This window comes from Xiphias gladius, chromosome 8 (assembly GCF_016859285.1).
Source record: "Xiphias gladius isolate SHS-SW01 ecotype Sanya breed wild chromosome 8, ASM1685928v1, whole genome shotgun sequence".
Classification (NCBI taxonomy): domain Eukaryota; kingdom Metazoa; phylum Chordata; class Actinopteri; order Istiophoriformes; family Xiphiidae; genus Xiphias; species Xiphias gladius.
Genome location: NC_053407.1, coordinates 7,014,357 through 7,133,910, shown reverse-complemented (window position 1 = coordinate 7,133,910; position 119,554 = coordinate 7,014,357). Strand labels below are relative to the sequence as shown.

The window sequence follows — 119,554 nt, the reverse complement described above, 5'->3', positions numbered from 1 at the left end:
AATTCTGTACTTAAAATTCTGGGGTGCCAGTAATTTCAACCAGGACTGTACGACCAACACAAGAAAAGACCTGCATTTTATTATGCAAGAAAACTGAACACAGTTAAATAATAATGATAGTGTATTTAAAGACTCTATTTAATAATGACTGGCCTCTGGACACGGGGGTAGTTGATAAAAATAGCAATTTGATTTTTATTTCTTTCATAAAAGCATTGTCATGTAGCATTATACATTTCCAAAAAATAAATAAATTCAATATCTTGCGTATAAAAAACATCTGTTTCTAAAATCTATCTTAAGACCACAGACAACAACCATCAATGTGTTTGCAGTTATCATCTTTCTTTCTTGCCAGTCAGCTGTGGGACATCTCACTTTATTTTCACAATAAGGGATCTTTGAATACACCTTAAAATGCTTTTATGGTTATAAAAAAGAAATACACAGAAATACACCAATACGTATCATTCATCTATTACAACATTATAGAGCTTCTTTTGCAGGGAGCAAGTTTAGCCCCTTAAGACTTATGAAAGCTGCTCTACCCATTGCTGTATACAAAATAATAATTGAGCATCCTCTTTCTCCCTCCTAAAGAGTGACATAATAAGGCTTGCAAGACTTATAATGTATATCATATATTGCATTAGGAGAGGCATGAACTAAAACTGTAACTTTGATACAGATAGAGAGCTTGCGCAAGAAGATACTTTGTGCAGTCTTGGGTGTAACTCAAATTTATGTGACAACTACCTGAAGCTTAGTGAAACATCACATTATTGAATTGGTATGTAATGCATGTATTACAAACTTTGAAAATTATATTTCTATTACTTTATCATACAGTAATAATGTGTGTGTGTGTGTGTGTGTATATATATATATATATATATATATATATATATTCTTATTGTATATTATATTTTAACCACAAATAAAGGCAATAAACCAGGTGCATCAAGATAAAAGACACCACTGCAACTCACATGCAAACACATCGGTCTTGTAAAAACAGTTAATGCATGAAGTAGTGAGCAAATAGTCTTGAGCCCTGACTGTTCCCAATTCTGTAAATGACTGACCCCACCTACCCCACTGTGACTGAATGGTTTTAGCAAATAGAGACCTAAAAATAAATACATTTCACCCTATTTCACCAAGCTCTGTTTACATTTTTTTTCAGCCAGAGGCTGGGTTACAGACATGATCTGCACATCCCTGGTTATCAAGTGATTCTTGTTGCACAGTTCACTCGGATTTGGCCCGTGTGCATTCTGACAAGCAGAAAGTCTCAATCTTTTAGCACCTGGTCCATTTTGAGATTAGGCTTAAAAAAAAAAAAAAAATCAAAGATGGTACATTTATTGCCAAACTAAAACGTGTTGCACTCTTTTGCGTGGGTGTGTATATGCACATAAAGTTTGTACATTTAACAAATACATTATAAATTCCCATGTATTAATCCTAATTTCTAAGGTAATGCCTTTTTCACCCTAAAGTCTGAGTAGGTCAAAGTGTAAGCTTTGTATCCTTTAGTGGAGGACTTCCTCTGTTAAAATGGTGATTTTGCACTCCAATAAGAGACTGAATCTCATTTATTAACCTCTTAAAAGGAAGTGCTTTTTTATTTATTGGGCCTTAGGAAGTGTAAGTTGCCTAAATAAACCACGTACCTCACAAGTTATTCATGCCTCCTAGAAGGCCTACAGTGTCCTCTGTACGCTGTTACTAAATCCCTCCTATGCATTGCCCACACATCTACATGTGCTGATCATGAACCATCAACACGGACACATCTTAATCAGCTTATTAACACCTAACCCTAACTTAGTCATCATTGATAATCAAGTGAGGCATGTAAAATATAAACACAAGATAAACAGAGTGCAGACATATGAAATGGACAGTTTAAGTCAATTACCAAGACAAGATCAAGGGTGCACTCCAACCCTGAAAATTATAGATAACCTTCAGGTGATCTATTGTACTACTCAGCAGCCAAAGTGGAGATCCTCAGCGCTTGAAATTAATGTCTGAGCATTGCTGACTGAATTGCTAACTTTACAATTCAGTGATCTCAACAGTACACAGTAAACATTCTCACTCTTGCCTGAATACTCGTGGAAATGGAGGTTTTTATTAAGTGGCTAGTGGCTGGAATTAGATGGGTGCTGTAGGTCAAACAAAATCATTTTACCTGCTCTGCTAAATTAGCTTTCTAGCTAGTTAGCTTTGTTTAGGTTACCTGAGAAAAACTTTCACACAACAGGTTACTCATTTACTTGTTTCATGTGCCTACTAACCCTTTTCACAAACATTGCCACCATGCACAGCAGTCAGAATGTAATAGTTCAGCAATATGTTCATCACTGGTTTGGTTCTGCTCCAGTACACTAAATGTGACTGAAACAAATACTATGAGATTAAAGAGCTAATTTTCAGCCAAAAGCTTTTAGTGAAGGTGTTCACATCCTGGTCTCAGAAAGCTAATAGAGAGCTAGGCCCAAGAATTAGCGTTAGCCTGTTAGCAGTTCTTTTTATTGTGGATTAGGTCAAACATATAAATATACAGACTGCAAGGTATTATAGCACACTGAAGAAGGCTCGAAACCACGACATCTGTACTGTTTCATTTCACCTTTGCTAGTCCAAAAGTGTCTAAAGAATATGGAGCCTCTGCATCAGTTCTGTTAGCGTGGACTCTTTCTTCCACTAATGTGAAAGTATGTTTGCTATGTTTGTGAAAAGGGTAAATTTTTCAATGGACCTTTAACATGACATTGACTATGGCTCCGAGCAAAATTGTCTTCTGTTGTGGTAACTAGGGAACAAGTTGCCAGTCCTGTTTATATATGTACAGTATGTCTACTAATAAAATAAAGTGACACAAATGGAAACACCTGACAGCTGACGCAAGCATGCGATCACTTAAATTTTTTGTTTGGTTTCTCCCATGTACACAGGTTTTGGGTTTAAACACATTTGCATTATCCTTTATACATTGAGCCTTACAATCACAGTGCCTATTAAACAAATGTAGGATCTCTATCATGTAAATTTAATATATTCCGTAGATAACCTTGAGTTGACTTGTAAAAGTGGAAAACAATAAAACAGAACTGGAACAGCCTAATCGGCAATCTCAGACAAAAAATGGCAGGAATTATTGATTTGATTAGAAGTAAAATCTTAGTCAGAATTTGTTGGAATTAAACTAAAATTGCAAAGTGTAAAAGATTTGAATCTTGAGAATAACCACTCAATACCTGTCATGTTTGCAATGGTATGGAGTTGAGTTTTAAATTCAACTTTTACCCACTTTCATGCAGAGATTTCTAGCATGTTCATAGTTAAAATTCTGAAAAAAACAACTAAAAGTACCCCAAACATGACTGGGTGCCACTTTAGTATATACAAACAAAACAAAATGTAATTTATAATCTCACACTTTTCCAGCAAATGTTTTTCTATGGCCAGATATAATGGCAACCATGTAATTATTGTTATATTATTTATCTATTACACTTGGAAATGTTTGAAGGCCTGATAATAAAGTTAACAAATTCTGATTGTGATGTTGCTTCATATTTGAATACTAATTGTCACTCTTTAAGATTTGCACAGATAATGAGTCATAACAATATTCAATAGTTGCCTGGCGAAGAAAAAAATCCATAAAAGATCCACAGTAAATATAAAAATGCATAGTTTGGATGAAGGGAGATGATTGTATGTTGGAGTTTATCTGGGTTCAGGTCTCACTCTTTGTGCATGACAAACATATAGAAAGAAATACTTGGAATGAGGCAAAAATGAACAACAGCCTTTGACGGCTTTTGAATATGCAGTTTAGGCCTATACCACACTTGTAGAATAACACTTTAAATGTAGGTGGTAGGATCAAGAAATGCTTAATCAACAACTGAAGATGGAAGAAAAAACAATAGTTATCAGCTTGCCTTTAGGTTTGAAGTTCAGTTCATGCACACTGCTCTCACTCTAGTTCACTGATGTTTGAAAGAGGCATTCATGGAAGAGAAGTCTGTTTATGGTACATACTCAGTTTATGCTTTTCAATATAATAAGAACCCATTGTGTAGTCTCTCGTACTACTTCATGATGGTTTCTGAGGTGAACCATGCCGGTTTGGGCATAGAGTTGGCAATGCTACAGTGACGTCCTCACGCCAGGTGAAGTTAACCCTTCGTTGACAAGGATTAAGCAGCATGCGCTGCACTCCCCCTCTTAGAGAATCCACCTTAGAAAAGGAATTATCTAATATATTGATCATACATCAGTTTAGTTGATATATGTGAACATGAAAAATCTCTTCCAAAACTAGTAACCCCAATTCCCTAGTATCAGTCTGACATGCCATGAAGAGAAATACTTTGGGCTTCCTACCTGACAGAGATTTGGAAATACTGAGGAGTTGGAGCTTTTACTCCAAAATTACCTTTATGTAATTTTAATAGGAAGTCCATACGCTCATAAAATCATCATGAATACTGTTACTGTGCCTACAATTTTAGTCTGCATTTAGTGATGGAGTCCTTCCAGGGTTTGTGTCTTAATCATATTATCATATTATCTTCTTTGGAAGATTTGAGAAAGACTTATTGATGTTCACAAATCAGAACTGAGCTGTCTAGTTACAGTGTGGAGTGTCCTTTTACCCCTCTCCCTACAGCTCAAGAGAGATAATGATACTTATCCCTAATCAGTATCAACTGGGACAACTTCACCCCACTGGCCTCTTCTCAGCTTTCGGGCTGAAAGTCTTTCTTCCTGCCTTTCCTCCAATGGGAAACACCACAGTCTGTAAAGCAGACAAGAAGAGAACCTCCATTAAACATTTACACTGACTGTCTGATTGATTAACTCCTATTCTGTAAATATTATTACCATTGACATTTTTTTACTGTCATATCATGAAAATGGATCACTTCCCTGACTCTCACCATATGGATACAGTATGAGCCATGGGACCAGAGCTACTTAACTTTAAGCACAACTTTAGTCTCAGATTTCACCTTTTTGAGGAGTCACATACAAAGTAGTTGCAGCTTTAGTTCTTAAACTGCACAATAATGGCAGTATACTGTACATATATACGATTGTGACTAAATCACAGAGACTTCGGAACACTTAACTAATAATATTTGGCTAATTTCCAAACCACACACATACTTCCTGAATCAGAGAGCCATCTGATTTATCAGATGAGCAACTTTTTATCTGTAAGAAATGTATATTTTTGGCCACTCCAAATATATGCACAATTAAGTGTAGAATAAAGGTTATTTTGAAATACACCAAATCAGCAAAGTGTTTAAAGGAGCAGTTCAACACACTCGGGAAATACACTTAATCGCTATCCTACAGAGAAATACATGAGAAGACTGATTCGACCTTCATGTATAAAATATGAAGCTGGTGCTAGCAACCTCAAGCTTAGCTTAGTACAAAGAAGACAGGGGAAAACAGCTAGCATGGTTCTGACCAAATGTGACAAAATCCACCTACCAGCACCTCTAAATCTCAGTAATTAACAGTCTAGTTTAAGCTTCCAAAAAAAAAAACGAGTTGTAAAAATGACAATTGTTTCTGTTTTAAAGAGGGTTATGTGCTGGACTAGTTCTTGGCTTGGACCAGTTGCCATGTAGTTAAAGTATGACCCTTTGCCACCATTTTGAGAAGGTCGGCGAGTGTGGCACATTTGGTTCTGCAAATCTCTCCAAATGGCTAAAATGAATAGTATTTCATTGTTGTGATTCATTTTTATTGCATCAACATTGGTAGAGTTGCAGTTTAGAATTTGTACAACAGGGTCAATAAATACTGACTTTTTGTTATAAGGGTGTTATTTTCTCTCTAATTTAGAATTTTCATTAGGTGGAAGTAAAAATTTAAATTTTTGCTGGAGATTTTGAAATGTCACTCTGGGGTGGTGGTGGGGACAGGGAGACTTATTATATTTCAAAATTTTCCAAAGTGTCCCTTATCCATAGAGCCCAAGATTGTTCATTCTGGCCATATAGTTGTGGAGGTGTTGCTGATTGAATTTGGGTATATTTTTTCTGATGAAGACACTGGCCCTTATAGATGGACAAGGAAGAGGTGGACTATACTACAGGATTGTTTTGATACTTTTGTATTTGTATTTCTACTATGAACAATTTCTACACTGAACAATGTCACTGTTCCAAAGGAGAAAATCCAAGCTGACCACAGTGAAGAAAAGAAAAGAGAAAGGTTTTCGCAACTATCTTTTAAAGACAGTTTCAGTCAATACTCAAGAGATCACAAGGTTTTCGTTAGATGGTCACTTTAATACTCAAATGGAATAGATAACAGTTTGGCAGTGTTAGCTGGTGGAATGCAATGACATTGTGCATTCCGGTATCCCAGATGTGAGAGCCTCATACAGCACACATACTGTATACTGTTACTTCCAGACAATGACGGATTATCCTGTGTATGAACGTGTGGAGGGTGCAGTGTAATTACAGCACATACCAAAACAGTTCTGGTTTAAATTCAACAAATATATTACATTCCCCATCTTTGCAACAGTAATCTTTATCAATATGCTGTCACTGACACTTAGCTCAAGAGTTTTCCATATACTGTAGGTGTTTTTATTTTATTTTTTGGCATATTTCTGGCAGGAGTTAGTGGTACTTCAATCAAAGACCTATGGGGTGTTGGGTCTGTGGTTCTTCCCAGAGCTGTAATATACTTGTTTTTAACTATCCTCTTGCATAGGTAATGATGATGATGGCTAGCCTCCCTCACATATTCTGTGAAACTTCCAAGTGTTGGTTAGGCATGTCCTCACGAAAGCGAAATTACATGACTGGTAGGGGCAGTATATCAGGATGTGAAGTAAAGGCACTAGCAGAATCAACTAACAGAGCTTTTACTGCAAAGATCTCAGCATCTGAGTTACATAACAAATTGTCATTTTTACGCTTCAATTAACTTTATTTGGTTCTTAATTGATGTAATGTAGCTTTATTTAATTCTGTAGTGTACAACAGGCAGATCTTCTGAGAAAGTGCTTCCTTTCACTGGGTTTGCACTGTAGTGTGTTGAGAGCAGCAACAACAAATAAATCAGCTATTCTCCACTTACTCAGCTGAGAAGAACAGTGATATCTCACTGCTTATCACTTTGCCATCTGCCACTGAAATGTGTCAAGTGTTAGCTCTTGTACCGATGAGCCACAGTTTGTGCCACTGCAGCATGCTCCTAACAGCTTCTGTGATTTTGATGCACATTGATATTTATGATCACGATTATGATTATGATTATTATGATTATTATGACAAATAATATTTGGAGATGAAACATGGTGAGGTGTAAGGTTAAATATGCAGAGCTAAATTTATATGTCTTCATAGAGGCCCTAGGTCGGGGGGACTCAGAGGATGCCTCGCAGTCTGAAAAGGGAGGTAACACTTTATGATTAAAAACATATGTTAGTGACGTGTCTTAGGAAAACAACTGCATTATTTAAGAGTCGGTGGTCAAGGCTGATTTTTGTTCAGTGGCTTCATACACTCTCAAAAGCAGATCTGCAAATGTTTGATGTGACGCTGTACTTCTTTGTAATAATGGTTTTAGACATATAAGGTCACATTCTGACATTGAGGGAATATCATTCTTTGAATGACTGGGGTAGCATTAGCGTAACAGATGCCTACACTACCTAATCATTCTGTCTTCCCAATAAGAAACATACTGCATTTTGTAAGGTTTAGTCGTGTCTTGTCAATTTAACTACAGCAACGTCAAATGCTGTTAGACCTGCTTGCCTCAGCATTCAGCAAGATGATGGATACATTTTTAAATTAGGGGCTTGTTATAATGTATGTAGCAATTTTTAGGTGAATAATGCATCACAAAATGTCTGTCATACTGGACTGAAAACAAGGCTTATCACAGTTAAATTGTCTTTTAAATCTTTTACCCAGTCATCCTTCAGTGCACAATTCTACAATTTATAGAGCCAGTTTCACAGACGAAGCTTAGATTAAGCCATGAGTAGGCCTTAATGTCTACTAGTTAAAATATAAAATTTAAGTAGCTTTCATGAAAATGACTTAAATTTAACTTAGTTAGTCACAGAGCCTAAACGAAAACACCTGGGTTAAGCCCCGTTAGGTTAACTATGAGCATGTTCTGTTGGTGTAATGGTGCTCATAAAAACCCAGAATGGAACAGAAAACACCATTACTGGTGTGAATCTTGAGACAAAAATAATGGCAGAGGCAAAAAGACTTACTTAGTAGGGCACATTTTAAACTTTAGTGAGTAAGAAAAAAAAGCTACTAAAACAAATTTTGTCGAGTTATTGAAAGTAAAAACCATACAACTGCTACTGAGCATAAGAAAAAGAGTGATTGGGCAGCAATTTGCAGTGAATTCAATGCAAATGAAAATGTAACCACAAGGACAGTATAATAACTTCAGGTGAGATATTTTCATTGAGTTTCATATTTTTTATTTTCATTTTTATGTGACACCACTAATATTGAGTGATATCTAGCTTTACAGACTCTGTGGAAGAACCTTATACTGGCTTTAAAAAGAGAGAGAATGCAGACATCAGAAGAGATCAATTTACAATTGGTAGTGGAACATCAAATAAAAACAAGACTGATGAGCAACTTGCTGTCTGGAATAATAGGACAACAGCAAACTCTGGATTGTATACCAGACAATGACCATTTAGACAATTCAGATGAAGACCTGAGTACAAATGGCAAATACACCAAGGAAACTAAATTGGTTACTTCCTTTTGGTAAATATATTCCACTGTCTGTGTCAATCTTTATTTTTATTTTATTCTAAGGGTCAGATTAGTTTATTTGTGCTTATAACAGTGTTCTTCTTTCAGAGGAAAGGAATCTGAACAGGTTTCAAGTGTCAGCACACAGTGAGTGTGTGCGTGCCACATCTGCTATGCCATCCAAGAGTAAAAATGCTGTCACCACCTTTCAGCAGAGAACAAAAAAGATAACTCTGCATGAAAAGTTAGCCGGAGAATTTCTTGAGCTGTTAATGAAATATCTGAAGGTAGAACATAAAATGAAAATGAGAATTCTACAAGTTCAGTTGGATATGAAGTTGGAGGAGAAAGCTATGATCAAACAAGACTAAGTCAAAACCTAGAGTGTGGCTGTACCACCCTTTATCTGTTTGCTTCTCTCCTATGGTCTGTGCTCACATATACAGTAATTGAATACCGCCCTATTCCCAATAAAGCTGTTCTCATGTACCTGTCTTTCTGTTTCGGTTGTCAGTTAACAGAACAAGTATGAAATAGTGACTGAGACATGGCACATTAAGACTACATGTTAACCAGCAGTAACATCTAAGCCGTTTCCAAGCTGCTGCCCTGCACTGCTAAAATCCTGATTTTAGAATCTGTGGGGTCAATTGAATGAGATGCATAGAGGGGGGTGCCTGCGGAGGGAAGCCTGACCTTGCACTTAGGGGAAATACTGGCGCCTCTCTTCTACAGAAAGAAGCTAAGGTTTATCAAGAAAGTTGTCTCTAGGTGCTTTTTTGAAGAAAAGTCGCTAACAGGATGTGAAAAGTCGGTAAATCAAGCGACTAAAGCACTAAGTTGAAAACACTGCTTGTAAACTCCCCTCTGATGACTCACTAGATACTGTTTGCGCCAGTTCATTACAGAGACATTATCAAAGCAACAAAAGACATAATGAATACATTCCATATCTAAATGCATCTCATCTAACTCAAGTGCTGCAATGTGAAAGCAACTATGTGTGCAAGTCCTTATTGGTCATTGCCTGCCTCAGCCCTGGGCACATCTGCTTGAACCTAACCTGCCACTGGAAGATCCAAAAAAAGGGATGCACAGCTGTAACACCTTGCAGCATCACCTTTGTTTGAAAAGAAGTGTAATATGCGAACACTGGATTTGATTTTTCCACACTCCAAACATACGCTCGTCCATCCCTTTATCCCTCTGCGGATATGAGCTCTTGGGTATCTTTGCTGCTAACCTGTTGTGGGATTTAGGTATGGAGTGAATAAATAGTTACTCTGACCATACCCACTGTTACCAAGTAGTATTCCACTATATTGTCCACTCTGAAACTGCACACAGTGATGAGTTGAGAAAAATCCTTTAATTGTGAGTTGCACCTTTCAACTGGGCAACAATGTTTGAAAACTGTAATTTAGGAGCGCATACACCCTGAACATTGATGGGAAACCAGTTCTTACAGTTCCTGTACCCCTCAGCCTCAGGAGTTGATGGAGACTTGGGAACATTACATACATCTTTACAGCCAATCATTCCTGGGAAGTGCCCATTTTCATAGAATTGCACTTTATAGTTGGCTTAGCCAGCAGCATCAGGAAACCTGATGAAAACACTCTTCAGTTCACAAATGGCCATGCTGACTTTGTGAATTATTCTGCACACAGTTGCTTCACCGACACTACACAGATCAACAGATTCACAATAAATGATTCCAGATGCCAAAAACCTCAAAGTGATCAGAACTTGGAGAGAGGTGGGTGAAGGCCTTTCTCTGAAACAGAGAGGAAAGTCTGGGCTCCATCAAAGGTATTTTCTCCAGTGCATTTCCTTTGTACATACGAAAGCAGCTATGCTAGGCCTAAGCTTTGTCTTTGAAACTGGCCTCCTAGACTCCCGACTCTCTTTTCAAACTACTGCAGGAATCAAAAAGTGTGTAACATTTTGCTAACTGCATTTTAGTAATTGACTGAGGTATTTTCTGTCTAGCACTATGATGAAAAAAAAGGGTGTATGTAAGTTTACTTGTTGGCTATACATTGTGAAGACCAATTTGAGTTTTAGACCATTGGTGTGCGTACTGTCCTGACTGAAAAATGCACGTCCACCTCTACCTGTCCTAGTTTCACAACTGTTTTACCCCATGTGAGGCAGATCACAGCTTCAGAGTCTTGGCTTCTGGCTAATCTAAAATGTAAATGAAAAACAAATGCTGATGGAGCCTTTGTAATAAATCCGTTAGACATCTTTATATGGAATGGCTCTTCGTGAATAGTTTTTACTTTGCTTTAAATTGTTTTTACACCGCTTGTGCTATGTGTGTGCTAGTCTCTGTTATTATATCCCTGTCACATTAGGAAAAAAATTATTCTTATTCCAAGTTTTTAGTTGTAGCCCACAGCGACACTGGAGGTTTTACTGTTTCCTCTGTTATACTCACAGTCCTGCTGCGCTTCTGTGCTGGCAAAGCACTCGCTGAAGAGGCAGTACATGGTGTGGCAGAAGTTGTCTAGGAGGGATTTCGGAGAAACAAATCGCCAGTTGGAGTCTGGCTCTCTGTCAGGCTCTTCTGTTAAACGATCCCAAATGTCCTGGATAGTCTCTGGAAGGTCCTGCTGGAACACCTGGACACACATGAAAACACACGAAAACACACACACGAGTGAGAGATAGCCAGATGGGCTATCTGCGAGTGAGTAAATGTGTATGGATCCATAAGGTGATTTGCATCTATAAAGGTCAACATAGGAAATAAAGTAAATCAACTATAGTGTGACATTAAATAAATCCATTCACCGTGAGGATTTCAAAATGTGATATTTATGGATTTTGTGAAAGTTCAATACACACAAGTTACATACACTACCAGTCAAAGGTTTTATAACACATCAGTTTTTCCAGCTGTTATTTAAATTTACATAATTCGAGTTCTCAGTGTTTCTTAAGTTAAAGCATAGCACAAATGAACAATTGGAGATTTTAAAAATAAGGAATTGTGGAATGTTCTTGTTGAATTAAATTTAATGTAACCCTGCAGCCAAACACACTTGTGGCAATCTTTTCTACAATGGAAATGAAACATTGTTTACAAGGTTCGTCCCAACACTGTTGCAGAAGTTCCCAGAAGTGTGTTGCACTTGTAGTTTGCTTTGCTTTCACCTTCTGTCCAGTTCATCCCAAACCAGCTCTATGGGGTTTAAGTCTGGAGACTGTGCTGGTCTTCCATCATGTGAAGCCACTATCTAATTCTTTTCTTCCAATCTTTTGGGTCGTTATCTTGCTCTAGGATGACCCCCTTACCAGGTAGTCTGTCCTCCTTTGTTACTTGCCTTTTTCTCACCATTCTGATAACAATATACAGCACTACTTCCTGTTGTACAGTGTTGTCCTAATAATGCATCAGAGGGTGTAGTAACACATATTGTTCCAATACTGCCTTATACAAACAGAGGGTTTGTAAGTAATCAACAAAGTTTGGGGCATCTTTAGGATTTTTTTGCTTCAACTTTCAAGGTCTCATTTACTTCCATTGTTGCAAGAAAGCTGTAAGTTAACCAATTTCTTAGTCCTTGAAAAGCTCCTGGTTTCTCTGAAATTTACATGATGTTTTAATTTTTGGTGACCAAACTTTTTTTTTTTTCCACCTTGAGCAGTTTACCACTTACCATTTAAGGCTATTCACTGGACTTGAACTGCTTAAATTGCAATAAAAACTTGAAAACTGGGTTTTCTTTTTCTAAAACTTTTGAGCAGTAGTGTACACGAAAAAAAAAAAAAAAAAAAAAAAAAAAGACCGATCACCCATCAGTCACTTTTTACTACATTTCCTTCCTCCATTTCCATTTGGAGTAAACCGACATATGTTTTTAATTCATAAGTGTCCAGGCTGAATTTGTCACTCCTGTAGCTTCAGTCTGCAGACTTTGGGTCCTCACATCTTCCCAACACCCACGCCCAGGACCTCAATGAAATGACATGTGAAGTAAGAAAATGTTGCATATGTAGTTGTTGAGACTTTGGTTTGGTTTGCTTTCCCTTTTTGGTCACACTGCCACTTTTATTGTCAATATGGTGACAATTATGTGTGTCCAACTACTACACACAGTATACAATACATTCATCAACCATTCCCTGCGCACCAATCACTGTGGACACAGTAAGTAAAGGCATCCATTAAGTGTGACATCAAACATAGAAGCTCGACTCGACTGTTTCTCTGATCTTTAACTGATCCCAACGCCTCAATTGGTTGCTTTCAGAAGTTTTAAATAATTGGACTTGAAAGGAAACTCAAATAGGAACGTTTAGGGCCATTTAGTGTCATTAATGTTATCAACCATAGTGATAGGATAAAATACTTTTGTAAACGTGGCTCCGGGATTCTGAGATGAGTCAGGAAGACAGACCATGGCTGCTAGTGAGCTGGGGTAACCAAAAATGGTAACCAGCAAGGACCCAGTGATTGTCATTGTAATGCAAGAGACACAAGGACTTCAAGTGGCAGACATCCCTGAGGTGTACCCCAGGCCCCAGGGCACTCTGTGATGATGCCTGATAGGACATTTGTCTGTGAATGCATGTAAATTGTCCAATTGTCCATGTCTGCCATTTAGAAACTGTTCATGAAAGTGTTCTCATCACTCCTACCTCTGGCCCAACATGGCTTAACCCAGAGGTCAGAGAGGACTCATATTTAAACTGAATAACTTGAGTGAAACATTTGATTTTTGATCAAATACCAGTGAAGATGAGTCACAATCAGAAAAAAACTATCATCCCAGTACTCATTACCATGCAAAATATCCCTCATACAAATTTCACTGAATTATCAATGGGTGTACTAAATTCATCTTCACAGAATTTTTTTTGACCATAAATAGAAGCTGTGCTTAATAAGGGTGTTCATTCCCAATATTGATAAATAGAATCAATGTGACATCCGTCTTCTGCCAAATATCCTCTGACCCTTACAGTCTGAGGGAAATTCACTTACTTACTGAATTGCTTCATTTGAAGAGGAACTGAAAACAGCTGTGGTACAGTTGCATGACCTCTGCCTTACCTCAGCAGGATGCGACTGTACAAAGACTCCCTCAGCATCCCTGAAGCGTCTTTCCAACTCAGCGGTGTATGGACGCGAAGGATGTCTTTCTGGCATAACCCGGATGATCTGAAATTTAAATTCCTCTTTAAGTTTCGTTACAACAAAATTTAAGATGTGATGACAAACTCGAGGACAGCAGAAAAAATATCTTCTCCATTCAGACTGCTGACTCTTTGTAAATGCCTAAAAATTGACAAAACTAAATAAATGTCTCATTGAAAAACTTGGAAATTCACAACTTGCACTATAAGGAAATCTAGCTAATAAAGTATTTCCTTGAAAGAATCTTAATATAAGCACAAATTGCATTATACAAAATAGGTTTTTTTTTTTTAAATGTTTTTGCACACTGTAACAGTTTAGTTATGAGAAACTTGAATCTTTTATTAAATGCTACTATTAATTGATGAACTGGAAATTCAATTAAAGTCAGAAGAGGCCTCCTAGCTCAAGCCACTGACCATTTTATTAATCTGGTGGTCAGCAAACCAGCCTCAGCAGTTCACTGCCAACAGATTGACTGGAGTGTTGCAGCAGACTGCAATGAACTGATTCACTTAGCTCTGAAATCCGGTCAGTATTAGATTAAGTGGGCATCAGTTGTGGTTTAAGGGTGTTTACATTTTTCATAAAAAATCTGCAATCAGTGCCTAATGCACAGGATTACAGGGGCCCAGGCCCTGAGGTTTTAGAGGGTTCAAGAGAAAGTAGAGAGAGCCGCAGTGGGGCACGCCTCACTGGTCTTGTCAGCAGCTCAGGTGAGCGGCACATGCTACTTTAGTTTTTACCTGAGGGCAAAGAGCGGGTCCAGGTGTGAGTGGTGTTGCAAGCTCATGTCACTGGTCAACATACAGTGTGTGTCTTTCCCTTAATCAGCCAATGACTGACATTTGATATTAAAATTATCATTATTGATTGATCGACAGAGCTGTAGTCTTATGATTCACCTCAGAGCTGCATAGAAAAGAGTAGGGCACATTTTATACATAATCAAACCATAAAACAAAAGGGTTTGAATGAGTGACATAATTCAAATGGCTGAGCTACTGACTGTGCTATAATGAATATATTTTATGAAAGAAACAGGGTCATCAAAGCTTCAAAAGTCAGAACTATGATGTCCTAGTAGAGTTACTGTAGACCGTGTTAATTTCCCATATCTAACTGTAGGCTCTCATGAAATGGTGTTATGCATTTATTTACAACTACTTAACTAAATCTAAGCCAAGGGCCAAGGGCCCCCGGAACTCTCAAGTAAGCTTTGCTTACAACATATAACAACAGGTCAACGCCCACACAAGCAGATTCTCACTAGTTTGTAAAAGCACCAATTTTTCGACATCAGCTGTGAAAACAATTTCATTTACATGATTAGTTAAACATTTTCACTCCTATAGTGGCATTAAAAAGTTTGGGCACCCCTGGTCAAAATTTCTGTTACTGTTAATAGCTAAGTGACCCACACCAGCAGATAAAAGAAAATGTTAAGACAGACTCAATAAAACAAGAATGCAACATTTTCATAAAAGAGGTGTCAACATTAAAACTTCTCAGCTTACGATAAGTGTACATACAATGGTTGGCCTTTCCACAGACAACATCAGTGTTAGGGTCAAATGCTAATTTGTTGTCCATTATTGTCCCAGATACTTGTACTGCTGGACAACTTCAACAGCCTGGCCATGAATAAAAGCAGGACCAACAGTTGGAGGTTTCTTTCTGGAGTCAATTATCATTTCTTGTGTTTAAGACACATTAATGTCTAGGAAGGTGCGATCACAGAAATCACTAAAATCATCCACCACTGGACCATGGTCAATATCATCGTCATTTAGCAGGGACATGTCATACGCAAACTTAATGATGTGTCTGTCCTCATAATGACACCGACACCTAGTGTGTAAAACAAATAACAAGGGTGGGAGGACACAGCCCTGGAGGGAGCCAGAAGAAGATTATCCAATTTTGCCTGAAATATTGAACATATTTTATAAATAACCAGAGAGGTAAGTGCCACAGGCTGAAAGTCATTTTCATTTGGTGCTTTAGTCTTAGGCACAGGTAAAATTATAGAATCCTTGGGGTGACTTGGGGTGACTTCATGAAGATGATGGAAAACATGTCAGGTAAAGGCTCTGCACAGTTCTTAAGAAGTCGATTGCCAATCTTGTCTTGGCCAGGACTTTTCCTCTCTTTCACTCGCCTGAAGAGTTTAAAAACCATGTCCCCATCAATATAATTAGGTCCATAAGTATTTGGACGGCAACACAATTTTCATACTTTTGCCTCTGTACAATACCATATTGGATCTGAAACAAGGCTATTAAGATGTGATTTAACTGTAGACATTCAGCTTTGATTCAAAGGGGTTTAACAAAACATTGCACTAACCGTTTAGGATATAAATACATAGTCCCTCTTTTTTCAGAAGCTCAAAATTAATTGGACAAACCAACACAATTATAAATATAAGGATTATTTTTAATACATGGATGAAAATCCTTTGCAGTCAAAGACTGCCTGAAGTCTGGAACCCATGGACATAACCAAATGCAGAGTTTTCTCCCTTGCGATGCTTTGCTAGGTCTTTACTTCAGCCGCCTTCAGTTGCTGCTTGTTTCTGGGTCTTTCTGCCTTCAGTTTTGTCTTCAGTCAGTGAAAAGCATGCTCAGGTCAGTTGACTGAGGTCAGTTGACTGACTTGGGCCATTGAAGAATATTCCATATCTTTGCCTTTAGAAGCTCTTGGGTTGCTTTCACGGTATGTTTTGGGTCATTATCCATCTATATTGCAATTTCCTATCAGTTTTGCATTTGGCTGAATCTGAGCAGATAGTATAGCCCTATACACTTCAGAATTCATCCTGCTTCTTCTATCAGCAGTCACATCGTTGGTAAACAACAGTGACCCAGATCCATTGGCAGCCATACATACCCATGCCATAACAATGCCTCCACCATGTTTGACAGATGATGTGGTACTCTTCATGAGCCGTTGCTTTCCTTTTCCATACTCTTCTCTTCCCATCATTCTGTTTCAAGTTAATCCTGGTTTCATCTGTCCTAAGAATCTTGTTCCAGAACTGGGTAAGCTTTTTTAGATGTTTTGTGGCAAAGTATAATCTGGCCTCTCTGTTCTTTCACTGTTTCCAATGGTTTGCACCTCATGACAAACCCTCTGTATTTATATTCATGAAAGGTTCTCTTGATTGTAGACTTTGAAAATGATACACCTACCTCCTCAAGAGTGTTCTCGATCTGGCTAGATGCAGTGAAGGGGTTTTTCTTCGCAGAGGAAAGAATTCTGCGATCATCCACTTTAGTTGTCTTCCATCCAGGCCTTTTGGTGTTGCTGAGCTCACCCGGGCATTCGTTCTTTTTAAGAATGTACCAAATTATTGATTTGGCCACTTCTAAAGTTTTTGCTATCTGTCTGATAGGTTAGTTTTGTTTTTTTAGCCTAATGATGGCCTCTTTCATTTGCATCAGCACCTCTTTGGACTGCATATTGAGAGTTCACATGAACAGCAACCAAATGCAAATTCAGCACTTGTATTTTTAGTAGTGACGGTAAAAACGGTAAAAACTGGTTAAAAACCAACAGGGTACGCATAATACACATTTGCTGCTTCTCATTGTCATTAGTTCAGCGCCAATTAATTATGTAGACAGGACAAAGAGGCAGTTCCTTAGTAGTTGGTATTTTAAAGTGGTCCCTATTTCAAAAAAATATATTTTGTTTTTACCTTTTTTAACACGCCTTGGTTGACCTGGAACCATAGCCTCTGGAGAACCAGTTCATCCAATCCCACCACCTGTAATTTCTGATGGATTGGGGAGAGGAGAGGAGATGAAAGAAGAAAAATTTAAAGAAGCAAAGGATGATGATTATGTTTTAATATTTTATCAGCCTGCACACACATCACCATGTAGCACTATGCTGTAACACAGTGTCTAAACTGCAAATATTGAAGGTTCAGGTGGAGTTGGAGATGTATTGGCCTGATGTAGCCATACCTTTGACTGGTGGAATAAAGTCTGGCCTAGTGAGACTAGTAGTGCATATGAAATTTACGGTCTGAGGAAACCCCTCCACCATGTCCTCTGATAGGAAAAGGAAGAGTCAATAAATCAAGCTTTACTCAAAGAGAGGTAAGAGAGTGTCATGATTTTTACCATTCTGCTTATGTTTGTGAGTTTAAAGACTTCCTTCTGATGAACCCTGATGGTGTAGTTTATGGGGAAGTTGTGCTTCTGTAACACAAAGAAAAAGAGGGGAGAGACAAATAAGCATATGCAGGTCATACATCAAGTGCTTCCTTTGAACCCCTAGAAAGCCATGATTACTTTTTATGTTTTTGAGAAAATGGTTGTGACATTTGCTATAAAGCCTGGCACACGGAAACAATTTCTTTCAAAATCAAACAGACAAATCCAACCTGTTCAGCAAAACACAAAGCAGCCATAAATATGTCAGGTTCTACTGATGATTAAGTCCCCATGTGGGCCATTCAGTGCACAAATAAATAATTTCAACTTGTTTTGTCAAAACGGGCTTTGTAGTAGTGTTTCTTTATGTGTGGTCATGCATATAGAAGTTCCTGGCCCACATGGACTAATAAGACACCAAAAATATCGATGCGGTGGTGAAATAACATTTGTCTGTTACCAACATAACTTGTTGCAAATAACATTATGTTACAGACAAAGAAGTTTATCTTCTTTCCTTTGCTCTACAGCTAAGATCTGTCATGAATTAGTAAGGGCAAATAATTTTTAAATGCCATTTCATTAGATTACATTACTTTACAATCTAATCAACATTACCCAAGATATTGTGAATGATAAATACAGGGAGGGCACTGATCCATATTGTGTTTGCCCTGATTTTATTGTCTGGGATAGTTATTGCCAACAAATGACCATTTAAAGGGGCACTCAACTGATTATGCAATCCCTTTTTATTTGTTTTTTCAATAATAAATAAACAAATGTATTTTTTTTAATTTGTATTTGGTGTATTTGTTTCTAATTTATGTTTATTTTATTTATATACACCATGTTTTATTATCATTACTTAAAATAACTAAATAAAATATTATTCATAAAAAAAGATGTTACACATCAAAGTGAGTTTTTTTGTCATTGGGAGTATTAGTCTTTGTCAAGTCTGATAAAATAACCAAAATGATGTCATTGTGATGTCATCGGGGTTATCTTAATTTGGGCTTGGAGACTGTAAATTTTGAAAAGAGAACCTGGACTCATTGAGTTTTAAAAATGTTTACCAGGCAGAGAGTTTAATGAAATGTTAATGTTTTTGGAGCTCATCCCAAATTAGGAACAAGTCTGAATATGTCAGTCTTTGCTGCTTTGATTTTGACCATTTTTGAATGTAAAGGGAGTCCCCCATTAAATTCAATTGGTACAAAAAGCAATGTTTTCCTTGCCTCTTGTTGTTATTACTATTCTTATTATCGTTGTTTTCTATTACTGTCTAGTTGGCTAGGGTCAGTCGAAAATCATGCTGGGAATAGCTAGAAATCAGTAACTGTAGAAGCTCCCTGCTCCTACCAGTCCAGCTGTAGGGAAGGAAGATCCAAGCGCAGACATGCAAGCAGGCAAGATCGTGCACTGAAGAAACTTTAATAGATTAAGTGATGAGGACCATAATTGCAGACATACAGATGCAAATGCTGGTACAGACAACAGGTAACTACATAGATGTAGCAGAAATAGTACACAGTACAAGCAGCACAAAGGGAAACACACACAGAGACATTTAGTAAACAATCTGGAAACTGACTGGGAAAAAAGGGCTGTCAAAAATACCGGGGAGCAGATGTGTGAAATTAGTTGCAGCTGTGGAGGTAGGCTGGGAAGTTTCACTGATTGGAAATGGAAAACAGGTGAGCAGGTAGCTCTGGAAACAGGTAGATAGTCCGGGGACATCTGGTGGGCAGGTGGAGTATGACTGGAGGTCATTAACAGGGCTGAGACAGAAATCAAGACAACTGGTCCAGAAATTACAACCACTGACTTTCTACCTGTGGGGCAACTGTATAGTTGCCTCCACATTCACCAAGACATGCTTACATACATGCCATCATTCTCTTACCATGTACCGCCGCCTGTGGCTGAGGCTGTCATTGAGGGTCTTCAAGGGTGTGCACATGCTGGCTGGCGTCTGGGCCATTAGAACAGGTGCTAGCAGAAACAGGCCTACGGAAAAAGGAGTAATAGAGCAGAGATCAACTGCACAGTCATTTTCTTGACAGAGCATCAATTATTGTGCATGTGCCAGAACTTTACTAAAATTGTGTTTAAAGTATGTGCATAGAGTCTACATATAGGTCTGTCTTTTTTTACAATCTACTATGACTACTATTCATAGAGAGAGAGAGGACTTACTTGACTTGTTAGGCCAAACTACATGGCCAAACTACATGCATGTGTGAGCAACATGTGTTATGTGTATGTTTCTGTGTACATGCTGTTAGTGTTTGCAGTGGATCTATTTGATCCCTATGATCACTATGAGTTGAAGTACAACAGCATACAAAAATCTTTCCATGGTAAATCTTAGTCACAATTTAGTTTGACCTGACAAAGATCCCCTATGAATCAAAAAGTTGTCAATATACAGACGTTTTGCAAAAGGATGATTGCAGTCATCACATCAAATTATGAAAAACAAGACCTAGCCTATAGAAAAAATATGGTGTTTTCATTAAGGGTATGTAAAATCCTCTGTAGGCCAATCTGGGGACAAATGAACAGATTATTTACGTATTGAAAATTTTGATAACACAATGGTAACATGGATACCCACTCTTTCCTTTACATCTATAAGCAAGACTAAGAGTCTACAGCCATGCTAGTGGATCTCTGAGGCTGTATTCAGGCACATTGGTGCTTGAAGCTAAATGCTAGCAGTAGCCTGTCAACATGCTCACAATGACAAAGCTAACATGCTTATATTTAGCCAGTATAATACCTACCATGTTCATCATCTTTGTTGACCTTGTTAGCGTGCTAACATTTGCTAATTAGCCCTAGCCAAATGTCTATACCTAATCTCATGACAATCCATCCATCCAGTGGTCAAGACATTTAATTCAAAACAACAAATGTCAACTTAATGGTGGCACTAAAGGAAAAGTAAGGGATCACAAACGTCATGTGGAATTGGGGACCATGTATATCTTTAAAAACTTTCATGGAATAGTTGTCGAGATATTTCAGTCTGAGCCGAAGCGATGGACCAACAGACTGATATTGCCATCAGTAGAGCCATACCGCTAGCATGGCTAAAAATCTCTTACATTGGTGTTTATTTATTGTTGTGTTTCGTAGATGTCAGTTTTAGAGAAACATTGGACTCATGCATGAGCCTAATGGCAACTGCCTGTTAGCTGAAATTTAGCTGTTAACTTGGTCTGGACAATAACAGCAGCTTTAATTGTGGGCAAAACCAAATCTCCGGTTTTTTAGCAGTGGCAACATCAGTTAAAGCAACCAGAGTCATTATACAGACGATGAAGTTTTACTGACTGCTCGGGGCTTTAGAGGTTTGCTTATTTGCACTGCCGACTGAACATGAAAGTCAAATACATCCAACATGTATGTGAGATTTTATGTCTTTGACAGTGGACGGACTTCAAATACATCCATGCCTACTGGCAAATATACAATTATTTCTATCAATCCCACAAAAACACAATTTAATTGGTATGGATTTTATTCAGATTCACACTAATAACTATTTTTTAAATTTTCTTACTTTGTGCCTCCAGTTTTCCTTTCTCTCAATTGATGAAATGGATTACCAGAACATACAGAAATTAATGAAAAATCCAGCATCACTACCAAATGGCATTTGAATTTATTTAATTGCAGGCAAAAAGTGGTCAGGAAAGTTCTCAGAGCCCACTGAGGAATCACTGAAGATCATTTGTCTAATGGTTACCTTGACCCCACTGCTAAGTATGAGACTTTTATACTTTGTGACTGGGTGGCCAAGAAAATTTCAGCAGACCTTATTTTTTAGGGATTCAGTACGCACAAATGGCGCACTCCAAAATCCCACAAACTATCCCATGGGCCGCTGGCAGTAAAAGAAACTTTGACAAGTTGCTAGAACTACTATATGAAAAGTTACATGAATATGAGCATGTAAAATACTGTATCAGTATATTAAATTCTTGGCTTTTCAAAGTACTGTCTTCTTGTAAAAGTACAATGTACAGCAAAGTATATAGTATAACTGAAACTTTAACAATACTAAAGGGCCGTACAAACCAAGAACCATAACTACAACGATAACAATGTGAGCATCCACACTAATGAACAATAACATTCTGTAAACGATGGCACAAAGCACGTGCTCCAGCTGTGTCAGAGCCCTAAAGTGGATATTGATGACTTGTTACTTCTGTACATTACACAGAGAACAAAAAAGAAAACCAAAAGGGTGTGGGTTCACGAAATTCTTCAAAGACAAGAGGATTTAGGAGAATCATTTTATCCATACTTTCGTATGAGTCAACATCAGTTGAATAGTATCATCAAAAAGGACATCAGTAAGGACCAAACAAACTTCCCCAAAGACTGTTTGGCGGTATGTCTCAGGTAAAATGACGGTTTTTTATGTGTAATTTGTATCCTAATAGTATGTTATATGAATGTTTATACCACAATAGCCAAGACTGAGAGATTAGGGTAGACCACCTAAAAGTGTTTACTATATCATCAATTAGCTTACTTAAAAGAGGTAGTCAGAAACAGCAGATACAACATTGATAAAGCACTTGATCTAGCTTTTATTTATCATTATTCTTTTTAATAAAAATATGAATAATAAGAATAAGAAAACAGTTGAAAAGTAGCCGCTGCTGTGCCGCACAGCCGTTGTGCTCTGCATCTTTCAGCACATGTAAATATATTTTATCTTCTGTCAAAATGTTCCAGTAAAAGACACACAGGTGTCAGATGTCCAGTAAACCAGCAATTCAATCAAGCAAGCCTTTATTTTGACAGTTGCCTGACGTGCTGTATTAATCAGATCATTTTTGTGTCAATCTATCAAAGACAAAAGTCCCATATTCAATCAAGTATACTACTTCTACATTCCCTCCTCTTATTTATGCAAACCCTATTGTGTCAACTCAATCACCCTGCATTCTCTTAACCATCATCTTGTTGTCTTGTCATCTTGTTGCCGTCAGTATTTAGACTGCTCTTTTCAGCTATCATTTCAGTGCTTCATAGACACCGCCAGCGCCACAGCTCCACCACAAGTTCCAGCTCCAGCTCCAGTACCGTGGGCCACTTTAGAAACCCAAAGCATGTCGCCATCCAGACATCCAGCTCTTCAGGTGGGAATCCAGTTTCAACAAGGGAAATCCCTATGTGGACCCTATGTGGGTCTGACTCCCAAAGCCTCTTTCTATACTTCTTCAGCAATTACTGCCGTGCATTCTTTAACAAATAAAGACATATGTATATGTCTAATTATCCCTCACACTGAACAAGTTAAATTTACACAAACGGAAATAAATTTGTTTACAAAAACCTCAACCAAGACCAGATGGTGTCCAGATGGTGAGCAGTGTTTTAAAGACTAATCTTTGTTTCAATCTCATCCAATGACTGGGTCAAACCCTTCACTCATTCAGTGTCATTCAATGCACCCACACCCTCCTAGGGCTTGTCCATGAACACTTTGAGGATAGTGTCAGAGGGCTCTTAACTTGAACTACAGTTGAAAATTCCCAGAAAGGAGTCCGAGATCAATAGTGTTTTAAGTAAGCCACACAACATAGTCTATAGTCAGGTTTATTTGATACTTTACATAAAATGGCAGTTCCTCTGGATATGATAATATAATAGATTTACTACATTTCAATCATTTAGATTTTAGGACGTATGCTCAGGAACTCATTATTATGATTTCTCACGCATAATGAAAAAACTACAGAAATTTTTTTGGGGTTGTCTTATATTCTAGGATGAGACATGTTCACAACATCAGATATTCTTTTTGCATGGAGAGAGCTTGGAGTTGAGTTGGCTGTCCACAGAAGCACAAAAAGCTTTATATAACTTGTTTTAGTTGTGCAGTAGAACTCCCCCAAAAAAGTATTCAGTAGTCTGTTTTCCTAATCTAGAAAGATCATGCAAGTAAACTAGCCATCAACTTTAACGCCACTGTAAATATGTTTAAATGCTCATAATAGAAATTTCATAATTTCCAAATGGCAAATTGCAAAAATGCTCTGTCATTTTTCATGTGGTGGGAGAAAGGGATTAAAATGAGGTGGTTTCTGTTTTGTATATTTGTGACTCTTTAGACTCTTAGACTATGAACACTGAAATCATAATCCTAACATTAAAAAATATGAAATAGTTATATGTAATTTTCTAGCTGTGATAATATTGTGAGGAAACAGTGATTGGGTTGTGCATTTGCCTGTTACCTCTTAAACTCACTTTATTAATTCTGAAGCTTTACTTTTTTAATAATTTTCTATCAATTTAAAACTGTTGCATTTTAGTTTTGTATTTACAATAAAACTGAAATGTCTTAAATGTAAGCAGCATGTTGTTGGCTTTTTGACAACAACATGCTGGTCAAAAACATGCTGGTCAAAAAAATGCTGTTAGAGGGAGCAACATGGTCATCCCCTTAAAGAAAAGTTTGTAGTGCTGTGGGAATACTTTGGATTTAGCAAAATGGATGAAGTTATTGTTGAAAAAGACCCCAACCAGAAGAATATGGATATGCCTTCCAATTTAGTGAATATGCTTTTGTTACCATTCAACAAATATTCAGGTACAAATGCATCTTTTTCTATCCTTAAATCCATGCAGATACTAAATAAAATTTGAAAAATAATTTTACATACTCAAGTTCAAGCTCTCCCAAATTATTTTTCACCTTCTTAATGCTGACTTTTGAAAAGTACCATTAGACCTGCACCTTGTTGTCCTCATACAAATCAATTTTTACATGCTAATTACACTTTTGGGGATCTGAATTGTTTTGCAATGTTGTTTCACCACAACATGAATTACTTAGTGGAAAGTGGAGAAACTTCACCAGAGCTAAAGCTGTAGCTACCACACTATCCAACCTATTGCAACATGAATGTATTAAATCTGCTAGACTAGAAGGTCAGATTTATTAATATTATTATTATTTATTATGTATTATTATGAATTATTTTTCCATTCCACCAAAAAACTGCAGGATTGTCACATTCAACAACACAAGAGCAGTGAGAAAAGCTCATTCAAGCAGAAGCTTTTGCCAGCTACATATTTCACAAACTGGTGGTTAATTCCATGAAAAAATAAATAAAAGGTAACCTCCTTTACTCTTTCAATGCGGTATGAATTGCACAGGAAAGTACCACTGACTACTCCATGTTCTATAAAAAGAACCACGTCTTCCTTGTGACTGTTTAAGAGAGTGAAAGTTCACCATCTGAAAGTCTTTCCGTGTGAAGAGGGCACAAAAAGACTTTCATTTCATTACTGTAAGAGGAAGCATGCAAAAAGTCACACATATAAGAAAGGCCATTACTTTGGTCTGAATACACACAGCTGATTTTTTAAAATTGTATTTATCTAAAACATTATTATTCACATTACATTACATGTAAACAACTGCCCTTTGATTTAGTGCTGGAACAAAATTTATTTGTTACATTCTCTCAGTAGTTTGTTTAGTTAACTGAACTGTTATATGTCATATATGAGCTCAACTGGCTGTCGAAGAAGCCTGCACTGTATAGGTGAAAGATTCCATGAGGGTGTAAATGCTTAATAAAAGGTGTTTCTGTATCTGAACCTGCATGTCAGCACATGTTTGTACACCTACAAATGCCTGTAACTGTGTTTTGTATGTGTATGTGTGTTTGTGTGTGAGTGTGTTTGTGTGAGAGAGAGAGACTTAATGGATTAATTTGTTCTATATAACCCAAGATAATTTTCATTTTAAGTAACAGTCATATTGTGTTCCAATCCATTGGATCAGATTGTGCCAAAAACACAGAGCTGGGAGAGCTTCATTGATTAAACAGAAACAGAAACAGAAACAGAAACCCAACACTGAATATACATGACCTTTTAACCACAGTGGTAGCCTGCGGTTTAGGGCCCCTATTGTAATCTAATCCCCAAGCAGACTAATATGACTGATGTGCAGTAACTTCTGCAATGTTTTGTACCAAACTTTGGGACAATCCATCCAGTATTTGTTGAAACATTTTGGCACCATGAATGGCTGTATAAAATTTAATTGCAATGCATCCTGTTGTTACTGAGATATGTCAGTCATGACCAAAGTGATGGACCAACCACTGATAGATATTCCTAGTGCCATGCCAGTTATAAAAATACAAATTCTCTGTGGTCCTACTGCATCAGTTTGGAAGCTACTGCAAACTGTCCACAATGATTCTGAGTGATGACCAAAAACTGTGGCGTAACTCTAAAACCTGTATAGTATCTATTTACATGACTTCCAACATTTAAAGAGTCGCAATGACTCCCTACAATAATCAAACAATAAAACAAGAAAGAAATACAAACCAACTGACATTGGGATTACCATGTCAGTTGATTTGCATCTCATTCAGTTGGTAAAGTAAGTGTCTCTGCAGTATATAGCTTGTTTGACCCTTTAGAGGTTTTAGCCTCTGTCAGTGCACAAGTGTGGACATTCCTTTGGAAGCTTCCTTCTGAAGACACCAAGTGGACCTCACCTATGCCTGCAACCATGTGTGAAGAATGGATGACAAGAGTCATGATTAAAAAAAAAGCTGTCCATTCTCATGGCACGTATACAAAGAGCCAACGCACAGAGGCCAAAAACAAACCTCAGTAGTTGCCTACTGTACATAAGTAAGGGTTCTCCTTGAAATAGCTAAACTAGACCACCAGCTTGACATCACCATTCCTAGATTGGAGTTGTATGCATCTCTAATGGCTGTGGCAAATTGCTAAGGTCATCAGTAGACAAGTTTTATTTTGTGCTACATACACATGTTAGCTTTTGCACAGTGACCACAACCAGGCAGAATGCAGTTCAAAGTCTGTTTCAACAGCCCAACTTTCCAGCACTTCATCGCTCACTGGACAGTAAACTCCTAAATCCTTACCAGATTTAGGTAAAATAATTTATATACTGTATACAATGAGACAATAGAGATACTATTTTCATATACTGTTTCTTCCAAGGAATCTAACCCATACATCACTCTATTGCTACATATACTGCAGTACATTATTTATCCATATCAACCACACCTTATCCAGATTATTCCCCTGATAGTAGTTCCAAGCTAACAAACATCGCAGTAAGACTATTTGAACATTCCTCCACAGGCTGGGAGTGACAGAAACAGTTAAAGCTGAGCATTTTGTCATCTAGCTTAAACAAGAAGAATCATATTAAGCAGAGTTTCAGTGTTTTGATGCCAAACATATCATCCCAAAGAAAGCCAGACAATAAATTCAGTTCATTTATTGATAGTAAAGGCTTGCTGGATAGGAATTAGAATAATCCTCTCTTAATTAGAAATTGCCACCATGTAGCAGAGGTGGAAAGTAAACAAGTACATTTACTCAAGTTATGTGCTTGAGTATAATTTTGAAGTACTTGTACTTTCCACCGTTTCATTTCTTATACTTACTCCACTACATTTCAGAGGGAAATTTTGTACTTTTTACTCCACTGAATTTACAGACTGCTGCTACTACCCACTTTATTTATAAAAAGCATATAATAAGCCTATAAAATGTAAATTAAACCACTGGTTTCCAACCTTTTTGTTTGCAAGCCCTTAGTCTATTAGTCTATTTCAAATGTCTATTAGTTATTAGAAGATCCACCAAAGAAACATTTCCCATTTAAATAGCTGTTCAATATAACTGTTCAATATAAAACAACTTTTTTACCTAAAGAGGTGAAACTCTCCAATATTTAACAAAATAGGAAACCAAAAAAGTCTAAACTAGAATTACAACCTTGCAGTTGTATGCCTTCAGCAATCAGTCAAGTTACAGGACGAATGGTCACAATCTCTCATTCTGTTCCTGAGCTATGTTGTTGAATAATGGCGAGAAAAGTTTTCTTACAAAACATTATGATGACACAGTGAAGCTGACCTTTGACCCCCTGGATATAAAATGCCACAAATTCATCATTTTATCCTATTACACATTTGTGTAAGGGCTAGATGCCTAGATTGGGAAATACTGGACTAAACTGTATTTAAAATAGTTAAAAGTAGCACCTTCTCGACCAGCTACAACAGTAAAATGCTATGATATAATATCAAGGGGCCATAATGAGTACTTTTACTTTTGATACCTCAAGTATATTTTGCTGATAATACTTTTGCAATTTAACTTAAGTTGGTAGTATTTTTATATTGCTGTACTGGTACTTTTACATAAGAAAAGGATCTGAGTACTGAGTACCACCACAGCCATGTAGCAGTATTACTAGTGATTTACAAACATCAGGGTGTGAGACATTCAATCAGACACTTAACAGAGTATGCTGTATGTGTCAGTCAGCTATTTGAAGGTCAACAACTCATCAACAGAACCATAAACTAATGTGTCGTCTGTAGAAAAGTGTTATATTGAAAATTATGTATGTCTAACATGCTAAAAGACCCCCCATTCTCTTATGTCTTTGGCCCCTGGGAGTTGCTCATGGAGTGAGTGACCATCAGCAAGAGACTGACTTACTGAAGTAGTGGAACTGATGAGTTTAACTATGTAGCTCTGTAACAGACCCCCACCAAAGAGCTGAGATCCAACTATGGGATCAACTTCATTTAAATGACTCACTTTAAATGAGTCACTCACATGATGACCGGGAGGGTCAACGACTCATGTGACCTCAATGACTCACAAGTGTTGCTGATCTCACCAGTGGATAAATACCTGAAGAAGCCTTTCGGATGAGAAGCGAAATGTCTTCAAGAAATTCAAGCAAGTCCAGTTGCCTTCACGTAGCACTTACAGAATACCATGACCTGGATGACTGAGAATCTTCACAGACAACTTCTAATAAAGTTGTCAGGAGTTGAAAAAAAGTTCCCCTCATATGCAGAGAGAAAATGATGTCCTTGAACAGTCTTGGATCTTCAATCCGCAATAATTTTTGGGAAATTGTAACAGAACCCGTGTTCACCAAAAATATCCTGTGGGTTACGGTATTATTCACCTGTCTCACGATGGTCTAGACCCAGCTCATGCTACCTTTTAGTGGGTGAAAAATGCAATGCTTGGAGAATTCTGCTTCACAATGATAGGAAGATCCGAAATCGAAGGATCAAAAAGCGACGTCACTATGAACGCTTGGCCGCCACAAGCCAGTTATCTGAAACCTCCTGCTTAAAACCCAAAAAGTCAGAAGGATCGTGAGGCCCCACTTCCACGGTCTGTATTCATACTGAAAATCAAGATCAAGTGAGATTTAGCACTGCTGCCCCACAGGAGGTTTTGGTCCTCCCTGAGCTCGCCTAAGGACACCTGCGTTACCGTTTGACAGGTGTACACACAGACACTCACACTTAAAAGCCGTACAAAGAAATCCCAGCTAATTTACACACACCAGCAGGAGATTTAATGAGTAGATTAGAGACTAATAGCTGAATTGAAACTGCTCCATAATCTTCAAATATAGAGAAACCCACAGAAACCAGGTTGGTTAAGATAAGAACCCAAATTTTAGTAGCTGCCAGTGTTTGATGTGTGATGCTACAACATACAGTCAATGCAGTTATGTAAAATCTCCTTGTGCTTCCACAAGTCTCCTGTTGCTTGTGGCAAACACTGGGGGGAAGCCATGGAGTTGAACTTGAAAGAGTCCAAATCTATGGCCGACACAATGTGTCCTCAAACAACGATCATGAACCCCGTCATTAACACCTCCCGACAACAATGACATTTATCACTCTGTCCAATTCTACTCCCACTTATCCTGTTCAGGGTAGTTGCACAGCTGGGTTCCATCATGGCAAGCATTAAGGAAGAGGCAGGGAAATGTGCTAGACAGGTTGCCAGGATATCACAGTGATGGCACATGAACACAGATGAACAGTTTCACATAATGGTCAGATTAGTTTCCTAGCTTGCATATCTTTGGGCTGTGGGAGGAAACCTTTGTTAACACACACCAGCCAAAGCAACTTCAACTTGAACTGCAAGAAAGACCAAATAATGGTTTTGTTTTCCCTGTTTTTTTGTTTAATAGTTAATAGTTATAATAATCTAATTTCCAGTCAAGTTTACAATTCTTGCATTAGTATCTTGCATTAGTTAAAATCCTTTAATAATGAAATTAAGAAAGCCAAAACGTTTATGTTATGTAAATCCAATATTTGCTGAACTTAATGTATACACTTAGGATTACTTTAGAATGTTAATAGATGTAAGGGCATTGCATTTATTAAAGTGGCAAAATAAAACAAAACAACCAAATGTTGTGCTTTCTTTCATATTTACTTTACAATCCCATGTATTGAGTGCATAAAGGGCACAGTCTAAATTAAAAAACACACTGAATCCATGAGTAGATATTTTTCCATGGGAAAAAAGAAAAGCCACAAATTCTTTTTACTGCCTGGCTAAAATGACCACTCCACACATTTAATGACATTTGTGCCTGTATCATGAAGAGTTACACTGAACACATCTGTTACACTGAAGAGCATGTCTTGTTCTTTTTTTGAACTTTAAATGAGCCTATATGGCATGCTCCTGCCTGGGGTATTTCAGGAAACAGGAAATATTGTAATACTGTCTCTGTACAGTACTTTGTTTTAATGCAGGGACATCTGAAGCAAATATATAACAGATGTCTGACTGTAGTAAACTGACCGTTGTCATGAAATTTGAGGAGATTGAATTACAGTGTGACTCCATTTTTTTTTGAGTGGCTGTAATTCTTGGATACTAAGATTCTGGAGAATTTAGAAATACATATTACAGGTAAATGTTCAATACATTTTAAGAAAATTGATTATGGTGTCTAAGTATATGCACAATGCCAGCATGCTTAAATTTTGACACATATTTGGCATGGAGTAAAGAATCCTCAGTAACGCTTTAGATTACAGCCCGCAACGTACAGTGTAATTACTGAGTTAGGGTGTAATCTTTTGTACTAAGGGTGCGCCAGTAGAGTATGTTTCAATACTTACAAAGAACAGGTACAGCAGGTATTTTTTAACTACTGATTACTACCTATTTTATTAGTACAGTACTACCCTAACATAAATTACCACACATTCGAATCAATTTGGTGATGCTTCAGATTACAGCCCCCATACTCACATTTAGTTACCCTGTAAATAAATGTACAAGGGGGGGATTATCAATGATAGTTGGACTGGCCATCAGGTATACTAGGACAAATTCCATTGGGCCACAACATCAGTGGGCCAGTGGACCGTTAAAAGATCCATAAAGTTTCACCAACCCGTATGTGATTGCATATCAATCACGATTTTCAGGAGAGATGCGACTGTGACTACGCTTGTTATTTTCATGGGACAAAGGAGCAGACACATGATAAAATAGAAGTTTACTTTTTAGTTTATTTTCTTTCTTTCAGTTTTTATGGGAGTAACAGAAAAGGAATGCAATGAGTCTAGTAATAATAATCACTTCCTCTGAGGGAAAAGCCGAGTGTGATTCTTACTTTTGAAGTTATTAACAAATTCACTTGCAGTAAAGTTCTTCAGAAGACCCATTTACACCCTGGTATCCTGGGAAAAATGGTCCCGCAAATTAGCCTTTGTCAGGGGAGGTTACTGTGAGGTCATCGGCTGCCTTCATTAATCTCCTCAGCTGTCTCAGCAGTATTTGTTCTCAGCCAAACGATTACAAATGGAATTTTAGAGTACTTACAGCTCTTATTAACTTGCTAGAGTACAGGAAACCCACCCATTGTCAAACTAGAGTGCTAGCTTGAGGCTTCATCATGTCACTAAAGAGACTGATAAAAGCGAACACTGCATTCCTGTAGCTTTTCTGTGTGCATAACAAAGGCTTCCAAGCAATGTTACGAGACACAAGGTTTACATTTGTTTATATGAAACCAAAATGAGATCACTGATGTACAAAATATTATTTCCATGTGAAAGACAGTTAATGTGACCATTGGTATTTTCATCGCCAACGATGCATGGCCCACCCATGGTGCAGTTGGGAATGGGTTGTGATAAGGAGGAATGCAGTGAGTGTGATTGGAGCTAGCATTAATCATGGACAGACCGACCTCTACCACAGTGACAAAAGGATTGAGACTCTGCTGAACATTTCTTGTTGTAGAAAGAATAAAGGGAAAAAAATCTGAAGAAAATACATAAAACGCAGACAAAATCAAAATCAAGCATGTTGAACTTTTTCTACCTATGACAAGTTTTCACGGAAATAAAAAAAACAGGAAAAAACACCCACACACTGCACAATCCATTCCATTTGACCACTCATGGCCTTCATCAGGTACACCCTGTATCAGTAGAAAATCAGTGATGAAACATAATTATAATAAATCTGTTACATGTAGTACTTAACTAGGCTATCCAGAGGAGATGGTTGCTCCAGAATTTTGGGAAATTAGTACCATTAGTACATTGGGAGGATCTAATAAAAGAATCAAGTCTTAAATGTGTAACACCTATAAATAAACAAGACAGTAAACATTTGGTGGGTGAAATAAATAGTACTAATTCCCAGAACCCATTATTTATTCAGCGGACACCCTCAAGGATACCACCAAATGCCTCACAATGGGACCAATTCACATCATAATGCTGCGCGCAAATGGGGACCTTGCAACACATGGACTGATGACAACAGTTCCAGCTCCTACACTCCTGAAACCCTATGTAAATACAAATTTATAGAAAAGATATGAAGTTTGAGAGTTAGAATACTGTTGTTTTTGTTTAAAGAAGGTTGCCTGATTAATTTGCAACAGCCTGCTGCTGATTGTGAAAAACTTAATCAAGCTACCATATTAGATGCAACATGCACAGTGCATTGTGCTTTGACAGTGTGTGACACTCTTAGATTAAAGACTGCAATATGCACACACACACACACACACAGACACACACACACACACACACACACACAAACACACACACACATACACACACACATTGCTCCTGCTGCCTACACCTGGCTACAGGGATTAATTCTGCCAAGGAGAAGCCTCCTAACATCCTACTAATAGCTGTGAAAAACACAGATGTGTAATTCTTCCTAATCATACAGGCATTGTAAGGATATGTTCAAATTTTTCAAGTTTATCTTAAAAAAATACTGGCGACAAAGATATCCCTACTCTTACAATTTCAATGTAAGTGATGGTAGACATGATAGTCCCACCGTGACTTACATTGTTAAGTAAGTAAAGCAAAATCTAATATGAGGCTTGAGCAGTTTCAGGTAGACAAATCAAGTGAGTAGTGCCTTGCAAAGTTGTAACGTTTTAAGTATTCTCTCTTTGAGTAACTGACTCTCTGCCATGGCTCAGCAAGAAACACAGTCTGATGAAGCACCAAGAGGTATTTTCATCCTGTAAATACTGTAACTCTGGAAGGAGCCCACTTGGTTTGTCTAACACAGACTGTTTAAGCTGCTTATTAACCTCAGCTGAACATTAAAGGCGGTATGTGTACATATTTGGCCAACTGTCGAAGTCATACTCCAAACAAAAAGAAGGCAGCATATTACCAGAAAGTTTGGGTGTCCACCCCTATCGTAAGAATCAAGGAAATGCAATCTTTGGTCTGTCCTCCTCCCTCCCCTTCCCCTTGTCGGACTGCTCATCGGGCATACCAGGACAAATTCCAGCAGACCTTCAAAAATCCAAAAAGTTTTTGTCATTCATGTGCATGAACGGCTGCCTGCATTTTCTAGGACTGGGCTACTCACAACAAAGTTTCAACCCTCACCCTCACACTGAGTTAATGTTAGCTTAAATAAATCTCCTCATCATAGGGCAGTTGTTGACTTATTGTCTTTTAAATACAATTTTAATGTGTTCTTAATGTCTTATTTTTAATGCATTTCTATGCCTCTGTATAGCACTTTGAAAAGCCTAGTGTCTGAATGGAGCTATATAAATAAACTTGCCTTGCCAAAGCTGCATGGACTGGGGAACAATGTTTTTTTTTACACAGGTTTACCTTGCAATCTTATTATGTAACTGGTAGCCTGTTTTCTTTGGTTATTGTTAGATTGACAGCTAAGATCTCACGCCCAGTCTGCCCACTCAGAGAGACAGGGAAGATGCAGTGGTCAAAGAACGTGAGGGAGAGGGAGAGCAGCTAGAGCAGCAGCATCAATAGCTGAGCTTGAGGAAAGAATGGAGGAATGTCGCCAAGAGAGGACAGCTGCAATACAGGTTTATAGCCTACTCGCAGTTACTACTTCTTCATCTTCTCTGTTGGACCAAGGGCTGACTGGACACTACAGTAACTCACTATCACCTCTTCAGGTACAAAGTGGTATTACAAGATGGGGAGGGTCGGGGCTAGCTTGTTAGCATGCTAACTTCAGTAGATCCTGTATCTCTGCAACACAAAATACTGTACTGTCTTTTACCAAATGTCAAAACTGTTATTTCTTCACATTGTGTTGATAATCTTAGTTAATTTTTGAATGTTTTCATCTAAAATACTTACATATAGCACCTTTAAAATGCATAATCACTTACTATACACTGAAATTGCTTTAGGAAAGGAACTCTTTGGACAGGTATGGACAGGAGGAACAAATGCAGCAACCAATAACCATTTCAATGTACATGTATGGGCATGTGAGTAATGTATTTAGATAAACTTGAAAAAATGTGAACCTCTCTACAGTTGAGTGCAGCTCAGCTGCATTATGTGCGATATATTAGTGGCCCAGTTAAAAACATGTACATACCAGATGCCAAAATTGCAATTCTCCACTGGATTAGCAATGACCTTTCTCCACATTGCAACACAATTAGCCACCAAAATAAGAGGGCATGATGGAAAAACATCACCAAACATCAAGTATGAAAATAAGGCCAAGTGAGGCGGTGTGAGAGAGCAAAAGAAAACACAGACATGGGACAGAATAAGAGTAAAATAACAATTGTTGGACCATGTCCTCCTGACTCTTTCTCATAACATTATCAAATATCTTGCACATCTTTTAGATGCGCACTGCCCTTGGACCTGTCTACAGATCATGTACACACACACACACAATTCCATTCCAGCTCAGCACCAATTATAGCAGGAAGGGCCAGCGCACGCAAACACACTCACTCACACACACACACACACACACATACACACACACAAACACATACATTTGTGTCTTACCTAAAAGGCCTCCAAGCGGGCAGACTGAGGTGGACAGTTGGTCTATACTTTGCTATACTCTCCTCCACAGTGCTTTAAACTCAGCAGAATGTGTACACAAAAACAGGGTCAACCACACACACACACACACACACACACACACACACACACACACACACACACACACACACACACATATGTCTCTTACCTAAAAGGCATCCCAGTAGGCAGACTGAGGTGGACAGTTGGACCATACTTTTTGGCTTAAGTCCTCAGCTCCACAGTGCTAAACTCAGCAGAATGAGTATGCACAAATACACAGACAGGGCTGGCCACACAGACACACACATACACAAGCACTGCTATGACACTGGTGTCTGCAACTCTTTGGTGTGTGTGTTCAGCAGGGCATGGATTGTCAGGTTTCAGGTCTTCATTGCACTGTTGAGCATCTCTAAAACATGAGAGCAGAGATAGGTCCTTGCTTTAATGGCTCTTGTACTTCTGTACTTGCTGCTGTTGACAGTCTGAAAAAAAGAGACAAAAAACAGTCAGGAAGCCAGAAAGGAAAATAGGAAAACAATCAGACAGATGGTGGAATAAAACTGGCAGTTAGCCGCACTAATGAAATGATAGACAGAGTAGAAGTCTAATAAGTCTCAAAACCTTTTGGCTCGTTTGTATTTTGTTGTACTCATAAACCCAGACCTGTTAAAAAATGTCTGAAATTTTAATTTCTGCTTCAACAGAACGTGTGGGTTCACACATAATGTTTTATTACCTACATGTTACCTCAAAGGATGAAACCAGCAGAAAGCGCAAAAGTAATTTAATTTTCATATAAAAATATTTGATTAAAACTCTGCTAAGACTGAATGGGTGGCAAAATTTTACTACAATAAATGTTGTATATATGTTACAGTATATATGTGTGTCTTATATCAAACAAATAAAGGCTTCTCATAAAGTTTATGTAGTTTATGTGGAATCATTTTCACAATGTTTTTTTTTGACAAATTACAGCTGAGGCTGATGGGAATGTCATTACTTTTGCACGTATTTGGTCATTAACCAAAATATTGGACAATAATGGACACACGTTTGCCTAGAGGCGAAAGTGTGTAAACAGTAACAGCATCAAATATTGATGTTTGGAAAAAAGACATAAACTTCATCCCACACTGACACCCTCAGAACCCCTGCTTTGTGATCCCAGAGCAACCAATGACAGGTCCTGGTCCTTAATTAAAGCTAATGGTCTTGTTTTCAACAACCTCGGCAATCTGTTAGCAATAATATCAAACCAGCTCATTGTACTGTGGCTCACACTGCAGCAGATGTGGACACCTGCACTGATGTGTTCATTTTGATGGGAAAAATGTTGCTTTAATTTCCCATTCCTGTTTGAATGTTTACCTCTATAGAGACATTCTTTTCAGGTCAAAGGACACTTTCAGGCTTATTCATCATAGGTGACAGATTTGATGAAATATGTGGTTACCATGCAACTCAAGCCCATTTTGATTAAAAAAAAGAAACAACACTGAAAAGTCCCCTCTGCATTTACTGGCTTTGGATGTGTGATACACTTCACACCAGAGTTCAAGATTATATAGAAATATAAAAATACAGCTGTTCAGAAGAATAGTTTATCACTTAAATGAGCTTATAACAAAGTGCATTACTTAAAATTCAGAGGGTACACTAGGACAAGTTAGAGAATTAAATGCAAACTGATAAATATAATCTCCAACTTGTTCGACATTAAATAAATAACTAAATAATTATTTTAAATCACAATTAAATTGTTGAAATAATTGTTGAAAATTATTAAAACTCAATTCCTTATTATGACTTGTTGTTTCATCCCATTACGGCTTTATAGGCCCTGATTTGTTTTACAATGTGATCAACCTGCTAGTGACCAAATGGCAAAATTCAGTGTAAATAAGATGGTCAAAACAGAGAGAGAAATCCGAGCTAGAGTATTACAAATTGCAATAAATTACAACAGTGTCACAGCATAGATCCAGTCATCTACCAACTACCGGGAGTTCTGACACTTTCTCTGCACTTCCTGTATAACTACTGAGGAAGAGACTCCACCTCAGAGTTTATTGCTAAAAGAAAATGAATGCTAGTCTTTATCACTCCTTCTTTATCAGATGTAGAAAAGAATAGCCAGACCTCCATCTAATTCAGCATATCTATTGCAAATCAAAATGTGAAAAGGCTTTAACAGTAGGGTGTAGGCAGGTGAAAAAGCAATGAACCAAAACTGAAAAAAACAGAGCACAAAAGCACCGTTGAGCAACAAACAGCTTGACTTACAGCAACCACAAAAAAACAAAGAAAAACTCTCAACTATTTTCTACAAAAAACAAAACCAAACAAGTTCTACAGAAGTATGTAAAGGTAGGTTTTGGAAATGGTTAAACAATAAAATAACACCCCATACCCCCAGTCCTTTTTCAATCACACTAAGCGAGCATTCTGCTTGAAATACTGTGGTTTCCATTCAAGTTCCATGTTGCTTTTAACTTTAAGACTAATACTAATTGTAATTCTCCCAAATGCCTGTGCTTCTACGCTTACAGCTGCCTCTGGAAGTAATGTGCGAGTAATCATTGTTACTGCTGACATCTGGTTCTGCTAAGTACCAAAGTGCTGTAATTATATTGACAACTGCAGTATATTTGTTTGTGTGTGTGTGTGTGTGTGTGTGTGTGTGTGTGTGTGTGTGTGTGTGTGTGTGTGTGTGTGTGTGTGTGTGTGTGTGTTTTATTATTTTACAACTCTGAATCCCAGGGGATGAATGGCTACTTGACACAAAAATAACAATTTAATGTCGAAATTAAAATAAATCATCACAATTTGATCTTAATAGAGTATAAAATACAGAATAATTGAGTATTCACCATCATTGTGTCAATATTTAGTAGATAACTTTGGGATCAGTTACAGCCCTTAGTCTGTAACTCTGCACACTCTAAGCCTTGAGACTGAAAGAGAACTGACACTGGAGAGAAGATTTGTTTTTCAGCAAGACAACATCCCCAAAAGATAAAGACAAAGCTGCACAGATGGCTTATAACAGTATTAATGCTCTCAAGTGACCAAGTGAGAGTCCAGACCTCAATCCAGTTCAGTATCCGTGATGGGATTTTAAAAAAAAGCCATTTACTCACAGTCCCAACACGACTTGAGATTAAGCAGTTTTCCGAAAAAGAAGGTTACAACGTCAAGATTTGCAAAGCTTATTTAGTACACTGTTACTGATAAATAATAATTTATCGGTAGTGGACAGTTATTTTTGTACTTAATTTACAGCAATTTGTAGAGATTTTTTTCACTTTGCCATCATTTTCTGTTTAACAATGTCAAAACAAGACTAAGAGCCCACAGCCATGCAAGCAGCACTATGAGTTGGTTTGATCTAAATGCTACAATCAGCATACAGTGATAATGTTAAAATACTGATGCTAAACAGGTATAATGATGACTATATTTAGCATATTAATTTTGCGTGTTAGCAAGCTAATATTTGCTAATTAGCACAAAATACATAGTATACCTGAGGCTGATGTGAATGGCTATAGTTTTTCAGCTTTTGGTCATAAAACAAAGAATTCAAAAAATTTAAATTTTGACTTGATGCAGACACTAGATTAATTGTTAAAGGATTACAGTTCATCCAGAAGAGAGCATGAATGTCTGTACAACATTTTGTGCCAAACTAGATGTTGGGATATTTCACTGGATAAATGACAGCTTTGACCTGTTGGTGGCACTAAAAGAAAAGTTTCATGGCAATCCATCCACTAGTTAGTCAAGCTATTTCAGTAAGGACCATATTGGTGGACCAAAAAACCGACTGAGATTTCCAACTTTAAATCCACACCACTTGCATGGCTAAAGCAAAAATTTATCCTCTATGATTCGATGTTGTAAAACAATACAACATGATGAAGTGTAAGAGGGTGGCGATGGGGCTCTGAAAACTTTGTACAGTATGGGCACTGTAATTGTACTCAGTAGCTTAGCCAAGTGTTTCTATGTTCAAAAAATCCCAGGGCACTACCACCGTCTCATTAATCACCACAACACTTCAGATTTCAAGAGCTGGGTTCATATACACCAAACAGGCAAAACCGGTAAATGGTTGTAATTTTGTGGCTGAATGGTGTATAGATAAAGTATATAGGTCTATGTATACATGTCTCAATTTTCACTTAATATTTATATGAAGTATTTATCCAGACAGTAAACCCTTTCAATTATGAGTCATTCCTTCCTTCTCTGCTTCTCTTACTTGCCCTTTTATTCCTGTCTCTTCTTATCATAATCTTCCTCTTCATCTTTTTCGTACCCTCTTGATTTACCTATGTTCAAATTTATTTCAGCACTCCACAGCTGCACATCATACCTAAGTAAGCAGCCAGCCTAATATACCTCAATGACCTAATGGCTGGTTGGATATGCCAACAGTGGTGAAGTCATTGTGGCAGGCTGCCAGGCTGTTGCTGCATAGATCAACAAATGAATAAACCCAACTGTATGTTTCACAGCCTGCAAAAAATGGACGAAACCGTGTGCAGGTATTAACCGCAGCATGCTGCATATAGATTGGCACCAACAATAAAAACTGTAATAAGGGCACAATTTTCATTAGGTTTTAATTGCATTCCTGTGAGGGTTCATTAAGATTAACTATAACAATACATAACAATAGTTGAAAGAGGGTTTGGAAGCACCTGTTTCCAGCTGTTCTGGGCCCTATTTTTTATTAAAAGCTTCACTCTGCAGCAAAATGTTAACGATGGTGCAAAATACAATTTTACAGCAAATACACACACACAACAGGTTTCCCACCTGAACCTTTATGACTAAACTACTTATGTGCAGCAATGGAGCGACTTAAGTGGATAATAAATGTAACACCTGGCATTTCTGGACAGCAGGAGGGATGGCAGGGAAGTGTTACACTTACAGAAAGTTTGTGACCTGTTGACAGCTCATTAAAAGACTCCTATGACCCATGGGCAGGTCATGACCTCAATTCTGCTTTAACATGCTCAATGACTACGCTTACAAATGATTAATTTTGAAAGACTTGACCATAAAACGTTAGCATGGAGATGTAAACAAGGTGTAACGAATTAATGAATTAATGAAAATTTTGAAATAATTTGATTCTTTGTAGATTCTGAGGGGTCGAATCTGAGGATTTGACACATTTTATTAATATTTTCCTGATATTACAGACAAGATATATCATCCACTCTACTTATTATATCGTCTCCCACTCTAGGTGTCACCAGAGCTGCATGTACAGCTCTGTAAACTGCTCTTGTCACACATCTGAGACCTGCATTTCCATACTCTAGGTGGTAGCACATTGGTTAATCATCAGCGCCAACCAGTCTTAAAACTTATGTGCTTACCTCAGATTTAAACAAACTGTCAAAATATTACAACATGTTAGGTCTCATGGTGAACCTTTTTGCACCAACACAGACGTAAAACTTGCATTGCTAAGCTGCCTTCAGGGTGCACTTTGATGATCACACAGCCTGTGATCATCCTATTTGTTTGATTTTTCTGTTATCAAAAAAGTCCCCCACAGTCTATAGTCCTTCCATATCCATTCACTCTTACTTTGACCATATAACACAACAATGTTCGTCTAAACCTCATCCTAATTCTAAACCCTAAACCCCAAGCAGTCTTAACCCTCAAACAGCCCGTGATGACATGAGAGTGAGTCGAAATGTCCTCACACACACACACACACACACACACACACATACATACACACACGCACAAAGAAACACACACATTAATAAGGTAATAATGCATTCCCTAGCCCCTCACCCTAACCTTAACCATTAAAACTAAATGCCTAACCCTAACCTTCAGCCTGACCTTAACCTGAGGCTAATTCTAACCTGAACCCTACAAAAAAGGTCTTAAACCTCAAACAGCCGTTTGAAGTTCTGAGGTGTGTCCTTACAACGTTAGTGAAATATACTGATAAATATTAATTTAACACCCCAAATATTAATATATCATAACGTTAATGAGCGTTTGACACCAAAATTTGTCCAAACAACCATAAAAAGACTTGCACATATACACACACACGCACACACACATTGCTTGGAGCTGACTCACCGCAAGCTTTCCTCTTACCGCCCTGTTCCGTCTCTGTTCTAGCTTTCGATTTTTTTGGACATACATTTTCCCTACAATTTCTATCTGCCCTTTTAGCTCTCTAGCCCCCCCCCCCCCAAAAAGATCACATATATCTAAATGGCTGCCAACCCAACGGCAAAGCGTTTCCGTTAGCTGCAGGTGGCCGAAAGCCCATCTAACAGCAGACGGTCAAGACGGACAGTACAGACAGGATGTCTACTTTTGCTCTCTTTAGCCCTGCAGAATCTGCAGGGGAGGCCACACAGGATGAGTAAGCGATGGTGGCAGTCCACTGAAGGCTCCGCCATGATCACATAAAGCAGAAATATCTGCTGCATTTTCACTTACTGGCCAATGACATGCTCCTACAGCTGCATCCAAAAAAATAAAACGAAGCTCTGTCAGATAAGCAATTTGGCGAAGCTGGAACTGCCTGTGGCTGTATTAACTTCTCCCGCCATTTCCACTTTCAGAAACAATTATTTACTCCTGTGGGATGGAAGTTTGATTCAACCTCACTTACAAGCACGCCGCACACTGTGTTGGTCTGATTCTGCGGCTTTCCGTGTATTAAAGGAGTGTTTTTCACTCCTTTAAACGCTGCGCTTAAAGGTCTTGTCTTGTTCACTTGCCTGACTACTTCTTAACTGTGTAGCCTGAACTTGTGTCAGCCTTTCACTCACAATAGTTCTAGTGTTCAAATTCTCTGACGCAGATGTTTATGTGGTCTAGCTGCTCTCCTGTGAGGACCCAGGTCCCCCTCTGCGATCAATAAGGTCTCACCTTATCGTTCATACCTATGACAGCGGCTGCAAACTTCTTGATGTCGCGGCTGGTTACATAACTCCATGCTCCATGCTGAGCCACGGAGTTTATTTGCTTTGCAAACCTCATCAGAGGACCCATATTGTCTTTTCGCTCTGTCAAAAGCAAAGCAACGCTGGGGCGCAAATATGCTACGCGCCTGACGAAAGTGAAAGTACTGCTGGACAAGTAAAAGGACAGCTGCGCGCACAAGGACCCGGGGGAACACACACACACACACACACACACCCAGAGGAGGAGGCAGAAACACACCTGTGTGTCCTAGAGGAAAGTTTGAGAACTTAAAATCCACGTCCAGCAACGCACACCCGCTCTGTCACACACACATACATACACAGGTACACACGCACCTCGAGTGTCCGTTTTGCCCCGGCTACCGGGATGCGTAAAGGTGGAACGCTGCAATTGACCCCTTGCTAAATTAGAAGAAAGGACGACACGACAGGAATCCAACCATAAAATCGCTTATAAAAGTCAGTAAGGGAAGTCCATTACTGGCTCCGTCCATCTGTGGTGCAGCTGTGTTGCGCTGTCGTTGTGTGCCGCCAAGTGCGCAACAGGCTGGCCAGCAGCTCCCTCCGGTCAATTTCAAGCCGCAGACGTGCACGCAAATACAACTTGCTTTCAAAATAAAAGCATACGCTACTTGGAGCCCTTGTACATACCTTGCAGTCCCGTCCCGCCCCCGCCCCCCTCTCTCTTTCTTTCTCCGTCTCTCTGTCCATATTTCATCCTTTATCTAAATGTACCATTCAACTATTAGGCCTACAATTACAGAATCAATAACCATAAATCCTGCCCGAAAAAAGTATTTTAAAACGAGTCTAGTTGCCTCTTTAAATTATTTCAACTGCTATAAAGCAGCCCATTAAGCAAAAATAACAGACTTGTATTTATAAATTAAACCTAGGCTATAAAAACATAAACCTTAGGCTACTTCTGTGAAGCACGGGTTAGGAAATATAATCATGTTGACTAAATTGGGATTGTTTGATATAACCGACCGGTGATAACGGTTCGAGACACATTTCATACCATTTGTTGCCATTGTCGTTCACAGTTTATTCTTCTAATGATAACTCTAACCTTGAGTTGCTTCGATTTACCCAAATTCAACTTTAACCTTCAGCCTATACCTTGACCGTCTTTATCGTCTGCCTTATCATCAGGTTTCACACAGTTTTGTTTCCATATGGTCTGTCGATGTATTGACGTCACATTATGTGTGTGAGTGTGTGTGTGTGTGTGTGTGTGTGTGTGTGTGTGTGTGTGTGAGAGAGAGAGAGAGAGAGGGAGAGAGAGACAGATAACCATTCACACAAGTTTCTAAGCATCCCCCACCTCGCCTTGGCCGGCTACTCTCTACGCTGGGCTACTCACCCTTGAGACCTGAACCCCCGCCGTGAAGACAAACAGCCACGCTGCAACGCACCATCAAGCTGGCCCACAGACAAGGGGCAGAGAAGAGCTGAACCACGCCTAATTTTGTACTGGAGAGATACTCCCTGAACTATCAGGGCTCGCCAGAAAAATGTTCGTTCCGCCTCAGATTCAGTTGGTAAATCTAATAGTTCTCAAATCAAATCATAATTCAACTCGCATTATGGCGCACCTCCAGTGCTGCTTCCGCTGCCATTAAATGGCACCACCACATGTTCAGAGGAAATGAGAAGTGAATGGCATCTTGTCAGTGCGCAGCCAGCCACAGACGACCACTTCGGTCCACTCTGCTTCGGTCTTCCTCTGCTTTAAACACGGGAAACTCAACAACGTCTGTCAAAAAAAGGAACAAAAACAAACAAACAAACAAAAAAAACGGCCAGTTCACAAGCCTCCTATTGGGGGTCATGGCCTGGCCTGACTCCTTATTCACCACTTTTAGGCCCTCCAGACATAAAAGTGTAGCCTACTTCACTCCTATCTATCCTTCTACCCATATATCTATGTATCTATCTGTCTCCTCACAGCACATCTTGGGGCATTTTAAGAAATGCATAGGATTGATAATTGCCTATGTAACGACTCTGAATGAGCTTTCATGACGGAGAGATATTATTGCATTATAATAGACCGGAGCAAGATCACACCAAAATACTCCGAACCAGACCCTAACCCTCCATGTGTCGCTCCAGACTGGCTGCTGAGCTCAGATGGGAAAGCCCGCATGAGCGCAGCGGCATAGCGCGGCAGATTTTTTTAAGTATTATTTTCATTTAGTCACATGAGGTCGCCTTTGATATAGTTTTTAAGCCAACCTGTAGCCTACCAAGATTAAGCTATTAATTGTCTTTCAAAAAAGAGAGTAGTCAACAAAAGCAGGGTCGTGTGTAGTTTATTAGGCGGTGATGATGATGTGAAGAGGATGAAGGAGACTCCGCTGACGCCGTCTTGATTGCATATAAAGGTTTATTACAAAAAAGTACAGCGCCAAAACGAGCAACTGCAGATCTGCTCCTGAGAGGGTATAAAGCCAATGAACCACTCTGAAAATCAGCCTTGACCGCCAACTCTTAAATAAGGCAGTTGTTTTCCTAAGAAATGTCACTAACGTATGGTTTCAATCACAAAGCATTATCTCCCTTTTCAGACCGGGAGGCATCCTCTGAGGGCCCCCCACCTAGGGCCTCTATGAGAACATTTAAATTTAGCATTGAATATATAACCTTACGCCTCACGTGACAAGTAAGTTTTGAGTGGCAGCAAGATATTATCAAAACGACTGAACTCATACAATAATGTAAGTTGTGTAGGTGTTCCATTGGGGAAAAAAACAATAACAGAGCAGTAGAGTCATGGGTCAAAAAGTATCACTTTTTAACTAGTCATCCTTTATACATGATTTACTGGGTTATATTTTGTATCTTATGGTTCTATTAATGGTCAATAAACAATTTACTAATGTTTTATAGATCAGTTTTGAGCCATTGACGGGAAAACTTTTGGTTGCTATGTTGTGAAAAAGCCTAATAGCCTTGTTAATTACAAATAACTAATCTATAAAACTAATAAATTATTCATCGACCATTAATACAGTCATTTGTTACAATGTATAACCACTGTCAGAAAGTGCCAAAGGTCAACTTATAAAATTAAATAAAAATTAGGTATCTACTTAACAGAAAGGGTTACCGGTGTTTAACTGACCACAGTTGGGAAGGAGAACAAACTCCAGAGGTACATTTGCTAATTTAGCTCTGATTTGTAAAAGTATTTATTAAGTATTTACAATTTGAGTATTTACATTCAAGAAGATCAGGAGTCCCACTTCCCACCTGCACTGCAGAAAATTTCAACCAGACCCTAAAAGTTCTACACAAAATTCTACTCAATATTTTTCTGATTATTTGTAGTTGTTTTTTTTGTTTTTGTTTAGATTTGATTAGTTCAGCTTACTATTCAATTAGGTTAAATTCTCTGTATGCCTAAGGTCTACACCCTGTTCCAAAGCAACACACAATAAGGAATGCGATTCTGGTGAGCAAATACTGAATCAGTTATTTATTTATTTGGGAGTATTCAAATTTTAATATTTTGACTGTAAACATAAAGTAATACTACTAACCTTAATAAGTATCAGCTAAGTATAGTTTTTTGCATTTTAAAGTCAATTCCCTTTAGAACTTTTGTTGACCACCGAGACCATGATCTCAGTAACCTCAGAGATACAGCAGCTACTGTCCTAAGGCCAGTCAACCTGAAATGCTACACCTGGGTACTGCATAACACACTGAGTTGATTCCTTGAAGATGAGTGCAAGCCATGTGAATACTGTATTGACATACATCCAGTGAGGATAGACATTAACCACATCATTGTGGAGATCAGCTGACATAAGTGAAAGTATTGCCAGTGAGAGATCATGAGCAAGTCTAGTTCAAAAAAGTCAGAGTACTTGCAGTGGCCAGCACAGCTTTTATTCTTAGACTTTTTACTTTTTATAACAGACACATCATTTTGTGCGGCATAAAACAAAAAAAACAAAAAAAAAAACATCAAATGTGAAAACAACAAAAAATGAAATAAAAAGCAAAATGTTAGTAAAAATAATAGAAATGCTCTTCCCTCCGCCAACAGTAGTGATTCAGCTCAGGTAAAATGCCTAGTGTCCTTTGCAACTCAATTCATGACAATACAATTTGTCTAATGTTTGTTTCTTCTAAAGCCAGCTAAAGAGGTTTAACCAGGAACCTTTTTGTCCCTCACAATGAAATGGGGAAAGAATTGTCAATAGTCTGTCTGTCCATTTATCAAACACAACATCCGTGAAATATTCAATCAATACCATTGATTTCATTTTGACTGATGTTTGTTTAACTGTTTGAACATCAAAAACATCTTCGACCCTGCTGGAATTAAGATGAAACTTAAATGAATGACATCTGTTGTTACTTCATTGTGGCTTTTTACACAAATTGATATGAGAAAGAACAATTGCACCTTGTATGAGAAAAACTATTGCCTTGTTTAACATGTCCACAAAACTATAGGTTTAGATTCAGTAAATGTGAATGACATACTATGGCATCACAGGAGTTAATCGTGCCAGCAGCTCTGTGAAGCTTTAGGCTACTTTGACATTTTCTGCTAAATGCTAACATCAACATGCTAACATGCTAACATGCTCACAGTGACAATGCTAACATGCGGATGTTAAGCAGGTGGAAGGTAGGGTAGAATGTTTACCTTCACCCTTTTAGTTTAGCACATTAGCATGCTAAATAACACTAAACACAAAGTACAGCTGGGGCTCATCGGAATGTGATTAGTTTTGCAGGTCTTAAAACAAAGTATTGGATAAAGTTATATCTTGACCTCATGGTGATGCTGGATGAAAAGTCAATTACAATTTATCCCAAGGGAGACAGGAACGTCTACTAAATTACATGGCAATCCATCCAATTGATATCGGAATATTGCACTCCAAACTGCAAATGTCAACCTCATGGTGGCACTAATGACTTTGGGGCTCAGCAAAGATTTAGATTAGAGAAGTCTCACTTCGGTTCATTTCTTGGAAATTTTTATCTGAAACCTCATCTCATAAGAGTTTACCTGCCATATATAGAGATAAGCTATCAGTGTCTGCACAAACTCAGCCACAATGGACTAAATTAGCAATTTATCAGCAATCTGACAAACATACAGTTAAAGAAACAGACTGACATTTTCTCATGTAATCTTGCTGAAAATTACATGAGAAGATTGATACCACTCTAATGTCTGTATACTAAATATGAAGATACAGCTAGTAGCTGATTAGGGTCACGCAGCATAAAATCTGGAGACAGGGAAACAGCTATCCAGGCTCTAAGCGTAATTAAGCTAAGCTAACAGGCTGATGGCTATAACTTTATATTTAACATGACAAGTGGTGTCGAATTTCTCAACTAACTGTAGCTGTAGTACCAAGAGGGCAAGGCAGGCAACTGACCCAAGATTCCCCGCATGTCATTTCGTTTTGGTAATCTGAGGAGTTGCACATAACAATAACAATGCACATACATAACAATGTAGGCTGAAGCGACTTCTGCATGAGTACTAAATGTTGTTACCCAGTCTTGCAGAAGGACCCTGTGTCAAAATCTAGTTTTAAGATTTTGTGCTAACATGGAACCTATTCCAATATAAAGCTTTAAAGAGAATCTGTGGACAGGTGGTTTTATCCCTGCATAGGAGTGCTGGTTGGTTTTGGAATATTTGTTTATGTTGTACTTGATGACAGCTGGGAGTATGATAGGGTGCATACACAGAGCACCGAGGGGTAGAAGGGGACCCTTCTCAAGGGGGGTAACAGGGGCCAAGCAACAAATTTAATCTGTCCATGTTAAGAAGTGGGTGAAAATGTAAAATGCTTTATGAATTGCCACATGGTGTGGCTATCAACACCTAACTGATCAGTTCTTTGTCAGCCTATAGCCTAATGTTCCACCGAAGTTCATTGAAATCCTTGAAGTAGTTTTGGAGATCCTACTGACTAACAGACCACCAGACATAACTTCACAGGGTCAGGTACTGACATCAGTGAACTGAATGTAGGATGCTAAGTGTTTAACACTCACCCTTCCCCATCTGTGGTAGCTCATACCGAAGAGTCCAAAAGGATGTGACAAGCTTTATTCATCTTTCTCTGGACAGAGCACTCTCGATACCATTCTCATATCTGTCAGTTAAATATGAGACTACAGCTAGCAGCCAGTTAGCTTAGCTTAGCACAAAGACTTGAAACAGGGGGAAAAACAGCTAGCCAGGCTCTCTCCAAAGCTTTAAAAAAATCCACCTGCCAGCACCTCTAAGGCTCACTAAGTAACATGTTAAATGTTGCAGCACGGTTTTCTTTTCCGTTTTACCTTTAGACAGAGCCAGGCTAGCAATCTCCCCCTACTTTCAGTCTTTATGCTAAGCTAATTTAATTGTCTGCTTGCTGTCGACCATATTTACTGTACAGAGTGGTATTCATGTTCTCATCTAACTCTCTGGAACAAAGTGTATTTCCCAAAATGTCCAGTTATTCCAACTATGGAATGCAACACAGTTTTGTCTTTGTTAGACCCCCTTTGTCTGTTAAGCATCCACAGCCCTGTGTTTTTCAAATTCCTCACCTCTAATTTGCAACAGACCAGGGCTTTAGTTATGTTCTCAGACTTGACAAAGGTCCTCCAGATCCAAAGCTGTGTTAAAGTCAAGTCATGTCAGTTTTATTTATATAGTGCACAATCACAAAGGGCCTCAAAGGGCTTTTCAAACTGTACGGCATATAGCACTCTCACTCTTTAGACCCTTGATTCAGAAAAGGAATAACTCCACAAAAAAGCCCTTTAACAAGGAGGGATCCCTCCTCCAGGACAGACAAACATACAATACATGCTGTCTACAAAGAGTAGAAAACAACCCGAGTTCAACTCTGCATGACTAGTGGACTGACTTTGACATGTGAAATCACTAATGTCCCTTAAAAATAAAACCAGAGTAAAGCCCACAGTACTAAAGTAAGCTCAGTGGGTAAGACAGCAAAATCCTAGGATTTTGCATGCTTCATCATTCCAAATAACAAATTCAGAAAAACCGAAACATTTGTAGATGAACCTGTTGTGTAATATAAAATAGTGTTATGCTGCTCACACACCAACACCTTAGTTTTATTAGTATTATTATTCACCCCATTATTATAATTATTAGTTTTATTATTAGTCTCATTATTGTTACACATCTTTATGTTATAAGTCTACAGTGCTATGACCCCCCCAACCCCCACCCCAACACCCCCCTCTCTCTCTCTTTTCTCCCTCACTCTCTCTCTTTCTCTCCCAGCCGGTCAGGGCAGATGGCTGCCCACCATGAGCCGAGTTCTGTTTAAGGTTTCTACCTGTTAAAAGGCAGTTTTTCCTTGCCGCTGCTGCCAAGTGCTTTCTTATGGGGGAATGTTGGGTCTTTGTAAATTTAACTATAAAGAGTACGGTATAGACCTGCTCTAAATGAAAAGTGCCCTGAGATAACCTGTGTTATGATTTTGCGCTATATAAATAATATTGAATTTAATTGAACAGCTCCAACTGCAATTCTGAACACAGCCCTCCTCATCACAAGGCTGTCAAAGCTGGCATCTGTTCCTGGTACAACAGAATTGACTGTTTGCCAGCTATTAGTATTATTTGCTCATCTTCAAGCTGCAGTACATCATGTGCAATTTCTGTTAGAAACTATCATTCTCTTCAGATCTGATTAGCTTCCAGTACATCCTTAGATAGAGTTCACTGTCATAAATGACTAAAACTTTGCTGACCTATGATTTGTGATATTGGTGAACTGGCTCAAAGGAGCCACTGAGCTGTGACCACCTCTTAGCTTTCATTTGATGTTGTATACACGGTTTTTGTATCACTTCCCCTAAGCAGCTTTTTGCTCACTGAGGACACCCAGTGTACACTGTTCCATCCAAGTGGACTTTTGGGGGTACCTTCACTCGAAATGGAGAGATTGAAAAGCAGTGTCAGATTACAGTGAATCATCTATGTCAGTGTTTTTGTTCCCTTTTAGCCTATAAAACATGTCAAAATGGTGTAGAGCTTCAGTGTCAAACCCAAGGAGTCATATCATCATGTACACTGACTGCTGCTTTATGTAAGATGTGATATTAATTTATATGAAAACATCACCCACTTCAGGTTTATTCTGCATTGATTACTCTGATTTTTTGGGTAACTAATGTATATAACACTGAAATGTTTGCCTATCTATTATCAACAGTCAGACTTAATTTGGATATACTTTATAAGAAAAAAACAAAACATAAATGTCAAACACACACATCTTTAAATACTACTGTTGTTTTGAGCAGTGTCCTAAGGGTCAAGGGTCATAAAGACAGCCTGTGTTTTCTCAGAATTCTAATTTTGGCATTAAGAAAGAACAAAAGTGCTGCCTGTCAGAACTTAAAATGAGCATTAGGATGTTTTAAGCCAAGAAAAAGAATGTGATTTTTGTTTTGAACCAAAAGTGTCAAGTTGTAGTTGAAGAGAGAACATGCTTGAGGAAATAAGTTACGTAGCTAAAAACAGTTATTGAATTAATGGCTGCCTGGCAGTCAGGCAGTTAATTTATTTACTATCATAAAAATGTACAAATTATAGAGATAAAATACTGATGTAAAAATTTGCAAAACTAACACAATAAATGACATCCCAATTAGTTCACACAGTATAGTGTACATTTAAAGGACTGTACAAAGGTGTGAAAAGCTACATATGATAGCCCATTTAGAGACATTTAAACACTCGGCTGCCCTGTGTTTGTTCAAGGACCTTCTACAGGGTTTCTGTGAGAGTATCTGAGGAGTCTCTCATCAATTATCTTATCAGAAAATCTCAAGAGCCACCCAGCCATGGAGAGATTTGTCAACAAAATAACAAGTCTCTTAAATATAAATTAAAAATGTAACAAGCAGGCAGTGAAGCTATTTGAAATATAGATTTATATTATTGTCCTTCTTGTAAGTGCTGTATGGCCATGTGTATTTGTTGAGTAAATCAATTCTTGTGTATAACATCTAGGCAGTCTTGTCATGTGATATTCATATATTCTATGGGCAAGCCAATTTACAAAACACAAATAAAAAAACACATTTGCACTAGTTAAAAAATATAAAAATCATAATTTTGTTGTATTATTTGGCTAATTAAAATCTCTAATGTTAAAGAATACTGACCCAAACCAGGTTTTTAACATCCACCTTACAGTAAGACAGTTTCAGGCTATTACCTCATCCTTTGGCCAAAAGTATATTTATGATATAAACCCAGTAGGTCTCTTGGATTCTTTGGGAAGCAGTCAGCTGGTAGTGCCTAATGCTTAAATAAGCCCCAACTTTAGCCACTTTAAACACAGCTGATATGTGCCTTTGACTGACTGATTTCTTGACTGTACTTTAATTCCCTTCACTGAATTTGGTTCACCTTATTACATCACTGTAACTGCATGATAGCTTCTGGTCTATTACTGTATTTTATTTTATTTCATTTCATCTGCTTTTGTAATTCTCACTCTTTTCTATTTTAATTGATTTTATTTTCCTTTTTATTGTGTTTTTAAAAGTTTCACTTTTGTTTCTTCACCTTATGTATGCACTTTGTATTGTGTTTGATAGGTGCCATACTAATCAAGTTGCCTGCACCCCCCAGCATCTTGAAAATATGACAAGAATTACATCTCAGTAAAATTTCAAAAAACCTGACCATGCTATCTTTACCATGCCCAACTACTGTAATGGTGTATTTACATGCCTCTTTAAAATGTTTATCAGACACTGCAGCTAAAGTTCTCACTAAGACCAAGAAAGTGCATCCCTCCAGTTCAGTTTCATTTTTGCATTGGCTTCCTTTGTGTCAGAGAATAATCAACATTAAAATACTGCTGCTGATTTATAAAGCAGTTCATTTTAGTGCCAAAAAACATTTCTGATCTGTTGTTACATCTTGAACCATCATGACCTCTCAGATTATCTGGGGATATCTGCTTACTGTCAAAATTATACTGAATGCACCACTCAGTTTTTATGCACCTCCTATCTGGAACAAGCACCCAGGAAACTGGAGGTCTGCTTCAAACCAAGGCTTAAAACTTCTCTGTTTTCCACTGCCCCTTATTAAATTAAATTTGGGACTATTCTTTCAGATATTGCTCTGCACCAATATGGATAAATAGTTTCAAATAATTCAGATAATCTATATATAATTTATATTTTTTATGAAAGCTTTCACCTTATCTACTGTTTTGTGGATGAAATATGTCATCTGAGTCACCTTATTTCCAGACACTGTCCATGCACTTAACTATGTAATCAGAGCACTAACAAAGTAGAACTGATGACTGCATTGCAACTTTGCATCATATTTACCAAGGTACTCAATATATAATCAGTCCCTAACTACGATAAATATACATTACAGCCCAGTGGCTTTTTGAAATGTTTTTCGATTATTTGCCTATCTGTTGTTTCTCTACTACAGTAGAGAGCTACAGTATAGTAGATTTAAGCCAGGCTTATATTGTTGTTTGGCTTTTTGAAAAATAAAATGATACTTGATTTTGATAGACTTCATACACTTAACTGACATACAAGCTGTATTATTTATATTTTTATTTTAACAAACATGATGCAGAGGTTACACTATGGACAGTATGTTGCATAACTCAAAGCAACCTGGCTGCCATACAGTGACAAGCTGTGACCAAAAGAATTTAGATTTTGTGTTCTAAATTTGAATTATGTGTTTTGAATTTATCATATTTTTTGGGATTAACTATATGGTTGCGGCTTTTTTAATTTATACCCAAAAGTTTGGAAAAATAAATGATTGGAATTCAGGTTTTTCAAAATGCCTTTTGAAGCTGATTAAAAATATATAATAGAAATTCAAGAGCTCCATTTATAACATTTTGCATTGTCAGTCTGGAAGGACAGTTGATGTCAGATATGATCAGTTTTATGTTTAGCTAATCAGGAAAAACATTATCTTGAAATATGAAATTCAAATGTGAAAGTATGTGGGAAAAGATAAGGATTAAAAAACATTTCATGTGTTCTTATTTTGCTTATTTTTTCATTTGTTCATATTTTCTGTTGTAATTTCCTGACTATGAATTATGTTTTCAAATTTGTTAAATCTATTGTCTTTCATTTCTGCAGTATAAAATTAAATGGGCCCAACCTTGAATTAGTGGGGAGTGCATTGATACATTACTAACTAAATACTAAATAAGGATTAATGCTACATGGTTTGTATGACTTATTACCTGTTGCAGCCCTTTACAGAACACCTGCTTTAAATTTTACTGCATCTTTAAAAGTAATTTTTCCTAACCAAAAATTTTAAAGCTTGAGTTAAAAAAGCAAATTTTAAAAAAATATTCACCTGGAGGTGCATTGGATCAGACCTGGAAAAACCAAACATGTAGTCAGGGTCAAGTGGGAACATCAGACTGTGACTCATGTCCATAGGTTCTTCATCTTCCACATTCCACGCATCTTGAATCCATCCTGGGAAAGTAGTACACTGGTCTTCCATGTCGGAAGCCCAGTGTAATACTTTCAAAACTTCTATTGCTGAGGCAAATGCTTGAAGCTGTGGCCCGATCATGCACCAAGAAGCCACTGGTGGACACCAGTGGTAGAACAATGTGTCAGGCTGAATAGGAGGCCTCTCATTCTTGGCTACCTAGGGATCTCCTGACTCTGCAGACAGGTACCAGACCAAACGAACTGTAAATTCCATAGTTGAAGAAGTAAAAACCTGCACATGGGGTGAGTTCAGCAAGCACACAGAGAAAGACGACCATTTGGCTTCCAAAAAGTTTTGTCAATCTGACTGATGACTCAGGCAGTGGAGGCAAGACTTCGTCCAGGCTGGTCCCATTTGGACAAGAACAGCTGACCTTGGGGTGCGGATGAAGTTGATAATGGAAAGGAAGACTTTGACGAACTTATTGATATGCCCTCCATGGAGGAGGCCAAGCCAGCCCCTTGAAAGTAGGTAGACAAAACACTCAGCGAGGGCAAGGTGCAAGAGGTGGACAAGATGCCGAAGGCGCTGGATGCTGTCCGGCATGGCAGTCTATGATAAATATACAGTACAGCCCATTGGCTTGTTGAAGTGTTTTTCGATCCACTGCCTGTCTGTTGTCTCTCTTTGCCATCCTGTCATCCTCCTATTTTATTGTTTTATGAATAGCCCAAAACAGACTGATCAGTCCACAGCTACAGTATAGTAGATTTAAGCCAGGCTTATACTGTTGTTTGGCTTTTTGAAAAATAAAATGATACTTGATTTTGATAGACTTCATACACTTAACTGGCATACAGGCTGTATTATTTGTATTTATATTTTAACAAACATGATGCAGAGGTTACACTATGGACAGTATGTTGCATAACTCAAAGCAACCTGGCTGCCATACAGTGACAAGCTGTGACCAAAAGAATTTAGATTTTGTGTTCTAAATTTGAATTATGTGTTTTGAATTTATCATATTTTTTGGGGTTAACTATATGGTTGCGGCTTTTTTAATTTATACCCAAAAGTTTGGAAAAATAAATGATTGGAATTCAGGTTTTTCAAAATGCCTTTTGAGGCTGATTAAAAATTTATAATAGAAATTCATAGCTCCATTTAAACATTTTGCATTGTCAGTCAGGAATGACAGTTGATGTCAGATATGATCAGTTTTATGTTTAGCTAATCAGGAAAAACATTATCTTGAAATATGAAATTCAAATGTGAAAGTATGTGGGAAAAGATAAAAGGAACATTTAGAAAACATTTCATGTGTTCTTATTTTGCTCATTTTTCATTTGTTCATATTTTCTGTTGTAATTTCCTGACTATGAATTATGTTTTCAAATTTGTTAAATCTATTGTCTTTCATTTCTGCAGTATAAAATTAAATGGGCCCAACCTTGAATTAGTGGGGAGTGCATTGATACATTACTAACTAAATACTAAATAAGGATTAATGCTACATGGTTTGTATGACTTATTACCTGTTGCAGCCCTTTACAGAACACCTGCTTTAAATTTTACTGCATCTTTAAAAGTAATTTTTCCTAACCAAAAATTTTAAAGCTTGAGTTAAAAAAGCAAATTTTAAAAAAATATTCACCAGGATGTGCATTGGATCAGACCTGGAAAAACCAAACATGTAGTCAGGGTCAAGTGGGAACATCAGACTGTGACTCATGTCCATAGGTTCTTCATCTTCCACATTCCACGCATCTTGAATCCATCCTGGGAAAGTAGTACACTGGTCTTCCATGTCGGAAGCCCAGTGTAATACTTTCAAAACTTCTATTGCTGAGGCAAATGCTTGAAGCTGTGGCCCGATCATGCACCAAGAAGCCACTGGTGGACACCAGTGGTAGAACAATGTGTCAGGCTGAATAGGAGGCCTCTCATTCTTGGCTACCTAGGGATCTCCTGACTCTGCAGACAGGTACCAGACCAAACGAACTGTAAATTCCATAGTTGAAGAAGTAAAAACCTGCACATGGGGTGAGTTCAGCAAGCACACAGAGAAAGACGACCATTTGGCTTCCAAAAAGTTTTGTCAATCTGACTGATGACTCAGGCAGTGGAGGCAAGACTTCGTCCAGGCTGGTCCCATTTGGACAAGAACAGCTGACCTTGGGGTGCGGATGAAGTTGATAATGGAAAGGAAGACTTTGACGAACTTATTGATATGCCCTCCATGGAGGAGGCCAAGCCAGCCCCTTGAAAGTAGGTAGACAAAACACTCAGCGAGGGCAAGGTGCAAGAGGTGGACAAGATGCCGAAGGCGCTGGATGCTGTCCGGCATGGCAGTCTATGATAAATATACAGTACAGCCCATTGGCTTGTTGAAGTGTTTTTCGATCCACTGCCTGTCTGTTGTCTCTCTTTGCCATCCTGTCATCCTCCTATTTTATTGTTTTATGAATAGCCCAAAACAGACTGATCAGTCCACAGCTACAGTATAGTAGATTTAAGCCAGGCTTATACTGTTGTTTGGCTTTTTGAAAAATAAAATGATACTTGATTTTGATAGACTTCATACACTTAACTGGCATACAGGCTGTATTATTTGTATTTATATTTTAACAAACATGATGCAGAGGTTACACTATGGACAGTATGTTGCATAACTCAAAGCAACCTGGCTGCCATACAGTGACAAGCTGTGACCAAAAGAATTTAGATTTTGTGTTCTAAATTTGAATTATGTGTTTTGAATTTATCATATTTTTTGGGGTTAACTATATGGTTGCGGCTTTTTTAATTTATACCCAAAAGTTTGGAAAAATAAATGATTGGAATTCAGGTTTTTCAAAATGCCTTTTGAGGCTGATTAAAAATTTATAATAGAAATTCATAGCTCCATTTAAACATTTTGCATTGTCAGTCAGGAATGACAGTTGATGGCAGATATGATCAGTTTTATGTTTAGCTAATCAGGAAAAACATTATCTTGAAATATGAAATTCAAATGTGAAAGTATGTGGGAAAAGATAAAGAAAACATTTAGAAAACATTTCATGTGTTCTTATTTTGCTCATTTTTCATTTGTTCATATTTTCTGTTGTAATTTCCTGACTATGAATTATGTTTTCAAATTTGTTAAATCTATTGTCTTTTATTTCTGCAGTATAAAATTAAATGGGCCCAACCTTGAATTAGTGGGGAGTGCATTGATACATTACTAAGTAAATACTAAACAAGGATTAATGTTACATGGTTTGTATGACTTATTACCTGTTGCAGCCCTTTACAGAACACCTGCTTTAAATTTTATTGCATCTTTAAAAGTAATTTTTCCTAACCAAAAATTTTAAAGCTTGAGTTAAAAAAGCAAATTTTTAAAGAAAATCTCACCAGGATGTGTGTTGGATCAGACCTGGAAAAACCAAACATGTAGTCAGGGTCAAGTGGGAACATCAGACTGTGACTCATGTCCATAGGTTCTTCATCTTCCACATTCCACGCATCTTGAATCCATCCTGGGAAAGTAGTACACTGGTCTTCCATGTCGGAAGCCCAGTGTAATACTTTCAAGACTTCTATTGCCGAGGCAAATGCTTGAAGCTCTGGCCCGATCATGCACCAAGAAGGTGGACGCCAGTGGTAGAGCAATGTGTCAGGCTGAATAGGAGGCCTCTCATTCTTGGCTACCTAGGGATGTCCTGATTCTGCAGACAGGTACCAGACCAAACGAACTGTAAATTCCATAGTTGAAGAAGTAAAAACCTGCACATGGGGTGAGTTCCGCAAGCACACAGCGAAAGACGACCATTTGGCTTCCAAAAAGTTTTGTCAATCTGACTGATGACTCAGGCAGTGGAGGCAAGACTTCGTCCAGGCTGGTCCCATTTGGACAAGAACAGCTGACCTTCGGGGTGCGGATGAAGTTGATAGTGGAAAGGAAGACTTTGACGAACTTATTGATGTGCCCTCCAGGGAGGAGGCCAAGCCAGCCCCTTGAAAGTAGGTAGACAAAACACTCAGCGAGGGCAAGGTGCAAGAGGTGGACAAGATGCCGAAGGCTGCCACGCCTGACAGCATCTTAATAACAGACAGAAGTTGTAGATAAAGCCCGCAAACACGCAGATAGGGGTTCTGATTTCCCATTTTTGCACAATGGAACCAGAGGGTGTGCACCAATTCTTGGAGGATCATGCTGCTTATTTTCAAGAAACCCTACACCCTGGGAGCTGGAGAAGAAGCTCCACCAAGACTCCTCAAACTGAGCAGGAGAATCTTGGACTCTGTCCTGATGGTGGACACACATGGGAGGGATCATTGGAATGTACCCATCCAGTCTACATGTGTTTTGTGGACTTAGAGTAGGCCTTTGAACCAGTCTCTAGGGCTTCCTGAGGGGGATACTGCAGGAATACAGAGTTGCAACAGATGGGTCAGAGCCATCTGGTGCTCGTTTGTCTGGACTGAGAACAGTGTCTACTCAAAGCAGTAAGTCAAGCCCATTCTCAATGGGTGCTGGGCACGTCCAAGGTTGTGCATCATCAGTAAAGACTTTCATGGATAGAATCTAAAGGTGTGGCCAAGGAGTGTAGAGTTTCTGTTTTAGTGGCCTCAGGGTTACATCTCCTTTTGCTGCAGATATGTGAATTACAAAGGGGAGGAAACTGAGCCCTAGTAATATGTGTGTCATATGTATCTCTGAGTTTTCAAAGTGCACCCTGTAAAATTATCAAGAGAAAATTATCCCGCCGGTCTCATTAACTGTTCATCTTCAGGTCTTGCAGCAGCTTCAGCTCAATTCTGTGAGTTTTCCACAACAAAACATCTAGGTGTTCACAGGGAGAGGGCAGCTTAAAATAAATATTTCTGTTAGAGTAATGAACTAATAAACTAAACAAAACAGTTTGGTTTTATATACATGCCTATTCATTCAAGTAAGTGTTTGCATCGGTGATAGTTCTTTTCATTTTCTGACATATTTCTAAATTTTCTCTCATATCTGCATGGGAAAATAGTGTGCAACAGTTACAAACAGATGAATAAATACAAGACCAACCTGCGTACAGAAAATGTACATTATGTGATTTTGCTTTGCATTTGTGTTTCTTCATTAAAATAGTATTGTCAAATATTTTATATACACAAGTGGGCTTTAAACAATCCTAATCAGAGGCTGATTTACACCTGGAACTCCGTGCAGTTTACTGGTGGGAGAGAAAATCAGCAGTACTGCAAACTTTTAAGTTTTGTTAACAGAACTAGTAGGTGTGGGTGATGCCACAAAATTTGGTTTCAATCCAACACCAAGTAATACCAAGACAAGGATCACTGTTATCCATACTGATATTGATTCCTTGCATTGATAAAAAAAAAACAGCTAATGTACTAATATGTAAGGGAGATAAATATTTCATGATTTATGGGGTTAAGGTATTATTAATAGTCTACTGAATATATTTTAATTACTACCAAATAATTTCCAAACATGAGAAATTTCCTTTTACTATACTACTCTGTTCATGACTTAATCACATGCATGTTTAAATGCAAGATATTTTTAGTAGCAAATAACAAATGTTAATTAAGTGAATCCCTTAAACTAAAGAGGTGATCACTGCACACATGTGAACAGCAGCAGCAGAGATGAAACTATTGCAGCACAAGACTGTTCATGTGCCCAGGATGTGATCTAACATGTGACGGATCCATTTTTTTTGGGATCGATCGTACTGATGCTAGTACCAATACTCAAAGTTGTACTTTACTTTGGGTATCATTCCACCCATCCCTAAGAACAAGACATGTGTTTAATCTATCGTCTGTTTAATTTACCATACTATACAGTTAATGTAAATTATATTTATCATGTGTCAAAGTTGTAGGTTTTTTTAAATAAAATGATATAAAATGAGAGGGAGATAAATTCAATTCAGACTTCGGTAGATCATTTCTGAGTGCACCCAGGAGTTGTTGTGTGTGGTCTACCCTCAGTCAGCTCCCAGTTATAAACAAGTTTCACAAGTGTAAGAACATGCCATAAATGACATAAAAAGGCTGCTTCTAGTTTTTAACATTATTGACTGTGAGAGTAAATTCCCTTAATAGGCTGGTGCACGTAAGAGCAGTCAAAGTAACATCCATGACACTGGCACTGGTCAGGATTTGTGTGTGTTTGTTACATCATCAACTGGATTTAAATGAGCCAAAACGGTCCTTCCACTGAAACAGTATTCTATTTTACATAGAAATATACAATTCAATATTTTTACGCAGGAGATATAAGTCGAAATTTCTGATTTCTCTTATCTTTGTTATTGTTTTTAATAATGGTGTCTTTTAAACAAAGATCTCAAATAAAGGCGTGTTGGCGGGGTTGGCATTAAAATTGTATGATGATAGGATGATTATAATAATGCAATATTTGTTTATTAGGGCAATTTTGGTCAGGGGCCTCCTCCCAGTATCAACAGGAAATAATAATGAAGTCTTGAGGATTGATTTTTGCGCTAGTTTTAGTGATCGTACAGTCTGGACCGTAAATATTTGGACAGTTGCACATTTTGGTTCTTCAGCCTCTGAGCTTCAGCACATTCAATTTGAAATAAAAAAAAATAGATACTACATTAAGTGCCAATTCTCAGCTATAATTTGAGTAGGTTTATATCAACATAGAATGAACTGTGTGGGATATATACAGTAGCTCTTTTAATACATAGCGTGCAAATTGCAAGTGTTCCTCATCTGTCAAAAATGGTGCTGGTTCTGTTATGGTTTGCATATCTATGGTTGCCAGTGGATCTGACGAACTGGCATTTACTGATGATTTCACTACTGACAGAAGCAGAGGCAGACGGAGGCAACGGGATGATTGCAAATGCATCAAAACTCATTGGAGGACATTTCATCATTCAGTGGGACAACCATCCTAAACATATGACCAAAGAAACCAAAGAGCTTTTCCGAGTGAAGAGGTGAAATATCCTGGACTGGCCATGTCAATCACCTCATCTCAGTCTGACTGAGCAGGATTCCACTTGGTTAAGACCAGACGAATTTGACTTCATTTCCCATGATTTTCTTTTGAGTCTTCTGCTTTTAATGCATTACTACGTTCATCTCAAACATGCTAAAATTAACTGCAGCAAGAGTAAACGTAGAAGAAAGTCATAAAGTCAGCAGATTTACTAATTATTGTTACACGCATAGCAGCAAAAGCCATGAGTATATTCAATTTAGCAAGGTAGCATTTTACTGCTTATGAACTTTAATAGTTCCAATAGGAGAACAAACAGATGTCATATTCAATATTAAGAGAACGTTTTAGAAATTCTGGTCACTACATTTCCTTGGTAGGTTCAGCACTAAATGAGTGACCAATTCACATATTAAATGACAAACTGCTCACCACTCGGCATCTCTGAAAGCACTTGAAAAATAAATGGCAACCAGAGCTGTGATAAAAATGATTGTAAGATGTTTCTTTTTTATTAAAGTCATTTATGTCTTATTCAAAGCAAGTTAAATTTAAGGGCAAATCTATGAATTTTCCTATACATTCGTTGATTCTTTTTGTCATTTAGTTTCATCATTTAGTCTCGCAGTGGAACTCACAAAACTGAATGATGAAACTAAATGAAGGAAACCATAATTAAATCAGGCAGTGAGGTCATGCATGGAACAGAATGAAAGAGACTTATTGAATTACTGCATCATAAATCCTTAAAAGCTAAGAGGAAAATCCAATGAGGAGTCTAAATATAAAAGGAATTTCCTCTGAGAAAGAGCTCCAGTGATGGCTGAGAGGTAAATGTCCCTCACGTCTTTAACTGTCCTCTCTTTGGAGTGTTAACAGGACGTGATATGAGAGTAAGAGAGATAGAAAAAACATGTTTTTGTGAATTGTGGTATAAAATAATTTAATGTGAAACAAAGATGAGCATATGAGGTGTTTAATTATGTCAAACTGTTTGGATTTTAGTTCATAAAACAAAGTGGGACCAAATTTCAGTTTTATAGGGGACCACTTAACTTTAATGAGGGAACACTAATGCCTGCTGTTCTCTGTCAGTGGGAACCGGATTCTGATTTTAAAATGTACGATTACTTGCGTGAAGATCATGGTCCACTAATCAACGGTCTGTGGTGGCTTGAGTTTGTGGAATAAATGTGTCTGTTCATTCAGTCAGGTTATACAAGGTGGCATGAAATCATAGAACAAGCTGTAAAGAGTGAAATGAGCCAATTAATTTATATTAGGTTTGAATTTAAGTTAATGGCTGCTGAAAAAGGTATGGTAACTTCAAAGCAGAGATGCAAGATATTTGAGATGCCAGGCTCGTTTGTTTACACCACACTGTGGTCTGTGTCATACTATTTAGGCTTATTTTACGTGAACAGTCTGATGGTGATTCCCGAGGATACATCTACTAGACAGTTGAATGTCCCTAATTTTTTTGTGTAAAAAGTGTCTCTCTTCTCTTAATCATTTTTATTGTCCGACCACTGGCCAGGACAATCCTTGGTGTCCATTAAAATTAGCTTAGCCTTTCTATTTGTTGGCAAAAGTTTGGAGTTAAGTTCATTCTCTCTTGATTCTCCCCAGATTTAATCTTTTCCGATATTGTCAGATCCAAATTAATTTTGCTTTCTATAACATTATGTTGTTATGTTATTCATTATTTGAATAAGAGATTATAATATGTTATATTAAGTTATATTATATTAAGTCAGATAACTAAGTCGGCTGCTAAAGATGGGATTTAAATGTGTTTGAAGAAATACTTCGTTATGATTATGTGTACGTCTCACACTATGTATATGTGCATGTACTATGTAGTACCGAATCTGTTTTGTTATCAACATGTTGCTCCACAGTATGAAAAACACATAAGACACAAATTGTCTCTCCCTCTGGACTTTTCATAATAAAGAAGAAATTTCAACAGAAGCAGATAAAATGTTGATTCTAACAATAAGGTATAACTGTGTCCACAGTCACCACCCCTTCAATATGCATTTCACAATTTATACACAAATAAGGTAACATATTGTAATCCTCTCAAATCTGCCTCCCGCCAAAACTAAATGCAATTAAAGGGGAACTCCAGCAATTTAGTTTTACACTTCCATGTAGTTGGAAGTCGGAAGTCAAAATGGACAGATGTAAAATAATTATGTTGAAATCAAAGAATAAAAGGCCGAGACATCCTGACTTTCAGTCCCTCATATGGGCCAAGCTCCAAAAACTCTTGAGCTTACATTTCCCATAAGGGGACTCTTTAGCATTTTTATTAGACCCTTCGAAATACCCCCTCACCTCCACACCTGTAACACAAGCATCATCAGGGTTATTTGATCACATTCTAGAAAGCTGTAACTGTCAGTCCTCTGTGCTGTATTGCTGCCGTCATATTAGAAGTTCCACTTCACTGACGGATTGTTTAATGTTTTAATGTGTTTCTTACAGTTAAGTCTTACGTAGCCCCACTGCTTCTTCAGAGTCATCACTGTATAATTTTATATTCTGCAGCTATGATGCCAGACCAAAACTCCTAGCCATATTTTTTTACTTTGCTCTTATTGTTATTTCATGTTCACTGGCAGAGTGACAAAGAAACATAGCTTCACTGCAGGGCAACTGGGTTCACTGTCTGTGACAATGTCAGATGTTTGGTGATCCTCTGAGCCAAAACTCTGCTCTCCTGCTCTGAAAGGAGAAACGCCACTTGGCAGGAGGCTGCATGTAGAGGCTGGATTCTTTGGAAAGGCAAAAGACTAGCCCGGACTACCTGGAACAGGCTGCTGGAGAAGAAGACTAGGTCAAAACCTAGTATGTGGCTGGACCACCCTTTATCTGTTTGCTCCTCTACTATTCTCTGTGCTCACATAAACAGTATTTTGATACAGCCGAATTCCTAATAAAGCTGTTCTCATTTAGATGTTTTACTGTTTCTGTTGTCAGGCAACAGTACGTAAGTAAGTATGAAATAGTAACTGAAACGTGGCCCATTCAGACTACATGTTATCTGTCTGTCTCTTCCATACCATTTCCAAGCTGCTACTCTGAACTGCTGAAATCCTGATTCTATAACTGCAACGTCGTCTGACAAAATCACCATGATTTCGGCTTTATTTAGTTAGGAAATTATCACTTGGAGAGAAGGTTAGAAGCTCATTCGTATCTGTGGCAGCTGCCAGCTTTATAACCTTTTTTTTTTTTTGTATTAATAATCGATCAAATTAATACATGTAATGTGAGAGTGCTCACCTGTAGTGACAAACTACGAGAATTATCATTTAGTTCTGCTGTTCTCCTCAGCTATATGGAGTGTTTAAGCATCTTTCAACTCACTCTTTTGGCTTTAAGGCAACTTTAATATTTTGATTCACGCCCACTGCTTTCGTCAGCATTGATTCCAGACTCTGCAGGCTGCTGTTTTCAGTGAAATAGCTCTGATAAATCTACTGCAAACTACCTGCCCAGCACCAGACGGCAGACAGACAGTTAATGACTAGCCTGTTAGCATAGTGGAGCATTTAGAAGCTAAAGAGCCAGATATTCTGAGAAGAATATCCTCTCAAACTGAGATAAAAGGAGAGTAAATTTTGGAATTTTTCAGATAATACGAAACACGACTCCAAATGAATGCTAATGTCGTTATGTATCAGCTGAATGTGTAAATAGGCAACTGTTTCCTAATATGGTCGCTATTCTAATGTCAACTTTTAATTTTGTATAGGGAGAATTTTTTTTTTTGTATGTGGAAAATCTGATGCTATTTATAAATTAGCTGTATTTTCTAACACCACAAGAAATCAGTGATGAGGAATTTAAACATATCAACAAAATTCAATGCGAAGTGAATCACTCCTGTTTTTCTGGAATATTCCAGTGTCGTCATTAATTACAGTACAGTTAATGTTCACCACAGCCACACAGTGACATAACCATGATTCATTCATTTAATTTTATGTGTTTTCAGCCAAGGCACTGCCCCCAGATATGTCCATAACCTAGTGAGAGACATCCTGGGACTTCCACTGTTTGAAATGGAGGTAAGCAGTTTTTTTTTTCCTTTGGCTGTCTGAACTTTCTAGACCTCATCTTGTCAAAATCAGATGTGCATCAAGTGTTGCTCTAGAGAGGCAGCCAGAGACATGGATAGAAACAAATGGAAAAGCTTACAGCTCAACGATATAAAGATATACTGTAAAGATGCCTCACAGCTCCGCAACAGCTGCTGTTCATAAAGTTAAATATATGAAAAGACCACATGAGGTGTCATCATACAGGATAATTTGCAATGCGATAGGATCTGTCTTCTAGTAGGTGTTTTCCCTTCGCACTTTATCCTCCACATATAATCTCCTGGACCTGCCTCCTGGTTTTTTTTTTTATGTTGTCTTTTCTATCCTTCTTTTTTCTGCTCCCCCTACACTTCTTTCCTTCTACTGCATTTTCATCTCACCTCCTCCCCTGGGTGACTAAACATTTCTGCACTATAGGGACGTATTATACTGTATTTCACTTCCCTGTGTTAATTTGAAAAAAAGAAAAAATGAAAGTTTGCCTCTGTCTTTGCAAAAATACTTCTAGCTCCCTTTGTTCCTATAGTTCTGCTCCCACCTGTCAGAGATATACTTAGGAAGAAAACAGGGTCAGCTTTGTGGTTGCCTTTCCCTGATAGTTCAGGTCAGCCGGCAGTCATCCCTTAACTCCGTCTATCAAACTTGTTTCTTCCTTTATCTCCTGCTCCATACTGATCTCGTGTCTGTTCGCCCCAATATCCGTCAGGTTTTGGAATCTGCCGCCTCTGAGTCACTGAGATTACAGAATCCTTTCTTTGTTGATCCTTTCGCCAGCTAAAAGTTCTGAAGCTTATTTAACAATGGAAATGACTTTATAACTGAAGAAAGTGGGGTTTCTTGGCTTGTTAACACCATTTTCACCATTGAATTCATTCCATACATTGGCACTTTCTGATTTGGTACAAGTAAGACATGGAAAAGGCATTTCATCAAAAGAATTCGGAAAAGTATCAGTGGATGACAGGATCATCACAAAAGCATTAGCTCTAATGCTGGCAGTATTAGCTATTTTGTGCGTACAGGAGCATCAGAATTCAGTTAGCTGCCTTGCAGTTTCTCCGGTGAGTAAACCTTCGCAGACACCAGGAACTTGCAGCCTCACATTAATCAGATTACAAACAGTGGTTGTGTGTTTGCTGATTAGTGTCATAGTAATTGGTGTGATAGCTATCATTGGGCTGTATATTGAAATGCAGCCGCCTATGAAGTACGTACTGTGATTTATTTGGGGTTTTTTTTTTGCTATGTGTGGAGGTTGAACAGAGGGCCTTATTCAGTCACACCTCGCCACCAATTTACTGACGCTGACTGATTCAACTGTTTTCAGTGTCTAAGGAACTAGGCTGATGAAAAATCAGCCATGCCAAGCAGTTTCTTTTATCCTTTACTGCTGCATCTGTCTTAACTCTATGTAACGTTTCACTGGATTCCTTATGGTTTCTTGATGGTTCTGACCCTTGACTTACAGTATGCATGCTAGCACAATCCCTCCCCTGAGAAATATGGAAAATGTTTTTCTATACTTCAGTAGTCAAACAATTAAAAAGATATATGCCTGCTCTTGTAAACCACATGATGTTGGGACTGAGAAAAATTGTTCAAAGGGGAACTCTATGCCGGAGGGAAAGTTCTGACCAAAGTCTGGCACTTTCTCAAGACAGAGTTAGTTATACATATTCAGAAGATATGCCCTTCAATAGATCAAAGAAACCGCGCTTTTCCAATTCACAGAAAACAGATTTTGAAAACTTATGACGTGTTTCCGTTAATTTTCCTCTATGATAAGATCACTGAAGGAGACTATGATGTCCTGTTGGAGTCCAAGATAAATTAAATGAAAGAAAAGGAGTCTGACAGACAGAAAGCAGCAGGATTTCCCAATACATGATGTAGCAGTCTGATCTGAGTTTAGCTGTGGTTGTAAGGAAGCATTAAGTGAAATTTAGTGAAATGGATACTACGTCAGCTGCTGGGGTAAAATCTGGCCTTGTTAGTGTCGTAAAGATCACTGAAAGAAAATTAAAAAAAATGTCGATCACATAAACGCAAAGCCAAAACTCAGACCAGGCTCTTCCTGAGTGAAGCTGTGCCAACAGAGAAGCCCAGGCTTCACTGTCACTCCGTTTTCAGGCAGTGTAAATGACAGACAGCTTTAAAATATCCTTGTTGGTATAAACATATTATTTTGCACATATTTATTTATCCTGTGAGTTAACTTGTTTTTCCCTGTTCCTGATGCCAGTCCGATATCCAAGAGTTCATACATTTTTCCATAACATTTGATCTTGGTTGTTTCTATTTAAAGTTGACGTTGCAAGTAACACATGTATATACTCACACATGCACACCACTGCAGGACACGCCATCTTCACTTGCATCTCTCAGAAAGGGACAAATTAATTCACCTCTGGAAAAAAGACTTTTTGCAGACAAAACATTTCATGCATCAACAAGTTTGATTTTTAGACTTTGGTTTTGAAAAAAGTTGTGCCCACAAGTCCCTGCAGATCAGCAAATACTGGTGGTCAACCTTTCATTCCTTCAACCAAAAGAAGTGAACAAAATAATGTGCCATTCTTTCCTCAAAGGGTGATCTGTTTCAGACCACTAATTACCTGGTAAGTAGTTACTGCTGAAGTGCATTGGATTATTTAAAAAATCTGATTCTTTTGCTGCTATTTTGGGTGACTCAGTCCCTCCAGAATGAAGTTAAAAATAAATTTTATTAACTGATCCCCATGCAATCTGAGCATATTTTGAGGAACTCAAGCACCCACACACACCCTGCATCAGCTCATTTGCTTGCCAGTGGAACATGTTCTCGTGACCCTGAGCACACAGATCCATGTGAAACACATTAGGCAGGTCCAAATCACAAGGATTGATTGATTTCTGTAGGCTGCAGCCATTTCTGCAAATATGATTTGTAGCAGCTTTGACTCTGACCGCCTCTGATCTGTCCTTAAGCTTTTGTTCTTAGCAGTGCACTGACAATTTTTAGTTTGAAAAAAGTATGCGAAGCGCTGAAAGGTGACTAGTAACTGTATTGAGGAAAATGGAATTAAATTTGGGGTCCTTCAACTCTTGTTTTTCACTTCAACAGTTACTGCTCTGAAGTTGTTCATTTCCCAGCAAGAAAAAACTGCTGAAAATGTTTTTCAAAGGTTACACACTCCAGCAGACTTTGTCCAAGTTTTAATTATTGTCATCATCAGCAGACTGTAAGCATTACTTCTAGATTGTTTTTTTCATACTGAAATATTAAACATGTTTTATTTTTTTCAGTCACTTTTCACTTTTTTAAAAATAGTAAATAAATGTGATATTTTTATCTATCAATACAATACCACCAATTTCTACAGTGGCTCAGAAGTGCAGATCAGAAAATAAATTAAAAAAAAAAAACACCTATCAAAAACCATACAGCAGTACAAAAAAACTTATATACAATGACCATGAAAGGAAAATAATGTAACTATATAAAAGACATCAGATCAATCATCCTATTTAGATATTCTTTGTAATGTCTTGTACAACAATCTCATTGAATTTGTTCTTCCTCGGACTTTCTGCTTTCTCATCCTTGGAAGGGGATGAAGTTGTGCCAGAAATCCTTACACAATCCACAAAGTTTGATACCCACCATCTTTCTGTCAAAGAAGATGATCTGTCAACCCAGAACAGGTTCTGAAAAGAATTTGTCAGCTGCTCTTTAGAGAGGAGCACATCTTCTGCACACAGATGCGACATGGTTTTGAATTTCCAACATTGTAACATTACTAAATGTAACATTATTGGATTACACAGTAGTAGTTCTTTATTAATGTCACTGTTTATGTTGTTTGGTTTTTGCCTGTGCTGGCTCAATAGAGGCATGTCTGTCTCTTTCTGTCGCAAAAGCAGCAAAGAGCTAAAAGTGACAAACACAGACACACACACACACACATGAATGGACAATGCTTTGTCTTTTTCCATGCTGAGATCCTGGGGTTTTGGTGATTTTTCCGATGACGTGCATGTTAAAAAATAAGTTGCAAGTGGACTCTGTTGGTTGTTACGTGTGTTCAGGTCTAGTGAGTTTTAGTCCCTCTACCAGTGTGCTGACCCTTTTCATCAAATCTGTGCTCAAGTATTTTAATTTGGTCTAAATTACCTTACTAACCTTTACTTGTTACAGTGCTGACTGTTGTACACAGAAATTTCTCATCAAAAGAGTTGGTCATCTAATATAGAATATGAAAGCTCTGCATTTGGACACTTTGGAGTTGTTGAAAGGCTCCTTTGATGGAGCTGGGCTGAGTGACGAAAATTATGTTAGGAGTAACAGGAGGAGTAATTACTTTTGTTGTTGAGTAATAAGTAAAGTGATGTGATTACATGTTTAATGACCAATTGACTAAATTTTTCAAGTGACATGACCACATTGATAATAGACCTACAGTATATTTGAGGAAGGATAAATAGTCCAAACAAAAGACAAAGAGCCAACATTCAGTTTGAATTACTGTACTAGAACACTGCTGAAACAATTAGTTGGTTATTTTATCGACAGAAAATTAACCGAAAGCCAAAAAATGCAAAACATCCACTGTTCCCAGCTCAAATTTGAGGTACTATTGCTGATGTGTTCTGAATATCTTTGGGTTTTACACTGTTGTTTGTACAAAACAAACCAATCTGCAGATGTTACAGTGCATTATGGAAAGTTTTGATGGGTGTTTGTCGCTATTTTTGAACATTTTATAGACTAAAGAGCTGGTGACATCTTAGTCAATAATGAAAACAATAATAATAGCAGTAGCAGCTAAAATTTGGAATTTCTTGTCAGTTAATATCTGATCTGCATTTTGAATTTCTGTTATGTCAGACCATAATTCAGGGCTATAAAACAATGACTTCATGATTCATTGCTTGATTAGAAATTGTGGAAATTATAAATGGGGCACAGACTTTACATTTTAATAATAACTATTATTATTATTATTATTATTATTATTATTATTATTATTATTATTATTATTATTATTATTATTATTATTATTATTATATAATAGCACCTGGACAGAGGGGCAAAACATGTTTAAGTCTGAAAAGCAGCTTGTCACACCACACCCTACCTCCTATGGCATTCTTGAATTGATGTCAACCACATCCAGTCAAAATGGAGGAAACACAAATAATAATAATAACAACAATGATAATAATAATAATCTTTATTTATAGAGCTCTTTTCTAAACCCATGTTACAAAGTGTTTCACAAAAGGCAACAACTTCAAAACACGGAGATCGTAAAAACAAACAAATTCCAATGAAATGAGCAAATAAAGCAAATAAAACCAATTATACTGTAGCAAAAGGACAGTCAATAAAAATAAATTACAATAAGGAAGACCCCGGATCAAAGTACATTTTAAGAAGAAATTTAAGAGGTCACTGATTCTACTAACCTGATTTTCTCAGGCTGCTTGTTCCATAGTTTTGCAGCTGACTGCGAATGCTCTGTCACGTTTAGTTTTCAGCTGTGCATCTGGAACAGATAAAAGACCTCTCCCTGAGGATCTAAGGTTACGTCTTGGCTCGTATGCAACTATGAGGTCAGATATATAGCACAGCAAAAGGCCATGAAGAGCCTTAAAAGTCAACAGTAAGATCTTAAAATTAATTATAAAACATACTGGGAGTCAGTGCAAGGAGGCTAAAAAAGCTGTGATGTGGTCACTTCTCCTGCATCTTGTTAAAAGACTGGTGGCTGAGTTCAGTAGTGTCTTGAGTTGATTAACAGATTTTTGATTGAGGCAGGTGAAGAGGCTGTAGCAATAGTCGAGGCATGAGGAGATGAAGGTATGTGAAATAGTCTCTGTGTCTTTGAAAGATAAAATAGATCGTAGTTTGAAAATATTTCTAAGATGAAAAAAACAAAAACGCACAAGTTTTGTGGTATGCTGCTCAAAGCTTAAGTTACTGTTAAACCAAATACCAAGATTCTTTGTAGCAGGCTTAATGTGGTCCAACAGGGAAACAGCAGATGTCAGGATTTGTAAGCTGCAGAAAATTTTGCAACATTCAGTTTTTGAAATCACAAAGGCAATCACGTAGCAAAACTCAGCATGCCAACATCAGTAGCTCTAACGGGCAGGTACATCTGCGTGTCATCGGCATAACAATGAAAGGAAATGCCATCTCTAGGGATATGTCCTAGGGGAAGCATGTACCATGAAAATAAAATTGGCCCCAAAACTGAACCCTGAGGGACATCATACATGACAAAAGATGACATGTGGTTATTAATGGAGAAACAGAACCTCCTGTTTAATAGGTATGAAGAGAACCATTTTAAAGCTGTACCAGATATTCCTACCCTGTCTGACAGAATGTTGTGATCGACTGTGTCAAAGGCAGCGCTAAGGTCGAAGGTCGAAGAACAAGGACTGTGCATATCCCGTCATCAGCAGCCATTGAAAGGTCACTACTCGCCCTGAAAGGGGCGGTGTCAGTGCTATGATTCTTGTGAAAACTGAACTGAAGTATTTCAAAACTGTTATTGTTTTCCGCTGTTGCTTGGACACATATAATATAAAAGGTAACTTATAGATTGGCCTGTATTTTGAGGGAAGGTAAGATCCAGCCCAGGTTTTTAAAAAAAAGATATTACGTTGGCAGTTTTGAAGTAATCCAGAACACAACCATTAGGAAAAACACTGTTAAAAACTGACAGCAGACAGTGCCCAATAGATTTATTGACCAACTTTGTTGGTATTACCTCAACTTGACTGGAAGACACTTTCAGAGAGATTATTTCTAAAAGGTCAGACAAGGAAATGGCAGAAAAGAGATATAAAGTGTTCTGTGGTGGGCGATGGACATTACAGTAAGTGCCGTTAGGGGTAACAGAAGCTCTGATGGACCTTGCTTTATCAATGAAGTAGTATAAAAACTTTTTCAATCAATATCACTTTCAATTTAAGTAAATTTTATTTTGGAAAAGCTTTAATTTCACATTCATCATTTTACATATCATCAGTATTACTGTAAGTAGATTCACATAGCATTGAACACTCTTAAGAAAAAGATTTTACAATATATTTGAGAACCATTTTACTGGCCTGGCTTTACAAGTGTTAGATATAATATATGTAAACCACATTATATTCTCGCTCATTTATTCTCTCAAGTCAGCTAGTCTGACCTTATAGGCTTAATGTACTCAGTCCACTTGGTCCAAATTTGGAAAAAAAAAAAAATTTGGGGCTTTGAGGGAAAATGACAACCTTTCCAAAGTAGATATTTAATATAATATTTGTATTCACTCATCGATGGTGGTTGGCCCTGATTTTAGCCACTTCATCATGACAGCCTCTTTACTTGCTGCCAAAGTATTTGCACACGCTTCTTATCATTGATATTCCACCCTTTAAATTAGACGTAACTCATATATACAATATCATATCTAAAAGGGATGCTGACTCCAAATACATTATTAATATGTTTATGAATTTCCTGCCAATAAAGCACAATAACCTGGTAATTCCAGAAAATACAGAAGTGATTGGCATCATTTATCCTACATAGTCTCCAACATGTAGCACTACTTCCCTGATGTAATTTTTGCAAGGGCATAAGAAAAATCCCTGAGATATTCTTCCAACTGAATTCTCGCCATGTAGTCGAACTAGCTGAACTCCATTGTGTATGACATATTCTTCTCCAGCCCTCCTCTGAAATATTAAAATTTCCCTCCTTCCCCCACTTCTCTTTAACATACAGTGTGTTCTCAGATTTGGACTGGAGAATACCATTATACATTCTGGATATAATCTGATTACATGTTGTGGATTTAGATGTTGACAAGAATATTTTATTTTCATGACTTCGGTCTCCCCTGTTTCTAAAGCTACACCCAGGTTCTAGTATAATGTGAAGGTATCTGTTTGAATCATTTTGGTTCAGAACATGTTTTTTCTGTAAGGATTCAAGACTCTGGAAAGCCCCCTTGTGAACAAATGTATAATAATAAGTCAGGCCTTTTGAGATCCATTTTTGAAATCTATCATCTGATCTATTTGGAATAAATTCTGTATCATAAGCACACCAACATACAGTTTAGATGAATCAACTAGTCTGCATAATTTCACTGTCTCCTGCCAGGTTTTCAATAATGTATTAATCCAGCTGTTATCTTTCTTCACCATCATATTTTGTAATTCAGTATCTGCTATCATCACTGCTATTGGTACCCTTTCTGTCAATGTACTTTCAATTTCTTTCCATACTGCAGAGTATACTGGTGAAAACTAGCAAATTAATGCCCTAGTCTTGTTAGAAGGGGAGGCCCGTGCCACCACATTCCTTTCCTAATTGTAAAGTTTTATACCTGATCCTCTGTTTTTCCCCCGCCATAAGTATTTGGATATCAACTTGTCCCATTCCATAAACTGTTGGGTCGGTGGGTTCACTTGAAGAGTCTGAAAAAGATGTAGTGTTTGTGGCAGAATGTTCATTTTTATTGACTCTACTCTGGAACTCAAATTCAAAAAAATGAATATAATTCCATTATAATATGTCTGACTTTCTATTTGCATTCAATGAAGAATAATTGAGGTCAAATAGATTTTGAAATATCTTTAGACAAGTTGATACCCAGGTACCAATTGATTCTACATCCCATTTTAATTTATATTTTCCTCTAATATGGCTGGGTGATAGTTGGGTGAGAGTGCCCAATATTTTACTAGAAGAATCATCAGTTTTGGGAGTGATTGTAGGCTGCATTAGGTATATCAGTACATCATCAGCAAATAAAGTCAACCTGATAACGTGTCTATCCCACTGATATCAGCATTTTTTTTAAATCCATTGACTCAAAGGTTCTATAAACAGGAAACAGGGAGGAGTGGTGATGCACAGCAGCCTTGTCTTGCTCCTTGTTCTAGGAAGAATGAATTTGACAAATCACCATTTATTTTTTATCCTTGTGGATGGTTTATCATATAGTGCTTTAAACCATGTTAAATGGTGGATTCTTGAAAGCTGAATTTTTATAACACTTTGTATAAGAAAGAACATCTGACTGAGTCAAATGCATTCTCAGTGTCTAAACTTTTAATGGCTGTCTCTATTTCCTGTTGCGTGACATGTCTAATAATGCACAGCATTGTCCTGATATTATTATGGCCCAAGCACCAACCAGCTGATCAACAGTCTTAAATAAAAATCTGGGGTCATGCTGATGGACAGAGATAAGTTCAGAGAAGTATTTTGCTCTTGCATTCTTTACCATAGTACTGTAGTAGAGTAAGAACTCCTTCATAGCCTCATAATGTACTTGGAGACCTGATTAATTCCATCTCCGCTCTGCTTTCCTACACTCTGTCTTACAGCTACGAATACTATAATTTATCCATGGCTGCTTTCTATGTAAGGCTTTGACCTGACTTTGAGAAGAGCTATATTATTCAATATGGACTCATAGACGGACTTAAAAGAGTCTATCAATTTGTTGATATAAAAGTGTTTAGACAGCAGAGGATTATGATAATTACAAATTGTAAAGAATCTTGAGACTGTTATGTTCTGGCCCGCTTCCTAGGTCATGTTTGTCTTTGTCTCATATCATTTATACATTTTTTTCCTGTTTTATTTTTTAATACTCACCTCTCCTCTCATTTCCGATCCTTCACTTCAACACTGTGTTTCCCGCTTGTGTGATTGCCTGCTGAGCCCTGATTTGTTTCATCTGTCCCTCATTACCCTTCCCTCCCTAGTGTATTTAGTCTGTGTTCTCCTTTCTCAGTGCTAGTTCGCCTTTGTACCCCATTTCAAGCATTCCAGTTTTTTTCCTAGTGTCAGTTCTTTTGATTTTCTGATCTCTGCCCTGTTTTACCTGGACTTCACCTTTATCTTCTCCCTTCCTGTTTCGATTGCCTGATCTCCTGTCTGACCACCTGTGTACCAAACTGTGTGAAAGTAAAGACTGTGAATTTTAGATTCTGTCTCCTAGTTGTGCTATAAATTCATTACATTGTGACTGATGGCATTTAAGACAGATCACAAAGGTGCTTACAAGGCCACCATCATGACCACTGTTCCTGGGTTTGCTAAGATAATCATACCGTGGAGGACACTGTTCAACAAGCTGGTAGTGATCCTGAGTTTGTAAAGAATCAGTTTAAAACATAACATCTGTTGGCAGATAAAATAAAATCATTTCAAATAAAAGTTTTACGCGTAAGAGATCTCACATTGAAAAGAGACATTTTAATTAAGTGTTATTCGGCTTGGAGTAATAATTGATGGAGCAGTAGTGGCTTTCTGTGGGACATTGGTACAATTTATGTATAGAAGATCGATTTGGTAACTTGCTTAGTAGTGCAAAGAGGACGAGTAACCCTATTCATTACAACAGTCCTACCATGGAGATGAACTGGCGAAGGTGTTGATGACAGGGAAGGATAGTAGGATGTCCTAACACCCAGGTTGGTAGATTGAGGTGGAACCATAGAAGAAGAGGGGGTTTAGGATGGGCATGAGTGAGATGTATACAGTCAATCACATGAATGAGACAGCACTGTATGCTGCATGTTAGTAGTCAGTATCCGAGTACTTGATTTGTTTGGCTGGATACCGTCTCCGTTAAAAAGAGACTGACAATTCCAGAAAAGGTTAAAATTGTCAATAAAACCCCATTGTGAGCTCTACAAGCGGACCGCAGCCTGGTATGAAGACTAAGGAGTCTGCTGAAACGATCAGTATCGCAACCTACTTTGGGAATGGGATCTTAGATAAAAACAGACTTTCCAAAATGCTTTAGGAAATTAAAAAGATGGTTAAAATCATATTTTGTCGACTCAGACTTGACCATGGACTCCCTCAGTAACCTGCGGTGAGAGGAGGAAGAGGACTTGATCACTTTGAGGGGTTGTTTAGTCTGTTTCCCTGTGCTGGGACAGCAAATGTCCCAAGCAACATCCACAGGTGGCGGAGGGGAGACAGCAGTATCAGAAGGTATTGCATCGAGGTCCAGTAAAAGTGTGGGCCCATGCGCGTAATGTCCCCCCAATGTACAAAAGAGGGAAATTTGACCCCTCAAAATATTGTCATCCATCGATACAAGAGGAGGAGGTAGCATTCATTGTTATAAGTGTAGTGCCATACCACAAAAGAAACACAAGATTCTCTTTTTGTGTGTGAGTGTGTATATGTGTGCCCACACTTTCGAGTAAAAAGATACAACGGAGGCAAAAGAGATAAGATGTGGGTTCAAGGTGAGCACCAAGACACTATATTACTCAAACAATACTCGCATAACAACATTATTGACAGCATGTCACATGATGTATTGAAGTTCATTATTTCAGAGTTTGTCCAGGGCAAGAAAAAAAAGGTGAGGATTTTGCTCTTGGGTGGTCCAGAGCCTCATCAGCCAGAACTGCATAGCGGCTTTGACAGTTCCAGGTTGTGATGTCGCTGTGTCTGAGTAGTTCCTGCTGCCACAAACTATCTCTGACCAGGATGGTTGTGTCCAGAGGTTGGTCTGTTTAGGTGTGGAGGTAAAAACTGGGGCCTTAGGTTATGGGTTGACCCAAGCTTCCCTACAACGTGAAGGGCACAAACCATCCTTTCCCGACAGAGAATGGCTTCTGACTTGGAGTCTGCTGACTCTCATCCCAGCCACTTCACACTCAGCTGAAGCTGTCCCTGTGCAAGCTGGAGGTCACGGTCTGATGAAGCCAACAGAACCATGTCGTCTGCAAAAAGCCGCGAGGCGTTCATGAGGCCCCCAAACCAGACACTCCTACCCTGGGCTGTCCATGAAAATCACAAACAGAGACAACCCACATAAACAAATTCAAAACTGCGGTCAATCATTTAACACCAGAATATCCTGAGAAAAACAAATAACCACAATAAAAAAACCTCAGGCATGTGCACTAATTTGCCATGTGCCTGTTTTCTGGCCCATTTAGAAAAATGGAACCAGACCAGGGCCACCTGATATATTAACATTAACTCACTCCAACAATGTTGTGATGTAGTATGGGGCTAATTTCTGTGAGGAAGCCAGGTCAGACAGGTCAGGTAAAAAAATAAGGCTTTAAGTGGAACTGCATGACGCTGGAATACAATAAACCACATAACAATCAATTAAAGAAAATTGCATGATAACATGTAGACAACAGGTTTATTTTCAGTTCAATTCAAAATTAAACAGAACATATGGCAGATATATGACTTAGACCTACATGCAGATTTTTTTTTTTTACATGCAGTACATATTCAGCACTGTAAAGCTTTACTGAGATACAATGTATCAAGTGTGTAATTAAAAAGTAAGAAACCATACCACATTTATTCACTGATGACATTCAAACATTTATGTTCACACCAAAAAGTAATAATTTTACTGTATAGAACTCTTGTGTGTCTGGGTAATTACATCCGGAAACAACTGGAAAGTTTTGTAATTTTTTCAAACAGCGGACGACTGAAATGGCTTCCTCACTACCCCTGAAGAAAATTTGCTGTTACAAACGTGACAAGGGTGAAAAATTGAATAAATTTTGGGGATTACTTCTGAGCAGTCTGGATAAATAATGATATGATGATAAAAAAATGTCTGAAGCAAGTGCATTCTGGCATCTGCTAATGTCACTAAGAACCTTAGACAAGTGCTGGAACTCTGCTTTTCTAAAATGCCTGCACAGGTAACCTGGTTATGTTCTTTGGAAAATCCAAACACGCAAGCAAGAAACAAAACACATATCACCTATGGGATGTATTTTCAAAGAAAAATGGGTGTTTCTACAGTGCAATCTGTGAGTATTATGACAGTTTTGTTTTGGTTGTCTATTTCAGCACACTGGATATGAAATGATGTAGAGTATGATAATAACTATGAGGTTTAACTGTTGACTTTTGGCTTTAATGATAGTGTTTACATCTTTATTCAATGAACTGTGTAGAAATTGTGGCACTTCTATATACATAGTTCTCTAAAGGTAAAAAGAGCCACGAAGTTTACACTCTTAACCTAATACCCATGAGAACACACTCAAACACACACAAAGCTGAAAAGAATAAACTCAAAGCCACTGTTTCAGTGTGATGGAGTAGAGCCAAAACAATGAAAAATATATCACTGTCCCTTTTTGCTCATGTTATTTGAATATTACCTAAGAATCATTGATGACAGTGGAGACAAATATAAACAATTAACAAATAAGGCTAAATTTATTCTCCCTAAACGGTAGTCAGTCTAGTTGGCTGAGAAAGAACCAAATCTGATGTCAGCTCATGATGATGGGAGTGAATCATAGTGAAGTCTGAGTGTGCTTCCTCTTAGATTTGCTCCTGCAAAATTTCTGCAGATGATTATAAACAGCATCAGTTTTTATATAGGCATACATGTGTTGCATTAATGTGTGATGTGAGGTCTCAACCTTGCAGCCACCTGGGGATAATAAATCTGTCCTGAGAAGAGGAGCATGAGCCAGTTTTGGTATAAACTTGGTCTAGATTTATAGCCTTGAGCATAAATTCAGTTTCACCTCCTGCATGACATGATATTAAATCCTTTCATTGCCATTTTGAGCATGGAACCACGTTTTCAGTGTTTTGTAGCACTTCAGTTTAAGCAGATATAGCCACACATTCAGCCACTATATCGGCTTATACTATAACCTGGGAAATTCCATAGTTCTGCAATAAATTTAATTCATTTTAGATCTTTTAAGGGACTGGATAAACTTTGGTGTGTTAACTTAGATGTGCTGTCAGTCGGTTTTATTTAGACACTTTGGTGACTAGTTCAAAATATGGAGTTGACATAAAATACAGCTGTAACTCTATGGAAGTTAAATGTTTACATTTTAGTGGAATATATAAGGTGTATAAGGTTAAACTGTTCCATATCAAACACATAGTTCAAATTGCAAGATTTCTGTAAACTAATTATGAACATATTTAACATATTTAATCAAGAGGAGGACTGCCCAAAGATAGAACTGTTGCATTTTTCAATTACCGTGGACTGGTCTGAAAACTGTAAATAAGAAAGTGTAATAAATTAAGATGATGGTGAAAGAGAACCTGTGACAGCCACAGGTTTATTAGTTAATTCTCTGACTTATAGTAATAACAATTTGAATTCAGTAAATCCCTACCAAACATAACAGCTCAGTCAAAGTTCTTATTACGCAGATGTTTAGCTTAGTTGTGAGAAACTCTATTCTAGAAGTTTCTCCCATCTCAACATAGGATCTCTGGAGCTCAGCCACAGTGACCACAAGGTTCTCGGTCAACTCTCTTACCAAGGCCCTTCTCCCTTACCAAAGTCCCCATATAGCCAGGAGGGTGAAAAGAAAAGAAATGGTTCTGTATTGAAGGTTCTGTGCAGCGCTGACTTAAAGTGATGCATGCTGGTTAGAAATTTTTTGCATCTTTTGCTGGCGTTGCAGAACGTCACTATGTCATATGAAATAAAAATCTTGCAGGAGCAAGCTAGCTGCAGTTTTGTGAGTCAGGCACTACAGTTGCTTTCTTCCGGCTGTGCCAACTGGGAACCTCATCTGTGATGAAAGAACTTTGCCCTAATTGGATTAAGGCTTCACTGACATTAATGACGTGTTGAACATTTTTATTGTGAGAACTTCAGATCTGTTACCTCCTATGGTTATCTCTCCCAAATGAGATCAACTTTATTTGATCTCCTCCTTCTGGTAGGTCATTTTTGAAAAATTTACACCGTAGACCAATGTTTTAATTTCCAACAATAGGGTGGCAAAGCTTAGTTCAGGGGTTTGTTATTGTGAAAGAATTTACGCCGTTATAGGCCATACTTTTTATTAGATTTCTTTTCTTTTAATCCTCCTGGCGATGTCAAAAGTTTTCAATAAAACTGAATGAAATAAAAACTGTTATCACTCTAGAAGTGCTGCTCTAGCAAACTTGTGTCTGGCCTGAAAATGTTTTAGAACAACATATTTTTGGGTGAGTAAACAATGTGCATTGGTCATGCAAAACAGTCTGACACATTGAGGGTAACACTCAAATTTTTTAAACAAAAAAAACCCAGAACAGCTGTGCACGCTGCAAGATCAGCCATTGATGTGTTCTGTCACACTACGGGATGTAGAATGTGTCCAGCTTGATGGCAGTCTTTTTATTCTCCACCCTGCAGTTTACGTTGACCATCAAGGCAGTCAAAGTAAGCTGAAGTCGAAAATGAAGGCATCTATTCTGAATGAAAAAAAAATTTACACAGATACAGTAACTAACCTCTCCTTTTATGTTTCATCTTTAACTTTATGCTTTTTGGAAATCAGTTCATCTCTTACTCATTCAGCTATTAACAGTAACAGAAATTTTGACCAGGAGTGCCTAAAGTTTTTAATCCCACTGTACGTATCTACATAGCACAAAAACAGGTTCATATGTTATAAGCATCATGACTTTGGAGGAAACCAGTGAATAACTACATATGTACTTCTCAGACACAGAGGTACATATGGTTAAAAATGAGGAATTCCGCTCAGGTCATGTTCCTGCTGACATTGAGTTTGTAAGGTTAAGCACTACATCATTCATTTTGGCAGGTGTGCAGTGTATAACAAAAGGACAGGTGTCAGATTCATTTTTACCTTAGCATTTATAAATAGGTGATAATAGTCATATAGCATTATCAGTTCTGTGGCAATTCACTTGGTATTCTTGTTTAACTCTTCTGTTTTAGATAGAGATACAGATGCTTTTGATGCCAGTCTTTTCTCTACATGTTATGCACAGTGACCACAGATGGGCCAAACTTTGATAGATTCTGTGTTGTCCTTTAATGCCAAAAACAATCAATATGCTGCTTACTTTACCACTCTCCTTCCAGTTCAGAATTCAGGTAATCTGGACTGCACCCTTTAAGAGATATCAACTTGTTAAAAACCATTAGACCCAGAACATTAAGGGGCCCCTAACTCCATTGGCAAATCCCCACTGGCAGAAATATGGGCCGTATAAATAAATACAGTAACTGACTGGACACAAATTTAAGTCAAATTTTACAATATGCGTGAATCAAATGTCAAAAATAGGACTGGATTTATAGCAAAGTTGAAGGGAAAATGCAGTTTTCCTTCCCCAAACATTCCCAATGACATAGGAATCCACTGTTAGAGCTGAGAATGCGGTCCGAATGTCGAACTTTAACCACTGGGAAATGATACTGGGGAATGATATAAGATGATGCAAAACAAAACAAGCATTAGCATTGTTGAGTAGCTTGAGATAGAGACAGCCATAAACCTGCCAACCTCATCTTCAGCAGGCTAGATGTGGATCCAAAGTATTAACCAAATAAAACTTACCAAATTGTGCCATAGCTACATCAAAATTACTTGAGCAGTCAATAGTGATCAGTATGATATTCCCTCCAGTTGTACGGAAGTGATGACACGCGTGGCAAATATATGCCACACGTCAGCCAGATGTGTTGGTTAACAGCCAAGTGTGGCATGAAAAACCATCAGTGTTGCTGTAGTTAATGCTATATCTCAAGTGTGAAAACGTCTTCTTGATTTACCAGGTGATTGCTAAAAGGTATAATTACATCAAGAGTGTCAGTTTTTAGACGTAGACGTAGAGTTTTTGAAGAAGAATGTGTCAGTAATCCCTGTTTCATGCTCCACCCCACCAGAAAGACAAAAAATAAAGAACAGAAAGACTGGAGGTGTCAGAGGCCTGGGTTGCATCTCCTCCTCATCCCCATCAATATAGCTGCTGATAAAAAGACCACAGAGTACACAGAATGGATTACAGGAGACAAATTCATTAACTAAAAAAAGGCAGGCTATCTTAAGTGAGACACAGAAATTAAATTCAATGATGTATCAGACTTACTGGAGCTTAGTTACTTGCTTAACTAATGTTATCTTCTTGAGTTATAAAGGTAGTTATTGGGAACACACAAAGATTCATTCCACATTATATTTTGCAGAAATTTCAGAACTGCAATTTAATATAAGCATATCTATTCACTCCCTCTGAAACAGTGGTGTTCAAACCCAGCGCTGGCTCCATCTTATTCTGTTGGCATTGGGTCTCGAGCTTTCCAGCTGCCAGAAAGAACAGAATTGATCATATAATGTGACTGCAGCACTTTCATGCAAATTGTGGCCTGTAGGCAGGGTGGTCATTTGTTACTTCTGATATGCAAATTTATCTAAAAAGCCAGTGATGAAAAAAGACAGCACATGATGAGGGAAGAGTGTGTGTGAAGGCCAAACGTGTCCACTCAATCTGCAGTCTGCCTATAGGAAGGGACAAAAATTAAACATCCTCCTAAATCAGAGGTATGGAATATCAGTATAAGCATAGAGTTTAGGATGAGTCATGGTAAATTTGTGGTCAAGGGTCAAATCCTTAAAGCCTGAGTCATAACCTTGGCAAATAGGGTCCAGAAATGGCAGGGAGTCTCTGTGGGACATCTCACATGCAAAACTGAGAGGTAATGGAAAAAACTTAAGTGCTGCTTTAAAGCAGACCCATCCAAGTTGTATGAGAGTGATGCATTTCTTGTTGAATGATTTGATGAATTATAATGATGTCTTTTTTAAAACTGGTTTTTGGTGATTTAATAAAACCTAGAACACCAGTGCCTGTATATTCATATTTGCACCATGTGTCAGTACTCCATTTTAGTTAACACTTTTCCAAATTGAAACCAGACAGCTGTTAGTTTCTTTTTCAACTTCATATGTGTGAGACAATTACCGCTAATGATTGCGGTTTATGTTTATGCTTGTGGAAACATGAATATAAAGAGGTCAACATCTGACATTTGACATGATGAAAAGATAGATTTAAAATATGTGGATTTTGAATGACTGAGAAGGTAATTTGTGTGCTTTTGAAACGTATCTTGTACATGTGCACCTATATTGTAGTTTAATTTTGTGCCGCTAATCTATGTGATGTATTATCTATGTCTGCTGAAAAAAAAAACAACAAAAAAAACAAACAAACTGAACACTTTTGCCATGACTAGCAGGCACATTTTGTTACATTTTGAAAAGTATTTATTAGCTAACAAGACTCCAGCGATGCTAGCAGTGGCTGTACTGAGGCTGTACTTGGGCAGTTTAAACTATGTGCTAACGTCAGGTCACCAAAATGTTCATGATAATATTAACATTCTGGTGTTTAACAGGTATAATGTTTACCATGTTCACCATCTTAGTTTTGAATGATAACATGCTAATATTTGCTACTTAGTAGTTAACACAAAATGACTGGTGAGGCTGATGGGAATGTCATTAGTTTTGCAGGTATTTGCTAAAAGGACAAATACTATATGCTGCTAGCATGGCTAAAAAAGTATTACTGCCAACAATTAAATCTGAAAGTTTAGACACAATAGCCTGTGATTTTGTTATTTGAGCAACAACACTGGATGCTTTTACTTTTGTTTCTGTGCCCTACCTTTATGTTGCTGGTGTCCAATGAAAATTGGGTATCTTTACAGATACAGACTTAAAGCTCGAATTTTCACAAAGCACGAACAAGCTCAGCGATTGTAACAGATGTTTCATCATATGGAAGTTGTGCAATTTAGGAGCTGCATCATGCAATGCAACTAAAACAGTGACCAAAGTCGAACCAAGATTTCACCAACCACCACTGTAGGAAAAGTAAAGACACTTTTTCAACTTTAGAGCAACAGTGAACCTTAAATGCCCTTTAGTATTTCTAAAAAAGATTTATGTAGGGATGGCAGTGGAATGCAGTGTGAAGATGAGCCTCTGTTACCCCAGTCATGACCCCTGAACAACACCAAGACACACTCATAACAGGAATTCTAACGTGCTTTCACACATTTTAACTGTTGCTTTTCATTTGAGAGTATTTTGATGATAAAGGGTTACATGTGAAAACCATACCAGTGATAGTGGAAGCAACTTTACTTCTAAAGGTGTAGTAACATGACTGCTAAAGTTCCCTTTTGGCTTGTTGTGTAACCAAAATTATTACATTACTTCTATAGAATGGCACATTGTTGAAACTGCTCCTAACACACATAATCGCAGCAGAGCAAAGGCAGTCCAACACCATTCTCACATTAATCATGTCTATTTTTTTTTTTTTTTACAGCAACAGCTGCACTTTCACACTGAGATCTCTTTCTCTGAAGTGGAGCTAAATATGTTTTGTTTAACATAATTGCTAGACTGTTGGCTGAGATTATAACCTGTAAAGAAGCATCATTTTAATACTTCCTCAAACTATTTTTATAAAATTATGATTCTCACATGGACTTCACTGTGAACTCAGTCAGTGAACTATTTTGAATTAATGCTGCAACTTCTTAGCACTGTTGAATGCACAGTAAAACTGGAAAGGGTAAGTGCCATCAACTCAGCTCACATCTCTACATGTCTTATTTTCTATTTTTTTCTATTTATGTTGTACCAGACCAAGTGACGCTGTAGCGTTGAAACCCAGAGTGTTTTTAATTTAGGTATATTTGTAAATTGAAATTACTGTATATATTGTGAATGTCGTATTTTTTAGATGTTTTTCACTATTTTGTTAATTAGCTAAGGTTTAAGAAAAAATTGTTGCATTTGTGTTTTCATTTATATTTATAAAAAATTTTTTTTACTACTGATCGCATATTAGTTGGGTGGAATCAGTACAAAAATTATGTTGAATTTTTCATGTATATATGTTTTAAAGCTCAGTGTTAGCTTGCTTATTTTTCAAGTTTTGCCATGGAAACAACTAAGTGACCTTGAAAATGAAGAGAAATAAACTTCCACACGAAGTTCCCCATCATATAAAGTACCTCTTGCCACTAGAAAGGGCCACAATGAGGGGACAGTTACAGATATCAGCTTTAAGTTGAATGAATTTCAAATAACTGAGCAGAGTCAACACACAGACAGTTTAAGTTAGCAGGAAACTGTCAGTTGGTCCAGAGGAAAGGTTGAAGCCCACTGAAATGTAATGTGTTTGTTAACAGGTATTCTTCGTACTTTAGTGAAAAACAATGAAGAAAAAGAAGATTTATTATCCACTTACATCCCAATGTCACAAGATTGTACACTGCTGCCATTTTAAAGGCCATCATACCCTCCAGGATAAAGTCATTATGAAATTAACCGGTAAAGGAGCATGTGAAACCAATGATTTCCATTAGGATGGGCAATTTCATAGATCCAGAAGCTTCTTCACTGTGCACTTTTCTTCTCAAATTAGGAGCACGTGTTGTCTGGATAAAATTCACCACTGGGCACCATTTTGTTGTCCTTTACATGGTTTAAAAACCTGCCTATGTGGTTATACTTCCATGAAACTCTACAACAGCATTGTTCTAAGAGGGAAAGTTTAGTCTGGTCAAGTTCTTTGCTTTTCTCCCACAGAGGCAAATCCCCATCACATGTTCAGAAGCAATACACCAGATGGGAGGACTTTGTTGTAGCTGAGTGTTTGTTTTTCTTCCGTTTGATAAAAACATTGTTGTCTTGTTGCTGTCAGGCTGTTGCTTCATGGGGAACTATAATGTGTGCAGAGCAGTGTGTTTATTGTGTAAGAGACTAAGTTTATCTATTCTTACCAGGAAATAAACAAATTAATTCACGTGAAGGTTATCATTTCAAAAGACAAGTGGGAGAAGACTGGGAGATGGATTTCAGAACCCAGAAATTACTATCGCGGAATGAGATGATAAGAATTTCCTTGCGTGATAATAAATGCCCACTAAGGTGAAGTGCCCTCTGACCAGCGCTGCAAATCAATGATGGAAAAGGTTTACCTAACTTTATGTAAGTAAAAGAAGCAAAGTCATTGAATAAAAATATTTAAATCAAATATGAAACAAGTTTAAATCCTAAATAAGTATACTTAAAGTTAAAAGTATTCATTCTGAATAATGTGTGGTAAAATCTTGCTTACTCAGCATTATTTTTTTCAAATGGTTTTTAACTACGAAGATTTTTCCATTTAAATTTGGTTCCAGCTTCATATTGAATGAACACGTGAGAGTGGTGTCAAAAAGAAAATGCCAAGGCTGAGACAAGGGGTTGCGTGAACCTATGCTGAACCTCTCAAAGCATGGGGATACTTGGTAAAGAAACAAACACAAAAAAAATCAAAAGTCAGAGCTCCCATGAAAACCTAACCATAACCAACATAACCCTAAGATATAATGTATTAATTAGTGAGCATTAGAGAAAGAGCCAGGCGAGCTGTTTCCCTCTGCCTCCAGTCTTGGTGCTACGTTAATCTAACTGTTGACTGTAGCGTTACATTTATATATGAGTGGTACTCTCAGCAGGCACATTTTCCAAAATGTTGAACTATTACTTTTATTACAAATGCAGAATGTTGCTATTGTGTGGCAAGGATGTACAGAATCTTTACTTGCTCTACCTTAAGAGGACCCAAAGGAAAGCTGCTGCCAGTTGTTACACTCAAGCTCAAAAGAGAAAGAACACTATTAAAGCTACTTATAACTAAAATGTGTTTAATGAGGAAAATACATAAAAATGCTAAAAACCTACCCTTTTATTTTATTCATTTCTTTTGCAGGAAGCAACTAGCCCAGCTCTGTCCAAAGATAAACTCTGCTGACCGGCCCTTCAAAGCTTAATAATTAACGCCATATATCTCGTTTGTCACATTAATGAAGGCATTGCAACTGAACTTGACTGGCTCACCTCACCGCTGCAACTGAAATGTTTCCACCCGTCTGTCCAATTCAGCACATTTAAACTGCTCAGCCTGAACTCAACAGATTTAACACATTTTAATTTAGAGGAGCTGATGCACAATAACACATCTGGTCAAATCAGATTTAATCAAATCTAAGCAATTTAAGTTTTAATTGAAAAAAAAAAACCAAAAACCCACAAAATATTGTTCTTATCCCGAGCCATAATACGCGTGAAAACAAAATCACAAAAGTTAATATTTGACCTCTATGTTAATGAGTGAGACAAATGTAGTCATGACGCCCCTGGCTGAGTGATGGTCCTCGCCACACACAGTGGCATGAAAAGATACACAAACACATGGCATTATAAAGTACAAAAAAACATCTTTATTTACAAAACAGACCACTGCCCCTGTCCCACAAACCCCTACAGTCAGTGACTACTGTAGAATGCTATGTCTGTGCTTGTGGCTGAGGTTGGGAATTTACAGGACTGAGAAGAACAACACCCAGTGCAAACCTTCAGTATTCTTCCACCCACTTATTTAGTCTGAGTTCACCCGTAGTCTAATGCCGCAGTATGGCAACACTTCTTCCGTGGCCTGAGGCTTAAACTTGCTCAGAGGTCGGCTTCTTGGTTCCCAGCTGCGAGTGAGCAATATACTTTAATGAGCCGGGGACCAACATCTTAACTAGACACAGGTATGGCAAGGGGCTAAGAAAGATTTAATAATACCGTCTGGGACTACGGTAAATGCATCAAAACAGATCATTCTAATCAATACAAATTAAAATAATCACACCATACAAAAACATATTTTACTGAAATCAAAAATGGAGGACACAAAATGATAATCACCTTCTTTCTAAATAAATTGTTACAGAAACATTTTCAAATTTCAAGGGTCTTCTGTCCTATCAGCTTGAAATCCAATCTCTATATAATGTATCCATTAGGGAATAACTAGACTTTTCTACTTGGCGTGAGCTAAAAAGTCTTTAAATGAAATGTATTCACTTGCTCACAGATGACGGATAATGACAGATGATTTGGGTTCAGTATGTATTCAAAAGGTGCAGATCACAGTGCGAAAGCTGTTCACACAGTCGGATATATGTGAATTCTGTTCACACGGGTCTGTGTGTGTGTGTTTACAGCTGTGTGTGAAGACTGTTCACACAGCTATGTGTGTGAATAGAGATAATTTTGACACCAGAATCTAGAAATGTCAAGAGAGCTACTGACTGACTAACTGAGTCCATGTAATGGTGGCTTTTTTCGCGATGTGTGTAGTTTGTATTGACACCAACGCAGGGGAGGTGAGAAAAACTGACACAAAATTCAATAATTGAGTCAGTAAGTATGTATGTGGGGGGTGAATGGAATCACAAGCATTTGACATCTTGAATTTTTTTAATATAATAAGGTGTGTGTCAACCATATAGCAATCCATAAGTCTCCAACAATCTGTGTCCTTATGGGGGCATACTGTAACACAACAGCAGGTATAAAGGTCTTAAAAAGAGGTGTATTTGTCCATCCCTTCTGGGCAAAAGTGAGGCTGTGTGTACGATTAGAAGGCGTAGCGAGTGCGAATATCCTCCAGTTTCTTAGAGACTTCTGGTGGCGTTCTGTCAAGCTCTTCTGCCACACTCTTCTGCTTGTGAGGGTCCATACTGTTAAACTGCTCACACAGATCTCCATCGATCACATTCTGGAGAAAAGAACAGAGAAGACAAAAATGACTTAGACAATATTTGTTTCTCATAGTACTTTATGCTCAAATGCATATTTTGAAGAGACATTTTACAGAGGTTACGAACAGTTCAGATGTAACGAGATGTCTTTTATATGTCTGTTTTTTTAAAATAAAAAACACAGTCATGTAATAATGTAACGTAATAATACCAACAGATACCAACCTTAACTGGGAAATAGTAGGATCTAAAGCTGAGATGGTCTCTACCGCATAGTGGAGGGAACTCAGAGCGCATGTGCATCTCTAAATGCTGGAAAAAGTCATGATCCTGGAGAAAAAGAGAAGAGAGACATAATAAAATGGAAGAGTAGGAGAAATTGAAAGTCCAGGAAATATGGGTAATAACAATATTTGACAAAAAAGGCAAAACAATTATTTGTTATGTAGGTAAGGAAATGTATCATCCAATGAGACAGACACAGTGTATTCTGATGGCCACAATGATGCTTTAGCATCTTACAACTTGTTGTGTGTGGGTGTGTAAGAAATGAATCAGAGTACTAATACATGCATGTATGTTTTACCTCATGTGAGGTGAATGGGACCAGTATGCCAATGCCTCCAGATAGCGTGGTGTAGACCAGGGACTCTGAACCTCCGGGAATCAGAGTGGTTTTCTGGAGAGACAACACTGTCTCTCCTACGTGGTAGTTCACTATCACCTCAGCCTAGAGGGACACAGCAGAGGAAAAAAAAAAAAAAAAACACAAACAAAAAAAAACAGTCATGTATGATTTTACATAGAGTACTTTAGATTTAGTGACAAAGCGATCAAAACATAATTTAAATGGTGAACTTGGTTATTGTCTTGACAGTATTGGGAAATATCTTGTTTATAATTAATAACACTCATATCAATGTGATATTTCAGTTTTCTCCTTTTTAATGAATTTGCAAAAATTTCTGAAATTCGCTTTGTTAGTATAGGGTATTGAGTGTAGATTGATGAGGGAAAAAATTAATTTAAACAATTTTAACATAAGGCTGCAACATAACAAAATGTGATATAAGTTAAGGGGTCTAAATACTTTCTGAATGCACTGTACATACTTACATTCATACATACACAGCTGCTAACTTCTGTCTGTCCCCAGTAATTTAAAAAGAAATTTCATGGAGCTCAGTTAAGACAAGCGAAATCAGATCATATTATTACACACATCAGATATGTCACCTGAAGCCATTTCAGGTCTCGAGATCATCCAACCTGATAGCTGCATGTATGTATAAAGTACTTCAACAGTGGACTCTGTGTCAAGGTCAGAAACACAACACATAGTCATCCTCTTCTTAGAGGAAATGGGTCCAGATGGTCAGATCTAATCCAATAATCATCAAAAAAACTGCTTTGCCAGTAATTAGAGATAATAATCCGCATGTACCTTGGATACAAAGACAGAATTGGGTAGCATTTAACCCTCGGCAATAGTCTGAGTAAACTGCATATAGGACCAGTGACACCATGAGACCAAAAAGGCATAGGAAAAGATAAATAAATTCTGTGCCCTAGAAAAAGTTTCCCTCTGATGGGAAACGGGTCAGAATGAGACCAGCAATGTCACTTCCTGAGATGGGAATAATGAGCCCTTTCAAGGAATTAATATAAACCTCCAAACTATTACATAACACAAATCCATCTGGGTTTTTTTATTGCTCTGTGGCCATTCACTTTTTGCACACTGTATATACTGTACAAACCATCCCTGATATCCTTCTTTCCCTCAGGGGAACCTTGGCAGAGTCTGTTAACAAGGCAACAGGGTCAAACATGTAGGTTTTGTCTTTGAATGCAAAACTATTTTGATGAACCAGGATGAGCATCCCTCACACCTACTGTCATGAACCGCTTAACTGAAAACATGTCAGAAGACAAGACAGTTTACAGACATGTTATCGGCTCAGTGAGACTATAATTAGACATAGCAGTGCTTTGAGCTAAATGCCGTTGTCAGTAATATAACATGCTGACAATTGGCAGGTATAATGGTTACCAGCGTCGCCATCATAGTATAGATTCTTAGCATGCTAACATTCGTTAGTTGGCAATAAACCCAAAGTACAGCTAAGGCCGTTGGATATATCATTAGTTTTGTGGGTGTCCGCGGATCACAAAGTTACCGCAATTTATCCTGAGAGGGTCATGAATTTGTGCAAAAATTCGTGGCAATTCATCAAACTGCTGTCAAGACATTTCACTCAAAACCACAAATGTCAACCCCATGGTGGCGCTACATGAAAGGCCAGGGGATAGCCAAAATCGGTAGGAGTCATTCTTTGGTGTCTTTGAATGTCTTTACAAAATTTGGAGCTAATCCATCTCATAGTTGTTGAGTTATTTTAGTTTAGACCAAAGTGGTAGACATAGTCCAACATTATGGATCCATAGAGCTATGCTGCTTGGGTAGTTAAAAATGAAGGTCCTGTCACTGAAATTTTCATTGATAGAAAATATGTTTCAAAATCAGGAGTTTGAGTCATTTATGTCACACCTGTGATCTGTTATCCAGATGAGGCATGGGCAAAACACACTGCTTGCGCTTTCACTTAGAAAATGTTGAACTTAATACACTTTCAAATTGGTGAAAAGCTTTTTTTGGTGTGCAGAAAAACCAATTTTTCATCTTTGATTCTTTTGTATTTCCTGTGTTTGATCAGGACTCAGCTGGATCGTAGTGCTGTGTGGGGATCCCAGATTTATCGATTTCAGAAAAATCAAGAACAGGACAAACACCTTCCCCATTTATTAGCCTGACTGAAACTGCCCTAATGTTTTTTTCCCCAATTGAAAATGATATGATGTCTCATCTGGTCACAAGCTGCAGCCATGTGTCATTGTGTTGAGAATACATGAGGCATATCTTACTCATACACTGTTGTGGGGGATTCCAACACACAGTGGAAATGTCACATCCAGCCACCAAAGGCTACACAGTTCAACACAAGATTCACATAATGTTTTTGTTTAAGTTTTGAGAAACTGAGAAAAAGGATTAAAAAAAAAAAAAAGAAAAAAAAAAGATGAGGCTGAAAAGAAAACGGATTCCTTGAGGAAGGGAAAGACTCCCAGGTGCTGGTTAAACACTTACAGATGCATGACCAAAGAGCACTAAAGTAGTTATTTGGCCACAATGACCAGAGGTTATTTGATGCAGTTGAGAAGGTGAGGAATTCACTACTAAGACTGTAACTGCTGTCTAAAATGACATCAGTACTCATTTGTCCTTTGTTTTGTTCCAGCGGAAACCATTTATTACAGACAACACAAGATTCACATAAGGTTTTTGTTTCTTAAGTTTTGAGAAGCTGAGAAAAAGGATTAAAAAAAAAAAAAAAAAAAAAAAAAGATGAGGCTGAAAAGAAAAAGGATTCCTTGAGGAAGGGAAAGACTCCCAGGTGCTGGTTAAACACTTACAGATGCAAGACCAAAGAGCACTAAAGTAGCTATTTGGCCACAATGACCAGAGGTTATTTGATGCAGTTGAGACGTTGAGGAATTCACTACTAAGACTGTACCTGCTGTTTAAAATGACATCAGTACTCATTTGGCCTTTGTTTTGTTCCAGCGAAAACCATTTATTACAGAACAAGCGTCCGTTAATAAAAAATAAAAAAAAGAAAAGTTTAACAGTAAGTGTGATGAATGTAAATATGAGCCAACAGGTTTCCTCCTGTTTTCTGAAAACATACATTACATAAACCTTCTGTAGTTTATACAAATTTTATTTTATTTTTTATGACTACTAAATTTGTATATGTTTTGACGATAAATGTGTGTGAATTTTTACATACCAATGAAATTCTGACGCGGAATAAAATTTAGAGAGACAGAAAAACCATAACAGAAATCACCCTCACAGACTATATGACATTTGGGTTTAGGACAGTTGGTCCATTCATTTTGCTCAACGGACTACTGTGCCTCCCTGACCTTGATCTTTTGAGATACATTAATCAAATAAAACTGGAATGTATCTAATTTAATGTAAGACAGTATTTAGCCAAGCCATTTGTGTGTAATTAAGTTCAAACAGCCAGATGTGAGCGCATGCATGCATGAGCACACACGCACGCACGAGCACACAAACACAAACACACACATACAAACACACTCTTCTGGATAAAGACAAATCCAGGCATCCACACCCACATCTAAAAACAGAAACGGTACATTTCCACATTCAAATGAAATTGTCTATCAATGTGCACTAAAGCAGAAATAGTGGACAAACACTCATGTTGCAAAGACAACCGGGACCAACACATAATGTCTAAATTGGAGGGACTTTCCCAGTCTATCTGCTACCTAAACAGTTTTTGACCAGGATTTAAATATGGGATAAGTGATGCTGTGTGTGCGAGTTGTGTTGCATTTGTGAGTAGGTTAAACTTGTGGTTGACGGTGTTGTGCAGTTTTGTGAGAGTGTGTGTGTGTTGTGTCTGTGTGTGTTGGTGGTTGGAAGTCTGAGTCGTGGAGGAGGCAGATTAGTGTATCAGACCAGAGTGCTGCATAGGACTGACATTTCAGCCATAGCAGAATCCAGCCTGAATCATTTAACATGCCCAACCTGGGCTCAACAGCAAACAGTCTTTCTTACTTAAACACCTCAAAGCCTGAAGCAACTTTTTTACCATTAGAACTCACTTGTGCTCTCTCTACATACAGTCACTTCAGAAAGTATTCAGACCCCTTCACTTTTTGCACACTTTGTGTTGTAGATTCAACTTAAAATACATAAAATTGTCAATTTTGCCCATCAATCTATGCTGAATAATCCATCATGACAAAGTGAAAATGCTAATTTATTAAAAATCAAAAACTGAAATCTCTCATTTTACTCTCTCAACCCAGCCGATCGAGAAAGACAGTCACCCACCATGAGCCAGGTTCAGGTCAAGGTTTCTACCTGTTAAAGGGGAGTTTTTGCTTGCCGCTGTTGCCAAGGTCTTACTAATGGGGGATTGCTGGGTCTCTGTAAATATGAATATAAAGAGTAAGGTCTAGACCTGCTCTATATGAAAAGTGCCCTGAGATAACCCCCCTTATGATTAGGCGCTGTACAAATAAAACTGAACTGAATTGAGTTAAATTTAATTTCTTGTAAATGATTTGTTCATATTTTAATTGTATTTGTTGAATTGTGTTGTTCAAATTAGCCTGTTTTGGCATGGCATCGAAGTCTTTTAGTGCCCTCTGTGGGGGAGGGGGGAGAAAAAAAAAAAATCATTCATTTGCTTCGTGTGATGTTGACATGAAAAGTGACCACACCGTCGGAGTCTATGTTCATCTTCTCTCTCCGTGCTCTTATAAATGCATAATCTGTCAATTTTTTTCTGAAAATTAAATGCTATTAAAAAGGCTATGTGTCATTATCAATAAAAATTAAAATTAAAATGATGAGTAATAATAGAGTATGACAAAAGTTTTACCATCTTGCCCATCAACATGATGGACAACGAGATAGTCTAATAAAATCTCTGGTATATGTGTATCTACAGTATATCTGCAGTATATGCCACAGGTTAGATACACTCAAAAAATAAAAGGCAAACAAAAACTTGAAAATGTGATAAATGTAACATATAAATAAATGTGACAGTAACATGGCAGTTAACTTTCAGAAGCCTGTACAACAAGAATTGTTTGGTGAGTTTTACCTTCTGTGATGCTCCATTAAGGAGGCCTCTGTCCCATAAAGCTTTGTTCCCCGTGGGGTCTTCATCTACGTCATCACTAGTGTTGGGGGGAAGACGCACCTGGGTAAATCAAACAGAAAACAAATAGATGTAGTTCTTTTTATCTTATCAGTCCCACAGAGGTCTCCAGAAGTTTTAGAACCCTCATGGGAGAAAGTCACGAGGGATACATTTTTTGATTTGATTAGGGATTTCAAGGTGTGTCTGTCTCTCAATTAAAAGTGGTATTTCTAAATTATTCTACCAATACAGGTTAGGTATACACATACACAACAGTCCTCGTCTTTGTACTTACAATGCTGATGTTCCCAAACTTGTCAGCAGAGGCCATGGTGTCATAGTCAAGTAGACAGGCCGTCGTCACCCAGCGAGGATAAGTGTCGTCAGCAAAGATGATGAGCTGGTTCTCGTTACGTCGGTAACGAACCCAGAACAGACTCTCCTGGACGTCAGTCACGATCACACGCTGGCCGATGGTATGGATGCTAGTCACCAGGTTGGGTATGTGCTAGAAGAACAAAGTGTACATAGTAAAGTTGACTTGGAAGACACTACATGTGTATACTGTGGAGGAAAACCTTTTTTTGCACAAGGGGAAACATTTAGCCCTGTTCTACAGGCTGCCTGATATATAGCAATGAGCGCTCTGACTTCATTCAAAGTTCATTGTTCCAGTTTGTTATTCATTAAAACTGATTCAGTTAATACAGAAGGATATAATCAATAAGGGAGGAACCAAATAAATAGGAAAAAACTGTTACAAGTACAACCCTGAGCTCATGTACATTGCCCAACAGTCACACATGATCGTCCATACAAACTTGTGTTTGTATGCAGTCCTTATTCAAATGCAAACCATGTATCTGGTCTGAAATATAACAGTTAGGTAGAAACAGCGCTGTACAACAAGCGTGTATCAACTGGGCCTTCATGGGTATCTTGTGCAGTTTTCACTGTAAAAAGCAGCTGTTTGGTGTGTATCCTCAAGGCCTCACAAATATAGTGAGTGCTTTTCCTACCTCACAAAATTTCTGCAAAGCCTGTTTTTTTAATGGACTATTCAACGGTACATAAAACTAGCAATCTTGATGAAGCACATGATGCACATTTTCGCCCGCAGCTGTTAATTTGCCCTCCTCTACAAGCAGCAAAAATGTGTACACACACACAAGATGAAATACAATATAGATAGAAACATACAGTCTAGACTGTATATAGGCAACTGACAATTAAATTAAATTAAACTATTAATTCCTAAACACAAAGCTTCTGCAAACAAAGAGAGACCTTACAAAACTGTATCTTTGCTGTCATTTTTAGAGTTGATGTGCTTCAGAATTATATTTAATCTACAAAAGGAAGAAGTGGAAGAGCAGGAAACAGCATCATTATTGAATTTAACAATTAACTCATTTAAACCAGTGCTGTCATGCACTGTCAGATTAAAAAAAATAACATTTTTGTCTTCATGGGAAGAAAAAAAAACAACAGTGTTTCAAGTTAATTTCTATTGAAATTTAAAAGCAAATAAAGTTAAGTTACCAAGAGACTGGTTCAATGTTTTTTTTTAGTTTATAGAAAGGTGAAGATAATACACATTCAATCTTATAAACTGCATTTACCTGTGCTCATGTTTCTATTACCAGATTGTCATTAAGAGAAATTCAGTAAATACAGTTTGATTTGTAATTGAAAAAGCTTATATTTCACCATAATAACCCTTAAATGGGTTTCTTAAAAGTTTTTGTTTTTCCTTAAGTGTGTGGTTTTACATAACAATAACCCAAGAGCAAAAGCATCACTATGGCAGTAGTATGCTCTGGGGAGCAGTGCAGAGTATCCATTTCTAACAAAAGCTGTGTAAATTGGAGTTTAGGAGTAGTCAGCCTATTATAGAACATGTAAATGTTATTGAATTTCTTCTCTAAACCCGATTTGTCTGGATGCTGTAGTGCACGTGAATTTATTTCCACAATGGTCAATCTGAAACGTGTGTAACTTTTATTAAATTAGGCCTGAGACATGACAGAAATAAAGAAATGGGCTATGTGGTTTATTATTATCATCATTAACTCTTGTCTTATATTGGAAGGATTTAAAACATATAATGATTAGCCACAACATTAAAACCAGTAACTGGTTTTAACGATCAGTGACATTGAACCCAGTAACTGGTTTTAATGTCGCTGATCAGTGTATATGGGCAACAGTGAACATATTTAGCTATAAACATGCATAAAACACACTTTATTACATGCATTATTAATATCCAGGCTGTTTCTGTCGCAGCTGCATTGTCAATTTACAAGGCAGAGGTCTCCTATGTAGTAGCATATGAATGTTTTCCCCGATCACTCAGTCAGTCAGGGTTAAAGTGAAAGCTGAAGTGTTTCTTAAGACTGACAGTCCTACATCTGCGTTTTTGAAAGGTTCCAGTCACATTTAATCTTTTCACTGAGATTTTGTGAAAAATTGTCCTTTGGAGTTGGAAAACAGACGAGTGAAAAAGCTGCATTTCTGAATTTTTCAGTGTTAGTGTGGCTGGAGCTGAATGTAGTTAAATGCCAACTTAAATACTTTTAGTTAAGTAGACATACTGTTTTGTTGGGGGGGGGAAAAAAAAAAAAGGAAAATATGATCTTACAGTATCAAAATTTGTGGCTAGAATTACTAGTGACCATTGATTATTAAATGTGTATCAATGAGGACTACATGCCCAAAATGTCCCTCAATCATTGCTAAAAACCCTGAGAAGAGGCCTTGTCACACTGCAGTCATGAGACCAAACAAAGCAAAATAACCCTTCTTGCCTTTTAGTAACTGTGCCGTGCCTTACCTTGTTTTCACACTTTCGAAGCAGCTTCTTTTTTCCCAGGTCGTAGATTCTAAGCAGTTTCCCAACTCCCACCAGGACTCGTCCCTGAAATGGAGCAATGGCCAAAGGCACGTCCTCTACGGGGGTCTACCAATCAAAACAGAGAATAAATAAGGCATAGCTAATCAGATTATTTTTTAGGCAGGTTTAAAGAGCATTTAGGTTTAATTGCAGCTTTGTCTAAACAGAAACAGCTCATATTTCTTAGGATGTAAAAAAGCTCCTTTTGGACATTGGACCCTTTGGGTCCAATGTCTCCCTAAACACAGCTTAGACATAAGGTCCAGTGTTAATCTGTGACATTATTAACTAGTAACCATTTGTCTTGGCTTGTAACAATGACTTCGCCATGGACATTCTGAAACATTAACTTTCTTTAACTCAAGTCAGGTACTTATGTCAATGTGATTTCAATTCTTCCTTTTTAATAAATTTGTCAAAAATTCAGAAATTTTGTTTTCGCTCTGTCATTATGGGGTATTGAGTGTAGATTGATGAGGGAAAAATTATTTTAAATGATTTTAGCACAAGGCTGCAAGATAACAAAAAGTGAAGGGGTCTTAATACTTTCTGAAAGCAATGTATTACTTGAAACTCACATAACACATTGGACTAGGCCCCATGTACAATGCAAGGTATGTACAAAAAAATTGAATTTAAACAATTTTATCATTAGGCTACAACAAACTTTTTGGACAAACCTTACCTACTTGCTGTAGAAGACAGCCACAAGTATTGCCTCAAGTGCGAGGCTGGGCTTTCCCTCTGCAGGCACACTTATGCGTTTCATTCAATTGCCCACATGGCAACTGACATAGACGTGAATGAGCTTCTGACTTTCTTTCTGAGTGATCATTTTAGAAGTAAATATAGCAGAAATCACAGCACAGCTGTTGTCTTTAACTTGTGTTTATATTCATTTGTCAGACGACATCACGGCTTTAGAATCAGGATTTTAGCAGTGCAGAACAGCGGCTTGGAAGTGGTTCAGAAGTGCTGGCTAACATGTCCTAATGGACTCACGTTTCAGTTACTATTTCATACTTGTTCCGTTGTCTGACAACAAAAAAAGAAATCTAAATGAGAACAGCTTTATTAGGAATTTGGCTGTATTAAGTTACTGTATAAATGTGAACAGAGTAGGAGAGATACAAACAAATAAAAAAGGGCTGAAACCTGCTGACACTAGGCAGAATGCAAATGCAGCACGATGATGACATGAAAATGCTGATTAGCATATTATGTCATCTAGCAACATTTAACGACTTTTCAAACAGTCTTTAGCTACTTTGCATTGAAAGTAGTCGTTAACAGCAATTCCGCAACAGTTTTTAGCTACGTCCTCAAATTTCGCACATTGACCATACACAGTCCAGCCATATACTAAGTTTTTACACAGTCTTCTTAAAGTATGATTTATGAAAGTGGTTCTTAAAAAAACAAACAAACAAACAGTACAATCAAAAACTCATTTCTCAAACAAGATTACACTGCTCACAAGACAAACATTTTCAATACTTTCCATGTCCATGTTTTAATTTCAACACCATTTGAGAATCCAAATTATTCTATTTCCTCAAGTGTCTTGTGATGTTACAGCATATTTTGCCTTTCCTTTGCAGTGTTCAATGGGGATGAGGTCTAGTAAGTGAGCAGAGAAAGCCATTCGAGTCAGCACTCTTTCCTTTTTCTATGGCCTTCAATATGCCGTCATTGCTTTGGTTCATGTTTAACGTTAATTGCCCCGCCCCACTTCAACATAAATTCTACTGCACAACTGTCAGAAAGGATGCAAAACAGGACAATACTTCACTTTATCCTTTACAACTCACTCACTTCAGCGTTGTCTGCAGGTTTCATGGACTGGTGTATTAACCTCCATAAGGTACTGTCTCAAAGTTCGAAATTTGATTCAACCGGTCTGCAAAAGTAAAATTTAGATTTTGTTTGGTCAATGCAAATGTTTAGACCCGTCTTTGAAGAGGGTTATAGAAAATCTGTTCTCCATCAAGACTGCAGTTTGCTTTCTTTAAAATATGCTTCTACAAATGGGTGGGACTGTTGTTAATTCGTCTGACACGGCAATCACAGTTTCACTGATGCAGATACTGTAGAATGCCCGCCTTCACAAAGTCTTTTTTATGCAAAACATCCACCTTTAGATATTTTGTTGACATCTCAATTCAAGTCAAACTTATGTGTAAAGGTTTAATGATCAGAAACAAATGTAACAAATAGAAAAACTGTCATATAATTAGTATGTGGCAAAAAATTGTACTTTTATTAGAAACAATTTTGCTGATGTTTAAAATAAATATATGGCATGACAACCATTGGAGAATCAGATCAGGCCTTTCTTAAACTAATGGGAGAATCACCCTGCTCATGCTGTACTCTACATTAACACTCTAATTTCCCTTCCTCAACTGGTTGTTAGACGAATACTCTCATGCAAAATCACAATGTGTTGTGTTTTTTTGGCTTGACAGCGATATAGATTTTGTAGGCTGACCGGCTCATCCCTGCCGACATAGGAGCAGCTTGTAGGAGCAGTTAGGCTTGTGCTGACTGGCGATCAATTGTACTATAGGCGACTTTTTTTTTTTCCCCTGCAAATACTAAGGAACAGTGATGATGGTCAATGTTAAATCAGCACAATTCTGCTCCTTAACTTAAACCTGTGATGTTTGTGTGCACCAGGTGTGCAAACCACAGATGGCCCCAGCTCTTTTCACCCCCCCCCTTTTAAGGCAGACAGCTCTTTCTCCTGAAGATGAAATTCAATTGTAAATCTATATAAATGCATGTAATCATTGATAGTTGACTTAAAATTAATATTTAATTATGCATTTCACTTATTACTGACTTTATCTTAACACATATGTGGCAAAATTGGGTTTCAAGAGAGACACCAAGAGAGGGAGGGAGGGAGACGATCTCATCTGACCCTCCATCCTGTCTCTCCATCATCACATACTGTATACTGTGTTTTAATGTAGCCGAATTCACAAAATAGTTACATTTACAAGTTGTTGCGTCTGCAAATAAAAATGATTATTTTATGGTTACTACACTGTCTGATAAAATGAGCAGAAGCACTGATTAATGACCAGGCTTTGTTTCCTAGCTTAAAAATAGCTGGACTGTCAAACAGTGCAGTGTCACTAAACATTATCAGAGCATCCACCCGATACCAAGTGCGGGTAAAACCAAGAGGAAAAGGTCTGTGGTTTCAGCAGTGTAAAGAGAAGAGCTAATTCTTCATCAGGAGTAAAAACAATCCAGAAGTCACGAGCCTCTCTACTGGCACAATGGGTTGTAGCATGCACACAATGTATATGAACCTCTGTGTACCCATGACATTGTTTGTGGTCTGTACTTGTGGTCATCATATTGTGCATGCATAATCTATGCTCTATCTGGGTATCCATAGACTTTGGACACCATTCTCTCCCTCAAGTCCAATCCTTGTCTTAGAGCCCATCTCAAACTGTAACCTGCTTATATGCATTTCAATTATAGAGCATAGTTTCTCCGGACAATTGATACCCTCTGCCTTAAATTAAATGGTCATGTGATATGACCACACTTCTTGGATCTGTAGTTCCAGACCAAGATATGTAATAGCAGCAGCAGTTTAGACCTGCACAATATGTAAAAAAAAAGGTTGCCACCTACAGGCAAAGAAAGAACAGCTTCAATTTTTTGCACTTGCACCATCTGCAGTAAATAAATGTTTCAATTTTATCTTTTCTGTTGCCTGCTCTACGTAAATGAGTGAGTTTGTGAGTAACTTTGTGAGTAAGTTGCAATCCAGTTCCTTGAAGTGCACTGTATGAAAAATAAATATCCAGCAGCAAAAAGATATTTCCCTGTCAGCAATCTAAATAAAGAAGGAAGGAAGGGAGGGATAATTTTATTTAGGATCAGTTAAGTGTCAGCCAAACTCACCTTGTGCACAAACTCCAGCTTCTCCCCTCCACCAATGAGCCTATAGGTGTAGATAAAGCCACCAGTCACCGATCTGGGGTTGAGAATCATGTCTCTGCCAACCCCGACCAGAACATACCAATCATCTCCTGTGTTGGTGAAACGACACACTGCAACACTGAAAAATATCAAACACAGGGAAATGGGTTGTTGTGTATTTTTTTTTTTTTGGGCAAAGTATTAAACAAAACAGAGAATTAATGACAAAAAATATAAAATATGTCCAAGATAGAAATGAAAGTACAGCAACATTTCCTCAGAATATAAGTACCACTAAAAAAATATGTATTTGAGGATCCTACAGGGTCAGCAAAATTATATACTACCATAATATGTATGCAAGCTACCTGCTTACTAATCATGCATAGACCACAAAGAGACTGCAATACTTTAAGAGTCTGATGAAATGTAAAAAACATTACAATTTAAAAGATCCTTTGAGTTTTGGCAGCCCAAAATGTTTGCCATGGCAGCTGCTGGTTAAATTCAGATAGTCAGGAAACACCCTGGTAAGAATTTGTGGAATTCTGTGAATTCTGGAGGGTGACTTTCAATCAATGTGAACGGCTTAATAAACAGGAAACAGTCCTGTCAGACTTTGGCCTGCATCTCTTCATTTACCCCCGCCCCGTCCACTGACCATTAAAAATTCAAAGCTATCTCACACAGTGTCATGCAAAATTATTTTTCGCCATCCACTCTTCGTGTTTCACACTTTAAACAGTCCAGAGTTTGACTTTTTATGTTGCAGCAATGTTTGCCCTTTCAGATCTCTACTCATTCTTCCACCCTCTTCAATTGTTTTTGTTCCTGTTTATGAATCCTTTCATAATACTTAAAGCTTCAGTACATCCTACCATAAACAAACAGCCCCAACTATTAAACAGAAGGCTGAACTCTGACTCAGTCTCACCAGCTCTCTTCTTTTTCCTTCCTTTGTGATCACAAATGTTCTGCGTCATACCAGAATTAAACATGACCCTGTATTTTCTACACATAATGGCAAAGGAACCTTGTTTTTGTTTTGATTTCTACTCTCTCCTCTTTGCTATTCATCTATGTTCATCCAGTCCATATGAAAGAAACTATCTATTTTTGTATTTGTGCAAAGCTGTGAACTGGATCCTGCTCACCTGAATGCAGCTTCATTCTGTTCCAGCTGCACCTGGTCCAGTGTTGAACCCTGTATGGGGTTGACCAGTCGCACAAGTGAGGCCCACTGCCCGGCTCCAGCTTTAGGTGCACCAAAGATGGCTTCTGGAAGATTCTCGTTGAGGAAGGCAGCAGCCATCTCAGCAGCCAGTTCTCTTTCATCCTCACCAGCAGCCTCCACCATCTCCTGCAGGGGAACCAGCAACACTGAATAAGAGGGGTCGGCTGAGAGGATACTATGAAATTTTAAACAGCTTGAGCCACCTCTTCTGAATTACCAGGTGACTGACACATGAAATGGGAAATTCTGAATCAAAGCCCACTGCCACCCATACAAAGAGTGGTTTCAGAGCTCCATGGAGGCTCTCAGTGAGTTCCATTCTCATGGGGTCATTAAGCTTGTCTGTGTGTGTTACATGTTTTTATCATCGCAATATACATTCATTTTCACTTGATTCCACCTCATTCACACCATTTTATTTGGATGAGTATGGATATCTCCAACATCCTCTGATTGGTGGACTCTTCCCTGCTGATATGTATACGAGGGCAAAAACAATTAAAGATCAACAGAGAAGTAATCGGCAACTATTTTGATAATTGGTTGAATTGGTAGAGTCCTTCATCAGGCAAAAATTCCAAACATTTGCTAGTTCCAGTTTCTCAAATATAAATCCATGGTTGGGCATATCTCTGAAGATTTGGTTCAAAATAATCACAGAGAATAGCCTGAAATCATAGTTATATTGTGATGGATTGCATACGATTCAGAATTTGTGCCAAATAGATCAGATAAGAGTTTTAAAACTTGGGAAAGGGGACCTAAGCCCTACTGGACCATCATCACATTGATACCTCAGCCATCTGTTGCTTCCGCTGAGCTTTGGTTGCCTCCGTGTAGGCATTGTGGTCAGTTTCAATCAAAATTAGGTTGTTGCTCTCTGGGTGGATCACAAATTTCCTGGGAGTGCACTGCAGAGGAAAGGCCACCTGGTTGAAGACGGCTCCTAACTTCTCCAAAGCCAAGATTCTGCCAGACAGATAATGAGAGGAGAAATGAGGAGGAAGGGGGGAGAGACAGTCAGTATTCATTTTTAACCGGGGGCACAGCAAATCTCTGAAGATATATTAAGGTTTCTGCACTGAGCTGGTCTGTCTGTCCCACCACAGACACCTCGGGCATTCAAAATGACAAAACAAGGCTGACTAAGTTACTTGCAAACATGTTTAACTGATGAAGAGCGTATCCATACCTCAGTGTGTTAGTGGAGATGGCCACTATGCCTTCTGGGCATTGTTCAGAGGCAAAGCCAGAGGCATACTCCAGAGTCTCATATGACAGAGGGGTCAGATGGAAGCGGGACTGGTATGAGTAGCTGAGCCAGGAGCGACTGGACATTGCCAACACCTGTCAATCAGAGGAAAGATTAGATTTTACAGCTGCAACTAACAAATATTTTGATAAAAATTCATCTACTGATTTATGATTAATCACATGGGTATTTGGTCTTTTAAATGACAAAACTTCTTCTCAGTCTCTTAGAGAAAAATGTTTTATGTTAAGATTCCTCACTTGGTCTGATCAGCAGCCAAAACAATATGAGAGCAAACTATGTTTTTTTTTGTAAATTACATAAGCATAGTCTTTTTTATGTGTATTGATTATATTTAAATGTCTGAGTCACATACAGCTTCCTGGCCCTGCATCCTGACTCTGAAGAGTTTGACAGGTCGTGACCCCAGGTAGCGTGTTCTTGTATCTGACAGGTCACCGGTTACTGGGTCCAAAACAGTCCTCAGCAGCACACCATTCTGAGAAAGGGTATCAAATGTTCAAACACACACGCACGCGCACACACAAACAGATTACTAGATGATGTGATTTAAAAATCTATATCACGAGAAACTGTCACAAACAGCCTCAAGAATGATGAATGTAAATAGAAAATAACTTATTTTTTACATCAATTAACGTCAGTGCATGATATTAATCAAAACTCTAGACTTGTGCTCTGGATTGTGGGTAATTGTTTGGTTCGGGTTAGACATCATAGGTTGTTGCAGATATTCGTAGAACAGAATATTGTCCCGTTGTAATATTTTTCCTGGATGACCCACGAGACAGATTTGCTTCTACACTGATGTGACCAAGTTTGACTCATGAAGTATGCAAAATGTGTCATTCTGAGTTCAAATACGAGTTTAATCTGAGCTGATGCTAACATACAGTATGTCTGTCTTATGGGGAGATGTGATTTAAAAGCTACATTTCTGAAATCAAGTCACAAAGAATACCTGAAGTCCTATGTTGAGGTAGAGGAATCCGATGGTTCCCTTTTCTCCAAGTTCATCCTGTTTCTCAACCCCTCCCATCTCCACAATGCACAGACTCTCTGGCTGGGCTGGTAGGGCCTGCATACTCAGCGGCTGTAGGCAGTCCTGAACATGATAAAGATTCAGAGGATTAAAACTATCGCAACATACAGAAGGTTCCCAGCATACAAAACAATCTCTCTACGCCTGACCAAAAGGTTCTCTTCCTTTAAAAACATATAAAAGGGTATGGACGTTGGAAATAAACCATTTACTTGGTTTGGTTAATTTAAGGCTAATTGGAGCTTTCAGGAATAATTGATAATCAGTGAATTTCAGCATTGATTCCACCTGATTAAAGTGAGATCACTTAGAAGGTTTAGTTAAGAAGTGTCAAGCTGTGCCTCTCAAGTCACAATTTAAATCTCTTCAAAGTCAGAGTTTGAAAACATTACATTCTCCAAATAAATTAAGTAATCACACAAAATCCATCAGGACCCTGGTCAATATATTAGTATTTCTTTCCATTGACGTCACCGTCACAATCATCATCTCTCTCAACGACCACTTGATACCCACAAAGGAGCTCTATTCCTCCATCCCACAGGAAAATTATAAAAAAAAGGCTCATATTTTGTCCGAAGCTATTAAATCTGATCTGCATAGTGGATGGGACTAAACAGCCATGGTTTGCAGCAAAATTGCATTGCATAATTTGAGGAGTATATTTTACCTTTCAATTTTTTTCTGTAATCTTACACTTTTTTTTTTTTTTTTTTTTTTTTTTTTTAAAATCTGCCTCCCAAACTCAACAACAGGCCTACAACAAATATAAATGTGAACGATTATAGATTCACAAGCACTGATACCACTCCATTAATTTTCTTGTAGGGATTTGACTTCTTTAAAAAAAAAAAAAAAAAAAAAAAAAAAGAAGAAACAGCACACTTGGAGGTTCCCAAGTTTGGTCATTAGATTTGCCATTTGTTTACCTCTGCCTGAAGCAGGGCTCTCTAGTGAACGTAAAAATAAATATGTTAAGGGCCAAAACTGCCTGTCTGGTCATCCTTGCTAGACAGCAGTGAATGCAAGGACTCAAATTTCAGCCCTAAGGCCAGGTGTAACTCTTATTTGAACAAGCATCGATATTACTTGTTACGGACCTGATGAGAAACTAAACATCTTAGTTTGGGGTTGAGGGAATTCATGTCATTTACCGAAACAAAACAAACCGTTATAAATGTGGTTTCAACCAGTTCCCGGTGTGTTTAGATAACATTTACTGAGGTCTTAAATTACTTTTCCAACACATTAGCCTGGGTTAGCAAACACAAAGAACATATACTTTAATGTGTCAGGCTGGGTGTTGTATTTTGTGCTAAGATCTATTTTGTTTACAAACACATATGTCTGGTCATACCGAAGGGTCCAGGGAGATGATTCGGACAGTGTTGTCAACCAGTCCAACAGCCAGGAATCGAGAGCGCTGCTCACCAGGTGGAACGTTAGCCAGGCTCATGCAAACCACATCTGCAGACATCTCTTTCCTCTCTGTGTACTCATTCAGCTGGCCAGACTACAGAAAGGAAGGGGAAGGCGACACAGTGAGCAAAACTTACTACACAGCTCAATCATCTCATTTCTGTGTTGCATTTATTAGGGCACCTGAGACAGATTTAGTTTGTATTCAATAAGAGTTTGTTACATTTCATTTATTGGGTTGTCACATTCTCTTCAGAAAAAACAAATTATTATACTAATTCAGTGAAGCTACTGATGTTTGATTTTTGCAGAGCCTGACAGTCTGTCAGTCAATGACAATGCCAACAACATTCTGTTGATCACTGTCAAAAAGCTAGTTTTGAAAAAATAATGATTAATGGTCCAAACCTATGAAATGCTGAACAATAATCATGTATGCATCAGAAACATAACAACACTCTGGCTTCACAAACAGTCTACATAGCCGCCTACTTTTACAGACTAGTCTTCCATTGTTTAAATTTTATTACTTGCCATAAAGAGAATTTCTACTTTACTTAAATGTAATGCAAAACACGATTAAATCAAAAACTGATCTGCTTCCTCTAGCAATATTTAATTTAAACATAAAAAAAGAGCAAAATAGTCTTCTGACCATGTGAATCTTTCAACTATATACAGTATAAAAGTGCAAACAAAAAAAACATCTCCTTTCTTACCGGGTCCATCTCAAAGTAGACAAGCTCGCCTCCAGTGAGGGCGATAACCACCTGCCTTTGGTTCACAGCACAGCGGACAATCGTTTTTTTACCAGGAGTCTTCCACTCATTCACACGCTTGTCTGCTCGGATATGGCGGATGCCGTCTGGGTACACCTGTGTGGAGAATCAGAGAGGGAAAGAGCAAGAGAAAAAAAAAAAAAAGATGGCAAAAAAGACATAAAGTAGAGAGTTGGGTTATTTCTTGATATCATCAATCATTATTGTGATCACTATGTTCTTACACACAAGATTTTAGATGATAGTCATCTGTGTCCAATAATTAATTCTCTGCATGAAACTGCAAAATATTTATGTGTTAAAATGTGTAACATTCCTTGTGATACGTCTTACAAAATAATATCTGCCTCTTAAAACAAAGTGAATACAGATTTTTGATTTGAAACAAATTGTCTCAACACTATTGCCCAAAACCTATGGAATGTTAAGTGATGACTGCATCACATTCAAACATTTAAAAATCTTTTAGAGTTAATTGTTGCAAGGGCAGATTTTTCTGTTATCTGTGAAATTTGTTAAGCGGTAATAAAATAAAATGGTCAAAACAGCTCATATATAGCTGCATTACTTTATGCAATCTTGAGGTGGATCATCACACGTATGGGTAAAAATTATATTAAAAAGGTATATCTCACGCACCTGCACCAAGGCATCTTCACCAAGCAGTGAGCAGGAGAGAGTGGGCGTTGTTCCCAGAAATCCAGAATCTGTCACTTCTTCTACAGTCTCCCCGATGGACAGAACCAGAGTAGCGTTGACGAAAGATACAATGATGTAGGCATCAAACTCGTCTAATGATAAAAGGAATAGAGAAAACCCAAAGACAAACAAGTAATGAATAGAAAAATAATGCCGATGGAGATGTTCTGAGGCTACATCTGATGAATAAATGGCAGTAAAGGGAGACATGGTAAAGAAACTGCAGCAGGAAGATTTGCTGGGTAATTAACACTGGCCATTAAAAGCATGATTCACATTAATAAAGAGTTATAATACGCATCTACTTTGGGTGATATTTATATTCTAAAAATGTTTCCAATGCGTTTCCCACAGGCAGTTGAGATAGATGTAGCCTTTCATATCTGCTTCAGACCTTGTGTGTGTTTCAATGTATTCTTCTATTTCATAAAAGAAGGAAGGTGCAGTAGGTCAGGATTGGGATTTACACCTTTGCCTCATTTAGAGCCACAGAAGTCCATAGCTGAAACAATACACTCACTTCCTTTACTTTGAAGTGTGTGTGGATCAATTTGTGAGTTAGAAAACAATCAATCAATGAGAATGTTTTCCCCATCAGGGGAGAATGAAGCAGCACTGTTTAAATACAAGGCTTGGTACTATGTTTGATTTCACAGTTGAAAGATAAAGTGAAGCTTGATACGACTACACCTGTTTGTTAACTGTCATGACAAAGATATGTATAGCCTTTCTGGAACACAACCAGTATGTGGGTACATCTTGCTTGACATCATCTCGAGGGACAAAAAAGCATGCAGCCTGTTACACGCAGACTCCAGAAACACTCTGCACACTCTGTCCTTCTCTCTCGCACACGCACGCGCACGCACACGCGCGCACGCACGCACGCACGCACCTACCTATTAACTGATCTCTGCCAGCATGGTAAAAACCATGACTTCTGGGAAATGCATGTAAAAAAAAATAATTTCAACTGAAAAGGAAACCCTAGAGAAGACACAAACATGCAGGCAAAAACTGAACATCTGCCCACACATATTGTTTTTTTGTTTCCATGTACAAATCAAAATTCTAAACCAAAAGAGCAATCTGCAGATGTTTGTCCTACTAATAAGTACATGTCAAACATTTTGATTGAGTCACAGACCACCTTTCTGGAGGCACATTCTGTAATCAAAATTTAAAAAAAAGGGTCAATACATCAACAAAATTAAAAACACATTACCACAAACCTATTGGGATTGACAGGTAGATAAACAGACTAACTTACTGAGGCTGTTGCTCATTATCTTAGCTCCAGTTTAGGGTTCAAGGTGGTTTGAGACTTGTGTTGGACAGAACAAAATAATGTGTCTTTTAAATCCCATCACCGTTTCCTCAGAAGCCTCAGAAGTTGAAACTGCACCTGCAGTTTAGTCTGTACCCTGTTTCTGTGTCCTACAGAAATCACTCACACGCGGTCATTTGTTTAGCAGTGTCAATTATTAACCTCACCACAAAAGAATGCAAAAAACCAAAATAATTGTTGTTTATATGAGTAAATTCAACAGTAAAAAAAAATGAACAGTGACATTTATTTATCCTGACAGCCTTGAGGTGAATTGCCAGAGAGCCAATAAGACTCACCAATCCTCCCAGGCGAATTCAGTCAAAAGCAGGCAAATTTTTTTTTTTTTATTAGGAGGTTGAAAAAAAAAAAAAAAAAAAAAAAAGGTGTCTGAAAAAGAATGTTATTACCTTCCACATGTCTGCGTACTGTCCACACAGCATTGGGGTTACCGGGCAGCTCAGACACAGCCATCTCTGAAACCTGATGGAGACAAATAGAGGAAAAAAAAGGATGAAAAGAGGATTTAATGTTTATCTGTAATCATATTCTATATCATGATACTGTAACGACTTGATCCAAGGATGTTATTGAGTGAAATGTTTATAAGACAATTTCAAAAGTCAGGGGGCATCCTACATGTTGATTCATAATCGGAACTAGTCTGCTTTATGCAAACTATGACAATATGTTATACATCATATAGTTTATCATCTAATTTGTCACGAAACCCACTTGACTGCACTGGAGGAATAAAGCCACAGAAAGAATGTGGGTATGTTCACTCTAGAGCTGAATATTGATAATTTCACTTTCAATGTCTTCAGACTTGTAATAAAAATTAACAACTGAAGTACTAACTACCACATTCAAGTGCAGATGCAGTTTGTCCACACAGAAAGCAGTAGAACCATTATGAAGAAATAGTTGTGAAAGTGACATAAAAATGTAATGCTCCTTGGGTTACATAATTTTCCCTCTCTCCTCGCTAATAAAATGCACAGACAGACATATTGCGCTGTGAGAAACTTTAAGATTGTCATTCCAGTTTGTCCTCTTAAATCCAAAGACTCAGTACTAAATGTGCCACATTCTGGCCTACTTTCACATTCCAAGCCAATCGGTTTAGAGATTTAGAGCTGATTGTAGTCTGTCATGCATGTGTGTACGTACGACTACATTTTAGCTGTGACGAGTTTGTCTTTATAGTGTAAACCTGTAACTGGGGAAACACATCTTCTCGGAAAGCCCTGCAGCAGGACTCTGTGTAAATACTCAAAAGGTGTGATCTCTACCCTTCATGAGACTAACAACTGAAACACATATAGGACCAGAAACACCTCAAAACAACGTACAACCAGTGATTGTTTTGAGCTAGGTCTACAAGCAGATTCTGTGTTCGTGCTGAGATCAGAGAGATTTACAGACTGCTCAGCTTTTATTCAGAGAAGAGACATGAAAAAACTCATCACTTTCACAGCCAGCAGAGTATGTGTGTGCGCCTGTCCTTCAGCCTGCATGTATGTTGCAAAGTGTGTGTGTGTGTACCTCCAGTCCATGCCGAAGGACCCTTAGAGTGGACCTGGGTCCTCGTCCACAGGCCACATACAGTTGAGGTGTGTCTTCATTGGCCAAATCAGCTATCTGTCAAAAACAGGAGGAGAATAGACAGCAAGCCAGTAAAGAATTGTACTGTTTAAATCAAAATCAAATGGGACTTTTTCTCACAGGGACAAAGATCTGCTGGCCTAGTGTTCTTGCTTTCCTCTTACTAAATCTGTGTTGCGTTGAACTACACTCACTGGCACACTCACCTGACAGGACATGATGGGTGATAAGTTCTCCTGTTCGTCCACCAGCACTAGGTTTTTGAGGGGGCGAGGCTGGAAGAAGAAGGTGTCTCCCTCTTCCAATGGCATTGCAGATGAGAACTCAGGCTCATCATCATCATCACCCAAGTGAGCTATCTGGTAAAGGTAACTAGAGGAAAGAAAGGAGGAATAACACAAGCAAAAGATGTCTTAAAGAAAAAGAGCAACAGAAAATTTTAACCTGATCAAAAGAAACATACAAAAGTGTAAAAGGAGTCACATTCTTTCAGAAGCAAGATAAAAATAAATTTAAAGAATAAGAAGGATAAGGCAGCAAATAACATCACAGTTGATGTACAGTCTGAAACTTACTGGTTTCCAAACTCTGAAGCCACAAACAGGAAGCCAGTCTTCAGAACACACATGGCTGCTGCCACAGGGATCGTGTCAAAGTACTTCAGCCTGATTTCTGTGACCTACAAAACAACAGACTTATTCATAAATTCATAATTTTTTATGCCATAACTTTATGGGGTTGGTAGTATAAACAGAAAATCAGTGGCAATGTACTTTTACATGGCTTATACCATTTGTTACAGTGTAAAATGAACTTTAATGTTACATCAGGTGAACTGTTAGCTCCAGTTTAACTCTAACTCTAACTATTAACATCTTCCATCATCCACATGTACATAATAATGTAAATACTTCACAGATAAAATTGCTAACTCGAGGTAAAATATAATGGAGTATTATACAACATTTAAATCACATCCCTTGGAATATTTGGGTGCCAATATACAGAAGGGTGACAAATTAAAGGAAAAACATGAATAAATGAGTAGAGAACCGTAACGATTGCAGATGCTTCCCCATAGGTGCACTGCATGGTACAATTAAGCAGTTAACATCCAATCATGCTCTGTAGTATGTATGAAAATGCTGAGCAGGCCCAGTTGATTCTGATTTTGTATCAAGATAGCAAGAGGAAAAGATCTCAGTGAATCTGAAAAAGGGTTCATTGTTGGGGTACGGATGGCAGGAGCTTCAGTCACAAAGACTGCTCAACTGGCTAGTGTTTCAATAGGATCAGTGACTAAAGTGACATCTGCATTTAGATCTGTGGGAAAGACAACCATAAATAGGATTGGAAATTGTGGTCGACAGGAACACATTTGATGACGGCGATGCTTGTGTATTAGTGCGATATGTAAGGAAAAACAGAAGAGCAACTTCTCCTCAGTTGACTTAGAATGTCAATGCAGGACGTGATCAGACTGTGTCAGCAAGAGCAGTCAGTTGACGATTACATAGAGGAATATTATAGTAGGGTTGCAGTACATAAACCCCTCGCTACAAAGATGAATGCACAATTGAGAGTTGAGTGGTGCAAAAACCAAAAAAAAGCACTGTTCCACGGAGATGTGGAACAATGTGATATGGTCAGATGAGTCATCTTTCACCATATTCTCAACAAGTGGGTGAGTGCATGTATGGCGTACACCAACAGAATGATACAGGCCGGAATGATTGACCCCTACAGTGACGGGATACAGTGGCTCTGTTATGCTGTGTGGGGGATTTTGCGGGCATGGTTTGGGTCCACTTGTCCACTTAGAGGGAAGGGACACTACAAATCAATACAAAGTTGTTCTAAGCGACCACCTTTATCCTGTTATGAAACATTTCTATCCGGATGGCAATGGTCTATTCCAGGATGACAATGCCCTCATCCACAGGGCCCGAGGGGTCACTGAACGGTTTGATGAATATGAAAATGATGTGAATCATGTGCTATGGCCTGTGCAGTCACCAGATCTTAACCCAATTGAACACCTACGAGAGATTTTGGACTGACATTTTAGACAGCTCTCTTCGCCACTATCATCAAAACACCAAATGAGGGAATATCTTTTAGAAGAATGGTGTTCAGTCCCTCTAGTAGAGTTGCAGAGACTTGTAGAGTCAATGACGAGGTGCACTGAAACTGTTCTTGGGACTCAACACCTTACTAAGAGACTTTATGTTGGTTTTTCCTTTAATTTGTCACACATCTTTATATTGTGATATACATTATTAATGTTCAATATTTAATTGGTACTGCAGTGTAACTTTTAAGCAATAATGCCAAGCCTCATATAAGACCAAATAAGCAATGTGAAGTCACTTCAAGCTCTAGTATCGTCTGATTGTATTTTGTAAGTTTGAGATTTTATCAAGTATAAGGTTAACTTAAAAATAAGTGACGAATTAATCACAATATCCATTTTCATTTTTTGCTCACCATTTCTTCATCTGTTTCCAGAGTAACCTTAAAGATGTCTCCCTGCTCAGTCTGGGCCAGAAAGAAGAACATTGACTTGGTCTTGTGGGTGGCTGAGCAGACAAATATCATGCCACGCTCTGGGTCATCCAGGTCATTCTGTAGGAGAGGACAGATGAGAAACAGAGGGGGGAAAAAGGAAGCGGAATGAAAATAAATATGCACAGAGACCAAAAATGACCACACACAGAATAAAAAAAAAAGTGGAGTGGGCGTAATGACTTAAATCATAACAACTTCCTCATATACAGGGAAAAAGACATCCTTCCACTCATAGTACTGCCTTACGGCATTAGTAGTCATTACTAAATTATAGCTTAAATCCTAACAATCAAGACAAGTGTCACATTTTGACATCATGCTCGTAGGCCTCTGTATTAAGGACTCACCCTACGTCGCGGGATGGGACAGCGAATGTCGGGCTGGTCTCCAAAATTCTTGTAAGTGATGTAGTTTTCGGAGCAGATCAGAACTCCACTGGGCCCATCTGAACCACCAGGGACTAAATAGAGAGGAGCATTAGTGGGGTGTGTTTCCTTTTAGAATCTTGATGGTAATAGTGTGACAACTGGAATCCAAAAGCAGGATGTGGTGTGTTACATTCAAAGGTTTCCCCTTGCTACTCTAAACTGCTCTTTAATGTGTTATTGTCTTGGTAAACTTGTGCTGAGATCAGAGATGTTGGATCTTTCTTCAGTGTTTATCAGAGAAGAGACATGACAAACTCATCATATCTACAACACTTTGATATGTGCAATTATGTTTTGTAATCTTACAGCCATGCCCTTGTATACTGTAGGTTCTTTTGAAAACAAATCCAGTATTAAAAAGTCCCATAATTCAAATAGATATCTGGCTAATTTCATTTCCACTGTTCCCCATGTATTTTGTCACACAGGGCTCTTCTTTGCTCCAGCTTTGTCTCCAACTGTAAGTGACGGCTGTGTGTTTGCTGCTTTTTTTTTTTCCAGTCAAGCAGCTGACATATGATGTTACTATTGTTGCAGCCCTGATGTGTGCAACCACCTGCGCCCAAATTCTTACCAGTGATGAGGAAATTTCCATGCTCTTCCAAAGCCTCGCTGTACTTGCGAACCACGTGATTCAAGCCAAGGTCCAGCTCGTAAAAGGTGAGCGTCTGTTGCGTGTTGGCGGCAGCTTCTCCTGTTGGGTCATTGTCAGCTTCCTGGAGACAAGAAACAAATATCATAAGACAGGATCAGAGGTTAGCAATTTATCCATTATTAGGCTAAATAATGGCATAAGACACTCTGGGGATGGCATCAACTTTGAACTGTTAATAAAGTTTATTAATTAATTATTGATTTTTAAATTAAAAATCACGTGCTGAGATCAGAGGTCTTAAATCTGTCTCCAGTGATGCTCAGAGAAGAGACATGACAAACTCATCACATCTACAGCAGTGTGATGTGTAATCTTACAGGCCTGTTTGTGTTTTCTTAAAAACTCATAACCTTGAGTTTTCATGACCTTACCTCATAGTCCATTTCTAAGCAGGCAAACATTGGATTTTCAAAGCCAACATCGACACCGACTACATGGTACACCAGTGTGTTTGCTTTATGGGCTTCCAGAGGAGAGGATATGGTCAATCTCGCAGCTGCATCTCTGTTTAGAATATAAACCAGCTTCTGTTTCTCGATCGCTCCTAGATAGGGGAAGGACAACGCATGTCAAAAATGCTTAATTTCATTTACCTTACAGTAATGTAGTTCTTCTCTCCCAGGCTTTCCTTTAGGATGAAAACAACACAATTTTAGCATACAATATACGTAATATACTATCTTGGTAATAATCTTTTTTGAAAATTGCACCATCACTCTCAGTAATTCTTGGAAGACCTCCATTAATCCATAAATCAATCATTTCTACAAAGCAGAAACTACCTGCCTGCATAGAGAAACTATCATTACCCAAAGCTATGGAATTGGCCTACTTACATCTATCTGTGTGCTACCTACCTGCATACCAAAGAGTTGTTATGAACTTTGGACTAGTTGGTTATTTTGTTAACTACCTTTCATTTAAATGTCAATATTGATTTAATATTGTCAATGAGTCTTCAACCATTTTAGAGATCCACGGGCCTCTAATTACAATTTATACATTCTGATGTATTCTGGTTTCTGTAACACCTTGCTTTACTCTATACAGTGACCTGAAAACAGAAACCTTTTAATGTGGTCCAGCAGTCCAAGGTTCAGTTTTTCATACTTGTAAGTACTAACTACCTTTGAAGCACATCATTGTCAATTACTGACATGGTGTCAAAGAGGTGTTGATTACAGTAATTGATTGGACTGCAGTAACTGTAAGGTTTAATGTTTAAGGCAAAATATCACAGTAAGACTTAACAGCAATACATCTACTGTGTTATTCAGACATGACAAACATCTGTGCTCTATCTACCATGAGGGTTTTCTCATCTGGGTCAACTGTTCATTACATACAATTATGCAAACTCTTTGATATTAATTCATACCTATCATAACAGCTCTGCCTTTTGGGTCGACAGCCAGGAACTGTCCGGGAACAATGCGCCGGCAGCCGCTCTTCCCAAACGTTTCTTGGTGGATCTTCTCAAACATGTTTTTTGATGGATGATATTCCAGGATGACAATACGACCACTGTCACTTCCCACAACAATGTAATCTACAAATACACAGACAAACACAAACATAGAACATTCAAAGGTGTAACATGTGAGAGAAAGATACTTTTCCCTTACAATTCAGCAGTTTATCCATTTTAGTGATGTCACAAAATTATTAGATATAAGGGAGGCAGAGAGATACCTTCCCACTTAAAAGAAAATTTCAAAAACAGTCGCTAACTATCCACATACATAAATCTATGTCATGAAAATCAATCACCTAATAGAAAAATAAATTTTTGAGGGGCACTTTTAATATATAATCCATGTCTGTAGTTACAAACATGCAAATAAATGCACGTAACCTTGGTTTTGTACCTTTTGTTCCTCCAGTGAGTCTGAATGCCATCAGGGACCTTATGATGCCAAAAACCTCCACTGTGAGCAGAGTGTGCACCTTTCCTGTGTTGGCATCTGGCCGCAATAATTCCAAGATCTTTCCCCTGGAAACAACTATCTCCTGCATCTTGGTTCCTACCGAAGCAAAAACAACTCATTTCAGCATTCAGCATATTTTATGTATCAGATTAGGGTGTATTATAGTTGAAGGCCAGGCATTAATTTAACAGGGTTTCTTACTAAATTCTGCTCTCTATTCACAGAGCAAGTCATGCCTGTTTTAGTGTGTGCTGACGACTACTCGTGTAATGAAATAAAGCCACATTTTCCAAACTGCATTAGCTCCAAATCAAAACTGACATAAATAATCAAGTATGACCTTGAAATTCAGTTATTCAATAATAAAACTGGCTCAATCTATGTAACATGTAACTGTTTCTTCCATAAAATCTAACTAATACAGAAAATTGATAACACAGTGAGTACACCATTCTGATGAATTTTCTGCAGTTCTGTATTTTAAACATCAAACTTCAATTCTTGGAAGACATCTTAGTTTCCAAAGAACAGAAGTCATATTTCAAGAATGGAATAATTTTTAATCTCTGAGAAACCTATAATGTACAAGTATTTTTCTACTACAATCAGGAGTGCTGTGTTTTCATTGATGTACAGTCAGAAAATAGCCCTGACAGGATGGAAACTTAAAATCATCACTTAAAATGAGCAGGCCTGTGCATCTGCTAAAAAGTCCCAAAACACTGCCTTGACGCAAAAAAAAACTGAAAACAAAAACTTATATTAGGAAAAGTAAGCAACTAAATGTACAAAAAAACCGACCAATCATCCCAACAGCCAACTGACATTTACAACACTGGAAAAATGGTTAGACAAACTGATGATAACCCAAACAAACCGAGAAAGAACAGACAACAGCATCCTAAGCTAGCTCACCTGAGAAGTTTCCATGGATGGCATGGGTGATGCCAGTGGCACGCTGCAGGGTGAGGTTGTAGAGAAACATGGCTCCCTTTCAGTGACTTCCCCACAAGGTTCTTCAGGGGCAGTAAACACAGCGCTAAACCCGGCTCAAAACTGTAGCGAAAGAAAGGGAAACCAATAGTATGTATACAATTAAATTTAAAAAAAAAATCGAAAGACATGTAAATTTCCAGTGAAAGCTAACAGTTCGGTAACACAGGGGCTAACTTTTCATGGTACCGCTGTTGACAGATAAGGTGCCTGTTAAGGGGGGATAATCAAACTCAGCTGAGTCGCACTACAGAAGTGTTAATACGGTGGAACAAACAAATGCTTCTCAGGCTAATAAACTCCTCACAGTAAAGTCATAATAAGTTAGCTGAGGGTTAAAAGCCCTGCCGGATATAAAATTTTACTGTTTACATGCCAGTAACTGGTGAGCACTGCTAACGTTAGCTAGCTGACATTACTAAACGTTAGCTTAGCAAGTAGTAAACGAACTCTACTCAGTAGGTTTCGTTTGCGATGTTAACTCTTTGAAAATAAGCCTGGTAGGATAGCGCAACCTATTCTATTCACCTGGAAATATTCGTTAGGTAAAACTATACTCATATTTCGCCTGTGCGGCGCGTATGTTGACTTGTATTCAGCGGGCTGATAGGAGCCCATTCATACAAAGCGCCACTTTTGCCTGACGCATCCTTCCTGACGTTTTCTTGCTATATTATTCAAGAGCGTGCACACTTTTCATGCATACAATGACCGTTTATTTACGGGCAAGCTGTAGATTCATAGAATAAAATGTTTACCGGCGTGTTAAAAGAGATGATTCTGATTTCAGATGGATAAAGTTTCATTTACACATACAGTTTCTCAGCAACTCCAGGAAGCCAACGATAAGCCGCCGTCTGTGGGTCCTTTATCAGCCAAAACGCCGTCATGAGAGGCGGCCCAAGCAGTGCCTGACAGAAATCTGAGACTTGCTTCAGTAGCGAAGAATGTCCAGCAGAGATCGACAAAGACCTGAAGACTAATTAAAGTACAGGAGATACAAGTGAATTCGCGTACCTTCTTCTCAGTCAACATCCGTTTTGAAATCAGAAATCTGATAATGAAAAACAACTTAATTTTCAAATTTTCAAGTTAAATAGCTAAAATGAATTAACAAAATGATCGTGATTTTCACAGTAAAAGTTCTGTTGTGTCCAGTCTCGTGAGTGTTATCTTGATGGCCCTGACTTGGCAATATGTAATACTCGATGTTTATTTTAATAGACGTAGGTTGTTGTTAGATGATCAGTGCCGATCATTTACCTTGTAATGAATCTGCAGAAGGTGGAGAGGAGACCCCCCCCCCCCCAGTCAGCTAGCTCGCTAACGTTAGCTCTCCAGAAAACACCGGGGCACCTATAGCTGCTGTTTGGTTTCAGTATATTACTTTAACTGGGGGTGGGTTTTAAATATTATAAAACTACTACTACTCACTGTTCTTTTGCTGTAGTTGCAGTTATTAAATATTTAGTTACCTGAATCTTCATAGTTGTCATTCAGCATGTGTAACACTGCAACGGCCTGCATTAAACTGAGATATACTTGTAATGTCGTGCTGATCATGTATATAAGAGAGGAAATACAAAGCATTTTTTTATTATAAAGTTTACAGTTTTGTCAGCAGAGAAGAAAGTGTGCCACCTCAAGCCAAGACAGCAGACATCACTTGAGAATTAGAGCATGAGGAAGAGGTAAGAAAACATACACTGAGTTAACAAGGGGATAACAGTCTCTGAATTTATTGTGAGCCTGTGGTTTCCCACAAGTGCATCAGATCACCTGAAATCCAGACGGCAGACGGTGGCTGACAGGAAGTGTCCTTCAAAATACAAATACAGACACATTTAGAAGGTATGTATGGAGAGTCTAGAGGTGAAAGAAGTTACTTATAAACATGTTCCCTCCTGGACCTGTTGGCCAGCACTAAACTGAGGCAGCCTCCACAGTGTCACCTGTCAGCACACCTGGCCCGGCAAACTCTGTCAGGAGTGAAAACTAAACTTCAGTGTTCATGACATGGACTTGGACTAGAAGAGATGTGACAGTGAAAGAGAGAAATGTTACACTTTGCCATTTACCATCCAAACAACACACCTAAGTGACAGACAAACAGGACCTATTTAAAGACTTTGTTTTATTTTGCAGTTAACACTTGGACTTGTTGTCCATCTGGTTAACACCTCAAGCCATGTCGAACTTTAGTGTGAAATGTCAGTGTTTGTACAATGATAAAGCAGTACACTAAAACATTCAGCTACACTTTGCAGGTGACCATTTGCTTAAGAGAGACACATCTTCACCTTTCCTGCTGTATGTATAAAATGCAGGAAATTAGTTCAAAGACAAAGAATTGTGTTGACGGGGTCAGCTGCTAGTCCAACATACTATTCTGTACTGAACTGTAATAAATTCAGATTGTGTAAAATATTCCTACAGTATGAAACCATACACACTACGACTGTAATGTCAGCATTTTGTCAGCATTTTGTTTGCATGCAAGAGAATCAGTAAGATGCACATCAAGTCAAAGTTTTTTCATTTGTTAAATCGGCTGATTAATGCTCTGCACCAAAATATTCTTTGGCCTTAGGCCACTCTTTCTGTGGACTAAGTTTGGCCAGTACGCACAGCCCATCTTATTCCTCAGAAATGAATGAGCTCAATAACAAAAACCAGAGCAAACAGTGGAGCATTGACTATATTCTT

The 119,554-nt window shown here is 38.0% G+C and overlaps 2 protein-coding genes across 10 annotated transcripts; both read right to left on the bottom strand.

Moving 5' to 3' along the window:
• Window positions 1-938: 938 nt before the first annotated feature.
• On the bottom strand, window positions 939-42,849 carry il34 (interleukin 34). 6 transcript variants are annotated; one of them, XM_040134022.1, is made up of 8 exons: window positions 42,658-42,849; window positions 35,496-35,814; window positions 20,026-20,129; window positions 18,084-18,161; window positions 17,654-17,731; window positions 13,867-13,974; window positions 11,245-11,428; window positions 939-4,822 (listed from the first exon to the last, which is right to left on the bottom strand). In XM_040134022.1, the coding sequence occupies exons 2-8, from the start codon at window positions 35,539-35,541 to the stop codon at window positions 4,764-4,766; spliced, it is 657 nt and encodes a 218-aa protein (XP_039989956.1). In that variant the 5' UTR covers window positions 35,542-35,814; window positions 42,658-42,849; the 3' UTR covers window positions 939-4,763. The 6 variants fall into 6 exon arrangements, with proteins under 6 accessions (XP_039989956.1, XP_039989957.1, XP_039989958.1 ...); XM_040134023.1 differs by lacking the exon at window positions 42,658-42,849 and adding an exon at window positions 42,266-42,418; XM_040134024.1 differs by lacking the exon at window positions 42,658-42,849 and adding an exon at window positions 42,280-42,418.
• Window positions 42,850-87,302: 44,453 nt separating this feature from the next.
• sf3b3 (splicing factor 3b, subunit 3) lies at window positions 87,303-117,816 on the bottom strand. Of its 4 annotated transcripts, XM_040133356.1 has the most exons (28): window positions 117,607-117,816; window positions 116,771-116,911; window positions 115,796-115,951; window positions 115,306-115,476; window positions 114,299-114,471; window positions 113,847-113,988; window positions 113,192-113,304; window positions 112,764-112,901; window positions 110,852-110,955; window positions 110,483-110,648; window positions 110,217-110,312; window positions 109,079-109,151; window positions 107,282-107,433; window positions 106,583-106,738; window positions 105,802-105,957; window positions 104,364-104,507; window positions 103,758-103,880; window positions 103,322-103,476; window positions 102,924-103,098; window positions 102,050-102,255; window positions 100,996-101,034; window positions 100,878-100,917; window positions 96,888-97,013; window positions 94,347-94,559; window positions 94,013-94,111; window positions 88,882-89,025; window positions 88,521-88,625; window positions 87,303-88,312 (listed from the first exon to the last, which is right to left on the bottom strand). In XM_040133356.1, the coding sequence occupies exons 2-28, from the start codon at window positions 116,838-116,840 to the stop codon at window positions 88,172-88,174; spliced, it is 3,576 nt and encodes a 1,191-aa protein (XP_039989290.1). In that variant the 5' UTR covers window positions 116,841-116,911; window positions 117,607-117,816; the 3' UTR covers window positions 87,303-88,171. The 4 variants fall into 4 exon arrangements, with proteins under 4 accessions (XP_039989290.1, XP_039989288.1, XP_039989287.1 ...); XM_040133354.1 differs by having other exon boundaries at window positions 100,878-101,034; XM_040133353.1 differs by having other exon boundaries at window positions 88,172-88,312; window positions 100,878-101,034; window positions 117,665-117,816.
• Window positions 117,817-119,554: the final 1,738 nt, after the last annotated feature.

Bases quoted from the DNA above. Each gene is read 5' to 3' on its own strand.
- sf3b3 (XM_040133354.1), bottom strand. From the start codon at position 116,840: ATGTTTCTCTACAACCTCACCCTGCAGCGTGCCACTGGCATCACCCAT. The intron at 103,099-103,321 runs GTATGGATACGC...TCTGTCTGGCAG, and splicing joins ATCTCCACTAACACACTGAG to AATCTTGGCTTTGGAGAAGT. The intron at 88,626-88,881 runs GTAAAACATACA...CTTTTTCTCCAG, and splicing joins TCCCATTCACCTCACATGAG to GATCATGACTTTTTCCAGCA.
- il34 (XM_040134022.1), bottom strand. From the start codon at position 35,541: ATGGTCCAACTGTCCACCTCAGTCTGCCTACTGGGATGCCTTTTAG. The intron at 17,732-18,083 runs GTAAAAATCATG...CCAATCCATCAG, and splicing joins TCACAAACATAAGCAGAATG to AAATTACAGGTGGTGGGATT. The intron at 4,823-11,244 runs GTGAGTATAACA...TCTGCTTTACAG, and splicing joins CACAGAAGCGCAGCAGGACT to ACTGTGGTGTTTCCCATTGG.